The 114,483-nt window shown below is 42.6% G+C and overlaps 2 protein-coding genes and 1 long non-coding RNA gene across 5 annotated transcripts; 2 read left to right on the forward strand and 1 right to left on the reverse strand.

Annotated features, from left to right (window-relative positions):
* The first annotated feature begins 777 nt into the window (after positions 1-777).
* Positions 778-65,770, forward strand: LOC124290730. The gene is given in 28 exon segments (XM_046727533.1): positions 778-948; positions 2,812-2,902; positions 19,287-19,385; positions 27,503-27,580; positions 29,460-29,537; positions 31,531-31,692; positions 32,935-33,032; positions 36,419-36,527; positions 36,972-37,034; positions 37,694-37,732; positions 39,019-39,096; positions 40,457-40,540; positions 41,163-41,197; positions 41,689-41,864; positions 41,932-42,068; positions 43,895-44,083; positions 46,299-46,377; positions 46,600-46,752; positions 47,160-47,566; positions 47,825-47,985; positions 48,208-48,253; positions 49,350-49,401; positions 50,032-50,266; positions 55,929-56,007; positions 56,009-56,124; positions 57,815-57,866; positions 62,345-62,431; positions 64,189-65,770. Coding segments are annotated over 28 exon segments (3,120 nt in total). The 5' UTR covers positions 778-904; the 3' UTR covers positions 64,282-65,770.
* A 2,396-nt stretch (positions 65,771-68,166) lies between these two features.
* Positions 68,167-98,554, reverse strand: LOC124290742 (transmembrane channel-like protein 7). 3 transcript variants are annotated; one of them, XM_046727547.1, is made up of 21 exons: positions 98,429-98,554; positions 93,108-93,310; positions 91,411-91,599; positions 90,918-91,119; positions 90,500-90,572; positions 89,805-90,110; positions 86,549-86,697; positions 86,229-86,379; positions 83,957-84,112; positions 82,834-82,976; positions 81,460-81,532; positions 81,092-81,189; positions 80,759-80,854; positions 80,329-80,404; positions 79,897-80,027; positions 78,929-79,093; positions 75,579-75,657; positions 74,940-75,078; positions 71,784-71,802; positions 68,454-69,241; positions 68,167-68,362 (listed from the first exon to the last, which is right to left on the reverse strand). In XM_046727547.1, exons 2-20 carry the CDS (start codon positions 93,217-93,219, stop codon positions 69,148-69,150), a joined length of 2,451 nt encoding a protein of 816 aa, XP_046583503.1. In that variant the 5' UTR covers positions 93,220-93,310; positions 98,429-98,554; the 3' UTR covers positions 68,167-68,362; positions 68,454-69,147. The 3 variants fall into 3 exon arrangements, with proteins under 3 accessions (XP_046583503.1, XP_046583504.1, XP_046583505.1); XM_046727548.1 differs by lacking the exon at positions 71,784-71,802 and adding an exon at positions 74,206-74,333; XM_046727549.1 differs by lacking the exon at positions 71,784-71,802.
* A 6,055-nt stretch (positions 98,555-104,609) lies between these two features.
* Positions 104,610-112,384, forward strand: LOC124290741. Its single transcript, XR_006902021.1, has 2 exons — positions 104,610-104,731; positions 112,109-112,384. It is a non-coding gene; the product is annotated as an uncharacterized LOC124290741 (long non-coding RNA).
* Positions 112,385-114,483: the final 2,099 nt, after the last annotated feature.

Consider the following 114,483-nt stretch of genomic DNA (forward strand, 5'->3'; position numbering starts at 1 on the left):
CAGTACCTTGTTAATCCCTTGTTATAACAACATCAAAGACAAACTGGAGGTCACCTTCCTGCGAATGGGAAATTTTGGAGGGTCGACTTCCATTCTGCCCATAAATCCTCGAAATGCAAAACATGAAATAGGTGCTGTAAACATAAAACACAGATGGTGTACGGCATTCTGATACTCTGCATCTGGATATACATACGTGGATGAACATTGGATGGAAGAGCAAGAGAAAATGTGCACATTGTCCTCTTTCTAAGTCAATTAGTAATTGGTTTCTAGACGCTATGTATTTTGGTACGCTATGTAATGCAATGTTTTCGTTTCTTCTACACTGTCGCAGCAATTCTGTCTGCATATATTACTGTCTCATGAAACAGCTGACAGTTCCATGTTTTCGAATACTACTGTACGTAGTTGCTGTTGTGGGACTTTCATTCCGTGCATCTTTTACGTACGTTTGCTTGACACGAGGAGTGATCATAATACTCCGAGTTACTCCCCTTAAGCCACTTTTCACACCGGAAACCCATAACGTACATTGAGCATTCGTCTTAGAAACCACCTGCTTTGACAACAACTATGTATTCATTCGCGGATAGTATCGTACAGATAAAGATATTCTTTAAAATAGTTTTTCACGAATTTCAGTATAATAGACATGTAATGTAAACTGTTTACCTTGAATACATTCTTCGTACTACAATAAAAAACTCAGTCTAGGTTAGGAACTATATTTTAGGAATCCGACAACCGCGGAGGTAGTTGTTGTATGCAGCTTCGTGAGGAGGCTCTGAACGACGAGGTGTGTGTAATGAGCTGCAAGTGTTGAAACTTGTGTTCGGGCGGAATATAGCGCTTGTTTTAACAATATTTGTGTCGGGACATGTGGTGATATAACAACACAACTATGACGTCCAACGAACAAGTCATAAAAACAGTCGCCAAGAAGCTGTAAGTATTGACATCGAAGTAAAAGGTAGCCACGGATAAGACTGATGTTGACGATGAGCCATAGAAAATATGCGGACATAACTAAGGAACTTTCAAAACACTATTTGCATGTCGTTCGAGAGAGATTACATGTTGCTATTGTTACACAATGTTGCCAGTGAAGCAACAGTTAATGGTTGATAAGACCTGTTATCAGATAGTTGAGAGCTATAAATTATATCATATTACTTCATAAATATTGTAAAGGATACTGTTGAGCACATTGTGTCAGTGTTATGGATAATAAGAAGTTCATCAGCTCCATGTGGTCTATAGGAGTGTACCACCCCGAGTAAACTTTACACCACACAGTTACAGGTTATGTGACTTGGAGGATGAGATTTCTTTCACACATTGTTTTCTTGTATTTTTATGTGAATGATGTGATAGGGAACATTTGGCCCATTAGACCTGCATAACTAATAAAATGAATAAAACATAAAAGTAAATCTTTATTAAGTTTGCCAGCTGTCAATGCATACACCTGAAAAAAAAAAATCCAAATGACTGAAAAAATGTTGTAGTTTTGTAACATGCAACTGCAAACCAAGTGTCACTTACCTTATTAGGAAAGTGTGTTCTAATCATGAAGCCTGGGTATAGGGTATTCTGTATGACAATGACAAGCTGTAAGACTGATTCTGTCAAAATAATAGTCTATTATTCCCATCAGTATGGCATTAACATTTGAAATGATCGCAACTTTCTGTGAAAAGAAATGCCATGCAAATTTGGCCATCATTCAGATATTCTGAGATTTTCAATTGTTCTGTTTGCGGATTTTGAATCAAGGACTGTGTCAAAGTATTTCAACTTTTGTAATACCACCATGTCACCTGTGACTTGTAGGAAATTGCTGGGCCCAGTGCCTGAACGTATGTATATAGTTGGCAATCAGCATATTGTTGTGTTGAGTCGTTAGATTGAATCTTTTAAATTTCATTTTCACCAGTCAGTGTTCATTATTTGTTGATTTCAATGCATGAATTGATAAACTCAGGGAATGAAGAAAGTGTACCTCCAAGCATTGAGAACAATATTGTACAGAGGTTTGTCGGGCAAGGTCTTCATGGTGAAATAAATATTTCACAAACATAAACATCACCTGCGTAACATGTTAGGGAGAGAGATAAGTAAATATTCCCAAAATGTGTGATGTGATATCATGTACATAACATTTTGAAACATGAAAATGATATGTTGCAGAGCTACAGATAACTTTTTGGGTCAATGAGTTATGTACTCGCTTGTGTTCATCTCAATAGGGTATCCTAAATAAATATATTTCACTCACTTGACTCAAACTCACTTGGGTATTTTGCCATTGTCCATTAATTTTAAAAATATAATAAAGTTTAAATGTTAGTGTTTGTTATTTATCTTTGATCTGTAATATGAGAAACGATAAGAAAGATTACAAGTTGTCAAGTTCATGTCCTGAATTAGAACCTCTCAAAATCCTTCAGTTATTTTATCTATCCACCGGTATGCAAGCTAAGATTTGACATTTTGTGTGTACGCATGTAAGATCACATTTATTGAGTATTTAATCAAAAATTCAAGCGTACTTGTACGCAATAGACTTAATAGGAATTGAGCTTTCTCATAAATATTTGCGTAATTTACGCAGATACGCAGCTTATCTGTACCTCTGCTGTTGTTCCTGTCTTCCCTGTGTTACTACTGTAGCCGTATGTACAGATAATGATGGCAGTGGTTTAACAGGAATTTCCTTGATTTGTACAATTTCGGCCCAGACTAGGCAGTTGTCAGGTTTCTACAGAAATCTGTACTTTATTTAAATATAACAATACTATTTTTCAGAAAATACTATTTTGATGTTAAGCGACTGGAAGATGGCTTTGACCTCTCGGGCTCCCAGAACCCAGTGTTGGACCATCCGCCGATGAAAGCTGTAAGTAGTTTCACCATCAGGAGATAGTTAATGGATATCAACTACTTTATTAGGAGGAACACAACATTTCTGAGGATTTACTAATCCTTCATCAGTATATATACTTCCTCCGGCACTGGTATATGTTCTCATTCCTACATCGGTATATATACATACTCCTTCATCAGTATATTTACTCCATTATCATTCTACACACTCCTTTATCATTTCCCCCCACACACACACACCATAGGAGATATGTACTCCTTCATTACACTCACACACACACACCTCTACCTACCTTTATCATTATATATATGTATTCCTTCATTACACACACACACACACACACACACACACACACACACACACCTCTACCTACCTTTATCATTATATATATGTATTCCTTCCTTTAGTAAATTACTCGTGAACATCCGGGTTAGAATTGATCTTCAGTAACTCCTGCATGTCGTAGGAGGCAAACTGACAGGATCGGGTGTTCAGACTCGCTGACTGGGTTGACACATGTCATCGTATCCCAATTGCTTAGATCGATGTTCATGTCATTGATCCCTGGATTGTCTGATCCAGATCCGATTATTTACAGGACATATAGATGTAATATTGCTGAGTGCGGTGTGAAACTGAACTCACTCACTCACTCATTCGTCAATATTTATACATGATCCTTCATCATTTTATATATAGTATGACCAGAAATTATTGAGAATTTTAGGAATATGTTTATTTGGATTTATAGTATAAACAACCTTGACCAGCTATCAAGTACTTGGTTTCATTCAAGAGAGACAACTCCGTTAATCCTTTTTCATTAGTTTGTGAAGAGTTATCCCCCTTTGTTTACTTGCTAGCAGACGACATTTTCAGTGATCCTCAGTATGGATGATTTAGAGAAGAGGAAGTGATTTTAGAGTATTATGACAAGGACATCAGATCAGCTAAAGTGATTTCAAGTAGAACAGGCATCCCTTTGTCCACAGTATATCGTGTTTTGAAAAATATTGCAAATGGATATGGCACTGAGCACCAGGGAGGCGCAGGTAGGCCCAGAAAATTGACTGTCCGTGACAGGAGGCGGCTTGGTATTCTTGTTTCTAAAAACAAACGAGGGAGTTTAGAAAAACTTAAGGCTGGATATGATTGATAGAGGAACTGTGGCTGTCTGTAAGGAGACAATTAGAACTGAGCTGCATGCAATGGGTTGGCAGATAAGTCGAGGAATTCCATCACCCGGATCATGAAACCTGAACAAAAGGAGCGAAGGTTGAACTGGTGATACAGCATAGAAATTTTAACTGGGACAATGTGATTTTCTCAGATGAAAGTTCTGTGTGGCTGTTTCCTAATACACTGAAATTCTGGACCAAACAAACTGAAAAACCTTTGTATCAGCGCCCAAAGTACAGTCCAAAATTTAACATGTGGGGTGGCATATCTGTGTTAGGGGCAACGCCCCTCTGTGTATTTGAAGGGAATATGAACAGTGAGCGGTACACAGATATTCTCGAGGGACATTTACTTCCATCTGTTCACGTGTTCTATGGAAATTTTTGGATTTTCAAGCAAGGCAACGACCCAAAACATCGTTAAAAGCATTCACAGGTCTGGTTTCGGACCCAAAATATGACATTATTAGATTGGCCAAGCTATAGCCCTGATCTAAATCCAATAGAAAATGTTTGGGGACTTATGAAGGAAAGTGTCAATAAGAAAAATCTGACAAATATTGCTGAAATGACAGAAGAGGTGGTCCGATATTGGGACAGCATGGACCACGACTTTCTAACTTCTTTGATCAGTAGTATGCCCCACTGCATTGAAGCCTGCATTGCTGCCCATGGTGACTTGACAAAATACTAACTGTTCACCTGTCTTTGAATCTGGAGTTATGTTCTGCTAATTTTCACATTTAATACGTGAGTAATGAGTGAAAAAAATATAAAATGTACAATCTTTAAATTCTCGATAATTTCTGGCTGTACTGTATATACTCCTTCATCGTTCTCTATACTTTCTCCATCATTGATATGTACATTTTTTGTATACTTGCTACTTCATATATATATACATATATATGTACTCCATCAGCATATATGCTTGCTTTCATCGATATATATATACATGAGTATATATATTTATTCCTTCATCGCTATTTATACTTACTCCTTAATCATGTGGTGAATGAATACTCATGAAGAATTAAGCAATAATGACAAACATCTGACATCCATAAACACTCCCACTGAATGTGTATCACAATGTGTCATTTACGAGCTTTGTTTTCCTGTATTTCAACTCTCCTCGTGAACATTCTTCATCAGATTGTAATGTAATGTTTGAAGGCTGGAAAGTCTTTTTGTCTTCCCATGATTATGTTACAGCACATTAATACATGTTTTCAAGAAATTCGCCAGAAACTACCTTTTGTATTCTGGTAAAATGAATAAAACCTTTTTGCATTCTGGTAAAATGATTAATAACACAAGGTGAATTCATGCCAATGTACCTGTCATTGTACATCTGCCATTCAGGTTTCAATACATGGTCAATATTCAGCCATAAGTGATTGCATATTTGCCTTCAGTCTTGGGCTCTGAATGGTTACTAATCATCCAGTGACTGATCAATCCTCCAGCCACCTTCATTTCTCAGCTGGACAACCCTGTTCCATGTTCCATAGTGACATGCACTTGAGCGCCGCACACCTTGGGTGACCTTTATCAATGGGCCTAATTGTAAGAAATAGCAGGTTTTGTATTGTTTCTTTGTGTTGATACCTACATCATTAAAAAATTTTAAAGCCATTATAAAATAAGAACTCTGGTGCAAGAAAGGACAGTTCTTGAAGTACCTTTCTTCAGTTAATATGTTGATATTGAAACAGTCAGTGACTGAGACAACAACATGTCTTTATATGATGTCAGAGCTTTTATAAGTGTACTTCAGTGATCAAGAAGGAATCAGTTATACACAGCAGTGAAGAATGTTCAGTTTCATGTTGGTGTATATATATTATGATATGTATATAATTTCTCATATACTTTCTCATATACTTTCTCATATACATTCGTCAAGTTAACATACCCTTGATATTAATTTTTTGTAAATGGAACATCTCTCAGATCCATTTGAAGATACTGCATTCATTCTGGCTTTCAAATTCTTTTTACACAATTATGAATGCAATGAAATTGATTATTCAATAGCACATTTGTCCCCAGTTAAAGATAAAGTCAATTCCATCATCATCAGCCCTGAATACTGACTACTGCTATATGCATGCAAGTACTGCATCTCTTCAAATTTGGGGTCTGATTATCCTATTAAAAGTGGGGTATTATTCACAAGCTGTCGTTATGATCAGTAATCGCTTTGTTACTGACTCTGTCACAGACTCCATAAAGAGTGATCTCTCCTCTGATGGTCTAGACTCCCCACCGACTTGATCACTCACACTTCATGTTGGGTTAAAAGCATTCACAGGTCTGGTTTCGGACCCAAAATATGACATTATTAGATTGGCCAAGCTATAGCCCTGATCTAAATCCAATAGAAAATGTTTGGGGACTTATGAAGGAAAGTGTCAATAAGAAAAATCTGACAAATATTGCTGAAATGACAGAAGAGGTGGTCCGATATTGGGACAGCATGGACCACGACTTTCTAACTTCTTTGATCAGTAGTATGCCCCACTGCATTGAAGTCTGCATTGCTGCCCATGGTGACTTGACAAAATACTAACTGTTCACCTGTCTTTGAATCTGGAGTTATGTTCTGCTAATTTTCACATTTAATACGTGAGTAATGAGTGAAAAAAATATAAAATGTACAATCTTTAAATTCTCAATAATTTCTGGCTGTACTGTATATACTCCTTCATCGTTCTCTATACTTTCTCCATCATTGATATGTACATTTTTTGTATACTTGCTACTTCATATATATACATATATATGTACTCCATCAACATATATGCTTGCGCCTTCATCGATATATATATACATGAGTATATATATTTATTCCTTCGTCGCTATTTATACTTACTCCTTAATCATGTGGTGAATGAATACTCATGAAGAATTAAACAATAATGACGGACGTCTGACATCCATAAACACTCCCACTGAATGTGTATCACAATGTGTCATTTACGAGCTTTGTTTTCCTGTATTTCAACTCTCCTCGTGAACATTCTTCATCAGATTGTAATGTGATGTTTGAAGGCTGGAAAGTCTTTTTCTTCCCCATGATTATGTTACAGCACATTAATACATGTTTTTCAAGAAATTCGCCAGAAACTACCTTTTTGTATTCTGGTAAAATGAATAAAACCTTTTTGCATTCTGGTAAAATGATTAATAACACAAGGTGAATTCATGCCAATGTACCTGTCATTGTACATCTGCCATTCAGGTTTCAATACATGGTCAATATTCAGCCATAAGTGATTGCATATTTGCCTTCAGTCTTGGGCTCTGAATGGTTACTAATCATCCAGTGACTGATCAATCCTCCAGCCACCTTCATTTCTCAGCTGGACAACCCTGTTCCATGTTCCATAGTGACATGCACTTGGAGCGTCGCACACCTTGGGTGACCTTTATCAATGGGCCTAATTGTAAGAAATAGCAGGTTTTGTATTGTTTCTTTGTGTTGATACCTACATCATTAAAAATTTTAAAGCCATTATAAAATAAGAACTCTGGTGCAAGAAAGGACAGTTCTTGAAGTACCTTTCTTCAGTTAATATGTTGATATTGAAACAGTCAGTGACTAAGACAACAACATGTCTTTATATGATGTCAGAGCTTTTATAAGTGTACTTCAGTGATCAAGAAGGAATCAGTTATACACAGCAGTGAAGAATGTTCAGTTTCATGTTGGTGTATATATATTATGATATGTATATAATTTCTCATATACTTTCTCATATACTTTCTCATATACTTTCTCATATACATTCGTCAAGTTAACATACCCTTGATATTAATTTTTTGTAAATGGAACATCTCTCAGATCCATTTGAAGATACTGCATTCATTCTGGCTTTCAAATTCTTTTTACACAATTATGAATGCAATGAAATTGATTATTCAATAGCACATTTGTCCCCAGTTAAAGATAAAATCAATTCCCGCATCATCAGCACTGAATACTGACTACTGCTATATGCATGCAAGTACTGCATCTCTTCAAATTTGGGGTCTGATTATCCTATTAAAAGCCGTATTATTCACAAGCTGTCGTTATGATCAGTAATCACTTTGTTACTGACTCTGTCACAGACTCCATAAAGAGTTGATCTCTCCTCTGATGGTCTAGACTCCCCACCGACTTGATCACTCACACTTCATGTTGCGGTCTGTGCCCCCCAGTTAAATTGATATCAAATGTCAGGCAAATGTCCATGGAACTTTAGGGCTAGTCAGAGAATATCTATAACCACATAGTGGCTGTGATACACAGGGCTAGTCAGAGAATATCTATAACCACATAGTGGCTGTGATACACAGGGCTAGTCAGAGAATATCTATAACCACATAGTGGCTGTGATACACAGGGCTAGTCAGAGAATATCTATAACCACATAGTGGCTGCTAGTCAGAGAATATCACATAGTGGCTGTGGGCTAGTCAGAGAATATCTATAACCACATAGTGGCTGTGATACACAGGCTAGTCAGAGAATATCTATAACCACATAGTGGCTGTGATACACAGGGCTAGTCAGAGAATATCTATAACCACATAGTGGCTGTGATACACAGGGCTAGTCAGAGAATATCTATAACCACATAGTGGCTGTGATACACAGGGCTAGTCAGAGAATATCTATAACCACATAGTGGCTGTGATACACAGGGCTAGTCAGAGAATATCTATAACCACATAGTGGCTGTGATACACAGGGCTAGTCAGAGAATATCTATAACCACATAGTGGCTGTGATACACAGGGCTAGTCAGAGAATATCTATAACCACATAGTGGCTGTGATACACAGGGCTAGTCAGAGAATATCTATAACCACATAGTGGCTGTGATACACAGGGCTAGTCAGAGAATATCTATAACCACACACATAGTGGCTAGTACACAGGGCTAGTCAGAGAATATCTATAACCACTGCTGATACACAGGGCTAGTCAGAGAATATCTATAACCACATAGTGGCTGTGATACACAGGGCTAGTCAGAGAATATCTATAACCACATAGTGGCTGTGATACACAGGGCTAGTCAGAGAATATCTATAACCACAGTGGCTGTGATACACAGGGCTAGTCAGAGAATATCTATAACCACATAGTGGCTGTGATACACAGGGCTAGTCAGAGAATATCTATAACCACATAGTGGCTGTGATACACAGGGCTAGTCAGAGAATATCTATAACCACATAGTGGCTAGTGATACACAGGGCTAGTCAGAGAATATCTATAACCACATAGTGGCTGTGATACACAGGGCTAGTCAGAGAATATCTATAACCACATATACACAGGGCCAGAGAATATAGTGTCTGTGATACACAGGCTAGTCAGAGAATATCTATAACCACATAGTGGCTGTGATACACAGGGCTAGTCAGAGAATATCTATAACCACATAGTGGCTGTGATACACAGGCTGGCTGTGATACACAGGCTAGTCAGAGAGAATATCTATAACCACATAGTGGCTGTGATACACAGGCTAGTCAGAGAATATCTATAACCACATAGTGTCTGTGATACACAGGGCTAGTCAGAGAATATCTATAACCACATAGTGTCTGTGATACACAGGCTAGTCAGAGAATATATATAACCACATAGTGGCTGTGATACACAGGCTAGTCAGAGAATATCTATAACCACATAGTGGCTGTGATACACAGGGCTAGTCAGAGAATATCTATAACCACATAGTGGCTGTGATACACAGGGCTAGTCAGAGAATATCTATAACCACATAGTGGCTGTGATACACAGGGCTAGTCAGAGAATATCTATAACCACTTTAAAGTGTCTGTGATACACAGGGCTAGTCAGAGAATATCTATAACCACATAGTGGCTGTCTGATTTGAATCAGTGAAATCAGTTGTGAAGTACTGGCTATCAATCAAGATGGCTGTCCCGTGGAGAACAATCAGTGGACCCAGGAGAGCCTGCCAGTAATATTTGGGGCAAACTGTCACAATGTAGGGCATTGATTTCTACCTAAGAAGACCATTAATATTTTATTTGGGGATTACGAGACAAAGAAACGGTGGTCGTTAGTGGTTGGTTACATGACATAGTTATCCTGATTTGATATCTCAACTTAACCAATCTGAATATTCTGCCAGACTGCAGGATTTGTTTTATTGGATCAGATGTAGGAAGCACTTATGTACTATAAACTTGCGTCTGTGTATTGTGGTGTTTTATTCAATGTCACATTTAGGACAGAGAGGCTGCTGGACAGGATATCCTCACCGGCACATGCTGGACATGTTTGGGACGTCACCTCACTGGCTCCAACTGTCCCCTATACTTGGGAGCACCTACAGTTTCACATGTGTTGTAGATCTGTGTAGAAGGGGATTCTGGGGAACCTACAGTTTCACATGTGTTGTAGATCTGTGTAGAAGGGGATTCTGGGGAACCTACAGTTTCACATGTGTTGTAGATCTGTGTAGAAGGGGATTCTGGGGAACCTACAGTTTCACATGTGTTGTAGATCTGTGTAGAAGGGGATTCTGGGGAACCTACAGTTTCACATGTGTTGTAGATCTGTGTAGAAGGGGATTCTGGGGAACCTACAGTTTCACATGTGTTGTAGATCTGTGTAGAAGGGGATTCTGGGGAACCTACAGTTTCATGTGTGTTGTATGATCTGTGTAGAAGGGGATTCTGGGGAACCTACAGTTTCATGTGTGTTGTACAATCTGTGTAGAAGGGGATTCTGGGGAACCTACAGTTTTATGTGTGTCGTGTGATTTGTGTAAAAGGGGATTCTGGGGAACCTACAGTTTCATGTGTGTTGTACAATCTGTGTAGAAGGGGATTCTGGGGAACCTACAGTTTCATGTGTGTTGTATGATCTGTGTAGAAGGGGATTCTGGGGAACCTACAGTTTTATGTGTGTCGTGTGATCTGTGTAGAAGGGGATTCTGGGGAACCTACAGTTTCATGTGTGTTGTATGATCTGTGTAGAAGGGGATTCTGGGGAACCTACAGTTTCATGTGTGTTGTATGATCTGTGTAGAAGGGGATTCTGGGGAACCTACAGTTTTATGTGTGTCGTGTGATCTGTGTAGGAGGGGATTCTGGGGAACCTACAGTTTTATGTGTGTTGTATGATCTGTGTAGAAGGGGATTCTGGGGAACCTACAGTTTTATGTGTGTTGTATGATCTGTGTAGAAGGGGATTCTGGGGAACCTACAGTTTTATGTGTGTTGTATGATCTGTGTAGAAGGGGATTCTGGGGAACCTACAGTTTTATGTGTGTTGTATGATCTGTCTGGAAGGGGATCCTGGGAACATAGAGCTCCGTCTGTGTTATAAGAGCTGTCTCGTCAGCATTGAACATCCGTCCTGTTATATCACAGTCTTTCCATACTCTACCATCACCTTGTAGTCAAGATGTTTGTATCTGTTTACTGAGGTGCCATTATGACCTGTTTGTGTCCTCAACAACACACCTTTGTCTGACAAATACAAACTGATAATCGATACATTAATTAGGCTTCCTGCAAGCTTCACAAGGGTTCCGTGTGTACCTGAAATTCTGTAACAATCAATAAATAAATCATCAGGAACTGTCTTTCCTTTCGGGAGTGTTTTTGTGATTATCTGTGAAATGTTTTACACAGATGTAAGAACTGGACAAGATTTGGTTTCACAAGTGAGGAAAGGTTCTGTACATACTTATCATTGATTGGTGTATCATGAACAAGGCGACAGTGTTAATTATATACCTAGTGTCTAGGTGATATCAGCTATAAAGACTTGTCTGTCGGTGAGCACCACATGGGCTGTTTATATTCTTAGTGTCCAGGTGATATCAGCTATAAAGACTCGTCTGTCAGTCAGCACCACATGGACTGTTTATATACCTAGTTTCCAGGTGATATCAGCTATAAAGACTTGTCTGTCAGTCAGCACCACATGGACTGTTTATATACCTAGTGTCCAGGTGATATCAGCTATAAAGACTTGTCTGTCGGTCAGCACCACATGGACTGTTTATATACCTAGTGTCCAGGTGATATCAGCTATAAAGACTTGTCTGTCGGTCAGCACCACATGGACTGTTTATATACCTAGTTTCCAGGTGATATCAGCTATAAAGACTCGTCTGTCAGTCAGCACCACATGGACTGTTTATATACCTAGTGTCCAGGTGATATCAGCTATAAAGACTTGTCTGACGGTCAGCACCACATGGACTGTTTATATACCTAGTGTCCAGGTGATATCAGCTATAAAGACTTGTCTGTCGGTCAGCACCACATGGACTGTTTATATACCTAGTGTGAAATCGGCTATAAAGACTTGTCTGTCAGTCAGCACCACATGGACTGTTTATATACCTAGTTTCCAGGTGATATCAGCTATAAAGACTTGTCTGACGGTCAGCACCACATGGACTGTTTATATACCTAGTGTCCAGGTGATATCAGCTATAAAGACTTGTCTGTCAGTCAGCACCACATGGACTGTTTATATACCTAGTGTCCAGGTGATATCAGCTATAAAGACTTGTCTGTCGGTCAGCACCACATGGACTGTTTATATACCTAGTGTCCAGGTGATATCAGCTATAAAGACTTGTCTGTCGGTCAGCACCACATGGACTGTTTATATACCTAGTGTCCAGGTGATATCGACTATAAAGACTTGTCTGTCAGTCAGCACCACATGGACTGTTTATATACCTAGTTTCCAGGTGATATCAGCTATAAAGACTTGTCTGTCAGTCAGCACCACATGGACTGTTTATATACCTAGTGTCCAGGTGATATCGGCTATAAAGACTTGTCTGTCAGTCAGCACCACATGGACTGTTTATATACCTAGTGTCCAAGTGATATCGGCTATAAAGACTTGTCTGTCAGTCAGCACCACATGGACTGTTTATATACCTAGTGTCCAGGTGATATCAGCTATAAAGACTCGTCTGTCGGTCAACACCACAGCTGTACATGGCCCACTAGTTGCAAACAACTCACAATCACCCTCCTAATGCTTTCACGGCTTGCTGATTTCATTGTGTGATAGGTTTTATTGTCAGGTGTAATTTGTGTCCATTAATTATTGACCATGGTTGTTGTCGTTACACGTGAACATGTTTTGATGTCTCTAGAACACACCCTGAATAACTCTGTAATTGTGAAGACTGGGTGTTGGTTGTAGACTGGAGGCAGTCAGTGTGATTAGGTCTCAGTGCCGACACTGAGTTTGGCAAAGTGATTAACACAAGTCGACAACGTGAGGATAATGGAACATGCCGTACACACCGGGGTGGTAAGTTAGCGGAACCTGTTTCACGAGTTTACAGAGAAGCGTTTATATCATATTTCATCATAATAAGGCTTTATGTCTTTAAATTTGGGATCTTTCTGCCGCTAAGTAATAGGATTGGGACAAGGAGATGGGCTCATTATGACTGAAAGTCATGCCATGTTTTGGACATACAAAGATAAGTTTAGACGGAGTCTAAATTATTACGTGGGCTCTTTATGAATGAAAGTGATGCCATATTTTGGACATACAAGGATAAGTTTAGAAGGGGTCTTATTGGGAATTTGTGATACATACATAAGTACTCCTTCCTGCCCCTTCTAAAGCTGAATGAATGGGAGAACATTATGTCATATGTATATCGTGCAAATGAAGCCAGTTATATTTAGGTACTTGATACTTACAGCCTAAATGAAGCTTGTTGTGATAAGATCAAGGTTGGTGTACAACTAACAGTAGATGGCCATGGCGGTTGTTCAAGGGTACAGGGTATTGCTATAAACAAGATATCATGATTGTGTTTATACAATAGAAAAACACCTTATACAAGTGAGTTATGAAATGACAAAAAGTTTCAGATGGCAAACAGTGGATGTCCTGGTTCATCATGTGAGTGATCCAAACAACTAGTGCTTGTAAAGTTTGTGATAAACCTTTCATTTCCTCATTGTGGAACCTGAGCCGGACGCTGTTACTGTGCCATGTGTATATGGTGTGTAGCAGTGTTATTGAGTAGCATGTAATATTGGGGTCCCTCATGCCACCAGCGTTGTACACAGCAGTGACCCATGTCATTGTATGTAGCACGCCGCCACATTGTGACAGCTCAGGCAGCCATGGACCCGGGCTTGTTGTTGTGTGCGTGTCCTTATCCTGTAATGTGGAACATGCCTGGGTGTTGTTGCCTCTACAAAGAAACTTTCACCTTTGTTATACAGTAACATTAAAATATAACATGAAATGCACGTTTGGTGTTTGTTTAGTGTGAGGAATGTTGACGGTTTTCAAACAAAAGTAGTTCTGCTGTTTGTCTGTGTCACATGCATCTGGGTACACGTACTGGGCAGGCCAATGTGTCCAGCAGATGTTGTCAGCAAAGTCTGATATTTCACTTCTGTGACAGTTTGTACCTTAGTCACCATGGCAACCAAATATTACTCCATAATTATCAGCATTATGTGTCATTGTAACTCAATCTGTAGGTTGTTGACGCAGTTACCATGGTTACTATTCAGCAAGTTTTCAATATGAATGGTACATGATTTGTTAATTTCAAATAGGACTACCTGTCCATAGGAATTTGACATACACAATATGATTACCATCTAATTCATGATGAATTTTAAATAAATTTATGACAAGAAGAACCTTTCACTGACATGGCTGCCTTGTGGTTTGGGTTTCTGATTGATTCAGATTAATCCAGCCAGTGTAAGTCCAGAACAGACAAGGGTAGGACAAAAGCCCTACCAGACAAGATCCCATAGGACAAAATGTCTGCACACTGCGGACAAAATCCCAACAGTGTGAAATATGACATACACTTTATTTTGAAATAGATATAGAGAATCTCACCCAAGTGTCTTTTGATATCAAATATATCGCCATGAGTTGATAAAGATACAAATGTCCGAGGCTTGCCAAGGATAATTTTACTTTATCAATGAGTGTTGATAATATTATTTGATATCAGAAGACACGAAGGTGAGATTCTATTGATCATCAAAAATCACTCTTCATTAGTTTTCAATGAAAAATGAACATATCTGAACACGGAACTGCCATTAGACTTGCAGTGCAGCGAAATCATAGCATTGTGACGTCATCACACACAAGCAATATCTCCTGTGGAACACAGTTTTGGATGATAAATTATTTTGCCTCATAAATAAGCATTATTGACCATAAGCACATAAGCACTAACATGATTCAACTCGTAATAACTCTCATGTAACTCATTCTTGTTATTGTTTACCATATGCTACAACTCATTCAACTCTCATAATATAATCAACACACTCTCATCTTCCCTCATTAATAAGCATTATTGACCATAAGCACATAAGCACTAACAGGATTCAGCCTGTAATTACATTCATTTAACTCATTCATGAAAACATGAATGGTGAGAATCTGGTGAGAATTCATGGTGTGCGGACAAAACCACCTGTGGACAAAAGCCCCCTAATTAAACTTTTAATACTCTTGAAGTCAGCTTCATCCTTAATAATGTTTACAAAGAAATGCTAAGTTAATCAATGAAGCCTGTTAACCCCTATCCCTGATAATCTCTATCACTGATAATCTCTATTACTGATAATCTCTATCACTGATAATCTCTATCCCTGATAATCTCTATTACTGATTCAATCAAAACATGTCACTTAAGTCAATCACTCAGCAGTTCAAACATATTTGGGGGTTTTGTCCAGAGGTCTTCATTTGGGTTTTGTCCAAAGGGGTTTTTGTCCTAGGGGGCCTTTGTCCACAGGTTTTTTTGTCCTACAATCAAATTCATCAACTGACAGGTTGTGTTGAGCATTACATTGTCTGGTGAGAATTCACCAGCTAACAGGTTGTCTTGAGCATTACATTGTCTGGTGAGAATTGAATCACCAGCTAACAGGTTGTGTTAAACATTCCAGTATCCATTCATTTTAAGCATATATATGTAAAAAGAGAAAACATTTAAGTTTCCAACTCATGCACATAACCAAACCCCTACTTGTGTCAGTCTGAAAGGTCTGATTTAGTGGCCTGTCAGCTATTCCAGTGATATGAAAAGGTGCCATTGATAAGAAAGCCACCTATTTATATGTATGTCAACATGATCATGTCACTGGCATGGTGACAACAGATAGAAAACTCTATTCAATAGCAGTCACTGTACAGCTTTCTGTTCACTGTACAGCATATCTATCTGGTGGTTACACTGACTGGATTAGCCAGGGTTGAATACACTCTACAGCAGGTGTGTGGTATCATCATATCTATCACTGATTAGCCAGGGTGTGTCCTACAACAGGTGTGGGCAATGCACACTGCAATACACTGACTGGATTAGCCAGGGTGTAGAATACACTCTACAACAGGTGTGTGGTATAACATGCATGGGCAATACTGACTGGATGCAGGTGTGTGGATATCGTGGGCAATACACTGACTGGATTAGCCAGGGTGTAGAATACACTCTACAACAGGTGTGTGGTATAACATGCAGATACATGGGCAATACACTGACTGGATTAGCCAGGGTGAAGAATACACTCTACAACAGGTGTGTGGTATAACATGCAGATACGTGGGCAATACACTGACTGGATTAGCCAGGGTGAAGAATACACTCTACAACAGGTGTGTGGTATAACATGCATCGTGGGCAATACACTGACTGGATTAGCCAGGGTGAAGAATGGGCAGGTGTGTGGTATAACATGCAGATACATGGGCAATACACTGACTGGATTAGCCAGGGTGTAGAATAACTCTACAGCAGGTGTGTGGTATAACATGCAGAACGGGCAATACGCACTGACTGGATTAGCCAGGGTGTAGAATACATGGGCTCTACAGCAGGTGTGTGAATATAACATGCAGATACATGGGCAATACACTGACTGGATTAGCCAGGGTGTAGAATAACTCTACAGCAGGTGTGTGGTATAACATGGTGTGTGGCAATAACTGACTGGATTAGCCAGGGTGTAGACTCTACAACAGGTGGGCAGATACGTGGGCAATACTGACTGGATTAGCCAGGGTGTAGAATACACTCTACAACAGGTGTGTGGTATAACATGCAGATGTGTGCAATACACTGACTGGATTAGCCAGGGTGAAGAATACACACTCTACAACAGGTGTGTGGTATAGCCACATCTACAACAGGTGTGTGGTATAACATGCAGACATGGGCAATACACTGACTGGATTAGCCAGGGTGTAGAATACACTCTACAACAGGTGTGTGGTATAACATGCAGATACGTGGGCAATACACTGACTGGATTAGCCAGGGTGTAGAATACACTCTACAACAGGTGTGTGGTATAACATGCAGATACGTGGGCAATACACTGACTGGATTAGCCAGGGTGTAGAATACACACAGGTGTATGGTGACATGCAGATTGGGCAATACACTGACTGGATTAGCCAGTAGAATACACTCTACAGCAGGTGTGTGGTGGTATAACAATGCTGACTGGATTAGCCAGGGTGAAGAATGGGCAATACAGGTGTGACTGGATTAGCAATACACTGACTGGGGTGTAGAATACACTCTACAACAGGTGTGTGTATAACATGTATCGTGGGCAATACACTGACTGGATTAGCAGATACACTCTACAACAGGTGTGGGCAATACGTGGGCAATACACTGACTGGATTAGCAGGGGGTGAAGAATACGGCTCTACAACAGGGTGGTATAACAGAATACACTACACTGACAAGCCAGGTGTGTGGTATAACATGCAGCAATACGACTGGATTAGCCAGGGTGTAGCAATACACTGACTGGATTAGCCAGGGTGTAGAATACACTCTACAGCAGGTGTGTGGTATAACATGCAGATACGTGGGCAATACACTGACTGGATTAGCCAGGGTGTAGAATACACTCTACAACAGGTGTGTGGTATAACATGCAGATACGTGGGCAATACACTGACTGGATTAGCCAGGGTGTAGAATACACTCTACAACAGGTGTGTGGTATAACATGCAGATACGTGGGCAATACACTGACTGGATTAGCCAGGGTGTAGAATACACTCTACCAGGGTGTGGTAGAATAGATCGTGGGCAATACACTGACTGGATTAGCCAGGGTGTAGAATACACTCTACAACAGGTGTGTGGTATAACATGCAGATACGTGGGCAATAATGACTGGAGCCAGGGTGGAATACACTCTACAACAGGGGTATAGCATGCAGATACGTGGGCAATACACTGACTGGATTAGCCACAGTGTAGAATACACTCTTCAACAGGTGTGTGGTATAACATGCAGATATATGGGCAATACACTGACTGGATCAGCCGGGGTGTAGAATACACTCTACAACAGGTGTGTGGTATAACATGCAGATACATGGGCAATACACTAACTGGATTAGCCAGGGTGTACGCTCTACAACAGGTGTGTGGTATAACATGCAGATACATGGGCAATACACTGACTGGATTAGCCGGGGTGTAGAATACACTCTACAACAGGTGTGTGGTATAACATGCAGATACGTGGGGATATCTCCAAGGTCACTTCAGTTTCTGTTTTTAAACATCATTAGCATCAATGCCACAGCATGTACTGATGTACAGTGGAGCCCTGGTAATCCGGACCCTAGATTTCGGGAAACCTTGCCTTTTGGACAGAATTTACCTGAAATGTATTATGTTCTACATGAAATGCTTGCATTTGCTGGAAGCCTGGCTTCAGGATCTGGACTTTTAAGTCTCAGTTACCAAAAGTGGAAAATACTAAGTATTGTCCCCCACTAACAAGACAACAACCACATGTTTGGCTTGAATACATCGCCCTGCAAGCAACCACAGGAACTTGTAACGCAGCACAAAACTGGCGTCAAGGTACATTTGTCCCAGCACCATATAAGGGAAATGCCTTGCTTATTCTAGGACAGTAATTCTGTAAAACTGGACATCAAACATGGTAGCTTCTGGTACAAGAAATATTCCAAAAATTTGCACTAAGTTCTGCTGTATACATCCAAATTCACTCACTCACTCACTCACTCACTCACTCACTCACTCATAACTCTTCAATTAACTCATTATGGTGTTCTCTCATCTAATTGCATGCCACCACTTTGACTGTGTGTCTCTTTGTGTTTGCTTGTTTTGTTATTTTCACCTTGTTGTTTTCAGCGTTCCATACTCCAACAATATGGTGGCTCGCACGACCGCCCACTCAAGCACTATTTTAGTTCCAATGATGTTCGTGTTAATCTCACTCAGATGAGAAGAGTAAGTAGCACCACGGCAACCTGTCAAAATCTCACATGTCACTTAATGGAAGAAACATGGATATTGGAGGATAAAAGTCAGTTTAAGGGAAAACGTATCCAATGAAGGCACCTGTTGTTTTTTGTCACAAAATGTACGAAAAGACATGTGGAATTTTGAGAATCTTGTTGCCAATATCTGCACCCTGATTTCTCACACTCTGTGGGTAACATTTTGTAGACTTTCATGCACTTGAGATGTAGTGGGTCTTTCTCCCGATGCCAGGTGTAACACTGTCTGATCTCACCTCCTGCTGCCAGGTGTAACACTGTCTGATCTCACCTCCTGCTGCCAGGTGTAACACTGTCTCATCTCACCTCCTGCTGCCAGGTGTAACACTGTCTCATCTCACCTCCTGCTGCCAGGTGTAACACTGTCTGATCTCACCTCCTGCTGCCAGGTGTAACACTGTCTCATCTCACCTCCTGCTGCCAGGTGTAACACTGTCTGATCATACCTCCTGCTGCCAGGTGTAACACTGTCTCATCTCACCTCCTGCTGCCAGGTGTAACACTGTCTCATCTCAACTCCTGCTGCCAGGTGTAACACTGTCTCATCTCACCTCCTGCTGCCAGGTGTAACACTGTCTCATCTCACCTCCTGCTGCCAGGTGTAACACTGTCTCATCTCACCTCCTGCTGCCAGGTGTAACACTGTCTCATCTCACCTCCTGCTGCCAGGTGTAACACTGTCTCATCTCACCTCCTGCTGCCAGGTGTAACACTGTCTCATCTCACCTCCTGCTGCCAGGTGTAACACTGTCTCATCTCACCTCCTGCTGCCAGGTGTAACACTGTCTCATCTCACCTCCTGCTGCCAGGTGTAACACTGTCTCATCTCACCTCCTGCTGTCAGGTGTAACACTGTCTCATCTCAACTCCTGCTGCCAGGTGTAACACTGTCTCATCTCACCTCCTGCTGCCAGGTGTAACACTGTCTGATCATACCACCTGCTGTCAGGTGTAACACTGTCTCATCTCAACTCCTGCTGCCAGGTGTAACACTGTCTCATCTCACCTCCTGCTACCAGGTGTAACACTGTCTGATCTTACCTCCTGCTGCCAGGTGTAACACTGTCTGATTATACCTCCTACTGCCAGGTGTTACACTGTCTCATCTTACCTCCTGCTGCCAGGTGTAACACTGTCTGATCTCACCTCCTGCTGCCAGGTGTAACACTGTCTCATCTCACATCCTGCTGCCAGGTGTAACATTGTCTCATCTCACATCCTGCTGCCAGGTGTAACACTGTCTGATCATACCTCCTGCTGCCAGGTGTAACACTGTCTCATCTCACCTCCTGCTGCCAGGTGTAACACTGTCTCATCTCACTGCTGCCAGGTGTAACACTGTCTCATCTCACATCCTGCTGCCAGGTGTAACATTGTCTGTCTAACATCTCATCTCACATCCTGCTGCCAGGTGTAACACTGTCTCATCTCAACTCCTGCTGCCAGGTGTAACATTGTCTGATTATACCTCCTGCTGCCAGGTGTAACACTGTCTGATCATACCTCCTACTGCCAGGTGTAACACTGTCTGATCTCACCTCCTGCTGCCAGGTGTAACACTGCCTGATCATACCACCTGCCAGGTGTAACACAGTCTCATCTCACCTCCTGCTACCAGGTGTAACACTGTCTGATCTCAACTCCTGCTGCCAGGTGTAACATTGTCTGATTATACCTCCTGCTGCCAGGTGTAACACTGTCTCATCTCACCTCCTACTGCCAGGTGTAACACTGTCTGATCTCACCTCCTGCTGCCAGGTGTAACACTGCCTGATCATACCACCTGCCAGGTGTAACACAGTCTCATCTCACCTCCTGCTACCAGGTGTAACACTGTCTGATCTCAACTCCTGCTGCCAGGTGTAACATTGTCTGATTATACCTCCTGCTGCCAGGTGTAACAGTGTCATCATCTCACATCCTGCTGCCAGGTGTAACACTGCCTGATCATACCACCTGCCAGGTGTAACACAGTCTCATCTCACCTCCTGCTACCAGGTGTAACACTGTCTGATCTCAACTCCTGCTGCCAGGTGTAACATTGTCTGATTATACCTCCTGCTGCCAGGTGTAACACTGTCTGATCATACCTCCTGCTGCCAGGTGTAACACTGTCTGATCATACCTCCTACTGCCAGGTGTAACACTGTCTCATCTCACCTCCTGCTACCAGGTGTAACACTGTCTGATCTTACCTCCTGCTGCCAGGTGTAACACTGTCTGATCATACCTCCTACTGCCAGGTGTAACACAGTCTCATCTTACCTCCTGCTACCAGGTGTAACACTGTCTGATCTCAACTCCTGCTGCCAGGTGTAACATTGTCTGATTATACCTCCTGCTGCCAGGTGTAACACTGTCTGATCATACCTCCTGCTGCCAGGTGTAACACTGTCTGATCATACCTCCTACTGCCAGGTGTAACACTGTCTCATCTCACCTCCTGCTACCAGGTGTAACACTGTCTGATCTTACCTCCTGCTGCCAGGTGTAACACTGTCTGATCTCACCTCCTGCTGCCAGGTGTAACACTGTCTCATCTCACCTCCTGCTGCCAGGTGTAACACTGTCTGATCTTACCTCCTGCTGCCAGGTGTAACACTGTCTGATCTTACCTCCTGCTGCCAGGTGTAACACTGTCTCATCTCACCTCCTGCTGCCAGGTGTAACACTGTCTGATCTCACCTCCTGCTGCCAGGTGTAACACTGTCTGATCTCACCTCCTGCTGCCAGGTGTAACACTGTCTCATCTCACCTCCTGCTGCCAGGTGTAACATTGTCTGATTATACCTCCTGCTGCCAGGTGTAACACTGTCTGATCATACCTCCTACTGCCAGGTGTAACACTGTCTGATCTCACCTCCTGCTGCCAGGTGTAACACTGTCTGATCATACCTCCTACTGCCAGGTGTAACACTGTCTCATCTCACCTCCTGCTACCAGGTGTAACACTGTCTGATCTTACCTCCTGCTGCCAGGTGTAACACTGTCTGATCTCACCTCCTGCTGCCAGGTGTAACACTGTCTCATCTCACCTCCTGCTGCCAGGTGTAACACTGTCTGATCTTACCTCCTGCTGCCAGGTGTAACACTGTCTGATCTTACCTCCTGCTGCCAGGTGTAACACTGTCTCATCTCACCTCCTGCTGCCAGGTGTAACACTGTCTGATCTCACCTCCTGCTGCCAGGTGTAACACTGTCTCATCTCACCTCCTGCTGCCAGGTGTAACACTGTCTCATCTCCTGCTGCCAGGTGTAACACTGTCTCATCTCACCTCCTGCTGCCAGGTGTAACACTGTCTGATCTCACCTCCTGCTGCCAGGTGTAACACTGTCTGATCTCACCTCCTGCTGCCAGGTGTAACACTGTCTGATCTCACCTCCTGCTGCCAGGTGTAACACTGTCTGATCTCACCTCCTGCTGCCAGGTGTAACACTGTCTCATCTCACCTCCTGCTGCCAGGTGTAACACTGTCTCATCTCACCTCCTGCTGCCAGGTGTAACACTGTCTGATCTCACCTCCTGCTGCCAGGTGTAACACTGTCTGATCTCACCTCCTGCTGCCAGGTGTAACACTGTCTGATCTCACCTCCTGCTGCCAGGTGTAACACTGTCTCATCTCACCTCCTGCTGCCAGGTGTAACACTGTCTCATCTCACCTTCTGCTGCCAGGTGTAACACTGTCTCATCTCACCTCCTGCTGCCAGGTGTAACACTGTCTGATCTCACCTCCTGCTGCCAGGTGTAACACTGTCTCATCTCACCTCCTGCTGCCAGGTGTAACACTGTCTCATCTCACCTCCTGCTGCCAGGTGTAACACTGTCTCATCTCACCTCCTGCTGCCAGGTGTAAATCTCACCTCCTGCTGCCAGGTGTAACACTGTCTCATCTCACCTCCTGCTGCCAGGTGTAACACTGTCTCATCTCACCTCCTGCTGCCAGGTGTAACACTGTCTCATCTCACCTCCTGCTGCCAGGTGTAACATTGTCTGATCATACCTCCTGCTGTCAGGTGTAACACTGTCTCATCTCACCTCCTGCTGCCAGGTGTAACACTGTCTGATCTCACCTCCTGCTGCCAGGTGTAACACTGTCTCATCTCACCTCCTGCTGCCAGGTGTAACACTGTCTCATCTCACCTCCTGCTGCCAGGTGTAACACTGTCTCATCTCACCTCCTGCTGCCAGGTGTAACACTGTCTGATCTCACCTCCTGCTGCCAGGTGTAACACTGTCTCATCTCACCTCCTGCTGCCAGGTGTAACACTGTCTGATCTCACCTCCTGCTGCCAGGTGTAACACTGTCTCATCTCACCTCCTGCTGCCAGGTGTAACATTGTCTGATCATACCTCCTGCTGCCAGATGTAACACTGTCTGATCATACCTCCTGCTGCCAGGTGTAACACTGTCTCATCTCACCTCCTGCTGCCAGGTGTAACACTGTCTGATCATACCACCTGCTGCCAGGTGTAACACTGTCTCATCTCACCTCTTGCTGCCAGGTGTAACACTGTCTCATCTCACCTCCTGCTGCCAGGTGTAACACTGTCTCATCTCACCTCCTGCTGCCAGGTGTAACACTGTCTGATCTCACCTCCTGCTGCCAGGTGTAACACTGTCTGATCTTACCTCCAACTACGTGCTGCTGTCTGTACTCTGGAAACCACTCACTTATACACTGGCTACTAACTCTGGTAATGTAGTTCTTAATATGCCTAATGTTAGAATAGATCCACCCCCAAAATGTGTACATGTGACATCAAAATTATTTGATAAAAGTTTACTATTGTATCATTGTTAGGGAGCGGCATTGATATAAGCATGTTTTATGCTTGTTTGCCAATCCTGTCATGATCACATGGATAAGCATGTTTAAACCATAAAAGTTTCAAGCGATCGACCGCCTATTAGTGTTATTAGATTGTGATGGTACAGGATGCTGTGTCATGGGTCTTGTCCAGCATCATGTGTACTCACCCAGTGTCTGGTTAATGGTGAGCCAGACAGACAGTGTACTGGAGAGGGTCAAGTCAGGACAAACTGGGGTCAGTGGGGTCCCCTCGGTCCAGTCCTGGTCGTTGTTCCTGTAATGTTGTTGTCTCCTGACGGAGTGGAGATTAACTGTAGATGTTCTGTGTGAAGGTGTGACTTGGTTGCATGCACAAGGGACATGCCAGACACCTGTCAGCTGCTTGTGGCGGCGGAAGTCGTCTCCTGCAGATCATTGCCTCCTCCCGCGGTTGCTGATATCAGCAGCTGAAACAAACTACCATCAGTCGTAACCACACAGCTAGGTGATGTCAACTCAGATAGATGATATCCAGGGATTAGGGGAAAAAATAATCTCCCCTTGATTGGGATATTTGATAGAGTTATTGGTGCCCTGGGGATTCATCCATCATAGTTATAGCCGTGGAAGGTTTATTCCCTTGTCTAACACCTGAGGAACAATCAAAATATTTTTCCATGGATACCATTTCTTAAAAGAAGATAAAGTAATTTATTTCGGTTAACCATATCGAACGCTTTCTTGAAATCCACAAAAGCACAGTGGAATCTGCCTTTTCTTCAAGTTATATGCTTTTGAACAATAGATTGAAGAATAACTTACACAAAGTGTTCAATAACGATATGCCCCAATAGTTACTAGGTTCATTATTACTTTCATTTTTATATATAGATATTATAAAAACAGTGGTCCATGCAGCTGGGAAATGACCTTTACACAATATTTGTGAAAACAATAAAGCAAGGTAGGGTGCAATCATATCCTTAATCTTCTTTAAAACTTCTTTGGAATACCATCGTCTCCTGGTGACTCATTCAGTTTATTGCAGATATAACATCTGCTGTTGTTATATCATAAGACAGTTCATCATTAACACAATCAGTATAATGTTCAAAAGTATGTTCAGGAATATAGTTTCCAGTATAAGCCTCCCACTCCTGGTCACAGTCATCACGTGATACAGAATTTAATAAATCTTTAAAATATGTATGCCATGTTTCTGGTAAAATATTATTCTTATCAGATCGCCTAGATGAATATTTTTTTACAACCTTTACATATTATCCATTAAATAAATATTGACGAAATAAGGGATCACTTGCTAGATTTGTCAAAACTCGTTACGTGGGTGATACCATTTTTCTTAATCAAGGGTACAGCCTACTAATCACGGATGCATCCAACCATGACAAGTGTTGTTTTAACAGGTCTGCGGTTTGGGAGGTCTGTGTTTACCCTGTGGAAGTGTTGCTGATATATGTTCAGCATTTTTAGTCAGAATGATTGTGTCTCGGATCCCTTCTGCGTAACTGTTTCTGTTTCACAGTTTGGCAATATTCAGAGGCGAACAAATTAATATGATTGCCCAAATAAATCAAGCATTGTGTTGATATATCCCTGTACAATCACTTGCCAGAATGTAGTATGTTACACAATAACATGATGTATTGTAACTTTATACATTAATTAAGTACTCTTGAGCCCGAAGGTGGGAACATGTGTATGGTCTGAGCTGCAACCTTTGTAGCCTTGTAGTGTATGAAAGAGCCCGAGACCCCAGAATGTGATGAACCTACCACCCGAGGGAGAGTTTACTGGAAACTGTGCGGATGCCCCACTGTTGTGTACTATAACAGAAAGGCCGAGCCTGGCTTCTTTGGTATATACCTCTGGCTTCTATGGTATATACCTCGAGTCTGGCTTCTATGGTATATACCTCGACAGAGGTGAGATTACTGGTGCCCACCTTGACCTCCCTAACCCAGGGGCACCTGTACCATCAAATTGGCTGACCTCTAAGTCTATGTTAGAGGTAGCTAATGTTCAGCTGTATAACATTCTAAATACTAACTATTTCTATATTCTTGGTTTACTCACTGCTATAGCCTAGATCTTGGTGTGGTGAAGGAAGGAGAAACAATGTACAAATATAGAATAGGTGTTCACAGTCTCACAGAATATGTTTGTTTATGCCTAACCAATTCAGTGTTTTTACTCATGATTTTGTTGGTCCAGTTATGTGCTGGACACACTTATAGAAGTAGAACATAGTTCAATGAAAAGTTGCTAACATCAAATGGACATGACCAGCTTTGTATGGAACACGCAAGTTTATTCAAACCATTAAACTCGAAAAAGACAAATTGGAAAAATGGATATGGTACCCATGAAGATGTGGGTTACAATTCGTCTTAGCAATCTATGGTGATTTAAGAGGCGATGTATGTGGCCATGTGGCCCGGTCCACTGACTGGGTTGATGCATGTCATCATATCCCATGGAAGTAGATAATGAATCAGGATGTCACTGGACTGATGTCTGGTCCACACTGTATTAACAGATTCACATATATCTGGAATATACAGGGCTCCATTTAAGAGATTTTACCAAACTTGCACCAGGTGCAACCTAAGAAAAAAAACTAGTTGCACCAACCAAATTCCAGTTGCAATGTAGTGTGTTAAAACGTCAGAGGTTTCAGTGCACATAAACATATTTCCGTGATGTTGTACTAATGAAACAATAGCAACGCAGAGACACAGCTGGTTCCTGTTTACTGGAGCTGTCATAGCCAAGAGGCGTCTATAAATAGCAACGTTTTGGTGCTATAGCTAATCAAAGTTTAGAAGAAATATTTAACTGACATATTTATGCTTATAATGTTAGAATTATTGTTGATAAATTTCTAGAAACTTGACTTGCACCTGATGCAAGTTAGGCTAATAACTAAGTTGCACTTTGTAATATTGGGTTGCACCAGTGCAAGTAACAAAGCACTAAATCGAGCCCTGATATATCCAAGTGTGGTGTTAAACAACGTACAAACAACAACATGATATGGTGATACACTTCGTATTTTTAAAGAAACCTGTTAAATATGTAGGTGTTTTAGAGAAGAGGTAGGAAATACTGATAGTAAACTAAGAGACTACAAGTTCATGTCTTTTGATCTCTCCAAACACAACACACATTAGTAGGTGACATGCACAATAACGTGTGAATTATTACTACAAGTGTGTGTTATATAATTTGATGTGTGAGCATGGTGTGTTGCAGAGGCCGTCCTCGTCGGGCCCCCATGAGAGACACGTGAAGCATCGCCTGAAGAAATACATGTCTAACTACAGCTACCAGGTGAGTGTCCCCCGCCACCGCCACACTGGTGTTCCCTTACACAGTCAGAGAATACAAATGTTACAAGCTATGGCTCATCGTGTCAAGGATGAACTGTTCCCCCAACACCGCTACACTGGTGTTCCCTTACACAGTCAGAGAATACAAATGTTACAAGCTATGGCTCATCGTGTCAAGGATGAACTGTTCCCCCAACACCGCTACACTGGTGTTCCCTTACACAGTCAGAGGACCCATGAAGATCCAGGGTAGAATAGGTCTTCAGCAACCAATGCTTGCCACAAAAGGCGACTATGCTTGTCGAGGCGACTAACGGGATCTGGTAGTCAGGCTCGCTGACTTGGTTGACACATGTCATCGGTTCCCAATTGCGCAGATCGATGCTCATGCTGTTGATCACTGTATTGTTTGGTCCAGACACGATTATTTACAGACCGCCGCCATATAGCTGGAATATTGCTGAGTGCGGCATAAAACTAAACTCACTCACTCACTCACAGTCAGAGAATACAAATGTTACAATCTATGGCTCATCGTATCAAGGATGAACTTTCCCCCCACCACCGCTACACTGGTGTACCCTTGCACAGTCAGAGAATACGTATATTACAATCTATGGCTCATCGTGTCAAGGATGAACTGTTCTAATCATCTCCGTGAGTTCTGACATCTTTTTCCTAAGTTAATTAACCCTATGGGATTCATTGAAGTGTGAACTCAAGTCACTCAAGCAGGGATGAAACCTTGAAAAAATCCCACGAGTTTGAGACATGGTTCCATTGATGGTAGACGTCACTGCGGTGACAGTGTTTACGTTTAGCTGTACATGTTTGGTGACATCAGGCAGCTGTATCCATTAGATACATCAACAAACAGCGGTGCAGGTATTGATTCAGGACATTGAATGTGGGGACATTCAACACTGACATGCATCAGACACATTGTGCAGACTGTAGCATGTACAGGCAACTGTGTAGCTTTAACACTTGAAAGGACTGAGAGAATTGGATTGAAATGAAATGTGATTCAAACTTAAAAGAGTTTTACAATCTCATGAGGTTTTTTAACCCCTAATTGTAAAACAGATTTCTTACATATTTGTTTCATAAAAAAATATTTTTTATCTTTTTGGTCAGGCTGGTCAACTAACTGAAACAAAACATGATGCCTTACAAATCACATGTATCATTGTAAATCATTATTTTATCATTAGTGTATATCCTGCTGCAAAATGTGGCTTACACAAGCAATTACAAATATAATGAAACAATCAGTATGAAGTAGACATGTACATCAAACTATGTTGCTAATGTAAATACTCTCGACCTCAGGCATGAAACAGTACATGCTGGAATTCTTACATATGCTGACATACACATTGTTAAGAACATATGTTCCATATTCCACCTGTACAAGGGGTGAGTTATCCTAAATTGATGAGAGAATGCTTACACTTGTTGAAAGGAAGCTTGCAGCATGTGGTGAAGATGTTCTGTTCTGGGTCAAATGATCTCACTGGAAGTTGCGTAGGCACGCGGTCAATGGGACTGTGACAGATAATTAATTTTTTTTATTATGTATGCATTCTGGTCTCAAGATTTATGTCAGTAGATTGAAGGAGGTGGGGAAGGTTTTTTCAGCTAAATATTCAAAAGGTTTTCATTATAGTTTTTTGAATAATTTACATGTATAGTGAACTTAATGATTTTTTAAATCCTTTGACTTATTGGTTAACTTATTAACTTATTGCTTATTAACTTATTCAAAAGTTATTTTAGTACCAGTTTTATGCACTTTAATTTTTTTGAGTTGTTGAATTGTATGGTAGTTTTGTACTGTAGCCTGATATCCTGTAACCTGTTGCCTGTGTTTGTGGCAGCTGTCAGGCCCCGATTTGCCCCCAGTCGTGGAGAAACAGAGGAGAGCTAAGTCGTCGAGAAAGTTTAAGAAATCTCAGGTAGTTGGTGGTGTAGGTGTTGTCGTGTAGTTTGATGTCACTAACACTGCAGCCTTCCTCTGGCCTCCTCCTACAAGCAGACAGCACGTAGTCAGTACATAGTCCCTCGCAGTCAGCTGGACATGTCCTTCCTTCTCTCTTTATTGTCTTATCATGTTCTTGAATAAATAGTGTTTGTTTTCAGATCAGCTCATCCTCATCAATCTGGTGTATTTCTCTCCTTCCATCTTGATATACATACCAAATACCCTTGCAACCAAAGTAAAACCACCAAGTCCATCTTACATCAGGATGTAAACAGCTTGGGGTGGTGGGGTAGCCTAATGGTCAAAGCGTTGGCTCGTCACGCCGAAGACCCGGGTTCAAATCCCCACATGGGCACAATGTGTGAAGCCCATTTCTGGTGTCCCCGCCGTGATGTTGCTGGAATATTGCTAAAAGCGGCGTAAAACCAAACTCAGTCAGTCAGTGTAAACAGCTATTAGCTGTTGACATGGAGGGGATGTTGCAGATAAACAGGCAATCTATGACGGTCCTCAATGAGACTTAGGAATAAGTCTACATTCAAAACACTGGCCTTGTTTTACATAAAGTCTGTTCCCAGCTGTCCTGCATATAGTACATAATAACACAGTCCTTATTATTCTGTAAGGTAATTGTGATGTCCTTATGGTGGTGTGGATGTCCGAGGTAGTTATCCTCATGGAAAGGAGATATCATATACTGGATAGGATCAGCTGGAACAGCTTTCATAAGCATATTTTGTCTGTTTGTATTCTCTGCTTTTCAGTTTACTTGTATAAACTGTAGAGAATTAAACTACACTGAATCAGCAGATGAAAGTTACAAAGTCTTCCATGTGTTGCTAGCTAGTTGTGCCCAAAGTGAAGCATAACCTTACCACACAAAGTCATAGCACCATCTGTAAATACTCCACTTTTTCTTTGTCCAATCGGTAGACATGTGGATGTGATCTTTATTTCTAGTGCTTTCCTCAGCAGGACTATCAATAACAAGAAAATCACTGAACAAGTTGACTTTGACGTCTTAAGATTACTTTACTTACCGCACATTACCGTAGATAAGCGGAAGTTTGAGGACCAGAAGAAGCAGTCTGTAGAAGGGGTCGGCTTATATATGGGTTACACTTTTCATTACCTTGTGTATTTGTCTCGTATATAGAGCCAGAAATAGCAATCAGCTGTGCACACATGTCTCGGTGATCTACCGGTCGCCGGTGATTTAGTCAAAGCATACACAATAATATAACGGGATGAATTTGGTTCCAAATACCCCGACCTAGCCTATGAAATTCCTCCTGACCAAATTTTTAACTATTAACATTTTCTTAATCACCAGTTTCCATCTTGGAATGAAACTTGTGTAACTGTACTTATATGCTGTGCCAGGGAACTTTACAGTAGCTCTCTGCAGTGCTGTATGAACTTGGTTTTGCTGAATAATTTTGTGGAGTGCATCAATTTTGTGAACCTATGGCAAGTGTACACCAAGTCCCTTTAGTGTATATCATGGAGTTATACTTATCTCAGTCTTCACTGGTTGTAGTGATGATGACTACCTGTAATAAGGACTTGGGATGCAATTCTGATGGAGGCATCCTGTCCACACTGGTGACCGTCAAAATTAGATTAAGATACTTTTTCCTTGAACATAAAATCAATAAGGGAAAAGCTAAAAACCTTCCGTGTCACTGTCGAACACTTTAGCTCCCATTATATCAGTACAATACAACTACAGATATCTGTATCATGCAGTGTTTTGCAATGCAGTTTCACAGCCCTATAGTATATATTCACATTTCAGTAACATGGATAGTTGTTCTTGTAAAGGATAGCTAGTATTTCTTCTGTCCAGTTAGTCTCCGTTCTTTCATTAGTTTCCAGGTCGACCTGGATGACTGTAGTCCAGAACCTTTTCACATCAGTTATTGAATTGACTAGCACATGAAACTCATTTCAAGATTTGCGAGTAGCAGGTAGAGCTTTTATCAGTTTGCTTTTTGTCATGTTTTACTGTTTTTCACTTTTTGAGTTCCTCTAGCATTAACTTTGTACAGTTTGGTTTTATTCAGTGCCTACCTTTTGCGGTTGTTAGAACACATGGACCTGTTCCACTAAGTGATCATGGCATTAAGGTGATCATAACATCATACTTGACCATTAGGTGATCATAACAGCATACTTGACCATTAGGTGATCATAACATCATACTTGACCATTAGGTGATCATAACAGCATACTTGACCATTAGGTGATCATAACAGCATACTTGACCATTAGGTGATCATAACAGCATACTTGACCATTAGGTGATCATAACATTATACTTGACCATTAGGTGATCATAACATCATACTTGACCATTAGGTGATCATAACATCATACTTGACCATTAGGTGATCATAACAGCATACTTGACCATTAGGTGATCATAACAGCATACTTGACCATTAGGTGATCATAACAGCATACTTGACCATTAGGTGATCATAACATCATACTTGACCATTAGGTGATCATAACATCATACTTGACCATTAGGTGATCATAACATCATACTTGACCATTCGTTTACGACATTTGTAGTGTTAGGGTCATTTTGTGGACTGGGGCCATGATCACAGGACAGTGTGGGCTGAAGAGGCACACCATGTTACTGGGTTCTTTGGTAGAAGTTGATCTGTTACAGCTGGACTAACCTGCTGTTTGTGACTGGTTTATTGTGTTTGCTATCAACTGCATGACAATGTATGTTAGTCATGGTAATGCTATATAAATGTGTTTCTGTTTAATCTAGGATTATCTGCTTAGTGTTACTTGTTGAAGGCTGTGTCAGTGTTTTTCTAATGCTTCATTAATTGTTTGCTTTAAAAGACTGTTATCAAGATATTTTTTGTGTGCTTTTAGGTGTAGTGTTTATCCTGATAATTGTGCAACGTGAACAAGTGTGTTTATAGTTTAAGTTCCACATGTACAAATAAGATAGGTATAACTGCATATCATCCTATTACTGTTGAATATTTCAAAGATGGTGGAAATTACAACTACAAAGATGCTGACAAATAACCATTGTTCATTTTATTATCAGCAGACATGTAGGCTACGTAGTGGCACACCTTTCCCTGTGATTCCTGTATCGGGGATGTAGGTATACATGGTGTTTGAACTGTGTACGTGGTTCAGTGATGTGTGGTCACAGAGTAGATGTTGATCGTGGCTGCAGCCAGACTTAGTGGATGGGGTGGAAGAATTAGTACAGCTTCATTAAGGAACACGTCAGACATTGGATCTGCTGGAACTTGTCATTTACTGCTAGAAGTTGCTGCATTGCGATGACTGTTGTTGATATAGCTGTGTTGCTGCGTCTCTCTCTTCAGAACTCCAACCTTCCAGAGTACTACTACATCTACTCGGGCAGCTCCAAGTGCCTGCGACCGGAACCAGCAGGTGTGCCTTTCAAGTCTCCCAAGAAGAAGTGAGTACACCAGCACCTCAGAGATGCTTGAAAGTGTCCCCTAACCACTTGGTGTGTGATGAGGTGTATCCAGTGTATTCAGTGGTTGAATAAGGTGTATCCAATGTAGTCATTGGTTGAATAAGGTGTATCCAATGTATTCAATGGTTCAATGAAGTGTATCCAATGGATTCAATGGTTGAATGAAGTGTATCCAATGGATTCAATTGTTGAATAAAGTGTATCCAATGGATTCAATGGTTGAATGAAATGGATTCAATGGTTGAATGAAGTGTATCCAATGGATTCAGTGGTTGAATGAAGTGTATCCAGTGTAATGATTGGTTGAATGAAGTGTATCCAATGTATTCAATGGTTAAATGAAGTGTATCCAGTGGTTAAATGAAGTGTATCCAATGTAGTCATTGGTTGAATGAAGTGTATCCAATGTATTCAATGGTTAAATGAGGTGTATCCAATGTATTCAATGGTTAAATGAAGTGTATCCAGTGTACTGAGTGGTTAAATGAAGTGTATCCAATGTATTCATTGGTTGAATGAAGTGTATCCAATGTATTCAATGGTTGAATGAAGTGTATCCAATGTATTCAATGGTTGAATGAAGTGTATCCAATGTATTCAATGGTTGAATGAAGTGTATCCAATGTATTCAATGGTTGAATGAAGTGTATCCAATGTATTCAATGGAATGAAGTGTATCAATGGATTCAATGGTTGAATGAAGTGTATCCAATGTATTCAATGGTTGAATGAAGTGTATCCAATGGATTCAATGGTGAATGAATGTATCCAATGTATTCAATGGTTGAATGAAGTTCAATGGATTCAATGGTTGAATGAAGTGTATCCAATGGATTCAATGGTTGAATGAAGTGTATCCAATGTATTCAGTGGTTGAATGAAGTGTATCCAATGTATTCAATGGTTGAATGAAGTGTATCCAATGTATTCAATGGTTAAATGAAGTGTATCCAATGTATTCAATGGTTGAATGAAGTGTATCCAATGTATTCAATGGTTAAATGAAGTGTATCCAGTGTATTGAATGGTTAAATGAATGAAGTGTATCCAATGGTTAAATAGTGTATTCAGTGGTTGAATGTTGAAAGTGTATCCAATGTATTCAATGGTTGAATGAAGTGTATCCAATGTATTCAATGGTTGAAATGAAGTGTATCCAATGTATTCAATGGTTAAATGAAGTGTATCCAGTGTATTCAGTGGTTAAATGAAGTGTATCCAATGTATTCAATGGTTGAATGAAGTGTATCCAATGTATTCAATGGTTGAATGAAGTGTATCCAATGTATTCAATGGTTGAAAATGAAGTGTGGTTGAATGAAGTGTATCCAATGTATTCAATGGTTGAATGAAGTGTATCCAATGTATTCAATGGTTGAAATGAAGTGTATCCAATGTATTCAATGGTTGAATGAAGTGTATCCAATGTATTCAATGGTTGAATGAAGTGTATCCAATGTATTCAATTGGTTGAATGAAGTGTATCCAATGTATTCAATGGTTAAATGAAGTGTATCCAATGTATTCCAGTGGTTAAATGAAGTGTATCCAGTGTATTGATTGGTTGAATGAAGTGTATCCAATGTATTCAATGGTTGGTTGAAATGAAGTGTATCCAATGTCAATGGTTAAATGAAGTGTATCCAATGTATTCAATGGTGAAGTGTATCAATGTATTCAATGGTTGAATGAAGTGTATCCAATGTATTCAATGGTTAAATGAAGTGTATCCAGTGTATTGAGTGGTTGAATGAAGTGTATCCAATGTATTCAATGGTTGAATGAAGTGTATCCAATGTATTCAATGGTTGAATGAAGTGTATCCAATGTATTCAATGGTTGAATGAAGTGTATCCAATGTATTCAATGGTTGAATGAAGTGTATCCAGTGTATTCAGTGGTTGAATGAAGTGTATCCAATGTATTCAATGGTTGAATGAAGTGTATCCAATGTATTCAATGGTTGAATGAAGTGTATCCAATGTATTCAATGGATGAATGAAGTGTATCCAATGTATTCAATGGTTGAATGAAGTGTATCCAATGTAGTCATTGGTTAAATGAAGTGTATCCAGTGTATTGAGTGGTTGAATGAAGTGTATCCAATGTATTCAATGGTTGAATGAAGTGTATCCAATGTATTCAATGGTTAAATGAAGTGTATCCAGTGTATTGAGTGGTTAAATGAAGTGTATCCAATGTATTCAATGGTTGAATGAAGTGTATCCAATGTATTCAATGGTTGAATGAAGTGTATCCAATGTATTCAATGGATGAATGAAGTGTATCCAATGTATTCAATGGTTGAATGAAGTGTATCCAATGTAGTCATTGGTTAAATGAAGTGTATCCAGTGTATTGAGTGGTTGAATGAAGTGTATCCAATGTATTCAATGGTTGAATGAAGTGTATCCAATGTATTCAATGGTTAATGAAGTGTATCCAGTGTATTGAGTGGTTAAATGAAGTGTATCCAATGTATTCAATGGTTGAATGAAGTGTATCCAATGTATTCAATGGTTAAATGAAGTGTATCCAGTGTATTGAGTGGTTGAATGAAGTGTATCCAATGTATTCAATGGTTAAATGAAGTGTATCCAGTGTATTGAGTGGTTAAATGAAGTGTATCCAATGTATTCAATGGTTGAATGAAGTGTATCCAATGTATTCAATGGTTGAAATGAATGATTGGTTGAAATGAAGTGTATCCAGTGCATTCAATTATTGAATGAAGTGTAATCCAGTGTATTGAGTGTATCCAGTGTATTCAGTGGTTGAATGAAGTGTATTAAATGAAGTGTATTCAATGGTTAAAATGAAGTGTATCAATGTATTCAATGGTTGAATGAAGTGTATCCAATGTATTCAATGGTTAAAATGGAATGAAGTGTATCCAATGAAGTGTAAATGTGAAGTGAAGTGTATCCAGTGTATTGAGTGGTTAAATGAAGTGTATCCAATGTATTCAATGGTTGAATGAAGTGTATCCAGAGTATTGAGTGGTTAAATGAAGTGTATCCAATGTAGTCATTGGTTGAATGAAGTGTATCCAATGTATTCAATGGTTGAATGAAGTGTATCCAGTGTATTCAATGGTTGAATGAAGTGTATCCAGTGTATTGAGTGGTTAAATGAAGTGTATCCAGTGTAGTCATTGGTTGAATGGAGTGTATCCAGTGTATTCAATGGTTGAATGAAGTGTATCCAATGTAGTCATTGGTTAAATGAAGTGTATCCAGTGTAGTCATTGGTTGAATGAGTGTATCCAGTGTATTCCATGGTTGAATGAAGTGTATCAATGGTTGGTTAAATGAAGTGTATCCAGTGTAGTCATTGGTTAAATGAGGTGTATCCATCTGTTGCAGGCCTTTAAAGGGAGGCATGCCCGCCCTTCGTACCGTGCCTTCCAATACTGTGTCTCGTGGTGAGGCAGAGAGGCTTGTCAATGCAGCTACAAAGCTATTAGTAGCCACAGTAAGTACACCATTCCTGGTTTAGTAGCTACAGTAAGTACACACATGGGTTTTGTTTCCTGGTTTAGTAGCCACAGTAAGTACACACATGGGTTTTGTTTCCTGGTTTAGTAGCTACAATAAGTACACACATGGGTTTTGTTTCAATTTGGGAAGCTATGGCAAAATATGGAGAATCATCTCAAACTGATGAAACAGTGACGAGATGGGTGCATATTATAAATGCCACAACCAAGTAATGCATTGCCCCATGTAATGATGCTCTGATTGCTCCCAGCAATCCATAGTTTGATTCCTCCCCAAGGTCCATTGCTGGAAGTACAATGACCTCTGACCCCATCCTAGTGAGTAATCGAGTTGTCTGATGGCAGGACCTTCCCAGTGTGAACATGCCCCTGTGAGATGATGTGTATAGCATGTGTTGACATTGTCGGGATGTTTACAGGAGAGTGTGGAACAGAGCAACGTACCCAAGAACAGCAGACAGACAGCGCCACGCCCTTTTGAGGTGAGTTCTGTACACAACATGAGTGTACACAGCACTAACACACTAAATATATCTACATGTGTGTACATGCCATATGTATAGCTTGTAATCACACCATATATACACAAGATGTTTGTGAATGTTGAATATTCCATATATGTGTGTAATATACAGATATATGATCCATAGAGTTGACACCTTATCAAACAATTACCAGAATCTACCCTTGCTGGAAACATGCTTTCGTTTACTGAAAATATCTGTAATACCATACAACTAAGAATAGACAGATGGGCTAGACTGGAACCATTTTTGGGGCTTACCCATTGTTTACCTGCATGTACCTGTGTTTACCTGAGTTTACCTGTAATTACCTGTGTTTTAGTACATTCTTCGTTTTAGTAGCCATAGTATTCATCAAGATGATCATCATCTGGCTGTTTTGTTTAACCCCTTGTGGTCTTCCTTGTGATCCCAGTTCAAGACAATCTACTGTAATCACACAATGAAGCCTCTTGTATTGAAGTTTGTTATTTAGCCTAGTGGTTACACTGAAGTTTCCATGAAGTTGCTGCTTGGATATTGCTGAAAGCTGCTTGAGAATCCAACTCTCCCCCTCGCCCTCATTCATTTCAATCGGACATAATTTTTTGTCTAAACTGTATTTCCCAAACACACAGGGCTCCCTGCTGGAGTACTATCTGAGCACACAGCCACAGGTAGAGGAGCTGCAGGAACAGCATGGAGACAAATGTTGACACCAGCACCGGTCTTAACTGATAATACCCTGTATAGCTACAGCAACATACAACAGTCGCTTGGCTTCATGTTATAATCAGCCCCAATAATACAGCATTGCATTTTGTGATCATAGTGGTTTTATCTGAAAGTATGAAATTGATATCTCACTTATTAAGTCTTAAATTCATAACCAGTTTCATTCTGGTTTACACTGAAGATCATTAAGAAAATAGACAAAACAGAACTTGTTTCTTTTCTGGCCAGATAACCAGTTATCTCATCTTGCCACCAGGTAAAGCAGTCTGCACTACTCAAGATAATGTCAGCTGTGTCAAGCCACTCACTGATTAAAATGTGTTATTTGACAAGGAAGCATGAATATTCACGTGTATTATATCATCATTCTCCATCCTCCTTTAGGCCTCCAGAATGTCTGATGCCCCAGACAACTTCAATTCTAAGTTGAAGACCTCGGGTTATCTATGACATCAGTGTATTTACAGTAATATAAGGAACACATGTTCTATGGTGCTCATCATGAGGCTGTCACAGCAGCTGGGAGAATGGTGATACGTTACACTGGATGAGTTGCACCTTGATGCATAATGTCAACATTTGTCTGCATGTGTTTGTTGCCATCTTATTATCAACATCATATTACATAGTACATATATAGGAAAGCCAAATATTCAACATGCATTTAATGGTACTGGCTTTCTTTATTTCTTGTTTTCCAAGACTTCTGGTTAGGTACATGCTTATCATTTGCTAATGTTACCATGGTTACAAAACTCCAGATTGTTTTGTCAAACCTGCTGTTTTTGCTGTGATGAATTGTCACATAATCTCTGCCACTGCATGATTCAATGCATATATATAGTTAACTGCTTTTGGTAAAATGAAATAGCTTATGGCTTCTCACAACAAATGCCTAGCTGGCAATGCTCGTTATATTATTGGCATTTACGCTTATAATAATATTGGCTGATTTTTGTGTAATTGAACACATTTAGAATAATTTTTTTCTGGTAAGCGATATTATAGTTATAACCCTTCTATTTTCAAGACATTAATTGTTCTTTATTTTAAGGAAAAACTGAAACATTTTCTACATTATGATGATAATTGTTTTTCTTGTCACAAAAAAACATTGATTTTCTTGATACAAACATACATGATTGTTATACCTGCTGATATATACCTGCGTTATTATAATCGGCTGTGCTCGACCTAGTGTTGTAGAGTAGTCTGAATTATGTTCTAGACCTCGTATGCGGGGTTCCCGGGTGTGCCCACTATAGACGAGGAGGAGGCACGACTGTTGCTCCATTCCCGCCGACAGGTATTCATGTGGCTCCGTGGCTTATACACGTGTGTCAGCTTCTGTGTAACCAACGGCAATGTGTGTGGCGTAGGTTCAGGGAGATCTAATAGCTGTTGTGGAGATGGGTCTTGTGTGATTTCTACGGATGTTTCCAGTCTGTCATCATCTTACAGTTGTTCAGGCTCAGATTTGGCTCACACACTCACCCAGCATCGAGTAAGGTCTTATACCAGGGGATATCCTTCATATGACGTTATAATATTCTAGAATTGATGTCAATATTTTTTTCTCAGTTTGTAAGAATGCAGTCAGTTGTTGTGACAACTAGTCACCAACAACAACAGATTGCGTAATAAATCACAAACCATATGAAATTCATGACGTCATTCAAAGCAATAATGCAGCTGTAACCTTTCTATCAGCCAACCAGGAAACTATTGTTTGCTAGTGGGCATTCCCTAATTTTGGAGGGTTATTGGAACAAATACATATATGTAAATCAATTTTCTTTGTTAGCCAATCAAGTGCCATTGAATCATGATGCAACAATGTATCCCTGTATCGATAGAGTAAAAGAATGTGTTGCTCATGGTCACTTGGTTTTGTATCAACTCAGTGTGTGTTCTATGTCGTCCTCTGGTGTGTGTGATCCAAATCCTGGCATTCTGTGAGTCAACACACTTGTATGTAACAGTATTATATTACTACGTTTACAGCCATACACTCACACTTTCATCATGCTGCTTGTGGATAGGGCAGTTTATGTGTCTTTTGGAGAGTCCTGTTAAAGCCAGAATTTACTATGCAGAGTTGTCTCCCTTGAACTTACCTAAACCTGGGTCTGATCATGGGTTCAAATCCCAGTTTGCCCCAGTTATGTTTCTAGGTTTGTCAGAACCCCAGCAGTGCTCACTGGTTTCTCCACTGTTGTAAATGTCAGAACCTGACACGGTGTGGCGTTACACCCAGCTCATTAACTCAGTTGCTGATATTTCCTGTCTCACTGTGAAAACCTGGCATTATACTTGTGAAACAGGCTATTGTCATCGCTTGTGCCCATCAAACGTCACTAATTACATGTAGTCAGTGCTTCACACTAACGCTTCTCTGTTAGGGATAGAGCTGTCTCCACAGTGAACTAACCATTTGTCTTACAGCTTGCTTGTATTATGTAGCTTGCTCCCATCTGTGGATGTTTATTGCTGTCATATGCTGAGACATGTTGTCATCTCCTTGCCTCCATTTGTCTGCCTGTGCCAGATACATTATATATCTGCAGTTGGTCATGCTCCAGCAATGTATGTGAGACTGCAGTGACCTGTGTATCAGACCTGTGTGTTGTGTCAGCTCAGTGGGTCCATGATGTGTCATGTTTCAGCCCTCCAAGACCGGTAAACGGCCAGCCACAGCTAAATATACCTGGGACATCCATGGCCGCAGAGTTGCACAGGAGGAACCAAAGGTCAGTCACATGGTCAGTCACATGGTCAATCACATGATCTTGGTCTGTGTGCTGAAAATGATTGTGTAATTCATAATAAGTTTGATTTTGACACTGGTTGTATCTTGTTTTGATTACTATTAAAGCAACCCTTTGTAAAGGGCACAGTGCATTTGCAGTGTAGGGAATAATTGAAGAGGGGTAACACATTCATAAGAGGGAGTCATTAGCAAATAGACAGTGGATGCAGTTACTCTGCAGTTACTATGAGACTTTATTTTTCATTTTTCATCATTTCACTGTCCTCATTTCATTAGAAATGATCATGGCATTAAGAAACAGATTTGTTGACATTTCGAATTAATTTTATCATTAAATTGAACATTAATTGCTTGGAACAGATAAAAAGTATTTCTGAGGTACAAAGCAGCCACCCAGTCAGAACTGTACTCCCGAAAATTAAGTACAGGTCATAGTTCATACACATAAGACAGTCTTATCTGCTGTGCCTTTAACCAGAGACCTTATTGGTATATGGTCTCGACTTTAAGTATAGACTTATGGCAATCACATAGGATGTTAATGTATTCTCTTATTCCATCATTATATCAGTTTTCATTCTGTGTCTATTGGCTTTTCACAGGCCTATGATGACAGTTTCCTAGGAAAAGGTTTGAGGTGAGTGGTGACTCCTATATTGTCACAGAGCTGTGTGCAAGTGTGTCTAGTGTATCTCCACATCTTATCTATATGGGGTATGTAATATGATCCTTTCTGGGCCAAGAACTGATATCAAGCCTCAGAACAAACAACTGTTAAGGTGAGAAGTTTAATATGAAGATATGTCCTTTCCTTGGTTTGTTGTGCATTACGACTGGAGGGGGAACACCATGATCTGGTGTTTTCCCGAACCATTGTTCCACACACTACAGCTTGTTCTCAAACTTGATTTCCCAATCTTGACATTGATCAGTTCCACAGAAAGCTTTCTTTACCCTGGTGTGTTTGTTACTTAATTTCTAAAGTAGGTTCTGTAAAAAAAGGTTATTCATGAAGCATATTTTTTCACAAAAGATCGTTCTACGTGTTTAGCTGATTTGATTATTAGATAGTCTTGATAGCATTCAATGTATTGCATGTACAGTTAGTGTTGATGTCCCCTCTTTCAGACCCCACTCCAGCCACCCATCCAGCCGCCCCACCAGTAAACGTGTGTACCGCCACCTCCGCTCTCCCACACCTTCCGACACTGTCTCCAGTCGATCCTCCGTCACACACACGACCTCCACCTCTGACATTGACAGACTACCGCCAGCATCTCGACAAAGAAGGAAGAAGTCCTCCAGTCAGCAGTCTCTGTCCTCCCGTACGAGCGACCAGGACCGGGACCGGCCAGTGTCAAGCAAATATAGGACACGCCACAATCATCAACGTCCCAGAGGTGAAGTTGAGTGAGGGAGTCAGTGTACAGGACACAACGCAGACAGCGGGAACACAGGATGAGATTGGAATTCAAACAGAGAACAGACTCATCAAGGATTATGATCAGGTAACTCAGGTTTCCATGCAGAGTTGCATCCCTTGAGCACACCAGAATCTTATGATCCTGGGCTCGAATCCCTGTCTGCCCTAATGGTGTTTGTAGGTTTATCAGCACCATATCAGTGGTAAACATCTGAAAGCTCCCTCACTCTAGGCTTGTCTTCCACCTCAAGCTGGCATGACATGACGCTCTCTCAGTACTGTACGGTAGAGGAGTGATCTGTTTGTCTTCCACCTCAAGCTGGTGTGACATGACACTCTCTCAGTACTGTAGGGTAGTGGGGGGATATGCTTGTCTTTCACCTCAAGCTGGCGTGACATGACACTCTCTCAGTACTGTAGGTTCGAGCGGGGATCTGCTTGTCTTCCACCTCAAGCTGGCGTGACATGACACTCTCTCAGTACTGTAGGGTAGTGGGGGGATCTGCTTGTCTTCCACTTCAAGCTGGCGTGACATGACACTCTCTCAGTACTGTAGGGTAGTGGGGGGATCTGCTTGTCTTCCACCTCAAGCTGGCGTGACATGACACTCTCTCAGTACTGTAGGGTAGTGGGGGGATCTGCTTGTCTTCCAGCTCAAGCTGGCGTGACATGACACTCTCTCAGTACATGACACTCTGTAGGGTAGTGGGGGATCTGCTTGTCTTCCACGCTCAAGCTGGCGTGACATGACACTCTCTCAGTACTGTAGGGTAGTGGGGGATCTGCTTGTCTTCCACGTCAAGCTGGCGTGACATGACACTCTCTCTCAGTACTGTAGGGTAGTAGGGGGATCTGCTTGTCTTCCACTTCAAGCTGGCGTGACATGCTGGCGTGGGGGGACATGACTTCCACCTCTCTCTCAGTGGGGGATCTGCTTGTCTTCCACCTCAAGCTGCGTGACTGTAGGGTAGTAGGGGGGGATCTGCTTGTCTTCCACCTCAAGCTGGCGTGACATGACACTCTCTCCAGTACTGTAGGGTAGTGGGGATCTGCTTGTCTTCCACCTCAAGCTGGCGGACATGACACTCTCTCAGTACTGTAGGGTAGTGGGGGATCTGCTTGTCTTCCACTTCAAGCTGGCGTGACATGACACTCTCTCAGCACTGTAGGGTAGTGGGGGATCTGCTTGTCTTCCACTTCAAGCTGGCGTGACATGACACTCTCTCAGTACTGTAGGGTAGTGGGGGGATCTGCTTGTCTTCCACCTCAAGCTGGCGTGACATGACACTCTCTCGGTACTGTAGGGTAGTAGTGGGGGGATCTGCTTGTCTTCCACTTCAAGCTGGCGTGACATGACACTCTCTCAGTACTGTAGGGTAGTGGGGGGATCTGCTTGTCTTCCACCTCAAGCTGGCGTGACATGACACTTTCTCAGTACTGTACGGTAGTAGGGAGATCTGCTTGTCTTCCACCTCAAGCTGGCGTGACATGACACTTTCTCAGTACTGTAGGGTAGTGGGGGGGATCTGCTTGTCTTCCACCTCAAGCTGGCGTGACATGACACTCTCTCAGTACTGTAGGGTAGATGTGTGATCTGCAGGCTAGGTTCTAGGTTCAGCCACATGTGGTCTCCCTGAAATAAGACGTAAAGCTGTGTAAGACACAAATAGCTCACTCATGACCTTTGTTATGGTGAATATGTTGACTGCTGTTTAAAATGTCCCGATTGTATCCAGAGAAATCTTAAAAAATGAAGAGTGATCTTTCACGCACAACAATCTGATATAATTCTAGTCTGAATGTCTGGTTTTGTCCTTTTTTCCTTTTAAATTTCTGTGCTGAGTTTTGTGATAAAAGCATTGACAGTCAGACGTGTTCATACTCCCAAGTAATCTGTCGGCCATCTTCTAGCAGGAGGACGAGGTGAAGCAGGGTCCGTGGGGTGAGTACCAGATCTATGTGCGGACTGGGAACACCATCGGTGCCAGCACCAAGGCAGACATCAAACTGACGCTGTATGGGCAACAGGGGCGCACCAAGGAGATGTTGCTTGGCATGGGAGACTCCAAGAACCACAAGGTGGCCTTCCAGAAGAACAAGGTATGAGTCTTGTCAGCATGTATCCTTTGGGCAGTAGTACATCATTCTGATTGTGAAAGGGGATCAAAACGAAAAGATATCTGACCTACAAATTATTGGTGTGTGACATTAATGAGAGATGATGACTCTCCTGCTAGATCTGGTTTATTGAACATTGTTTAGTGGTGACTAGACTGTTGTCCATTGTAGGGTATTCCTCACTAATTACCAGTGTCAGTACTGTTGCTAGATCTGGTTTACTGAACATTGTTTAGTGGTGACTAGACTGTTGTCCATTGTAGGGTATTCCTCACTAATTACCAGTGTCAGTACTGTTGCTAGATCTGGTTTACTGAACATTGTTTAGTGGTGACTAGACTGTTGTCCATTGTAGGGCATTCCTCACTAATTACCAGTGTTGCTAGATCTGGTGAACATTGTTTGTGGTGACTAGACTGTTGTCCATTGTAGGGTATTCCTCACTAATTACCAGTGTCAGTACTGAGATCTGGTTTACTGAACACTGTTTAGTGGTGACTAGACTGTTGTCCATTGTAGGGTATTCCTCACTAATTACCAGTGTCAATTACTGTTGCTAGATCTGGTTTACTGAACATTGTTTAGTGGTGACTAGACTGTTGTCCATTGTAGGGTATTCCTCACTAATTACCAGTGTCAGTACTGTTGCTAGATCTGGTTTACTGAACATTGTTTAGTGGTGACTAGACTGTTGTCCATTGTAGGGTATTCCTCACTAATTACCAGTGTCAGTACTGTTGCTAGATCTGGTTTACTGAACATTGTTTAGTGGTGACTAGACTGTTGTCCATTGTAGGGCATTCCTCACTAATTACCAGTGTCAGTACTGTTGCTAGATCTGGTTTACTGAACATTGTTTAGTGGTGACTAGACTGTTGTCCATTGTAGGGTATTCCTCACTAATTACCAGTGTCAGTACTGTTGCTAGATCTGGTTTACTGAACATTGTTTAGTGGTGACTAGACTGTTGTCCATTGTAGGGTATTCCTCACTAATTACTAGAGTGTCAGTACTGTTTGCTAGATCTGGTTTACTGTTGCTAGACATTGTTTAGTGGTGACTAGACTGTTGTCCATTGTAGGGTATTCCTCACTAATTACCAGTGTCAGTACTGTTGCTAGATCTGGTTTACTGAACATTGTTTAGTGGTGACTAGACTGTTGTCCATTGTAGGGTATTCCTCACTAATTACCAGTGTCAGTACTGTTGCTAGATCTGGTTTACTGAACATTGTTTAGTGGTGACTAGACTGTTGTCCATTGTAGGGTATTCCTCACTAATTACCAGTGTCAGTACTGTTGCTAGATCTGGTTTACTGAACATTGTTTAGTGGTGACTAGACTGTTGTCCATTGTAGGGCATTCCTCACTAATTACCAGTGTCAGTACTGTTGCTAGATCTGGTTTACTGAACATAGACTGTTTAGTGGTGACTAGACTGTTGTCCATTGTAGGGTATTCCTCACTAATTACCAGTGTCAGTACTGTTGCTAGATCTGGTTTACTGAACATTGTTTAGTGGTGACTAGACTGTTGTCCATTGTAGGGCATTCCTCACTAATTACCAGTGTCAGTACTGTTGCTAGATCTGGTTTACTGAACATTGTTTAGTGGTGACTAGACTGTTGTCCATTGTAGGGTATTCCTCACTAATTACCAGTGTCAGTACTGTTGCTAGATCTGGTTTACTGAACATTGTTTAGTGGTGACTAGACTGTTGTCCATTGTAGGGTATTCCTCACTAATTACCAGTGTCAGTACTGTTGCTAGATCTGGTTTATTGAACATTGTTTAGTGGTGACTAGGCTGTTGTCCATTGTAGGGCATTCCTCACTAATTACCAGTGTCAGTACTGTTGCTAGATCTGGTAGGTTAACGAAGAGTCCTTCCACATTTCAATCCTTCTACGACACCTGCAGTATGTGGTGTTCCACTTTGTTTAGTGCTGATGTTGCTTCTGAACACCAGGTAGATGACAGTCATGTAACAGCTTGTCATTTGCCTTTTTGTCTATTTTCTATGATGTTAAATGTGAGATAAGATCCATTTTCATTTGAATTTGTTACAGAATATATGTCAGATTGTTTCACTTAATATTCCTACTTACTTTCATTGATTGGGTAACACAGTCATTACGTGCCTATATTACAGCCTTGTCATGGTGTTTGTAACACTGTCATATGTGTCTGGGTTTCCAGGAGGACCTGTTTATACTGGCAGCTCACCATGTTGGCAGACTCAGAAAGATCAAGATTGGACATGACAGAGTGGAACTGAGTAAGTTCAAGGGAGTTGACGATATCATTCTACTGCACACTGATCCATTGACTGTGGTATTATGGCACTCTAGGATGTTGATTTAGCACACTGTATAAAACACACAGCAAATTTGTTGTCATTATAGCATGATGATGGTCGGAACTGTTCAGTATTGATGTATGTGACGTCTTGATTAAAGGTGTGCCACACTATGTTTGACAAGCTGCTGTATGTTTTCAGGCAATGCCTGGTTCCTGGACAGTGTCAGTGTGTATGACATGCATGATAAGCGGATCTATGAGTTCCCGTGCAACCAGTGGCTGTCCGAGCATGATGGGGACCGCCACACGTACAGAGTCCTGCCCATGGACAGGGACCGAGCTTTCATTGATGGTGAGTACAAGCTGTGAATGATGGGTAATATAAAATTTTAATCATTCTTGAAAGATAGCTCCAGTCAAACATTGTGCAGGCCAGCAGGTTAAGCTGGAATACTGTGAGTTCTAATAATTACTCATAGTCTTACCACACTGTTTAGCTGCTAGTGGTATTCAATTTGTTAATCAGAAAATTTGTGTGTGTCTCTTTTCATGGTGTGTAACAAAATATGGCCACCGCCACTGGTAGGCTACTGCTTTCTGATTGGCTCATTGTAGGTTGGTGCAGTATTGTGCTGAATGATGCCACTGATTGTCAGCAGGTTTTGTGTTAACGATTCAAGTCAGTGAAGGTCTTGTTGATATATATTTATAAGAATTTGAATGGTATGTTTGTATGTTAACTATGCCTTATGTGTCCAGCCCTAGAATCCCCAGGCGCCTCAAACAATAAATCCCGAAACCATCCAGAGACGTCGGAGGATGAGTCAGATCAGATTGTGGTCAAACATGGCAGAGAGAGTGTCAAGGCTCACAACAGCAAGGCCGGGGATAAGTCTGACCGGTCCTACACTGGATCGGAGGATTCCAGTTCCGAGTTCGAGTCAGAATCTGATGCAGATGAAACTGCTGTAGTTTCACCGAAGGACCAAAAAGACAAGAGATCCAGACCTAAGACGTATAAGGAAGAGGACAGATCCAAGTCTGGCCCGACCTTCACCTTTCGCACAAAGAAGTCAAAGACCCCTGCAACGAGACGTCAGACAGAGGAAAAGAGTGTGGATGAGGACACAAATACTACAAAGGAGGAGTTTCTGGCAGGATACAAGGTGACCAAGAAGTTTTGGCTTTACTTCAGTGTAAACTTAGACATGTGTTACCTGTCCACTCTGACAAGATTTTGTCAAGTTGATCTGATACTGTATAAGTTTATTACCATTCTGTTGTCATGAATAAAAAATAACAATAAGAACGATGCATGTATCAGAGTGGGAGGGATCCTTTGATGGCTGCAAAACCCATTAAACTTCAGTCACATGTCCGACTCCTACTGATAGATTGTTCACTGGCCAGGATGTGTGTTCCAGGCTGGCATCAGTGCAGCATCAGCAGAGAGTCAGAAGCAGGCAGAGGAGGAGCGGGCGCAGGAGTTGGAGCTGATGCAAGGGGAGACAGTGCATGACGCTGCACGCAGAGGGCACCTGGACCGACTCAAAGAGCTGCTTCATCACTTCCCTGACTTGAAGGAGTGAGTTGTGCTTGTGTACATGAAAGTCACATGACTTATAACAATTTAGGGCTAATTTCAAATGTCGTGTTGAGAGGCTTATTCATCATGCATTCTGAAAGTTTTAAGTATATATCAAAAAGCCTTCTAATTGTCTACTGGTTTGAAAAATTCTTGTGATGGTGATGTGGAAAAGTCAGTTGTGTCTGTAACTTTAAGAATGTCTGCTGTTTCCTGTTTCAGTGCAAAAGATGAGACAGGATGGACACCTTTACTTATCCTGACTCATGTATTATTGCTTGTCTCCTTCCTTTCCCGAACGTTAGTGGAACACTTGTATCTCCTTTTTGAAGCTCCCTTCAAAAAGCAGACGTAAAATCACTACTCACCACGAGTTGTCTCCCTCTCCGTTTTGGCGGGAAAACGGCGCCACCCGTCTTCCCACCTCTTCCCACTCTTCACTCTCTCCTTCTTCGCCCTAGTGGACGGTTGGGAGAGCACCTGTGTCTCCAACACGGCACTATATCCTTTGCTAACTTAGTTATTACCCTATAAGTTACCTTTATAAGGTTTCAGGGAGTATCCTTCTACAATATGGTTTGAAATTTATTAGCAAATTTGACTGTTTATTCACGGTTTCACGTGATTGTTCAGTTTGTTTACATTTCATGAAAACCTGTTTTCGTTGTAGGTTTAGGTTCTCTGCTGCAGACCCGCATTATTGTGCCCTAGTTGCACAACAATATGTACTTCCAGCTCTCGCTGTAAATTATGTCAGCAACTAACAAAATTGAATTTAATAATTATTATTTCTCTGTACTTAGAAACGTGCTAAGGATAAATCCAGGCGGCTGTTACAAGTCATGGCTAAACCGGCTGAGTCCCTTAAGAGCTGTCTGTCGTTGTCAGACGACATACTTCCATCCAGTGACCTGCCGGAGGCGTCTTCAGAAGATGGGCGTGGGATGAAGTCCGCCATTACGTCGAAGAAAAGATCTTCTACGTCGGACAACTCCTCAACCCATATGAAGAAGAAGAGGCCATCTTCGTCGCAGAAGAAGCCTTACACCCCTAAGGCTTCAACGAGATCTACTGGGAGCTCTTCACAGACTACAAGGACCTTCTCTGCCGAGATCGTCCCGATGGAAGAAATAGGCTTGTACGAAGAACCGCCTATCCTCATCCCAGAGATACTGCATAAGAAGAAGACGCAGGCCTCAGCAACGGTAACGTCAGCACAGTCTGAGTTACCTTCTACACTGGCAGCAGGGACCCATGAGGTACAGCGATCCCTGGACCATATCGCTACCCTCTCAGATGCGTCATCTCTACAGTCATCGCAGACATTCAACCCCGGGACCTTCATGCAGCAATTCTCCCAACAGATGATGGACCTGATGGAGAAGCGCTGCGCGCAGGAAAGGACCTTGCATGATGGTCAGGCAGCCGCCTCTCATGCTCAAGTCAGGACCAGTGCTGCACGAAGGACCCCGCACCGGTGGTGCATCTGAGATATCTACAAGAGGTTCTAGCTCTAGGACTAAGAGCAGACCTACCCTGCACGACGTCAACGAACCTGCGCGAAGGAAGGGACATTCATCCGACCAAAATAGATCGTCATCTGATGATGAAGCTAATGAAGAGCCTTCGCGCAGGCTACCTACATCACAGAGAGGCTTACACCTCCAAGAAGATACAGAGAGACGTCTCAGGACTCAGACCCTCAACAAAATCTCTCACCTGCGCGAAGGTCGTCAGATAGATCATCAAGAATGTCACCATCACCATGCAGGTCGTCACGGGATTCACCACATAGGAATATATTGCCTTCGCGAAGGCAACCCCGGACACGTAGACGCTCACCTCCACGCAGGTCGCCATACAGATCTCCTCTTAGAACTACACATAGTTCTACGTACGCATCTCCACACAGATTGCCACGCAGATCTCCATGCAGGGAGGATACTCAACGATCATATCCAACTGGACATGATACAGAGGACGATGGCGGAATCATATTTTCGGACTCAGAAATAAAATATTGGATGGCTAATGGACTGGACCTAGCGTCACCCGCTAAAGAAAAGAATGAAGCATTCACGTACCTAATGAAGGACGATGATGTAGACACAATCACCCTACCTCCAATTGACCCGGTCTCGGACGTACCTGAGGACCTTGACGCAGCCTTCAGGAAGGCAACAAAGTTCCAGTCTCCAAATATCCCACAGTTCAACGCAAAAAGCCGCAACACTCTCAGATGCGTCACTACATCTGCAGTCGTCGCAGACCTTCAACACGGGTATTTTTATGCAGCAAATGATGGACCTAATGGACGGTTCGCGCAAGCCTAAAGGACGAAGCTGCGGGAGGTAATCGGCATGAAGAAATGTGTGAAGGATCACGCACTTGACAGTCATGCTCTGCAGTTTCGACGATTAATATAGACGTCATTGGACCATCCCACTTCACCCTCAGACCTTGATCTTCGTTGTGAGCCTATACGAAGGAACTCTTCAGCATGGAGGAAGAGATCTTCGCCTGCGCAAAGACAGAGGGACACGTGTTGAAGTTCAAGAGGGGTACTCTTGTCCGAATTCATCACCTGCGCAGATCTTCAGACTGAATCCAGGACGGGATTCACATCGTTGAGAAATTTTAGATAGATATATCTACATCAGAAGATAATAACGGGACTCATGTCCATATAGAGATCTTCACTTGCGTACAGATCTTCAGGTATTCACATTGGCGTGGTTCAGCACAGCCTTGCTAAGGCTATGAAGTTACAAAGTCAACATATTCCCAACGTCCAAGCTTGGGAATTCCCGCTACTTTACATGGGACCCTGCATAAAGGCTCCAGAGATTGATGTAAACTACAAAATCATCAACGACTCCCTTTGTAGAACTTACAACAAAGTTGAGCATCAACTCTACAAGAACCTGTGTGTTTCAACACAAAGAGGGTATTTTACGACGCTTCATTGAGATCGATGAATGCAGTCTACAAGTGGCAGCGCTGAGGAGGTGTAGAATTCAGCTGATCATCTGTATAAAAGGACGACTGCCTTATCTTCAGGTCTGAAGTAACAGTCACAGCAGCCAGGAAAACAGCCTACCTACATCGGTATTACGCGGCGAAATCTTTCGCGCGTTTACCATTCAACCCTCTATACACGTGGTCACTCGTGTAACTCCGGAAGGCTACGGACAAGACCGAGTGTTGATAAGATATCAACGACTGCACAAGATTCTACAAGGACCTTTTTTCTGCTACACCGGTGACGTCACATCGCGGGAAGCTAAAGGAATCAAAATGCTTCATTTTGATTGGTCCATGAGAGACAACGCCCTGCGCAGAAGTCGGACGTAGTTCACATGTCAGGGAATTGTTTACAAGTGACAACAACCTTTCAACGTGGGAGGAAGGCCTCAATTACAGTCCAGTTAGACGGGAACTACGTGATTCGGCTGTCTTCACAGGGTTAGAGACCTTCCCTGTCAGCATTGAAGACGGTTCATCAGGCGAATTGCAGCAACATACGTTTGACAGACTTTTGGTTACGGGCAGCCAGTCTACTTTATATAGACTTCACAACGATGGCAGTCACAGAGTCGGACATTGCTTCGTTTCCCTTACGGACATGGCAAGGGTTTCACGATCGTTGGATCTAGATACAAGCCATTGTATCTCAAGCACTACTCTCTCCGTTATTACTACGAAGTTGGCAGAGCCTACTCAGTCCTCAAGTCGGAACTAGAGCCTACACAGGACCTGCAGTTCCTAGCAATTCGGCTCATCACAACAGAAAACCGCATAACAGTACCAGAGGACCGTTGGCTAAAGATACAACAGATGGTATCGCAAGCTCTACTCTCTCCGTGGCCACTTCGACAGTGGCAGTGTCTGTTGGGTCTCCTCACGTCAGCACAAGATATGACGCGCAGAGGGAGATTACAACTACGCCCACTACAGGTCTTCGTAATTGCACATCTGGACGATCCGGACCCCTTCGGACTCCCGGACAGACTAAAACCATATCTACTATGGTGGACTCAGAGATCGAATGTTTGCGGAGGCACCTACTTAGCAGAGCCGGAGTGCAAAACGCATCTCTATGTGGACGCATCTCTCCAAGGATGGGGAGCACACCTCGACAACGAAGTGTCAGCTGGGAAATGGACGTTACAAGAGAAAGATCTGCATATCAACATGCTAGAAATGAAAGCAGTGATAAACGCCATACTTCACTGGACCAGCATTCTAAAAAATGCTCATCTAACGGTACACACGGACAACTCCACAGTGGCGTTCTACATAAACAAACAAGGATCAACAAGGTCGGCGAACCTTCTGAACCTTTGCTTTCATCTGTTCAGCATAACAGACAATCTGAACATCCACATAAAAGCATGTCACATTCCAGGAGCCAAGAATGTGATAGCAGACGCACTATCTCGTCCAACTCAGCCATCCCCAACAGAATGGATGCTACATCCAGAAATCTTCAAATGGACCATACAAGAGATAGGAGCGCCACTAATAGACTTGTTTGCCACAAGATTCAACAATCAACTGGTAACATTCGTCTCTCCAATACCAGATCCACGAGCATGGGCAACAGATGCTCTAAGCATCTCTTGGGAAGGACTAAACGCTTACGCGTTCCCGCCACCAGCTCTAATACCGAAAGTGTTGCAGAAAATCATGCAGACGAGGAACCTGCAACTGATTTTGATCGGGCCTTTACTGGCCAGCGAGAATATGGTTCCCCATTCTCATACAAGAACTAGGACCGCCTCAACTGCAACTACCAGAGTGGACGAACTTGCTAGTACATCCACACACAAAGCAAGCACACGGCAACCCCAAAGTGTTCCGCCTACACGCATGGACCGTATCAAGGCGTGCTTGAATAAGAGAGGATATTCCGCCAGGGCAGCTAAAGCGGTCACGCTAGCTTTACGCAAATCAACACGCAACTTGTACGACAACAAGTGGCGAAGCTTTGAGACCTACGCTTTGAAAACAGGCTTCACAGCCATGAAAGCGACACACCCTCAAGTGGCGGACTATCTTTGTCACCTAAGACAAACGAAGCGGTTAAAAGGGTCAACACTCTCAACATTCCTAGTGGCACTGAGCTCAGTTATCACTATGAGGACGAGTGTAAAACTGAGTTAGGTACCAGAGTTACTGGCCTTACTACGCTCTTTTAAATTGGAGGACCAACAACAGAGATTTAAAGCTCCGGCTTGGGACCTCAACATAGTTCTACGGCATCTCACCAGTGACGCTTATGAACCATTAGATAGGACATCTTTTGAGTTCTTGACACAGAAAACTCTATTCCTGATTGCCTTAGCAACAGCAGCAAGGATGTCGGAAATACATGCTCTAGACTTTGAAAGGACACGATTTGATGAAAATCGAAACATCGTACATATGGGACTGAGATGGGACTTTATAGCAAAGAATCAACTGCCAGGTCAACCGGACAGACAATTCCACATCCCAGCATTATCATCAGTCCTTGGGCCACAGGATACACAGGACCTATCCTTGTGCCCAGTAAGAGCATTAAAAGTCTACCTACAAAGGTCTAGGACCAGGAGACGAAAATTCAAGCGTCTTTTCATCCCTATATCGGCAGAGACACAGACAGAGATCTCTCGCACTACGATATCAATATGGATGAGAACTGTCATGCTACGGGCCTACAAAGCAGCAGGACTTGATTCTCCACGAGCCTCCAATCCACATGAAATTAGAGCTCTGGCGTCAACACTCGCTCTACATGGGAATTGCTCTATCACAACGATAATGGAGGGCTGCTTCTGGAAATCGGACATGGTGTTTGCCAACCACTACCTGAGAGACATCGCCACTGAAGACGTCTCTGGCATTCACCATTTCGGCCCCCTTGTTGTAGCACAACAACTGACAGTTCCACAGAGGCGCTGAGACAGAGTCTCGCCCTTTTATCACATGACTTGCAAAAGCCAACACTCAGGAGAGTTACAGCTTTGGAGTCTATATGCACGTCTAAGACAGACTAGCATGAGTGATAAGACCCAGTACTTGTAAGGACGTACTCGTACATAAGAAGGGTCGCTTCTCCACTTGATGCATGCATCAAGAGATGGAGTTGTTAAAATCCACATATAATGTTAACAGAAGCAAGGACCAAAAGTTAACAATTGTGGTCCCCCCATCAGAGAAAGCTGGAAGTAAGGGTTACAGCAGCAGCAGAGCCTAGCAGTAAATTGAAGTGCTACCAGGAAGTTCCCATAGGGGGGTATGCAAGACGTAAATCACCAAATTGGAATCCAGAAGTGGCTTGACCCACCACCAAATCCGTAGGATTCTACAAGCAATAATACATGAGTCAGGATAAGGAAAAATATGTAATTTTCTGAGTAAAATTGATATTTTATACTTATCCTGACTCATGAGGTAAGCCCTCCCAACCTCCCCGCTAGGCACTTTGGATTTCCCAGCAAATCTAAGTGTCGGGCTTGCAATTCGGAGAGAGTGAAGAGTGGGAAGACGGGTGGTGCCGTTTTTCCGCCAAAACGGAGAGGGAGACAACTCGTGGTGAGTAGTGATTTTACGTCTGCTTTTTTGAAGGAGCTTCAAAAAGGAGATACAAGTGTTCCACTAACGTTCAGGAAAGGAAGGAGACAAGCAATAATACATGAGTCAGGATAAGTATAAAATATCAATTGTTGTGGCCTCCTTGTGGCTATGATGACCTTGATGGTCTAAGGTATGACTGTTGTGGCCTCCTTGTGGCTATAATGACCTTGATGGTCTAAGGTATGACTGTTGTGGCCTCCTTGTGGCTATAATGACCTTGATGGTCTAAGGTATGACTGTATTGGCCTCCTTGTGGCTATGATGACCTTGATGGTCTAAGGTATGACTGTATTGGCCTCCTTGTGGCTATAATGACCTTGATGGTCTAAGGTATGACTGTATTGGCCTCCTGATGACCTTGATGGTCTAAGGTATGACTGTTGTGGCCTCCTTGTGGCTATAATGACCTTGATGGTCTAAGGTATGACTGTTGTGGCCTCCTTGTGGCTATAATGACCTTGATGGTCTAAGGTATGACTGTTGTGGCCTCCTTGTGGCTATGATGACCTTGATGGTCTAAGGTATGACTGTTGTGGCCTCCTTGTGGCTATGATGACCTTGATGGTCTAAGGTATGACTGTTGTGGCCTCCTTGTGGCTATAATGACCTTGATGGTCTAAGGTATGACTGTTGTGGCCTCCTTGTGGCTATGATGACCTTGATGGTCTAAGGTATGACTGTTGTGGCCTCCCTCCTGTGGCTATGATGACCTTGATGGTCTAAGGTATGACTGTTGTGGCCTCCTTGTGGCTATGATGACCTTGATGGTCTAAGGTATGACTGTATTGGCCTCCTTGTGGCTATGATGACCTTGATGGTCTAAGGTATGACTGTATTGGCCTCCTTGTGGCTATGATGACCTTGATGGTCTAAGGTATGACTGTTGTGGCCTCCTTGTGGCTATAATGACCTTGATGGTCTAAGGTATGACTGTTGTGGCCTCCTTGTGGCTATAATGACCTTGATGGTCTAAGGTATGACTGTTGTGGCCTCCTTGTGGCTATGATGACCTTGATGGTCTAAGGATGGTCTGACTGACTGTGTGGCCTCCTTGTGGCTATAATGACCTTGATGGTCTAAGGTATGACTGTTGTGGCCTCCTTGTGGCTATAATGACCTTGATGGTCTAAGGTATGACTGTTGTGGCCTCCTTGTGGCTATAATGACCTTGATGGTCTAAGGTATGACTGTATTGGCCTCCTTGTGGCTATAATGACCTTGATGGTCTAAGGTATGACTGTTGTGGCCTCCTTGTGGCTATGATGACCTTGATGGTCTAAGGTATGACTGTTGTGGCTATAATGGTGCTGTTTTCTCCACAGTGGATATCTGGAATGTGTCAAGTGGCTTGTGGCTAATCGCGCACGTATTGATGCAGAAGACAGCTTCAAGAGGACAGCCATTGACCATGGCAAATGACAGAGGGAAAACAGAGGTGGCTGAGTTCCTGAGTGCATGTCTGAGAGAGCTAAAAAACCCTCACAGCAGCTTTGCCCAGATGCATGCTGCCAACCAGGGGTAGGTCTGCATTTCACTACACACACCTCCACCCACGGGTAGGTCTTCCTTCTACCACAAACACCTCCACCCAAGGGTAGGTCTGCCTTCCACCACAAACACCTCCACCCAAGGGTAGCTCTGCCTTCCGCCCCGAACACCTCCACCCATGGGTAGATTTTCCTTCCACTGCAAACACCTCCACACACGGGTAGATCTTCCTTCCACTACACACACCTCCACCCAGGTCTTCCTTCCAAACAGCTCCACCCGGGTCTTCCTTAGTCCATCAAGGGTAAGTTCCTTCCACCACAAACACCTCCACGGGTAGGTCTTCCTTCCACCACAAACACCTCCACCCATCTTCCTTCCACTACAAACACCTCCAACCAAGGGTAGGTCTTCTTTCCACCACAAACACCTCCTCTGCCTTCCACCACAAACACCTCCACCCACGGTAGGTCTTCCTTCCACCACAAGCCTCCAGCCACACTTCCACCACAAACACCTCCACCCATGGGTAGATCTTCCTTCCACTACAAACACCTCCACCCAAGGGTAGATCTTCCTTCCACCACAAACACCTTCACCCATGGGTAGATCTGCCTTCCACTACAAACACCTCCACCCAAGGGAGGTCTGCCTTCCACCACAAACACCTTCACCCATGGGTAGGTCTTCCTTCCACCGCAAGCACCTCCACCCACGGGTAGATCTTCCTTCAACTACAAACACCTCCACCCAAGGGAGGTCTGCCTTCACACCTTCACCCAGGGTAGATCTTCCTTCCTTCCACCCACGGTAGATCTTCCTTCAACTACAAACACCTCCACCCAAGGGAGGTCTGCCTTCCACCACACACACCTTCACCCATGGGTAGATCTTCCTTCCACCGCAAACACCTCCACCCAAGGGTAGGTCTGCCTTCTACCACAAACACCTCCACCAAGGGTAGATTTTCCTTCCACCACAAACACCTCCACCCAAGGGTAGGTCTTCCTTCCACCACAAACACCTCCACCCAAGGGTAGGTCTGCCTTCTACCACAAACACCTCCACCAAGGGTAGATCTTCCTTCCACCACAAACACCTCCACCCAAGGGAAGATCTTCCTTCCACCACAAACACCTCCACCCAAGGGTAGATCTTCCTTCCACCACAAACACCTCCACCCAAGGGTAGGTCTGCCTTCTACCACAAACACCTCCACCAAGGGTAGATTTTCCTTCCACCACAAACACCTCCACCCAAGGGTAGGTCTTCCTTCCACCACAAACACCTCCACCCAAGGGTAGGTCTGCCTTCTACCACAAACACCTTCACCCAAGGGTAGATCTTCCTTCCACCACAAACACCTCCACCCAAGGGTAGGTCTTCCTTCCACTACACAGGCATCCAACCAGGGTAAATGCACAAAGTGTATTTACATATATTTTTATGTTTATGATGCATAAATACTGTTTAGTATTGAAGTCAATGCTTGTAATTCACATGACCAACTACTTATTCAATCATTTACACACAAATGTAATTCAAATACAAAATGAAAAAGTGATACAAGCGATGCTGCTCAAGAAGCAGTAATCTGTTAGTTGGTCTGGACCATACTTTTACATTCATGGCAAAAGTGCTTGGTCACTATGTAAATGTGAAGGAATCATTTCAATTTAAATCTTTTTCAGTAAATGACTTGATTGTTATACACTTTCAGATCTGGTGAGAGGTCGGACCGAGATATTGACAGCAGCTGGAGAGATGACAAGGTTAGTCATGGACCACATACTGGCTCCTGCCATGTGCAGGGACAGAACTCACACAGATAATGTCAATTCTCAAAAATGTGTCTTCTCATAGGAATGAATGACAAGTCGTTATTGTACAATAGCGACGTTTCGGTTTAGATGTGGAATGAACGTCCAGCTGAACTGAAAAGTGCAAAATCAAGGGATTCATTCAAAACATAAATAAATTAAGACACACCTATTCAGACAATATTTCAGCTTTGAACCCTCGACACCCCAATATTCAGTATCTTAGCTTTTACTGTCTTTTTAAGCATCAGTTTTTATCATTGTGTAATTTTTCTGTAAAGCACCACTGAGCAGCAAATAACCTGGATATTAGGCGCTATACAAATAAATTGTCATTCATTCATTCATTCATTCTCATACCGTTTTCAAGCATGAGGGTATAAGTATTTATACCAAAACATCGCTATTGTACAATAAAGAAGTTGATCATCCACAAAAACTTGTGGTTGTCCTGTAGACGGTGTGGTTGTCCTGTAGACAGTGGGGTTGTCCTGTAGTCAGTGGGGTTGTCCTGTAGACTGTGTGGTTGTCCTGTAGACAGTGTGGTTGTCCTGTAGACTGTTTGGTTGTCCTGTAGTGAGTGGGGTTGTCCTGTAGACTGTGTGGTAGACTGTGTGGTTGTCCTGTAGACTGTGTGGTTGTCCTGTAGTGAGTGGGGTTGTCCTGTAGACTGTGTGGTTGTCCTGTAGACAGTGTGGTTGTCCTGTAGACAGTGTGGTTGTCCTATAGACAGTGGGGTTGTACTGTAGACAGTGTGGTTGTCCTGTAGACGGTGTGGTTGTCCTGTAGACAGGGGGGTTGTCCTGTAGTCAGTGGAGTTGTCCTATACTCAGTGGGGTTGTCCTGTAGTTGGTAGGGTTGTCCTGTAGACAGTGGGGTTGTCCTGTAGACTGTGTGGTTGTCCTGTAGACAGTGGGGTTGTCCTGTAGTTAGTGCGGTTGTCCTGTAGACAGTGTGGTTGTCCTGTAGACTGTCTGGTTGTCCTGCAGACTGTGTGGTTGTCCTGTAGACGGTGTGGTTGTCCTGTAGACGGTGTGGTTGTCCTATAGACAGTGGGGTTGTACTGTAGACGGTGTGGTTGTCCTTTTGACGGTGTGGTTGTCCTGCAGACAGTGTGGTTGTCCTGTAGTAAGTGCGGTTGTCCTGTAGTCAGTGGGGTTGTCCTGCAGACAGTGTGGTTGTCCTGCAGACAGTGTGGTTGTCCTGCAGACAGTATGGTTGTCCTGTAGTAAGTGTGGTTATCCTGCAGACAGTGCGGTTGTCCTGCAGACAGTGTGGTTGTCCTGCAGAGAGTGGGGTTGTACTGCAGACAGTGGGGTTGTCCTGCAGACAGTGGGGTTGTCCGGTAGACAGTGGGGTTGTCCTGCAGACAGTGTGGGTGTCCTGTAGTCAGTGGGGTTGTCCTGTAGACAGCGAGGTTGTCCTGTAGTCAGTCTGTTTGTCCTGTAGTAAGTGCTGTTGTCCTGTTGTCAGTGGGGTTGTCATGTAGTCAGTGTCGTTGTCCTGCAGACAGTGTGGTTGTCCTGCAGACAGTGGGGTTGTCCTGCAGACAGTGGGGTTGTCCTGCAGACGGTGTGATTGTCCTGTAGTCAGTGTCGTTATCCTGCAGTCAGTGGGGTTGTCCTGCAGACAGTGGGGTTGTCCTGCAGACGGTGTGGTTGTCCTGTAGACAGTGGGGTTGTCCTGGAGAGAGTTCGGTTGTCCTGTAGTCAGTGTGGTTGTCCTGCAGTCAGTGTGGTTGTCCTGCAGTCAGCGAGGTTGTCCTGTAGTCAGTCTGTTTGTCCTGTAGTAAGTGCGGTTGTCCTGTAGTCAGTGGGGTTGTCCTGCAGACAGTGGGGTTGTCCTACAGACAGTGTGGTTGTCCTGTAGACAGTGTGGTTGTCCTGCAGACAGTGTGGTTGTCCTGTAGACAGCGAGGTTGTCCTGTAGTCAGTCTGTTTGTCCTGTAGTCAGTGTGGTTGTCCTGCAGTCAGTGTGGTTGTCCTGTAGACAGTGTGATTGTCCTGTAGACAGTGGGGTTGTCCTGTAGACAATGGGGTTGTCATGTAGACAGTGTGGTTGTCCTGTAGACAGTGGGGTTGTCCTGTAGTTGGTAGGGTTGTCCTGCAGACAGAGTGGTTGTCCTCTAGACAGTGTGGTTGTCCTGTAGACAGTGTGGTTGTCCTGCAGACAGTGGGGTTGTCCTGCAGACGGTGTGGTTGTCCTGTAGTCAGTGTCGTTGTCCTGCAGTCAGTGGGGTTGTCCTGTAGACAGTGTGGTTGTCCTGTAGACAGTGTGGTTGTCCTGTAGACAGTGTGGTTGTCCTGTAGACAGTGGAGTTGTCCTGTAGTTGGTAGGGTTGTCCTGCAGACAGTGTGGTTGTCCTGTAGACAGTGTGGTTGTCCTGTAGACAGTGGGGTTGTCCTGTAGACAGTGTGGTTGTCCTGTAGACAGTGTGGTTGTCCTGTAGACAGTGGGGTTGCCCTGTAGTTGGTAGGGTTGTCCTGCAGACAGTGTGGTTGTCCTGCAGACAGTGTGGTTGTCCTGCAGTCAGTGTGGTTGTCCTGTAGACAGGTGGGTTGTCCTGTAGACAGTGTGGGTGTCCTGTAGACAGTGGGGTTGTCCTGCAGACGGTTTGGTTGTCCTGTAGACAGTGTGGTTGTCCTGCAGACAGTGTGGTTGTCCTGTAGACAGTGTGGTTGTCCTGTAGACAGAGGGGTTGTCTTGCAGACAGTGGGGTTGTCCTGCAGACAGTGTGGTTGTCCTGTAGACAGTTGGGTTGTCCTGCAGAGAGTGTGGTTGTCCTTTAGTCAGTGTGGTTGTGCTGTAGTCAGTGTTGTTGTCCTGTAGACAGTGTGGTTGTCCTGCAAACAGTGTAGATGTCCTGCAGACAGTCTGTTTGTCCTGTAGTAAGTGCTGTTGTCCTGTAGTCAGTGGGGTTGTCCTGTAGTCAGTGTTGTTGTCCTGCAGACAGTGTGGTTGTCCTGTAGACAGTGGGGTTGTCCTGTAGACAGTGTGGTTGTCCTGTAGACAGTGGGGTTGTCCTGCAGAGAGTGTGGTTGTCCTGTAGTCAGTGTGGTTGTCCTGCAGTCAGTGTGGTTGTCCTGAAGTCAGTTGGGTTGTCCTGTAGACAGTGTGGTTGTCCTGTAGACAGTGGGGTTGTCCTGTAGACTGTGTGGTTGTCCTGTAGACAGTGGGGTTGTCCTGTAGTAAGTGGGGTTGTCCTGCAGACAGTGGGGTTGTCCTGCAGTCAGTGGGGTTGTCCTGTAGACAGTGGGTTGTCCTGTAGACAGTGTGGTTGTCCTGTAGACAGGTTGTCCTGTAGATAGCGAGGTTGTCCTGAAGTCAGTTGGGTTGTCCTGTAGACAGTGTGGTTGTCCTGTAGACATTGGGGTTGTCCTGTAGACTGTGTGGTTGTCCTGTAGTTGGTAGGGTTGTCCTGTAGACAGTGTGGTTGTCCTGTAGACTGTGTGGTTGTCCTGTAGACAGGGGGGTTGTCCTGTAGTTAGTGCGGTTGTCCTGTAGACCGTGGGGTTGTCCTGTAGTAAGTTGGGTTGTCCTGCAGACGGTGTGGTTGTCCTGTAGACAGTGTGGTTGTCCTGTAGACAGTGTGGTTGTCCTGCAGACAGTGTGGTTGTCCTGCAGACAGTGTGGTTGTTCTGCAGACAGTGGGGTTGTCCTGCAGACAGTGGGAATGTCCTGTAGACAGTGGGGTTGTCCTGTAGACAGTAGTGTGGTTGTCCTGTAGACAGTGTGGTTGTCCTGTAGACAGTGGGGTTGTCCTGTAGACTGTGTGGTTGTCCTGTAGACAGTGGGGTTGTCCTGCAGACAATGTGGTTGTCCTGTAGACAGTGGGGTTGTCCTGCAGACAGTGTGGTTATCCTGTAGACAGTTGGGTTGTCCTGCAGACAGTGTAGATGTCCTGCAGACAGTCTGTTTGTCCTGTAGTAAGTGCTGTTGTCCTGCAGTCAGTGGGGTTGTCCTGTAGACAGTGCCGTTGTCCTGCAGACAGTGGGGTTGTCCTGCAGACAGTGGGGTTGTCCTGTAGACAGTGGGGTTGTCCTGTAGACAGTGGGGTTGTCCTGCAGAGAGTGTGGTTGTCCTGTAGTCAGTGTGGTTGTCCTGCAGTCAGTAGGGTTGTCCTGTAGACAGTGGGGTTGTCCTGTAGACAGTGGGGTTGTCCTGTAAACAGTAGGGTTCTCCTGCAGAGAGTGGGGTTGTCCTGTAGACAGTGGGGTTGTCCTGCAGACAGTGGGGTTGTCCTGCAGTCAGTGGGGTTGTCCTGTAGACAGTGGGGTTGTCCTGTAGACAGTGTTGTTGTCCTGCAGACAGTGTGGTTGTCCTGTAGTCAGTGTGGTTGTCCTGAAGTCAGTTGGGTTGTCCTGTAGACAGTGTGGTTGTCCTGTAGTAAGTTGGGTTGTCCTGTAGACCATGTTCTTGTCTTTCAACAGGGCAGCAGTGTGTCCCAGGATGCAGCAGCAGGGAGTGATGATGAGTCCAGCATCGCTGTCAAGAGAGTAAGCTCCCCAGAACTTAAGGTAACACAAACTTACTACTCAAAATTGATAGAGATGATAGACATAGACAGTACTGCTCAATATTGATAGGGGTGAGATGTACTGCTCAATATTGATAGGGGTGATAGACATAGATGTACTGCTCAATATTGATAGGGATGATAGACATAGATGTACTGCTCAATATTGATGGGGGTGAGATGTACTACTCAATATTGATAGGGATGATAGACATAGATGTACTGCTCAATATTGATAGGGATGATAGACATAGATGTACTGCTCAATATTGATAGGGATGAGATGTACTGCTCAATATTGATAGGGATGATAGACATAGATGTACTGCTCAATATTGATGGGGGTGAGATGTACTGCTCAAAACTGATAAGGATGATAGACATAGATGTACTGCTCAATATTGATAGGGATGATAGACATAGATGTACTGCTCAATATTGATAGGGGTGAGATGTACTACTCAATATTGATAGGGATGATAGACATAGATGTACTGCTCAATATTGATGGGGGTGAGATGTACTACTCAATATTGATAAGGATGATAGACATAGATGTACTGCTCAATATTGATGGGGGTGAGATGTACTACTCAATATTGATAGGTGTGAGATGTACTACTCAATATTGATAGGGGTGAGATGTACTACTCAATATTAAATAGGGGGGAGATGTACTACTCAATATTGATAAGGGTGAGATGTACTACTCAATATTGATAGGGGTGAGATGTACTTCTCAATATTGATAAGGGTGAGATGTACTACTCAATATTGATAGGGGTGAGATGTACTGCTCAATATTGATAGGGGTGAGATGTACTACTCAATATTGATAGGGGTGAGATGTACTGCTCAGTTGATAAGGGTGAGATGTACTGCTCAATATTGATAGGAGTGAGATGTACTGCTCAATATTGATAGGGGTGAGATGTACTGTTCAATATTGATAGGGGTGAGATGTACTACTCAATATTGATAGGTGTTAGATGTACTACTCAATATTGATAGGGGTGAGATGTACTACTCAATATTAAATAGGGGGAGATGTACTACTCAATATTGATAAGGGTTAGATGTACTACTCAATATTGATAAGGGTTAGATGTACTACTCAATATTGATAGGGGTGAGATGTACTGCTCAATATTGATAGGGGTGAGATGTACTGCTCAATATTGATAGGGGTGAGATGTACTGCTCAATATTGATAGGGATGAGATGTACTGCTCAATATTGATAGGGGTGAGATGTACTACTCAATATTGATAAGGATGATAGACATAGATGTACCGCTCAATGTTGATAGGGGTGAGATGTACTGCTCAATATTGATAGGGGTGAGATGTACTGCTCAATATTGATAAGGATGATAGACATAGATGTACTGCTCAAAACTGATAAGGGTGAGATGTACTACTTAATATTGATAAGGGTGAGATGTACTGCTCAATATTGATAAGGGTGAGATGTACTGCTCAATATTGATAGGGGTGAGATGTACTACTTAATATTGATAAGGGTGAGATGTACTGCTCAATATTGATAAGGGTGAGATGTACTACTCAATATTGATAGGGGTGAGATGTACTGCTCAATATTGATAGGGGTGAGATGTACTACTCAATATTGATAGGGGGAGATGTACTGCTCAATATTGATAAGGATGATAGACATAGACGTACTGCTCTAAATTGCTATTGTGACACATTTCTCATCTTTATGTAAATGCTACATGGCTCCATCCCATATTTTCAGGAGAAGAAGCGGCTGTACAATGAACAGCATCACAAAATGGAGGAGCGAGGCCTGTCCTTCCTTGACAGTATCCGACAGGACCTGGACTCCTAGGTCCTGCAGCCCACAGTCCGCTGCAGGCCATTTATTTTTGTATCAAGGTCAAGGACATAAACTGATATTTTCTAACTTGTGAATGTTCCTGATGAAGACAAAATTGTGCCCTATAGGGTATATTTGATATAACAGTAGTAATGAAGTGTAATAATATGGAATTACTTTAGCATCAATGGAAGGGGAATTAATTATCATTGAAAAAGTCTGAAATTATTGAAACTTGTCTTCCTATTCAATGTGACATGAAAATTTATCTTGATCTGTGCTTTTGAAGGAGATCTCATGGGAAATGCAGGCATTGGTTTCATAGAAAATATTGTTATATAAACGAGAGCATTGAGTAAACATGAAAGTGTCTATTCCTGTAAAGCAGTTTTTGCTATGTTGTGTTTATATAAGGAGTATTTATTTATCAGTTTCATGTACATGTCAATATCCAAGTATGCCTTCATTTCAGATGTCTCATACATATTGTTCATTGACTGTTGATGTCCATTTCATCTATTTCATAAGATATCTTACATATTTCAAGTTCTTGTTTCCTAACGTTGATGTTTTAACGCTGGTAGCGTCGATGTTGTGATGATGGTGACCTTCATTCATGTGCCTACAGATGTAACCAAAGCCTTCAAGTACAAGCTCATTGTTACCTCGTATAGCTATCCACAGTTTACTTTGATTCATGTAATTCCTAGCAGTATTCTTCACCTGAAATGTCAGAGATGTTGTGTGGCCATTACGTTACAACATACAGTGAAGCCTTGTTGTCTGGAAGTCCATCATACTGTTCCATGTATGGAATCAGTGGATAGTGGAGTGGTGGCAATAGGGTTGCTTAATTACTTCCTCTTGTTCCATCAAATGATCATGTGACAATTTTAAGTACACACTAAAATGCAAAATATCTGTCAAGTGTCCCTGTTCAGTGTTGTGACAGAAGTAGACAGGTGTAAAGCTTTACTGGATGGTTGCTGCCAGAGAATGTTCAGCACAGCTGAGTGCAGATGTCTCATGATCAGTAGCATTTAGAGAGGGATGGAGAGGTCTCACGGAATATGGAGTATTATGGAGGTTCAGACCACATGGTTTCCCTGTAACACTTTCATGGCCTCATGGAGAAATTGTGACCAAGGACTGACATATTAGAACATGGAAACAATTTCTGGTATTTTATATTTTTAAGTACCTAATTTTTATTGTCAGCTTTGTCGCTTTCATCATTTCATTAGCTATACAAGAACTGAAAGATATTGGAGGGGGGATATTGTTAGTAGAATTTTTGTTAATATACAAAGTATCTGTGATAAGTTTGAACGAACACCCTGTGTGGCTGAAAGATGTATTAATCTCTTGCTTACTTCGACATAGTCATGCTGCCATTTGTGTTTTGTTAGTTCAGCCATTCAGGGATGCGGAACGAAGAATCAAAGCAGTTTGCTCTGTCTTCAGTTTCCATTTTTTTCTGTCATTAAATATCTATTATATCCATGGTGTTTGCATGACTTATAACTACTTAACATTGTGAGCCCCATATGAACACACTGGCACACACACTGTGTGAGCTGGTTGTAACACCACTTGCAACAATCGCGGTTATCTATCTAAGTCTAACAGCTTGGCATGAATGGAAAGACTCTATGAAGCCGGTACCAGTTTAGTGAAACCCACAGGCTTGGTTGCTGTATACACAGCAAGAAACAAAATACATGTATGTGAAAATATGCAGTTCATGTCAACAATCACAGGCTGACAGATTGTTGGGACACCTTGAGGACAAGACCGCCTCCGTGGTGTAGTGGTTAGAGTGTCTGCCCGGAGAGCGGAAGGTTGCGGGTTCGATCCCCGACCGCATCATACCAAAAGACGTTAAAATATGGTACCTGTTGGTCCCTGCCTGGCGCTCGGCATTAATGGGCACAACAAAGACTGGTCAGCTCGGAGTCAGCATAAAGTGTCTGAGTGTGGTATTCATGCTTCACTGCGGCATGGTATCTCAGTGGGCTAGCACTATAAAACCGGCTTCAGTCTGGGATAGCAAGCAAGCACGCACGCACACACACACACACACACACACACACACATACGTGTGTCATAAGAGCCGAAATATTCTCAGCCCAGCCATGGAGACGTTAAACCCAATTTCACCTCACCTCATTTTGAGGACAACTAGCCGAGCAATGGAGAACACAGATTATTGGGATAGTTAGGGACACAACAGGTTTATTTTATGCTTAATGGCTAAGCAAAGGGCAACTCTGACATATAACAACAAAACAGAATGCAGACATTATTAAAAATATTTTTTAATGTTCCTTATCAAAGGATAAATATCTGAATAAAATATTGTAGACAAAGTCATAAAAAAGTAACTGATGAACACAAAAGCATGATGCAACAATTGTATAGTTCCAGTAGTAGTCTGTCTGTTGCAGCAACCCAGCTGGTTTCTCTTCTGTAGGCCAGCCTTGTCATTGGAGCGTGTGCTCAGTCACTGTCAGCAGTCATATTAACTCTTGTCACAGCAAAGGTGTGAACCTCCATTCTACTATACCCAGACAAAACATACCTACAATGAGAGTCACCCTGCTTCCGTAACTGGCCAGGATTAACTGTCAATACAAGTGAACTCAAGGCAACATTTGTCAACACTTGCAACAAAATAGGCAACACCACTGTATGTCCCACAGATGGCCAATCGTATTATGCCAAGAAGCAGGGGAGGTTACTGACAGGCCAGTCAGATTGCTTGTCATTGAACATATATAAAATGAGTCACTGGATGATTGATTTGGGTTTTAATGTGAAGATGTCACTTTGCAAAACAAAAGAGATGTATTTCAGAAGCAAGGTAGAAGTGTTTGCAGGCAACAAAACAGAAGCAGACCTGTGTCCCCCTTTTCTTCAAAGTACCCACACCCGTGAAGGTCCGGGTTAGAATGAGCCTTCAGTAACCCATGCTTGTCGAAAGAGGCAACTAATGGGATTGGGTGATCAGGCTCGCTGGCTTGGTTGACACATGTCATCAGTTTCAAATTGTGCAGCTCATGCTGTTGATCACTGGATTGTCTGGTCCAGACTCGATTATTTACAGACCGCCACCATATAACTGGAATATTGCTGAGTGCGGCGTAAAACTAGACTCACTCACTCAAAGTATCCAACTCCACTGTTTCCTTCAAGCCCAATACCTGACTTCCAGACCATGATCTTATATAAACCAACAACTTAACACCCTACATTGACCAAGTCACATGATTGCAGAGTAAAAGTGCACCAGTTTCTGGCAATGACTGATACAACCACTGTCACATCAACCTCCAAGATGACCTTCACCTTTGACAAGAATGACACCAACATTTTATGTTCTACGGATCGTAAGGATACATGGCCCAATATACTTTCTTGCCTCAGAAACTGACAATGCCACAACCATGTTGAACAGAAAGGCTTACCGTGACCTCTAACTAATCTTAACAAAACCCTTTTTACAGAAACGGCCCATTCTTAGGAAGGCACACCAAATCTAATCATAACTGCATTAATAGCTTTTGTGAAGGATAGACGGCAATGAATTTTCATCTTGTGACCTTGATCACTGAGCATTTAATGACATCTGTCAAAAGAAGTCCCCATGGCTATGTTGAAAAAGTCCATTGCAAGATACCCTCCCGTGTGAATACCCTTGTTGAACAAGTCCATTGCAAGATACCCTCCCGTGTGAATACTCTTGTTAAGCAGATATTACAACAATGACTGGTGGCAGCAATGGTAGAATTCCAATGAAACCTTAAAGCAGTCTCATCTGGCTAGATAATACAGGACGTGACTTTAAAAGATTCAAACTAATGATACTAATAATAATAGTTTGTGGTGCTTGATTATTTTCGAGGTTCATGCATTTGAATTTAAGACTGTCATGGTCAACACTTCCGTGACGAGAGTGAGTGAGTAAGTTTAATTTTACGTCGCTTTTAGCAATATTTGATGAGATAGAGATGTATCTTGGATAAGAGAACAGTTACATTTTCATTACATATGACTCTTGATTTAAATAGGCATAAGTACATCTGCATCTGTGCTTCTAATCATAACTGCATTAATAGCTTTTGTGAAGGATAGACGGCAATGAATTTTCATCTTGTGACCTTGATCACTGAGCATTTAATGACATTCTGCTTGAATGTTAGGGTACAATCTCTTTTGTAGGACATCCTATTATGCCCCTAATTTATGCATCTTGCCACAAACCCCCTAACACATATCTGCGTAGACTGGCTTAAAAACACAGATATGTGTCATTAGGTGTCACAGAAAAAACGGGAATAAATACATGTTACTACAGTTGCATCAACATAGCATCATCATGCATTGTGTCAGTCAGTGCAGTCAATGAAGGTCAGTTCCATTCACAACAAATATTGCCAGTGAAAATGCATAATGGGCAAATTTATCGAGTAAAAATTATTCTATGGGAATATTTCCTTCAAGAATTGTAGTATAAAAGAACAATTTCATGACAGGAACATATACATTAGATTGTGACAACTTTATCTGGTTTCTATGGTGAAGATAATGCATAGCGATCAATCCCTGTCTCATGTAGCATTGGTCTAAATGAAGTTCACTCAATGAAACAGTGATCTCTGACTTGTGAGGAAACATCTGTAAAATTAATACCCATGTAGATTATTGCAAAACAAATGAAGATTGATTGTAGACCTGATACAAACAAATCTGCCTCTAATACCCATGTTGCATCCTTGTCTCAGCAGCACACATGTAGGTAATACTTCATCACAGTGCTGGTTACCATGACAACACAACATCTTCAGAAATAGAAGGAACAATGATGCCCATGTCACGTCACCACCGAGTCTCATCCATGGGCTGGACATTGGGGCTGAACCTCACATTCGAGCCGAAGTCTCCACCAGCTGGCGAGCGAAAGCCCTTCCTCCTGGAAACAGAAAAGGATTTGATTCTGTTAATCCTTTAATCCATCATTTAATCCAACAAGCAGACAATACAGACATGACTCCAGGCTGAGAATACTGTTCTTGCTATTGATACAAGTAACCAGATACGTACAAGAGGATGTGAATATACTTGTCAGGGTAATACACTGCCATGATGAAGTTCTATTACACTGTGTTACATGAGTATCATAAAATAGGTGGGAGGGGGTGTCGAATCCCCTGAACCACACCTTGGCTCCGCCATTGCAAAACATTAACTTTAATGTGGTCTTTAGTCATTTTCAAGGGGGGACCCCTTAACCCCCCATCTGGATCCGCCACTGATTGGCACAAGGCATTGACATGAAAAACATGCTGTATCAATGTCACACGTACTTACAACAGCTGTATCAATGTCACACATACTTACAACAGCTGCATCAATGTCACACTGACCTACAACAGCTGTAGCAATGTCACACTGACCTACAACAGCTGCAGCAATATCACACTGACCTATGCCAGTTGTAGCAATGTCACACTGACCTATGCTAGTTGTAGCAATGTCACACTGACCGATGCTAGTTGTAGCAATATCACACTCACACGCACTGACCTACAATAGGCACATATATATAACTATCAGTATCTTCTTTGTTTACAGGTCCTGGAGAAGTATGTAACACTAAGTCATAAATAAATGCCAGGAAATATAGGAACAAAAATGACATGCAGTTAGTTAGATATAAATAGATTCTCTCTCCAGAAGAAACTGTTAATGCCTCTATGAAACACTAACAGTTCATGTTTCTGAAACACACATGCCTGGAATAATTGAGGTTAGTATGACCAAATACTATTTGAATGTTAGTCATAAGCTATGTCTTGCAGCAAGTCTCACCTCCTAGCTACAAATAAAATGGAAAGCTTGACCCATGTAGTGAGTGATGACCTTTGCACTATTACCAGTTATTGTATGACAGATAAATGTACTTTTCCAGTGAAGATCTAGGTCACCTTTTGATATAACTAGACTCTAGTGCATTTTGAACTGATTATGCAGTGTGAGGTTTCAAACAAAAAAATTTGATCACTCATTGTGATGCAGCCAATTTGTGATAAGTACAGTGTTTTTGTGGCCCTTTTCATCCTGTCTCCTGCCACAAATGTATGATAACACATACATTGAAAACTGTAGTATTTCGAACTCTGAACTTTGTAATCTGTAATTGTATGCGTAAACATTTAGAAAAGTCTTCAGAAAATAAATACATGACCAGGGCTCCAGATAATTTTTCAACATCAGAAGTAAGTACTCCTTATTTTTTCAATACAGGAGTACTGGAAAACCTTGTGAGTACATTTAGAGTACTGAATGGAATATAATGGTGTATCAGTTATCTTGTGTTTCGTTTCATATATGCACCACAACATTGCTACACTTGTGTAAACAGGTAGAAAAACAATAAAACAATAATTTTTCAGATAAATACATCTGTAAATGATTCTAAGGCCGTACACGATTGCTGTGGTGCGTCTCTCCTAAGTTTTTAAAATTATTTCCTACCGTATCGTGCATATTTTTTTATCCGTACATACGCCGATACGGCCCTTATCTGGATGACTATAAGGGTGATGAGGTCATTGTACTGGCTATATCACTCACTGTGATTGGACACCTCTGACTGACCAATCAGAAGTCAGTATGTCCCCACTTCCTGGTTGAATGATGACTACACTGTAGTTAGTAACACCTCACATATTACAACAGTCTGAAGTACGAGTGATACAGACTCAAGACTCAAACATACAATCTCAAACTTAGAAACAAGATGGCTGTCCATACATATTTTTCCTACGTGTAAATTACTGGAAACTGCCACATGTGTTATATTCCTTCATCACAGGAAAGCATGACACATAGCTGACACATGCAAGTAGAAAATACAAAACCGTACATCACTGTACATCACTGTACATCACTGTATACACCAAACTACCATGTAACAAATCCAATACACAAGAAAGCAAAACTTTGTAACCAAACTGTGAAGCAATCAAAACGACATGTGGGTCTATAATATATTTACCATCACTCACATAACAACATGTCAGTAATGATGTATCAAAGTTATACCACAGTCATTTAGTATGTAACCCAAACTGCCAAAAATACAATGTGGCAATACACACGAGGGTGTGCTGCCGTAAATCACCCAGTTCTTGAGAATGTACTTATTCAACAATCAGCATTCACCAAACTGAAATAAAAAGGTTAAGTTTCAAAATGTCCTGATCAGTTTACTCTGCTACAGAGATCAACTCAGTCCTGCGTAGAATGGTTGCAACTCACACGTACTTGCTAAGTCTACTAAGCATTTACCAGAAGCAGGTATGAAATCAACCTTTACTAGGATCAGCATACAATATATATATATCTGTTCAGCAAATGTTATCAGCCTATCAGCTGTTATTTGTCTATGTAAGTGCTAAAGAACTAGTCTGATAGAGCTCAAAGCTAAACTATCAAAAGATGGGTCATACCCTTTGTTAACTCGGGCACCTAGAAATATAATATGAAATTATCTATTATTGGGCATATATTTTCTTGCAAAGTAAAAACAGTATTACAAATGTATACATATATATACTAGAAGTTGCACTTTTATGTTCAAATCTTGTGTCACAAACCACCATGAGTGCACTCCTTTGGGGCACGATGCCACACACCTGGTCACAGACCACAACAACCATGAGTGCACTCCATTGGGGCACGATGAAACACACCTGGTCACAGGCCACAACCACCATGAGTGCACTCCATTGGGGCACGATGCCACACACCTGGTCACAGGCCACAACCACCATGAGTGCACTCCATTGGGGCACGATGAAACACACCTGGTCACAGGCCACAACCACCATGAGTGCACTCCATTGGGGCACGATGCCACACACCTGGTCACAGGCCACAACCACCATGAGTGCACTCCATTGGGGCACGATGAAACACACCTGGTCACAGGCCACAACCACCATGAGTGCACTCCATTGGGGCACGATGAAACACACCTGGTCACAGACCAAAACCACCATGAGTGCACTCCATTGGGGCACAATGCCACACAGCTGGTCACAGACCACAACCACCATGAGTGCACTCCATTGGGGCACGATGCCACACACCTGGTCACAGACCACAACAACCATGAGTGCACTCCATTGGGGCATGATGAAACACACCTGGTCACAGGCCACAACCACCATGAGTGCACTCCATTGGGGCACGATGCCACACACCTGGTCACAGGCCACAACCACCATGAGTGCACTCCATTGGGGCACGATGAAACACACCTGGTCACAGGCCGCAACCACCATGAGTGCACTCCATTGGGGCACGATGAAACACACCTGGTCACAGACCAAAACCACCATGAGTGCACTCCATTGGGGCACAATGCCACACAGCTGGTCACAGACCACAACCACCATGAGTGCACTCCATTGGGGCACGATGCCACACACCTGGTCACAGACCACAACCACCATGAGTGCACTCCATTGGGGCACGATGCCACACACCTGGTCACAGACCACAACCACCATGAGTGCACTCCATTGGGGCACGATGCCACACAGCTGGTCACAGACCACAACCACCATGAGTGCACTCCATTGGGGCACGATGCCACACAGCTGGTCACAGACCACAACCACCATGAGTGCACTCCATTGGGGCACGATGCCACACAGCTGGTCACAGGCCACAACCACCATGAGTGCACTCCATTGGGGCACGATGCCACACACCTGGTCACAGACCACAACCACCATGAGTGCACTCCATTGGGGCACGATGCCACACACCTGGTCACAAAGCCCTGGTTGCTGGGAAGCTGCCCTGAAGGGTAACACAAGAGTCTCCCCTGGAACAGCCAGCCTGTAGGAGTGTGTGGTGTTCAGGAATTGTGAGTATAGGTGTGCATTTGCTGTGGTATGTCTCGGGTGATTACCAGCTGCTAACCACACACAAACCATCAACATTGATGAGGATCTTGGTGCTTAGAAAACTGCACAAAATTAACTGATTTACTGAAACCTTCTGTCCTAGATATTAACACTGAACCATAATAAGTTCATCTTTTCAAAGTGTGTCCTGTAAAAAAAATAATCTAACCGTTGTGATATATTTTCTTGACAGCAACAGTAAAAGGGAAAAATGATGTAACGTTTCATGATGATAGCCTACATGTAAATTACCAACTGCCTATGATAAATAATGCTTTTTATTGAGAGTCACACATATTATGAAGAGATAATCTCTCAATATTGCTTCACGAATATTTGAAAGCAGGAACGGAAGGGGTAGAAGGTTTTATCCTGCTGCAAGAGAAGATATTCATGACTGGTTTCAAGTAATCAAAAATTGAAATACGTGACAAGTCTAGAGAAAACTGGTAGAAGTGACTTCTTCATGTAGAAACAGGAAAATAGTATAAAACACTAAGAGAACAAAAATTATTCATGTTTGTTGAAATGATTCTCCTTATATATTAGCGAGACAGATGTATAACTAAATACTATGTCCATCCTACCCACCAAATATTCCAATGCTCATATCCATGAAACATGGATGCATTATAAGACATGTTGCTGTATATCAAGTGATGTGCACGAGAACATTTTACTTCAAGTATTGCGTACAAAAAAAAATTGAATCAATTGAAGTGTTTGGCAAGTCTAGGCAAAACTGCTGGTAGTGACATCCTGTCAGTGGACTGAGTGACAGGCATGTGAAGGTGAAGCTGTTGCTGCTGCTGTTGCTGTTTCTGCTGCTGCAGGAGATGGGCCGAGTAGAGATGAAGCTAGGATCTTACAGGGGTCAACATGCCCTGACTGATGGTCAGTTATACACAGACATGCTCAGATGCACAAGAAACATGCGGCAAGAGTTGAATGATACCTAGTTCTAAGCAAGTCATCATGTGGCCTGGCTTGAGGCGCCATTACTATCACGAGTGTCATCATCGTCTTCATCCTGCCCACAGACAGCTGGCTCAGTCTTGGCCTTCACACTGTCTACTGCATCTTCTGTTTCAAGTTTATCACGTGCAATGACATTAGTGGTTGAGGTTGTGAATGGGTCAGTAATACAATACATTTGGATTTCATAAAACAACATACACAATATGACAAAAACATATCTCTGTCTACATGAAATACCTCTGGATGTATTTTAGGGCCCAGTATTTTTGCGTCCATCTCTCATTTACCACCATGTAGTATGCTCATTGGGAACACTGCAGGGAAACCAACTGCAGGTATTCCCCTGTCAGCTTCCATACAAACTCACTGTCATGACTGATGGGACAGGGAAACCAACTGCAGATATTCCCCCGTCTGCTTCCATACAAACTCACTGTCATGACTGATAGGACAGGGAAACCAACTGCAGATATTCCCCCGTCTGCTTCCATACAAACTCACTGTCATGACTGATAGGACAGGGAAACCAACTGCAGATATTCCCCCGTCTGCTTCCATACAAACTCACTGTCATGACTGATGGGACAGGGAAACCAACCGCAGATATTCCCCCGTCTGCTTCCATACAAACTCTCTGTCATGACCGGACTGTACATGACACAGATATCAATACAAAGCTACATAGACTGTACACACTGGTGACAAGCTCACCTGGTGACAAGACGTCGGAGGTGGTTCCCGCATCCTGCTGCCGTCGAGTCCGCTTCTGTATACCTTCTGTATCGTCCTTCTTCCTCTTGCGGCTGACTTCCTGGAGGAGGTTGAGCAGGAAGTTCTTGTCTTTACCCTCCTGATAACAACAAGTTTCTGGTTAGTCCTGAGAAGCAACATACCAGTCAAGGTATACAGTAGTTTAAGTAGTTTCTGTGTTTCACACATTTACAAGTGAAGCCTGGCATGTGAGCATGCAGGGACCTATGAAAGAAAAACGACTAATGTGACTGGCAACTGCTACACAACAAGGACATGCCTGTACTGGAAGGAGACCGCTACCTGATTCAGTGGCTCTACTTGCTACCATGACTACAATATATAATCCTGTCTCCAGGTACTGCGGTCACCTTTACAACCAACAGCAGGCTTCATCTTCCTCATGGCTGACCATTGTGTTATCTACATGCCTGACAAGAAGTACAGACGGAAATCCTCAACAACTGAATGCACGTCACTGTACCCCAACATTCAAACATTGCTCATAATAATAACACTCATCAGGTTTGACTAGGGTATTAATAGGCTGCAATCACATAGCTGAAATATTGTTCAACAGCAAACAACAGACAAACTTACCAGAGCTAGCTGCTGCTGTAGAAGCTTCACCATCTCCTTGTGGCCAATCATTGCAATTCTCATATAGTATGTTCCCATACTGAAACAACAATAGTTAAAGCTTGATTCTGCTGGACAGTAGCTGAATGATCCGTGAACGTAGTCAGAATATCTATCATGTTTGTATCAGCATCTGTTTCTGACCTTTCAATCATGAAAAAACAACAACTTATGACTCTCAGTTACTACAGCAGGCCCATATATCCACCAATGTAAGACTCTCTCACTCACCACAGTAGGACCACAAGTCCACCAATGTAAGACTCTCACTCACCACACCACAGTAGGGTCCACAAGTCACTCACCAATGTAAGACTCTCTCACTCACCACAGTAGGACCACAAGTCCACCAATGTAAGACTCTCTCACTCACCACAGTAGGACCACAAGTCCACCAATGTAAGACTCTCTCACTCACCACAGTAGGACCACAAGTCCACCAATGTAAGACTCTCTCACTCACCACAGTAGGACCACAAGTCCACCAATGTAAGACTCTCTCACTCACCACAGTAGGACCACAAGTCCACCAATGTAAGACTCTCTCACTCACCACAGTAGGACCACAAGTCCACCAATGTAAGACCAATGTCTCTCTCACTCACTCACAGTAGGACCACAGTCCACCAATGTAGGGACCACAAGTCCACCAATAAGACTCTCTCACTCACCACAGTAGGACCACAAGTCCACCAATGTAAGACTCTCTCACTCACCACAGTAGGGACCACAAGTCCACCAATGTAAGACTCTCTCACTCACCACAGTAGGACCACAAGTCCACCAATGTAAGACTCTCAATGTAAGACTTCTCTCACTCACCACAGTAGGACCACAAGTCCACCAATGTAAGACTCTCTCTCTCTCACTCACCACAGTAGGACCACAAGTCCACCAATGTAAGACTCTCTCACTCACCACAGTCACCACAGTAGGACCACAAGTCCACCAATGTAAGACTCACCACAGTCTCCACCACTCACACACAGTGTAAGGACCACAAGTCCACCAATGTAAGACTCTCTCACTCACCACAGTAGGGACCACAAGTCCACCAATGTAAGACTCTCTCACTCACCACAGTAGGGACCACAAGTCCACCAATGTAAGACTCTCTCACTCACCACAGTAGGACCACAAGTCTCACCACCACAGTAGGACCACAACTCCCTCAATGTAAGACTCTCACCACAGTAGGGACCATGTAAGTCCACCAATGACCACAAGACCAATGTAAGACTCTCTCACTCACCACAGTAGGACCACAAGTCCACCAATGTAAGACTCACCACTCTCACTCTCTCACCACAGTAGGACCACAAGTCCACCAATGTAAGACTCTCACTCACCACAGTAGGACCACAAGTCCACCAATGTAAGACTCTCTCACTCACCACAGTAGGACCACAAGTAATGTAAGGACTCACACAGTAGGACCACAAGTCCACCAATGTAAGACTCTCTCACTCACCACAGTAGGACCACAAGTCCACCAATGTAAGACTCTCTCACTCACCACAGTAGGACCACAAGTCCACCAATGTAAGACTCTCTCACTCACCACAGTAGGACCACAAGTCCACCAATGTAAGACTCTCTCACTCAGTCTCACCACAGTAGGACCACAAGTCCACCAATGTAAGACTCTCTCACTCACCACAGTAGGACCACAAGTCCACCAATGTAAGACTCTCTCACTCACCACACCAGTATGTAAGACCACAAGTCCACCAATGTAAGACTAAGACTCTCACTCACCACAGTAGGACCCACACAGTAAGTCCACCAATGTAAGACTCTCTCACTCACCACAAGGACACAAGTCCACCAATGTAAGACTCTCTCACTCACCACAGTAGGACCACAAGTCCACCAATGTAAGACTCTCTCTCACCACAGTCACAAGTCACCACAGTAGGACCACAAGTCCACCAATGTAAGACTCTCTCACTCACCACAAGGAGTCCTCAATGTAAGACTCTCCTCTCACTCACCACAGTAGGACCACAAGTCCACCAATGTAAGACTCTCTCACTCACCACAGTAGGACCACAAGTCCACCAATGTAAGACTCTCTCACTCACACACCACATGTAGGACCACAAGTCCACCAATGTAAGACTCTCTCACTCACCACAGTAGGACCACAAGTCCACCAATGTAAGACTCTCTCACTCACCACAGTAGGACCACAAGTCCACCAATGTAAGACTCTCTCACTCACCACAGTAGGACCACAAGTCCACCAATGTAAGACTCTCTCACTCACCACAGTAGGACCACAAGTCCACCAATGTAAGACTCTCTCACTCACCACAGTAGGACCACAAGTCCACCAATGTAAGACTCTCTCACTCACCACAGTAGGACCACAAGTCCACCAATGTAAGACTCTCTCACCAATGTAAGACCTCTCTCTCACTCACCACAGTAGGGACCACAAGTCCACCAATGTAAGACAATGTAAGACTCTCTCACTCACCACAGTAGGACCACAAGTCCACCAATGTAAGACTCTCTCACTCACCACAGTAGGACCACAAGTCCACCAATGTAAGACTCTCTCACTCACCACAGTAGGACCACAAGTCCACCAATGTAAGACTCTCACTCACTCACCACAGTAGTAGGACCACAAGTCCACCAAGTGTCCACCAATGAGACTCTCTCTCACTCACCACAGTAGGGACCACAAGTCCACCAATGTAAGACTCTCTCACTCACCACAGTAGGACCACAAGTCCACCAATGTAAGACTCTCTCACTCACCACAGTAGGACCACAAGTCCACCAATGTAAGACTCTCTCACTCACCACAGTAGGACCACAAGTCCACCAATGTAAGACTCTCTCACTACCACAGTAGGACCACTCTCTCACAAGTCCACCAATGTAAGACTCTCTCACTCACTCACACAGTAGGACCACAAGTAGGAGACTCTCTCACTCACCACAGTAGGACCACAAGTCCACCAATGTAAGACTCTCTCACTCACCACAGTAGGACCACAAGTCCACCAATGTAAGACTCTCTCACTCACCACAGTAGGACCACAAGTCCACCAATGTAAGACTCTCTCACTCACCACAGTAGGACCACAAGTCCACCAATGTAAGACTCTTTCACTCACCACAGTAGGACCACAAGTCCACCAATGTAAGACTCTCTCACTCACCACAGTAGGACCACAAGTCCACCAATGTAAGACTCTCTCACTCACCACAGTAGGACCACAAGTCCACCAATGTAAGACTCTCTCACTCACCACAGTAGGACCACAAGTCCACCAATGTAAGACTCTCTCACTCACCACAGTAGGACCACAAGTCCAGCAATGAAGCCTGGGGAGGAGATGAAGTGGATGACTTCATGCAGCCAGGCGTGTTCTTCCTTCCATGAGTCGACCAGCTCAATAACAACCTCGTACGTCGTGTTCTTACTCTGGTACGGACCACACGTCTGACTTGGCTTGATACTGATGGACACAAATACATGGTAATCCATTAACTGGGTCCTCATTTCTCATAGAAGGGTAGAAATGTAACCATGTTCTACCACCACATAAAGGGCCCACACAGACCAACGTTTAACTGAAGGATGGGCATGGTCAAAATAACTCATCAAGCTGTCACCGGGACTTGCAGCATAATTTACTGAACAGCCTCAGTCACCTACCACATGATCCCAAAGACTGAACGGGACTTACAATATAATTCCACAGACAAGTACAATTATGATATGCTCTCACAGGCCAACAGGACTTACAATATGATCCCACAGGGCAACAGGACTTACAATATGATCCCACAGGCCAACAGGACTTACAATATGATCTCCCGGGCCAACAGGACTTCCAGTACAATCCCCCAGGCCAACAGGACTTACAATATGATCCCACAGGCCAACAGGACTTACAATAGGATCCCACAGGCCAACAGGACTTACAATAGGATCCCACAGGCCAACAGGACTTACAATAGGATCCCACAGGCCAACAGGACTTACAATAGGATCCCACAGGCCAACAGGACTTACAATATGATCCCACAGGCCAACAGGACTTACAATATGATCCCCAGGCCAACAGGACTTACAATATGTACAATCCCCCAGGCCAACAGGACTTACAAAATGATCCCACATGCCAACAGGACTTACAATATGACCCAACAGGCCAACAGGACTTACAATATGATCCCACAGGCCAACAGGACTTACAATATGATCCCCCAGGCCAACAGGACTTATAGTACAATCCCCCAGGCCAACAGGACTTACAAAATGATCCCACATGCCACTGCTGTGGTGGTGAGGAGGAAGAAGCAGAAGAGGAAGCCGAGGAAGATGGTGTGTGACCGGGCTGCCCGCCAAGGCCGCATTGAAGGCTGACAGTTCTGTAGAACACTAACCTGCAACACACAATGAATACTGACACACAAACTCTACACTGAAAACTCTATTTAAACTCATACATCAATAAAGGCACAAGCTTACAAACTGCTTTATACAAGCCTTGATCCATTGGGTCAGAGAAATGAAGGATGTTATTGTTGGCAAATCTCACCAAACTGCAAAACTACTGATTTAGTGATGAAAAATCAGAGACAAATTCATCATTTCATTTCCTTAGTTTGTCTAAAGTGTATGGAACATATAGGTGAAAGGGTAATATCTAAACAAATCCTGACCCTGGTGTTTTAAGACGCTCACCCTTTTCACATAAAAGATGATCCACAACTTTATGATCACAATGCAAGAGAGCAAAGGACTGTAGAATGTTCCCAGCCTGAAAAATAAATTACGAAATATCAACAAAATTCACCAATAACATTGAATTTGTGTGTTTAATGGGACCTTCATGCTCCACTTCCAAAGATCTTGGTCATGATACACGATGTAGAGATATACAGCGGAGCCAAACAGATATACACACCCATTTAGACATGCACCATATACCTCATACAAAGTGACCAGCTCTTTCAAGAGACCCCTGAACAACTTCTAGAGCACTGTGTTCTCCTTTATAATCAAGACTGTAAACTGAGAGTCAGTTTAACCACCTGTGTGGACCATCTCACCTTATTGCTCATATTTCAGGTGTATGTCTGTGTATATAAAGTCTACACAGTATAATCCTCACCAACATAGCGCCTGGGAGTAGATCAGATCCAGGGTGTTTCGGCCAATACCAAACTCTGCTCTGGAAATACTCTTGAAACAGAACTGGGACATTATCCTGTGAATAACCAAAATAATTTGGGTAAATACTGAACCTGAAAACCAAGTGCAGACCTACGGGAAATACAAGTTATCAAGAAAACGTTACTGAACTCTCTCCAGATACATAATGCAACACCATGTGCCACAACCCAATGTTAGCATAACTTCGAACAGTGTGTTTACATGTTACTTAACACTCTCCAGATACACAATCAACTCTGAGTTTAATAGTAGACTGTTTGTTTCCTCTCACCTTCTGACGAACTCGAAGAAGAAGGTGTACAGGAGGGTGAAGATGAAGTCAACAATGACAAGACGATATATTTCCTGCCCAACAAATGACTCCCAGCACTGAAAAGTAACATGAAATGTCACATCAGCAGGTTATGCTATAAAAATATTTCTTACCATCTCTTGATGTATTTACCAGATATAGAAATAATGTCTACCAACTTCTCATCTTTATACTACGGAGCCTAATACTACCACTTTTACTTTTGCTGAACATAATACGTGTAAGTAACACAGAAAGAAGAACTGTTGCTGTCTCCATTACATCAGAAATATCACCAGGATAATGCAGATGTAGCAGGACACAGCTGAGTACATCAGTAAACTTACATCCTGCTCTTGGGCTGTCTTAAACCAAAAGTATACCAGCACCGCCAAGTTGGTAGCTCGCAGCGTCATCGTCCTGAAGACACAAGAAAGTTCATTTGATAGAGTAATGACTTTATCAGTTGAGGCCGCTAACATACACAGACATCCATATAATATGAAGCTGGCAATTTTATCTAACACAAAAGGAAATCTGACATCGTTCCATATCATTCAAATTTAGCTTCATGCTTGCAGGTTTGCTGTTTAATGCCACACGTACCAATATTTCAGATACATATCGGTGGCTGGGTGTCACTAATTGAGTCTGCATTAGACAAGCCAGTAATTGATATTATGAGCAATTATCCACATTGCCATGGTAAGCTGACAACCAAATCACAAAACCAGACATCCACACTGCCATGGTAAGCTGACAACCACATCACAAAACCGGACATCCACATTGCCATGGTAAGCTGACAACCAAATCACAAAACCAGACATCCACATTGCCATGGTAAGCTGACAACCACATCACAAAACCAGACATCCACATTGCCATGGTAAGCTAACAACTAAATCACAAAACCGGACATCTACCAAATCACAAAACCGGACATCCACATTGCCATGGTAAGCTGACAACCAAATCACAAAACCAGACATCCACATTGCCATGGTAAGCTGACAACCAAATCACAAAACCGGACATCCACATTGCCGTGGTAAGCTGACAACCAAGTCATGAAGCCAGCCCATCCACATTGCCGTGGTAAGCTGACAACTAAATCACAAAACCGGACATCCACCAAATCACAAAACCGGACATCCACATTGCCATGGTAAGCTGACAACCAAATCACAAAACCAGACATCCACATTGCCATGGTAAGCTGACAACCAAATCACAAAACCGGACATCCACATTGCCGTGGTAAGCTGACAACCAAGTCATGAAGCCAGCCCATCCACATTGCCGTGGTAAGCTGACAACCTCAGGGGTGGAAATAACTATAAAATTGCTAGTGTACTATAAGTTTTCCACTATACTTTCCGTGTTATTGTTGATTTTTTAAATAAACAACATTATTAACATTGGAAAGTCAACTGGACATCGGTACAGCGTGATATACAAATTTGCTTGCCCGACGGAAGAAAACACTGGACTCGGACATATTTCCACCCCTGAACCTAGTCATGAAGCCAGCCAATACACAATGCCGTGGTAAGCTGACAACCAAGTCACAAACCCGGCCATCCACATTGCCATGGTTACTGTAAAGCTGACATGCTATCAAACAAGTCAGAAAGTCAGAAAGTTAGTAACTACATACACTGCTGAAGCCATCTCTAATATCTGTTCCAAACCCTTGTTTGTAACAAGCTGCTACCTACCTGAGCATATGGATGTACAGTTCATTCTTTGGCTTCTCATACTTCTCCAGATATCCCAGTAGTGAGAAGAAGGCCGGGGTTACCATGTTCAACGTTGTGATTACCAGGGGTAGCGCCAGCTCACTCAACACTGGGATCTTGTTCTGAAATATACAGCACACATCTTGGGACACAGGTACAAATGGTCCAGTCAGTCATAGAGAGTGCAGTACTTTCATGGTGTGTCAGTCTACTGATAAAAGGAGAAAAGTGATGGCAGACTCTGATATCTCCAACTCTGGTGCTGACAGTGAGAGGATCTTATTGACTGAATCTTGAAAGCCACTTAGATTCATGACCAGCAGATCCTGTAATGACCACAAGGGACACAACTCTCCACAGCCATTCACAGTAACGCGCATTAGTTTCCTTTCCTACAGTCTTCAAGAAGGAGATTTACTCAATCAGTCAGATTCTCAACACATCTTGGCCCAAGCACTATACTCCTTGGGTCAACCTCCAGATCTCCTGGTCTTAATTCAGAGATATTATGGTACAATTAAGGCTACATATGATTATTTCATAAAAGAGCTTTGTTGCCAAATGCCTTCAAAATGTGTTCTGCCTACACATTTTGTGAGAGATACAAAATTGTTAAAAAACTTGTGGTTGGGATATTTTGCAATAGACACTGTAGAGAAGATGAAATAGACCTGGTATCCTGCACGGTGAAAGAACCCAGCTAGACGGACTCAGTGGAGGAGATCCAGTACACCCGCTGCCCCTAAAACCCACCCACCCCACCCACCTCAAGGTAGGGTGTTTGGGGTGAGGGAACCCACCTCGACAGACTGAGTGGAGGAGATCCAGTACACCCGCTGCCCCTAAAACACACACACCCCACCCACCTCAAGGTAGGGTGTTGGGGGTGAGGGAACCCACCTCGACAGACTGAGTGGAGGAGATCCAGTACACCCGCTGCCCCTAAAACACACCCACCCCACCCACCTCAAGGTAGGGTGTGTTGGGGATGAGGGAACCCACCTCAACAGACTGAGTGGAGGAGATCCAGGACACCCACTGCCCCTAAAACACACCCACCCCAACCACCTCAAGGTAGGGTGTTGGGGGCGAGGGAACCCACCTTGACAGACTCAGTGGAGGAGATCCAGTACACCAGGTAGCCTGCCCCACCAAGTAGTCCAATGACAATGAGGTTTGTGGCCACCCGGATCCAGAATATCTGACATTTCTCCCCTGTCGTCTTCACCTGCTCTTTCTTCTTCCCTGACAAATATTCCTGCAGAAGAAAATGGACTTACATAGAATACAGTTAACACGGTGAGTTGAACTCACAAACAGTTCATTGAAAAATTAATACCCTCAGGCTTAAAAGTAACCCATTGAAGATAATTCTCACACTCTAAGACTCACACAGTTCATTGTAGAGACTCTTATCATCTGTACTCACCAGCAATAGTACAGACTCACCTACTCACCAACAACTCATTGTAGACACTCTCCAACTCACCAATAACTCATTGTAGACATTCTCCTACTCACCAACAACTCATTGTAGATGCTCTCCTACTCACCAACAACTCATTGTAGACACTCTCCTACCCACCAACAACTCATTGTAGACGCTCTCCTACCCACCAACAACTCATTGTAGACACTCTCCTACTCACCAACAACTCATTGTAGACTCTCCTACCCACCAACAACTCATTGTAGACACTCTCCTACCCACCAACAACTCATTGTAGACGCTCTCCTACTCACCAACAACTCATTGTAGACTCTCCTACCCACCAACAACTCATTGTAGACGCTCTCCTACCCACCAACAACTCATTGTAGACTCTCCTACCCACCAACAACTCATTGTAGACTCTCCTACCCACCAACAACTCATTGTAGACACTCTCCTACCCACCAACAACTCATTGTAGACGCTCTCCTACCCACCAACAACTCATTGTAGACTCTCCTACCCACCAACAACTCATTGTAGACTCTCCTACCCACCAACAACTCATTGTAGACACTCTCCTACCCACCAACAACTCATTGTAGACACTCTCCTACCCACCAACAACTCATTGTAGACTCTCCTACCCACCAACAACTCATTGTAGACTCTCCTACCCACCAACAACTCATTGTAGACACTCTCCTACCCACCAACAACTCATTGTAGACTCTCCTACTCACCAACAACTCATTGTAGACTCTCCTCTCCTAACTCACCAACAACTCATTGTCATTGTAGACTCTCCTACCCACCAACAACTCATTGTAGACTCTCCTACTCACCAACAACTCATTGTAGACTACTCTCCTACCCACCAACAACTCATTGTAGACACTCTCCTACCCACCAACAACTCATTGTAGACGCTCTCCTACCCACCAACAACTCATTGTAGACTCTCCTACTCACCAACAACTCATTGTAGACGCTCTCCTACCCACCAACAACTCATTGTAGACTCTCCTACACCACCAACAACTCATTGTAGACACTCTCCTACTCACCAACAACTCATTGTAGACACTCTCTCCTACCCACCAACAACTCATTGTAGACGCTCTCCTACTCACCAACAACTCATTGTAGACACTCTCCTACTCACCAACAACTCATTGTAGACTAGACGACTCCTACCCACCAACAACTCATTGTAGACACTCTCCTACTCACCAACAACTCATTGTAGACTTCCTACTCACCAACAACTCTCCTACCACCAACAACTCATTGTAGACACTCTCCTACTCACCAACAACTCATTGTAGACACTCTCCTACCCACCAACAACTCATTGTAGACACTCTCCTACTCACCAACAACTCATTGTAGACACTCTCCTACCCACCAACAACTCATTGTAGACACTCTCCTACTCACCAACAACTCATTGTAGACACTCTCCTACTCACCAACAACTCATTGTAGACGCTCTGTAGACTCACCAACAACTCATTGTAGACGACTCTCCTACTCACCAACAACTCATTGTAGACACTCTCCTACTCACCAACAACTCATTGTAGAACTCAACTCATTGTAGACAGCTCTCTCTCTACTCCTACTCACCAACAACTCATTGTAGACACTCTCCTACTCACCAACAACTCATTGTAGACGCTCTCCTACTCACCAACAACTCATTGTAGACGCTCTCCCACTCACCAACAACTCATTGTAGACGCTCTCCTACTCACCAACAACTCATTGTAGACGCTCTCCTACTCACCAACAACTCATTGTAGACGCTCTCTCCTACTCACCAACAACTCATTGTAGACGCTCTCCCACTCACCAACAACTCATTGTAGACGCTCTCCTACCCACCAACAACCTACCCACCAACAACTCATTGTAGACACTCTCCTACTCTCCTACTTACCAACAACTCATTGTAGATGCTCTTATGCTTGAGTCTTGCAGCTTCCTTGGACGTTACACCATAATCCCATCCACAAAATACTTTACTGACAAAGAAGAAGTTGAACTCGGAGCTGCCCTCGATGTAGTATTTTCTGTACGATTTCAATATGCTGCCACAGAAATACAATAGAAACATGAACTCACGTAACCAAGGTAATATTTGTAAAGGTCATAGTTTATTAGAATTTTAAAGAATTCAAGTTGTGTGGTCAGTGCAACCCGACCATCAAACTGGAAATGACACCATTGAACTAAGAAACAGTCAAAGTGTGTTCTTACCTCTGAGCCAATATAAGCAAACAAAGTATGTAGTATCCACCGCAAGTGAAGACATAGGCGTAGATCATCTTGTACTCCACACCTGAGAACAGCTGTACAGAAAACCCCTTGTAGAAGCCATAATACATCTCAGTGTCGTGAAACCAGCCCTGTCAGAGGAGTCAGAGGAGGAACATTGTAGGTACGTTCTCAATTCTAAGGCATGATTAAATAGTTTCAGGGGTTAGGTCTGCTCAGAGGTCAATATTTGGTCCTATATCAAATGGTCACTTGTAAATCACTGATAATAGGAAGTGGAATAATATTAAAACTGCCATCACTGTTTTTCTTCCTGTCAAGAGCTTCAATCTCTTTCATAAATGATAAAACAACATAAAATATGATCATGTAATTTTTCAAGTAAAATTGATATTTTATACTTATCCTGACTCATGATCTTTTGCTTATCTCCCTTTCCTTTTCGAATGGTAGTGGAACACTTGAATCCCTTGAAGTTCCCGAAGTGGACGTAAAAATACACTCACCCACGAGTTACCTCCCTTTGCCCTTTTCCCACGAACAGTCATGTGACCAGCCTTACTTGTCACTCTGTCCTGATTTTCTGCCCATGCACTTGGATCTGCTGTGAAATCCAAAGTGTCTCCAGCGGGGAGGTTGGGAGGGCTTCTCGTCAGGATAAGTATAAGAATATCAATTTTACTTGAAAAATTACATATTTTTTCTTATCCTGACTCATGATCTTTTGCTTATAGAATCCGACGGATTGGTGGTTGGTCAAGCCACTTCATGGATTCATCAGCTGTCCTTAGATACGTCTCCTGTATCCCCCCCCCCCATGGGAACTGCGAACGGTATTTCCGTGATCCTATTCTTCCAACTTCCGTTATAACTCGGGGGGACCACTTTCTTGTCTTACTTCCATCTCAGACAAGTTGAATCATGTTCATGTGGCTACAGATAAACTAATATCTTCCTATTACTAGATATCTTATAACAACCCATAGATTATGATAAGATCTTTATCATAAATGAGTTGCGACCCCTTCAAGTACAGGTAAGATCTTTACCCGTACAAGATCTTTAATCACTCATGCTAGCCTGTCCTAGACTGTGCGCATGGACTTTCAAACTAATACTTTTCCCTTAGTAAAAGTTATCAACAAGTCAACGTGATAAAGGGTGAGATTTTCCAACTCGGCCCCTTTGAGGAACCGTTAGTTGCTGTGCTACAACCAGAGGCCCAAATTGGTGAATGTCTTCAGTGGCTATATCTCGGAGGTAGTGGTTGGCAAACACTGTGTCCAACTTCCAAAAGCAGCCCTCCATAATTGCTGGTATAGAGCATTTTCCGTGCAGAGCCAGTGTCGACGCCAGTGCTCAGACTTCATGTGGGTTGGAAGCTCTAGGAGGTTCTAGTCCTGCTGCTTTATAGGCTCTCAATATGACGGCTCTCATCCAGAACGATATGGTCGTACTTGAGATTTCTGCTCATGTCTCTGTTGATAATGAGATAAACAAGCGCAATTTTTGTCTCCTTGTCTCAGTCGTTTGAAGATATATCTTCAGGGCTCTGACCGAACACAAGGATAGGTCTTCTATATCCTCTGGGCCGAGGACTGTAGATAGCGCTGGTACATGGAACTGGTACGTCTGGCTGACCAGGTAGTTGGTTCTTGGCAATGAAGTCCCATCTAAGTCCTAGATGAACTGCGGCATGTTGCCCCGTGTAGAATCTGGTTCGACCACTGTCCAGCGCATGTATCTCTGATATTCAAGCTGCCGTGGCTAGCGCAAGCAGTAACAGAGTCTTCTGTGTCAGCAGCTTGAAGGTAGTATGGTCTAGAGGTTCGTAGGCATCACTCGTAAGATGACGTAGAATTACATTCAGATCCCAGGCCGGAGCTCTGAACTTCTTTTGCTGGTGCTCCAGTTTAAAAGATCTCAGCAGAGCAAGTAATTCTGGTACTTTCGTCAACTTGATGCCTGTTTTCATGGTAATCACTGTACTGATGGCGGCGAGGTATGTAGATAATGTCGAACCTATCAGATGTCTGGTCTGTCTAAAATGACACAGATATTCCGCCACTTGAGGATGAGTAGCTATCATCGCTGTGAAGCCTTTCCGCCTTGCATAAGTCTCAAACTTCAGCCATTTGTCGTTGTATAGGTTACGAGTCGATCTGCATAACGCTAGTGTTACTGCTTTGGCTGCCCTGGCGGGGTATCCTCTTTTCTTCAAGCACGTTTTGATACGGTCCACACGTGTAACTGGAACACTGTTGGGTTTCCGTGGACTTGCTTGGTGTACGGATGTATTAGTAGGTTCAGCCAATCTCGTAACTTGATTACTGGGTTTCCGAGATCTTCTATTAGGTCTGGGAACCATGCTCGCTGGCCAGTATGGCGCGACCAAAGTCAGTTGTAGCGCCTGTGTCTGTTTGATCTTCAACAGTACTTCCGGAAGTAATATTGGGGGTGGAAACGCGTAAGCGTTTAGTCCTTCCCAAGATATGCTCAGTGCATCTGTTGCCCAGGCTTGAGGATCTGGAACTGGTGAGACAAACGTCTGTAGTTGTTTGTTGAACCTCGTGGCAAACAGGTCTATGCAAGGGGATCCTATTTCCCTTTTGATGAGCCGGAATGCTTCTGGATGGAGCATCCCATAGGTGACGGGTGCAGTGGTCAGGAGAGAGCGTCTGTAAGTACGTTCTTAGCTCCGGGTATGTGACACGCCTTTATCCAGATGTTTGCTTCCTCTGTGATGAGGAACAACTGGAATGTGAGCTGTAGCAGGCTTGGAGACCTTGTGGATCCTTGCCGATTTATGAAGAATGTCACTGTAGAGTTGTCCGTGTGGACCATCAGCATTCTGTTGTTCAGCGAGCTCGACCATAGTTGTAAGGCGTTGATCACGCTTGGGCGAAAAGAGAGAGAGTGACAAGTAAGGCTGGGAAAACGGCAAAAGGGAGGTAACTTCGTGGGTGAGTGTATTTTTACGTCCGTTTCGGGAACTTCAAGGGATTCGAGTGTTCCACTACCATTCGAAAACGAAAGGGAGATATGCAAAAGATCATGAGTCAGGATAAGAAAAAATAATGAATATTTAAAATAGAAACAATATTTGAGTGCCATATCCCAAACTTCCATGTAAATGACAACACAGGTATCACAGCGCTGGTACATCTAACAGAAACTTATCCTACTGAAGAAAAACAGGTGCCCCTAAAATATATCTAAGATCCAATCGTCATCTTACCGCTCCTGTGAGAAGTTCTTCCCCAGTGAAGGAAGTGCCGTTACGCTCTGGGTACACGTCAGCAAATGGCTTCAGCTTGGGGGTGTCTGTGAGCGGCATGTACCATCGCTGTAGCACAACTGGCAGCACCACGAAACCAAATGTCATGAGAAAGATTGGGATGTTGATGAAGAACAGCCATTTGAGGAAGAGGAAGTAGGATGTAACACCAGTGCCAAAATGTCCTTCGATCTTCTTGAGGTGTGATCGCCAGAGTTCCAGCGAGTACATCACCTCCGCAACCTGGTACTTGAAGTGCTGCCAGCCCTGAAGAAACAAAAGCAGCGTAAAGAAGACTTTTTAGAACTAAGAAATAGGTCATTTGCAATAAATTCAGTATTTATTAGTTTTCCATGTCATCAAAAAATAAACATCACACTGGACTTTTGTATTAAAGGTCTTTCAAAACAAGTTTTATTTTCAAAGTATTCACTCACAATGAACATCTCTGGCAGTCTTAATAGATACACATCATAAGACTGTTCTTCCAGAGCTTTGCCATGATTGTCATGTATGCAACTGTTGACTATAGAGAAGGATGTTATCCAGTGCTTAACACATTATATCCACATATCATGACAAATGTCACACATGTAGCACCATGCTAGAGCGCGTGCAACACCATGCAGCAGAATTAGTATTATCAAGAACCTCACCATTCCAACTGAATATTTCAGCTGAGTACAACGTCCAGGTCGCTTCTTGGCCTTCCTGGAACTAAGGCGCTTCCTGCAAGTACAGACATGTGATACAATAGATGCAAACAATCCCACAGGCAACCTGTTCCCCATGTTGGGCCTATGCCATGGTGCTGACAAGTAGCTGGCGCAGAGAGTAATATGACCTGATTGAAGCAGTCATAAAATATAACTGGACATTTAATACTGGGAAGTGCACCACAGTGCTGCCCTGCTTTATTCCAGCAATACTACCATGATCACAAACCAACAGGAAACAAGAGATTAGGACAGACACATCACACCCACCAGAACCCGGCTCTGCATGAACAGCCAACAAATCAACCACTATCCCACTGACCTACTGTATCTAGTGTGGACAAGGGTGACACACTACCTAATCTCCCTCTTGCTAGCCAAGGTGGTGGTCATTCCTCGAATCACCTCCCCGAACTCCTCTCCAGGTTCAAACTCCTCGCCATCACTCAGGGTTCGACTGATCTGCTCCAGGGCGTTCCCTGCTCCAAGCCTCACTGTGCCGTGGTAAGACTTGTTTCTGCGATGACGTAGTGTGTTCTTGGCATTGGACACTTTGTTCTCTGTTGTTGAATACAAGGAGAATCGCGCATTATTACAAGGTGGTACCTACCAGATGTGAGCAGGATATACAATGCCATATCCTGTCCAATGACTGAAATCAGCTTCTCAAGTTTAAGTATTTCAACACGATGAACCTGTGGCAAACTATTAACGAATGGAATCATATGAAGCTCATCACGCCAACAAATCTATCTCTGTCTCAACTCTCTCCAACATTCACCAGTGATACAATAATGTATGCACTATTACTCTTCTAACATCCTTCCAGGTGAAATAACGTGACCACGTACCTAACTGCCTGCTTGGCAAACACTCTAGAAGGTCTACAGTGTCCTGAATGTCATGGCGTGGTGCAGGCCCCTGGGCTAGGTTGTAGTACCCCTCAGACCGAGGGCGGTGGGGGCGAGGGTCAGCAGGCTGGTTGTCACCAAACTGATTCCATCTGCTGTCTCTGTGCGGCATCTGACCATCGTTGGTATCTGTGCAACAGACAAACACAATGTACACAGGCTTCAGTTGTGTCTAGGTTCTGCTTTCATTATCATATGTACGCTACATTCACATTTCGCTTCGAACAAAACTTACCGTAAACGTCTTTATCTTCCATTGTTTAACTTATTCATAATCACACTGACTATTACTTGGGAAGGGAAGTAACTCTTGTAACACAGGTAATTGACAATAAAAATGATATATTTGCTGACCACAGTTGGATGCACTGGAATGACTGACACTACTGTGCCCTACTGAAGGATGTTTGGTTGAACAGCTGTTGATATGACATGCAGCTGGTTGGTGCAGCCAGTAGTAGCCTGATCATGCAGCACAGCCAGCTTACACATCAGTAAACAGCTTACACATCAGTAAACAGCTTACACATCAGTAAACAGCTTACACATCAGTAAACAGCTTACACATCAGTAAACAGCTTACACATCAGTAAACAGCTTACACATCAATAAACAGCTTACACATCAGTAAACAGTTAAAGATGATCAGCTGATTTAAACAGTTAAAGATGAACTTAGCTGATTTTACACTAACGATACAAAAGAATGATAAATAAAATAAATTCTACACAAATAATTTACAATACATTCAATCATGGATTCGATCAATGGTCACAACTCTATAATCAAAATATGTTATTTTTTCATGTATTTGTCTCTAATGTACTGATTTGTTGATACAGATCAACATGATCAGGAGAACTCCCAGAAACAGGAGATAATCAGCCATCTCATCCCGTGTATTCTGTCAGAACACTATCAGTAATATCCTGGACAGTCATCAGAACAGCTCTACTAGATCCTCAGACTGGATTATTTACAGACCTACAGATGTCAAGGAGGTTCACCATGTGTGGTGTAAAACATCAACATAAAGACAGACTCTTCAGACTGGATTATTTAAATACCAGCCATATGGTTGGAATATCATCAACTACAGAACCGCCTCCTAAAACAAAGGAATCAAGTGATAAAGAACATCCTTCCCCCAGACTGGATTAGGAGGTTCAAGGAATCAGACTGACATAAAGACAGACTTCTAAATACCAGACTAGATTGTTTACAGACCAGACCGCCATATGGTTGGAATATTGCTGTCCACGGTACAAGGAATCAGACGACATAAAGACAGACATCTACTTCCTCAGACTGGATTATTTACAGACCGCCGCCATATGGTTGGAATATTGCTGTGTGCGGTGTAAAACAACAAACCAACAAACTTCCTCAGTAAGAACACAGACGGAATGAAGTCCTTTGGCAAGCCCCCATTTCTCTCACTGAGATACAGTAGCCACTAACGTGTCAGTTTATGACGCTGACAATCACGATATTTCCAGATGTCATCAGTTAGTCCAGGTCTAAGGCAAGGGGTACCGTATACCACTTCCACACTACCACTCACATACAGATAATGATGAGACAATGTCAGACACATGTAACCATGGTAATCTAACATAATAGTTAATGAGCCTTACATGTTTCCATCTGAATGTCGTAAGGGCCAGCAAACCCATTGTGTTCATGTGGTCTCCTCTGGCCACCATGAGGGTCCATGCTCTCAACGTAGTACGCAGGCTCACGATCCATTGTCCAGGGTTCCTGCTTCTTTCTACTTCATGGTATTAAGGGAGGGTCTGATCTGTTTGGGATGTCGGCACTTGCAGCTCAAGCCTTGGACCTGGAAACCAAACATCATGTCTCATCCACAAGCAATACACAGAAACTAAGATGCACTGCGATATGTGGCCTTTCATATGATACAGAATACATACAGGTGTGTAGCACAATACAAAATACATATTAACCCTACCTTGTTAGTTGCTATTACAATAAATCTATTTTCAGCTGAAAACTTAATACTTTGTCATCGAATGGGGGGTTTGAATTTGTAAATTTGAAATAAAATCGAGGAAATCTGCAGATCAGCGGAAAATTGCCATCTCTGAATAATAGACTGAAATGACTTGCATGACAATGACTCCATTATTTCTTTGAAATTAAAATACCATTTTCAATTCATGGTTTCTCTGAGATTTACTTGATCTATGTTTACAGAAAACACCCTCATAACCAACAGTTTCTTCTTGTCCAGGTCATTTGTTATATTTTTATATCCCGTGAAAATCCAGGTCAGTCTTCAGCAACCCCAGGGATTTAAATAACTTTAAAATTGCTAGTGTACTCCGGTACAGTGGCACATGTAAAATCACTTGCCCTGATAATTTTTCCACTATACCGGCCGTTTTCTTGTTGATTTTTTAAATAAACAACATAATTAACATTAGAATATCAACTGGACACCGGTACAGTGTGATATACAAATTTGCTTGCCCGACAGAAAAAAACACTGGACTCGGGCGTCGGGCAACGGATTATTTCCACCACTGAACCCATGCATGTTGTAAAAGGCAACTAATGGGATCAGGTGGTCTTGCTCACCCATTTGGTTGACACTGTTCATCGTATCGAATTGCGTAGAACAATGCTCATGCCATTGATCAATGGTTTGTCTGATCCAGACTCGATTATTTACAGACTGCTGCCATAATCTGCAGTGTGATGCAGGGATTTACGGGATGCGAATTTCTGCGTCCCATACGCATAAAAATTGACAATGGACGCAACTAAATTTATTAGCACATCCACAGGGACACAGAAAAAGTCTAAATACCTTTTGTAAAAATTCCCATCAAGTAACAATGAGCTATCACTGAGTTTGCTACTAGCTGGGTATGGAATCATTTGCAATTTAATTTCTGTAACAATGTAATGATCATGATACACAATGGAATAACAGTATTAATAATAATATTCAAGTGTCTGGGACCCCCATTTTGTTGTCCAGGACCCCTGAAAATTAAGAATATGAGTCCCAAAGACCCTCAAATTCAGGACTCATGGTAAATCCCTGGTGATGTAAACCAACAAACAAACCAATCCAAATTTTTTTTTTCATCTCTTCCCCTGTTTATAAAATCAGAATACTTAAACTTCAACTTGTGTTGAAAATACCTTCATTTCCCTTACGTTATATCAGACATGGTTCCTCCAGCCCACACACAGTAGTCTTGGCAGTGAGTTTGTGTGGTACCCGTGAAGGTCCGGGTTAGAATTGATCTTCAGTAACCCATGCTTGTCGTAAGAGGCGACTAACGGGATCGGGTAGTCAGGCTCGCTGACTGGGTTGACACATGTCATCGTATCCCAATTGCGTATATTGATGTTCATGCTGTTGATCACTGGATTGTCTGCTCCAGACTCGATTATTTACAGACCACCGCCACATAGCTGGAATATTGCTGAGTGCGGCATAAAACTAAACTCACTCACTCACTAGTTTCTGTGGTGTCAATGATGCCAGTATCTAGGGGCTCACACCAACCCTGTAAGCACCACCCAATAACCAGTACATCAGGATGACACAGAATAAGGTCATACTCAACATACAACTTAGGGCTGTCGCGAGTAAATCGGATACCCAGGATGGGTGGGTCATGAGTTGGACCTGGGAACCCATCTCAATACCCGGATCTGTTATGATCACGTGACTAATGGATTAAACAATGGAATATGAATGTGAGTGAGTGAGTGAGTGAGTTGAGTTTTACGCCGCACTCAGCAATATTCCAGCTATATGGCGGCGGTCTGTAAATAATCGAGTCTGGACCAGACAATCCAGTGATCAACAGCATGAGCATCGATCTGCACAATTGGGAACCGATGACATGTGTCAACCAAGTCAGCGAAACTGACCACCCGATCCCGTTAGTCGCCTCTTACGACAAGATAGTCGCCTTTTTATGGCAAGCACATGGGTTGCTGAAGACCTATTCTACCCCGGATCTTCACGGGTCGGAATATGAATGTATATGTGAAGCACAATAGTGCAGTGGTAAGGAACTGCCTGTCACGCTGAAGACCCGGGTTCGATCCCCGGTGGAGGGACTAGGTTTGGGTCCCGAGGTGGGCACATTTGCGTAGTATCCTTGGACAAGATATTTAGATGCACATTGTGTCAGTTCACCCAGCTGTAACATGGGTACCCATGAGGATGTGCTGTCAATGTGAGTGTTTAGTTCATTGTGCCTAACTGGCAGCATGGCTGTATGATCCCCAGGGAGTTGAAAAGTTATCGGAAAGTACGATAGTGTCCTATGACTGGGGATAGTAATGTACGCAGCGCCGTGAGCAGGCAATGTGCCTGGATATGAGCGTCATATTAGCGGACTATTACTATTACTATTAATATGTTATTCTTTCATTGTTAAAAGGTTGTATTGTCTTTAAAGATTTAGACATAATTTACAGCCAATTCTTTTGAATATAATACATGGTTAAGATATTGAAAACGCGACCTTTTAGACTCTGTGCTGAAGAATACATTGTTATTTCTTGCAAATTTGATGTCAGGAATTAACATAACAGGTATCTGGGTAGGGTAGGGCAGGGTAATCAGGGAGGGGTACCCGTTTAGAAAAATTGGACCCATCCCAACCCTAGTACAAGTTAAGGATAATAGGCTCTGTTGTTTCAGAAAAGGAAAACAATATTGCAAAACTACTCCATGAATACTACCTGGGCCCTGTTCCACACACTGATCATAATATTAAAGGTCACACGCAACCAAAAAATCAAACATAATTAAAACACAATTATCACTTATTCATGACATATAATATACATTGCTGGTTATGAAAAAACATATAAACAAAATTATAAGCAACAATCGAAAATCAAAAGTGCAATATTTTGTACTTTGGTTTACTTCCCAAGAAACGAAGCAGCTGGGATACCAAACCCAGTCAGAGCGGGTGGGTGTGCACTCAAGTGTAACGGCTGGTTCATTTGCAGATCCCCTCACGGCTCATTGTGTGTGTATATATATATAGAGAGAGATGTTGGGATTTGTAAATACATGCTCATTTTTTGTGTATAACATTTTGCAATCAACAGACATCATAACATGTCATGTGTACAAGTATCACACCTGCCTGTCTGTGTAATTACATAATGTGACAGAGACCGAACTCGGGCCATAAATCAATGCGTTTTGTTTATGGTGTATAGCCTGATAGGTGTTAAGTTCAAATTGCATGTGGTCAGTGATCGAAGTTGTGTATTGAATATTGTCATTAGCAGACGGGCAGGCAGATACATAGGTGTCAATAAAACAGACATTGAGTTGTCTGTGACAACGACATATCGATATTACAGTTAGAAATTCTGTCAACGCTAAATAATGACATTGCTTTTAAGTATCGAACTGAAAAAGTGACTGGGTAAGAAGAACGTGTGGTGAAATAGACAAATGAAATTATATAAACAGTTAAATCGGTAATCTACTGTAATTACATATAAAAAGCTCGCGCCTGTGAAATATCAACAAAACATTTAGAAAAATAGCTCACACCAAAGCCTTCACCGAGTATTCACCGGACAACCCGCTTCCATGCTGCGCGAACCTATTTCACTGCGCATGTGCTATGAGCGCAGCCCAGCTGTTGAAACCACTTCAATTCCCCCAAGCGCTGTGGGAAAATTAGTGAATCGTTTGAACTACGATTTTGCTCGTTTTTTTTCATCATGTTATTTTTCAACTTTATAAGTTGAATTTGCATTTTTGATGATTTGTTTCGGTAAGTCCATACCGAAAAGGTAACAGAATCTGCAAAGTTGTGTTTTACGTTGCATGTGACCTTTAAAGAAAAGTGATCATACTTGTAGAGATACTTAAATCGAACGGTTAATAGCCAATACATATACAGTTTCTGACCTTTGACATCAAAATCAAGTCCATTTGGTGAGTTCAACTGTGATTATCACAAAAAGTTGGTTATTTTTCAAAACTATATCTTTGAAGTAGAAACAGATTGGACGTGAACATCTATCCGAAATAGTGGTATTATTTAAGTAACAATTTAAGTCCCTTAAAAAGGTTAAAAACATATCTTTTAAGCCTTCAAGAGTTAAGTACAGAGAATATTGGTTGATCATGTTCATCTATCACTGTGAAATGCCTTGCATCCTATACCGTGTCAGGAACAGTGTGTTTTCATATCGATCAAAAACAATTCTGGAAAACACTAGAGGTTAGAACCCGAAAAAACCAAATGGTAATGAATGGAACGTACTACCAGGCAAATGGCTGTGAACTAATTATACAAAGTTATATTGTTCTAAGAAGTTAAGCATTGTATAATGACTTAATAATATGACACTAAGTAATATATTTTTATGTGACGTCACAATGAACAATGACGTCACCAACGCATACCAGTAGGTGTACGGCTAGACCATCACTAACGCTAATGGAACTTTGAACAAAGTTACAAGTGGCAACGGTGAACATGTTAACTAGCGTATTGGTAATGTAACGAACATAAATATTGTCAGAATCTAAATGTTTCCTTAGAGATTGGTCAATGCGACCTTAAATACCATTGAAATCAGAAATCGTGACACATGAACAGGTGAAGGGAAATGGTCGCGTCTCTCTAATCTCGGTCCGTTTACCGTTCCAATAAAGAATTAAACTGTTCATAAATATTTACCAGACATACCAGAATTTCAAAATGTTGAAAAGGTTTGTAAAAGTTATTAGAAAAAGTTGTCGTGAGCAGACACAAAGTTGTAGCGGTATGTGTGGCGACCGGCTACAGTCGATGAGATCGATGACAGTGTTGACAGGTCGTGCTGAAAGTTTCAAGGGAAGCTCTCGACCCGAGGCAACTTCCGTGTTGTTGATCAAGTCCGTATTGTACTTTGATGTCTTCTGACATTCATACGTAATACTTACCTTAATTACAGCCAGCAGACGTGTCTTAGTTAAACACCTGTAATGGTTAATATGTGTAGATATCTCCACGAGTAAAGCCGAGATCCAGTAAGTGTCTGGGATGTTTTGGTATTAAGGGCGAGCTGATTGGCTGATAAACACATCCGGGTCAGGTCACGACACGAGCAAATAGAACCGGTTTGCGATCTCATATCACATAATGTTTACATGTTTTCCATAAGCGTGTTGGGTCTGGATTTCTTGGTGTGTGTAAATTTTAAAACACTCGCAAAATTCAGTTGCCTCCCATAAACCTGGATTGAAATCCACTTTCCAGTGAAATTGCAGTGAAAATAATAGTGCGTTTTCAAGTAACAATTTATAAATGGACTTATAGTCACTAAATGCCCGGCTATGTGTGGCCAGTGGCCGTGGAGATTTAAAAGAGTGAAAAATACGGGTTTTGGTAGTGTAATATGTAACGTCCATCCATGGTGTTCCATTTCGTTATGGTTAAAGCAGTTAAACAAAACTGTACTAACCCTGCCCCGACCCTGATATTGCTGGAATATTGCTAAAAACGGCGTAAAACTATACTCACTCATACTCGTTGTTGTACATTGTACTTGTCGAGTCAGTGAGTCTCAGTGGTGTATATTGCCTTCACTGATTTTATTGCTCTTGTATTATACTGCCTCTGAATTTCTACTGCCTCTCTGTTTTGTACTGTCATAATGATATTTTTGTCCTTAATTTGCATTGATTTGCAAAAATAATTCAATTTTAGAATACAATAAAATCACATTTCTTTGCTGTATGTTTGTTTCACACTAAGTTCTTTCGCGAACCGATTCGCAGTTAACTGTTAGTTTCAACTTGGGATCAGCACATTGCAATAGGTCTTACGACAAATCGTTGTAAACATATTCCTATGTTTACAAAGTTCCCTGGATCGATCTGTTTTATGTCTCACGAACAGTCTAAGATGTGTTGAAGGTTCACGTTTGGCAGTTCTTCAACATCCACAAGTTGACATGTATCACCTGATGAATTGACTGACTGATTATTAAAAGATTAATAGGCGTTCGGGCAACTAGGCTTGATGAAGGAGTGAGAATAAACTCCGAAACGCTGTTCTCCTTATATTGAAGAAGTTGACATCCATAAGGTCTCACCTGTTATGTGTATAGCTTGTAAAGGCCGTTAAAACATCCACATTGTTAGTTCCATGGTCCCACATTCGTGTGGATGTCCACAGAGTGAGGTCAGAAGCGCAGTGTGATTCTTTCTCACGACATAAATTCAAACTCAATCGGAAGTAAAGAAAACCAATTTTACTTGCCAAAACATGAGGTCTTCATACTATCCGTTCGATTTATAACTTAGCTTTTCACTTTAAGAATAGTGTCATAAACCTTTAACCTCCACCTTGCTGTTACTGCCTCTCTATCTATCTATCTATCTATCTATCTATCTCTCTGTCTGTCTGTCTGTCTGTCTGTCTGTCTATCTATCTATCTATCTATCTATCTACCTCTGCTTGAAAGATGATATGGACCGATTTATAATACCAAGATCCTGATTTCCCCACACTTCACCGACTCCACACTCAAACAATAATGTTTTAACCTTTAATGCCCAACAACTCAAATCCTTATTTGCTAGAGACAAGTGGTAAGAATAAATTTTCTTGTTGTGTTCCTCATAATAAATAAGTTGACATCCATAAAAATTCTCTTCCTGATATGAAGGTACATGAAAATCGGTCGAGAGTGCTGTTGAGAGCTCGAACACGCAATAAACTTCCTGGTTGTGAAATGACAATGGTCTGTCTTTATCAGTGTACAGGTGTGTGTTCGGGTACAGCTGATCTCACCGTCACGATCCCCACCCTGGGTACAGTTGATCTCACCGTCACGATCCCCACCCTGGGTACAGCTGATCTCACCGTCACGATACCCACCCTGGGTACAGCTGATCTCACCGTCACGATCCCGACCCTGAACGGGAACCGCCCAAATACACGTGTCCTATAATGTATTCGTCACTGATCTTCGTCTGGCTAAACGAAATGCGATCTCATTGTCGGTTACGGGCCGGGTACTGACGGATGGCGAGGTGTGTCAGTTACGGTAATGTCCTCAATAAACGTCCTCACTGATCTACATCGCAAGGCATGGCCACGTCGATGTAACATGTCTCCCCTATTATATCCATTATGACGCTAATCAGATATTACCATCGGTACTATTTAACCGCTCCGTTGATTTAACGTGTAGATGACGGTGGGAGCATTATCACAGTCAGTCCGAACTTCTGATTAAAATTCTATCACACGTCCCTTGCTTCCCAATGTTTTGTCCTTACCAGTGTTCGTAGGTCACAATCACGGCGGCAACATTGATTGATATTTTCGAATGACTTTCATGAAGTTACAGGAAGATAAAGTTTTGATTATAATAATAAAACTGTTTTCCTGATTAGTGAATTTTAATATGTCCATAGCAGTTTCACCATATTAATCAGAACACTGAGGCGGCTGGGATATACCCGACAACACATCATTGAATCACAACCCGAGAGGCTGGGATATACCCGACAACACATCATTGAACCAGAACTCGGAGTGGCTGGGATATACCCGACAACACATCATTGAACACACTCGGGTGGCTGAACACATCATTGAACTCGGAGTGGCTTGATATACCCGACAACACATCATTGAACCACATCGCGGAGGCTGGATATACCCGACAACACATCATTGAATCACAACTCGGAGTGGCTGGGATATACCCGACAACACATCATTGAACCACAACTCGGAGTGGCTGGGATATACCCGACAACACATCATTAAACCACATCATTCAGAACTCGGAGTGGCTGGGATATACCCGACAACACATCATTGAACCACAACTCGGAGTGGCTGGGATATACCCGACAACACATCATTGAACCAGAACTCGGAGTGGCTGGGATATACCCGACAACACATCATTGAACCACAACTCGGAGTGGCTGGGATATATACCCGACAACACATCATTGAACCACAGCTCGGAGTGGCTGGATATTCCTGACAACACATCATTAAACCACAGCTCGGAGTGGCTGGGATATACCCGACAACACATCATTGAATCACAACTCGGAGTGGCTGGGATATACCCGACAACACATCATTGAACCAGAACTCGGAGTGGCTGGGATATACCCGACAACACATCATTGAACCAGAAATCGGAGCGGCTGGGATATACCCGACAACACATCATTGAACCAGAACTTAAACCACAGCTGAGTGGCTGGGATATACCCGACAACACATCATTGAACCACAACTCGGAGTGGCTGGGATATACCCGACAACACATCATTGAACCACAATCGAGGTGGCTGGGATATACCCGACAACACATCAGCTCGAGTGGCTGGGATATACCCGACAACACATCATTAAACCACAGAACTCTCGGAGTGGCTGGGATATACCCGACAACACATCATTAAACCACAATCAGAGTGGCTGGGATATACCCGACAACACATCATTAAACCACAGCTCGGAGTGGCTGGGATATACCCGACAACACATCATTAAACCACAGCTCGGAGTGGCTGGGATATACCCGACAACACATCATTAAACCACAGCTCGGAGTGGCTGGGATATACCCGACAACACATCATTAAACCACAGCTCGGAGTGGCTGGGATATACCCGACAACCACAACCTCGGAGTGGCTGGGATATACCCGACAACACATCATTAAACCACAGCTCGGAGTGGCTGGGATATACCCGACAACACATCATTAAACCACAGCTCGGAGTGGCTGGGATATACCCGACAACACATCATTAAACCACAGCTCGGAGTGGCTGGGATATACCCGACAACACATCATTAAACCACAATCGGAGTGGCTGGGATATACCCGACAACACATCATTAAACCACAGCTCGAGTGGCTGGGATATACCCGACAACACATCATTAAACCACAGCTCGGTGGCTGGGATACCCCGAACACATCATTAAACCACAGCTCGGGTGGCTGGGATATACCCGACAACACATCATTAAACCACAGCTCGGAGTGGCTGGGATATACCCGACAACACATCATTAAACCACAGCTCGGAGTGGCTGGGATATACCCGACAACACATCATTAAACCACAGCTCGAGTGGCTGGGATATACCCGACAACACATCATTAAACCACAGCTGGCTGGGAAACCACAGCTCGGAGTGGCTGGGATATACCCGACAACACATCATTAAACCACAGCTCGGAGTGGCTGGGATATACCCGACAACACATCATTAAACCACAGCTCGAGTGGCTGGGATATACCCGACAACACAACATTAAACCACAGCTCGGAGTGGCTGGGATATACCCGACAACACATCATTAACCCACAGCTCGGAGTGGCTGGGATATACCCGACAACACATCATTAAACCACAGCTCGGAGTGGCTGGGATATACCCGACAACACATCATTAAACCACAGCTCGGAGTGGCTGGGATATACCCGACAACACATCACAAAATCAGAACCCTAGTCAAGTTTCAGTTTCCCTATTCAGCCCCGAGCCATACGTCAGAGGGAGGCGAGTTGTAGTTGCATTGTTGATGTTTAATGACTGTCGAGGCTACACAATTCAATAGATACGGCGTCGTTCAGAACATCCAGTGTAACAGGTGGTAACGTCATAAACACTAGTTAACTATTATGCAAAATATCCATTGGACGTCCATATGCATTATTTACACTTAATTGTCAATCTTCCTCTGTGTCTGTCTCTAATGATTGCGAGCGTTGACATTTGTTATTGTAAATATTCTTGGAAGGGGGTTTATATTCTTGGAGAGGGGTTTTATATTCATGGAGACGGGGTTTATATTCTTGGAGGGTTTATATTCTTGGTGGGGGTGTATATTCTTGGTGAGGGGTGTATATTCTTGGAGAGGGTTATATATTCTGGAGAGGGTTTATATTCTTGGAGAGGGTTTATATTCTTGGAGAGGGGGTTTTATATTCTTGGAGAGGGGTTTATATTCTTGGAGAGGGTTTATATTCTTGGAGAGGGGGGGGTTTATATTCTTGGAGAGGGTTTATATTCTTGGAGGGGTTTATATTCTTGAGAGGGGGTTTATATTCTTGGAGAGGGATTTATATTCTTGGAGAGGGTTTATATTCTTGGAGAGGGGGTTTATATTCTTGGAGAGGGTTTATATTCTTGGAGAGGGGTTTATATTCTTGGAGAGGGGATGGCTATATTCTTGGAGGGTTTATATTCTTGGAGAGGAGGGGTTTTATATTCTTGGAGAGGGGGTTTATATTCTTGAGAGGGGTTTATATTCTTGAGAGGGGTTTATATTCTTGGAGAGAGGGTTATATTCTTGGAGAGGGGTTTATATTCTTGGAGAGGGTTTATATTCTTGGAGAGGGGGTTTATATTCTTGGAGAGGGGGTTTATATTCTTGGAGAGGGGTTTAACACAGTCTTAACACTAGGAATAGCGTTCTGACATCATTATGTGTCACATAATGTCACAACATTAAACTGAACTGTATATTAGCTCAAAATTGAGTAAGGATCGATATTGGCGAAACTTCGATCCTTACCTCATAGGTTAAAAGTGCAAAAGCAACGTTTTGTCAGTTTATCCAACCTGTACTAATGTCTGTGATAACTGGGATTTATCAGACTTAGATTGGAAGGCGAATGACATGTTGCTCTACATTTCTCAAATTACATGAACGGTGGGGAGTCGTTTTGATCAGTTTACATCTACACATAATTTGTCCCCCTAATATCACATACAGTATTACTCACGTTAAGCAGGCACATTCTGTATTATTATTATTATATTAGGATTTTTATATAGCGCACATATCCACGCAGTAGTGCATGCTCAAGGCGCTGGTATTTTTTCCCTCGATCATTGGATGTCAATATCAACTGCACACCGTATTAGCAATCTCAACTCCCTGGGGAGTATACAACTCTTGCTGCCACTAGGCCCCGAGTTATTGTGGCTTTCTCATCCTAAATACACAGATGTATATATAGATATACAATTTGCACTTTGTTTTATGCGTATTTGTGTTACATGAAAAGGAAGGGGAAATGTATTGTTGTATCCTGTTGTATGATCTTCTGTTTACAAGTAATGTCTCTGTAATGTTCTATAGTGCGAAATGGGCATCATATATTGTACCTATGGGGGAATCGAATCCAGACGTTCGGCGCAACGATCCAGCACTTTGACTACTCAACCCACCGACAGGATGATGGTAAGCATGCCGACAAAGAATTAACAGTCGGTACCGACACAATATGTATAAGTAATAAACTGAATAGCTCTCGTCATATGGCAGGCCGGGATGGGTTCTTCACTTATATGTAAGCTAAGGCACAACATGTAAAGATCTACATGGGTACAGAAGTCTCCCCTGTCGATGTCCCCGCCACGACGTAGATACCACTTACAGAGACCACCACTCGCACCTGGCCAAGTCTTCAACTCTGTCGAAGGGAGTACTAGCAAGTCTAGACCGTTAAGATCACAGGCAGTACTTTCATTTGCAAAACCACCTTGTGAAAATATTGACAGGTTTGTCTAAAGTACAATCCCCACACATCCTACTTCGTTCATTGACGTCGCAAACATGGCCGCCAGTAATGCCGCAGTTGACCTGTTGACAATGGACTTGTGACGACATCTGTTTGGGAAAGTCTTTGTGTGTTCGTACTTCAACGGGTTTGAGTAGTAAATTACTCTGAAGGTTTCAAGGCTCGAATTTTAAACTCAAACTTGTTCAGGAATTGGAATACGGCCTTTTTTCATTGTCGGTGGTAATATTTGATCTAAAGGGTTGGGTTGTTTGCTGCGTTGTTGAACCGGTAATGCATTTAAACTTTGCAAAAGTTACTGCTGTTGAAATAGCTCCAAGACTTTGATGGAGAGCAGGTAAAATGTCCACGTGTGAAGAGATTGCACGCCAACCATTAGCCACACAGAGTCGCTGTACACCGGAATATCATCGATATGTCTTGTGCAAGTAGAATATTTTACCAGCATAATTCAAGATTTAAAAAAACAATCTTCCCTAATGTTTTGTGAACAATGCTCTTGAAGTCCTGGAGTGAGTGTTTTTTGTCCAGTCACGTTGTAAAAAATATTTCATTGCTCCTTATTCTGAATGTCAACAAAGAAATCTTTGAAATGACATGAACCCGTTACAATTTCCAGCTGAGCTTTATCACACCTTGCCGATGTAGCAACTGAACAAAATGATGCCGTTTATATATATCCTTTGGTCTAACGGTTCTTTAAGTTCAAAACATAGTAGCGGTCTAGACAGAAAGATGGGGACCATGAGCTGTCTTAACACATTATATATACTCAGAGTCATATGTGGAATTAGTTCAGATGAAGACATATATATTGTTTACTCGAGCAATGAAACGCATACTTGTACATAATCCAATAAAAGTTTTTTAGAGAAATGATTATATTCATGGCAACATTGGGACAACCAGTTAAAAGCTCTTTTGGAAGCTTTTCGAAGCCCAGTCGGCATTAGTGATATTTGCCAAGGAAGAACCTGCAAGCTCTGTTTTGAATTGCATATACAGTGTACTACTCTTTGTTCATACAAAACCTGTTTACCGGCCCCTCATAACAATATCGATTGAACAAGCGAATCGCATATGGTTGTATACATAACCTATATTGGGGGCACTTAGTCGACTGACAGAGTGCATGCACACGTTGACCTATTGCTGTTAGTACTTTAGTTCCTCATTGGGTCAAGGAAGCAATCTCGATGGCGCCGACTTTATTTGCAATCTACATTGATGATCTGGCTCTGGATGTACAGACTTGAAACTGTGGTATATGTATTGGTGACCATCTTGCTGCATGTATACCTAACCCTGTACAGCAGAGTATGTACCAGATGCTGCATGTGTACTTAACCCTGTACAGCAGAGTATGTACCAGATGCTGCATGTGTACCTAACCCTGTACAGCAGAGTATGTACCAGATGCTGCATGTGTACCTAACCCTGTACAGCAGAGTATGTACCAGATGCTGCACGTGTACCTAACCCTGTACAGCAGAGTATGTACCAGATGCTGCATGTATACCTAACCCTGTACAGCAGAGTATGTACCAGATGCTGCATGTATACCTAACCCTGTACAGCAGAGTATGTACCAGATGCTGCATGTATACCTAACCCTGTACAGCAGAGTATGTACCAGATGCTGCATGTATACCTAACCCTGTACAGCAGAGTATGTACCAGATGCTGCATGTATACCTAACCCTGTACAGCAGAGTATGTACCAGATGCTGCATGTATACCTAACCCTGTACAGCAGAGTATGTACCAGATGCTGCATGTGTACCTAACCCTGTACAGCAGAGTATGTACCAGATGCTGCATGTGTACCTAACCCTGTACAGCAGAGTATGTACCAGATGCTGCATGTGTACTTAACCCTGTACAGCAGAGTAGCAGAGAGCATGTACCACCAGATGCTGCATGTATACCTAACCCTGTACAGCAGAGTATGTACCAGATGCTGCATGTATACCTAACCCTGTACAGCAGAGTATGTACCAGATGCTGCATGTATACCTAACCCTGTACAGCAGAGTATGTACCAGATGCTGCATGTGTACCTAACCCTGTACAGCAGAGTATGTACCAGATGCTGCATGTGTACCTAACCCTGTACAGCAGAGTATGTACCAGATGCTGCATGTATACCTAACCCTGTACAGCAGAGTATGTACCAGATGCTGCATGTATACCTAACCCTGTACAGCAGAGTATGTACCAGATGCTGCATGTATACCCCTTAACCCTGTACAGCAGAGTATGTACCAGATGCTGCATGTATACCTAACCCTGTACAGCAGAGTATGTACCAGATGCTGCATGTATACCTAACCCTGTACAGCAGAGTATGTACCAGATGCTGCATGTATAACCTAACCCTGTACAGCAGAGTATGTACCAGATGCTGCATGTACCTAACCCTGTACAGCAGAGTATGTACCAGATGCTGCATGTGTACCTAACCCTGTACAGCAGAGTATGTACCAGATGCTGCATGTATACCTAACCCTGTACAGCAGAGTATGTACCAGATGCTGCATGTATACCTAACCCTGTACAGCAGAGTATGTACCAGATGCTGCATGTATACCTAACCCTGTACAGCAGAGTATGTACCAGATGCTGCATGTATACCTAACCCTGTACAGCAGAGTATGTACCAGATGCTGCATGTATACCTAACCCTGTACAGCAGAGTATGTACCAGATGCTGCATGTATACCTAACCCTGTACAGCAGAGTATGTACCAGATGCTGCATGTATACCTAACCCTGTACAGCAGAGTATGTACCAGATGCTGCATGTATACCTAACCCTGTACAGCAGAGTATGTACCAGATGCTGCATGTATACCTAACCCTGTACAGCAGAGTATGTACCAGATGCTGCACGTATACCTAACCCTGTACAGCAGAGTATGTACCAGATGCTGCATGTATACCTAACCCTGTACAGCAGAGTATGTACCAGATGCTGCATGTATACCTAACCCTGTACAGCAGAGTATGTACCAGATGCTGCATGTATACCTAACCCTGTACAGCAGAGTATGTACCAGATGCTGCATGTATACCTAACCCTGTACAGCAGAGTATGTACCAGATGCTGCATGTATACCTAACCCTGTACAGCAGAGTATGTACCAGATGCTGCATGTGTACCTAACCCTGTACAGCAGAGTATGTACCAGATGCTGCATGTATACCTAACCCTGTACAGCAGAGTATGTACCAGATGCTGCACGTATACCTAACCCTGTACAGCAGAGTATGTATACCTAACCCTGTACAGCAGAGTATGTACCAGATGCTGCATGTATACCTAACCCTGTACAGCAGAGTATGTACCATGTACCTAACCCTGTACAGCAGAGTATGCATGTACCTAACCCTGTACAGCAGAGTATGTACCAGATGCTGCATGTATACCTAACCCTGTACAGCAGAGTATGTACCAGATGCTGCACGTATACCTAACCCTGTACAGCAGAGTATGTACCAGATGCTGCATGTATACCTAACCCTGTACAGCAGAGTATGTACCAGATGCTGCATGTATACCTAACCCTGTACAGCAGAGTATGTACCAGATGCTGCATGTGTACCTAACCCTGTACAGCAGAGTATGTACCAGATGCTGCATGTGTACCTAACCCTGTACAGCAGAGTATGTACCAGATGCTGTGTACCTAACCCTGTACAGCAGAGTATGTACCAGATGCTGCATGTGTACCTAACCCTGTACAGCAGAGTATGTACCAGATGCTGCATGTGTACCTAACCCTATACAGCAGAGTATGTACCAGATGCTGCACGACATGCACGACATAAACTCTCGTGGTCTGACAAGCCCGGGGAGATAAAACATGTGGGACGTTAATCATATAAGAATCGTTCACATGTCAGAGCTTGCCACAAAGGTTTGCTGATGTGATAGTAGTGATCCCATGCAGTGCGCAGCAATCGCTGGGTAAACACTTGGCTTAGATGCGGCGTTACGTAATCCAAGGGTTGGGACGCCCCCCGAGGAATGATAAAACATTCCCCGACTGTAGTGAAATGTAAAACCGTGAACCTATAAAGATCCGTCCAAAAGGCGAGTTATATTGTTCTGAAATTTACTGAACCGAGTGTTAATTTACGCCGCGGATGGTTCACCGTCTTCTGCTACTTGCAAATAACAGAGGCTGGCCCCGACAAACTAGAACAGAAGCGGAACCCATCTAGAGGACATGAGTCCTAAAGGTTTCTTGTACAGGGTATTCAACTTTCAATAGCAAACGAAGAGCATACTTTGATGCACAAAAAGAGAAACTTATTGCAGCAAGAGACAACCCAAAGAAATTTTGGAAAACATTAAGGCAATCCGGTTCAACCTCAAAATGTGACACCACGAATGATATAAGCAGTGAAGACTGGTTCAGTCACTTCTCAGGGCTTCAAACTGAGAATTCTGATAATGTGTTTGACTTTGATATCAATTTGGAAATTATCAAGGATGAAGAGCTAAACACATTAAATTGTGACATTACTGAAAACGAAGTCTTACTTCACATTGATAAACTGGCAAAATATAAGTCTCCTGGACCAGATGGTATTGCAATTGACTTTATTAAAACTTCTAAGACTCTTATCAGCAATTATTTAACAATGTTGTTTAACAGTAGGTTAAAGGTTTGGTGTGAGGAGGAGAATATTATTCATGAAGCTCAGGCAGGATTCAGGAATAATTATTCTACTACTGGTCATATTTTCTCACTTCAAACTATGGTACAGAAATATTCATGTAAGAAGAAAGGAAGGTTTCATTGTGTATTTATATATTTTTCAAATGCCTTTGATATAGTTAATCACAAAATTCTTCTGTCAAGTCTGAAAAAAGTTGGTGTGGTAAATTCTATAACATTCTTGTATCAATGTGTGTCAGAACATCTCATGGTCTTTCAAGTTATTTTGATTGTAGTATAGGTACTAGACAGGGTTGCATCCTCAGCCTTCAATTGTTTATTATCTTTATTAATCAGCTTATGGAAAGTATGGAGCAATTTGGTGGCCGTGGTATATTTATTACACCTGATGTTAATAATCTATATCTCTAATGTTTGCGGATGATGTTTCCTCAGTCTCGGATACTTTGCTTTCCAGCTTCAGAAGAAGGTTCATGGTCTTGAGAATATTTGTTAACTTACTGGTCAATATTGATAAGACTGAAGTTATTGTTTTCAGGAATAGTTGGCCCCTTAGACAGTATGAATAGTGGTTTCTTTATGGACAAAGGCTGGAAGTTGTTCCATACTATAGGTATTTGGGTATTGTATTCACTCCAAGGCTAGTATGGACTAACGCTCAGTCTATACTCTTGCTTCTTAAGCCAATAAAGCCCTTATGGCTATCTATAGATGCCCAAAAGAGTAGGTTATTTGTCATGTACGGATCTTTTCAAAATATTTGATGGTATGGTTAAACCTATTCTTTGTTATGGCTCAGAAATTTGGGGTGTCAAGCATTGTAAAATCATTGAATAAATGCAGATAAAAGCATGTAAATATTTCTAAAAAGCTGGCAAAAATACTTGTAACAATATGGTTCTTGGTGAATGTGGCAGATTCCCTCTTCAACTTACTTATATGTTAAGGGCAGTTAAATATTGGTGTAGAGTTTTAACTCTTCCAAGTTGTAGATTACCTCATCAGTTTTATGTAATGTTAAAGTCTTTGGATGAATCTAGACGCATGACATGGGCATCTCATATCAAGAATATTATATTTAGATTTGGGTTTGGCTTTGTTTGGATTTTCCAGGATATTGGAGATATTGATGGTTTCATTTCTGTTTTTAAGCAGAGATTGTCTGATAGTCTTTCACAAGACTGGTACTCATCCCTACATAATACATCCAAGTGTTCTAATTATATACTTTTCAAGTCCCTCTTAAATATTGAAACTTATCTCAGTTTAGATATTGCCCATATTTAAGAAATTGTTTGACCAACTTTAGATGTGGTAACTTTAAACTTTGTTCTGAGACCGGTAGATATGGGAATGTCCCTTATGATTTTGTCCTTTTCGCAAAAAAATATAATCTTAATTAATTGAAGATGAAATACATGTTTTACTTTATTGTAAAGCCTACCTAGATATAAGGAATAAACTTCTGGATAAATATTTGAAACATCCTCTATCACAACACAGTTTTGTCAACATAATGTCTTCAACAAACATAAATGTTATAAATAATTTATGCATATTTTTATATATGTAACTCATGCAAAATATATAACTATGAATATATTTTGGGCCAGTGGTCTAATACTAAGTAGACGCTTGCTTCTGTTTGCTTCTCATTCATACCAAGACACATTGATCTCGAATCTCATTTGAAAACTCAAGAATATGCTTCCAGTAAACAAGTATAATTTTCCCTTGTTCATTTCAGTGATTATGTCTAATTACTGAAAATTTCAGAAATTAGATATAACCACTGAGTGAAACAGGCATTAGACTTAATCACTAAAACTTTCAGTGATTATACATAATCACTGATTATACTTGCTTCCTGTAACATATATAACATAGAATGGGGACAGTGGAGTGCTATGTTTAGACGTGTACTATATCTACACAGGGTTCTGGAAGCGATACTATTGCATCTATATAGGCATTTCCAATATATTCTGATCCAGAGAGTTGGAAAATCTTCTGGAGTCTTTTTCTAAACTGTTGCCTCGCGTCTCACAATACATGTTAAGTTACAGGACGACCAGCAATCGCGTGGAGATCACCCTTAACCTGGATTCTCAGGACCATTTGCAGTTTAATTTGTCAGTGTGGTAAATATTACCATCTCTGTCCTTATTGCTATAATCACTGCTCTTGTCTTAGGCTACTTTTGACTTTGTACTGCTATTCTATTGTGTGCTGCCATTGGAATACATCTGTAGTGATTTGTATCAATTTGTAAACTTACTTACAACCCATCGCTTTGTTGTTTGTTGGTTTCACGTTATATTACAGGCTGCCTTTCCCGTTAACTATTAGTTTCAGCTTGAGAATCCACACATAACACTTTCAACGCCACAAGCTGGTCCTACTTTGTCAGTCCATCCACTAACATGGGAAGAAGGCGTGGCACCATGCATGGTCGTCAAGGTTACAACACAAAAAAATGTAAGAAGTGAACTCGGGACGACGAGCGAGTTGGCAATGTAAAAATAGTTAATGAAATAAAAAACTAAAGATAACCTGTAAAGCCTTGAAAAATACCTCCGTATAAAATGTATTTGGATATCGAATAATACTGATTTCTTGCCTGAAGTGATTTTTCTTTTGTAAATCATGTCCTTTTGTATTTGATAATATTGTTTGTGCGATTTCAAAATAATTCGAGGATGGCACCCTCAGTTGCAATCAAACTGCTCTCTAGCACACACCGAGTTCCTGTGTGGTACAGAAGCATTTACCTACCAGTGCTAATGCTTCCCTCCCACTGAAGACCAACACACGAATATCTACCCTCAGGCCTGATTCTCACCATCTCCTCTGGGTATCACAAGTAAACACTGCCAGGTTTGTCCATCACTCCTGCTGCTGCAGCTGAGTGGAGCAGTCTCCCACTTCAACATTTCTCTCCAACTTTCCGGATCTTTAAGAGCCAACTAAAGAGTCACTTTTCCAGACTGGCCTTCATTGACTGAGCAGAAACCGTTCTTGTGCACTTCGAGCATACATTAAGTGAGGAGTTAAGCTCTTTATAAAAGCACAATTATTATAACAAATATGATTAAGCTGCATGCACCCTTGACTAGGAATATTTCATTCAGAGATATGCAGACATGAGGCGGTATAACACCATGTATTTATTGATTTACTGTCAACAGTTTTAATGTATGTTTAATTCTTGCTATGTTTCCGGGTAGTTCGTATATGCTTTTGCAATGTCAGTGTTAAATATTACACAACTGTGCATTCTTGGTGTCGAGCGTTTTTTGGCGGCTCCTATTTTGAATACATGACATAAAAAGTCTTTTTCGGTAGATTACATTCATTACAACGAGGGACGTGTGGAGAGACTCACGTCCCCTATATATCATCAGGAAAGTTCTTGTTCAGCTGTAGAGGACCACCTTTATATGCGATCCCCTTGCAGCGTTATACCGAAATACGTCAATAGATGTGACTTGTTGTTTCTCTGGCTGCCGTCAAGGTGATAAAACAAGGACCGTTCGGCTCAGAGGACATGGGGTGAGTTGAACATCCATAGTAAACTGCAGAATGGTACCTCAGAGGCTAGATATAAATTAATACGTGCCTACATCCGGGCTTCATTCAGCGACACTCACGTTCCGCGATTACACGACGACATTAACGTCAGGCATCGGTTCCTATATTCTACGTTCATGTTGGGGCAGAGATGGAGAGGTGAACTTCGGCATCTCAACTCAACATGAGATAATGATCTCAAAAAAGGATATTAGTTTTAAAGTTGATAGAAATCTGTTTTACACCAAAAGCGTTGGACCCAGATCAAGTTTCGCCTGCATTGTTCAGTAAATGTACCTTTAAGATTGTAAGAGTGACTTGCTGGTACACAGGTTCTAGTGGACTTTAAGACTTGCTAATGAGCCTACGACAACCTGTCCACATCAACACAAACAACCTGACCTACATCTTTTAGCAAAAGCTCAATGCAGTAATCGACACCGAGACGCAGCAGAGGTCCGACTGACTGTCAGTTACACACATCCTTGTTGTGCAGGTAACATTCAGCTCATGGAGATAAAAAATATTTTTTTACGTGCATAATCTTCGACAATGGCAGTATTCAGAGACTACCTGACAAGAAACAAATATTGTTTTTTTGACGTGACAGGATCACCTTATCTTCACGGTTGCCATGATACCAGATAAATATTGTCACCGACATTGTGTGTGACCCCCACCCATCACCCCCTCCCCTACCTCGCCATGTTCAGGCCTTTCACACCAGCAACTAGACCACAACACGGTGTAGGTTTCGGGTATACACATTAGAAGCAAACCTCCACGAAAGGATCAAGCTACACAGACAAAGACTAGCCTGATCTGGCCATTAAAACAAGCAACTCCTACACAGTGGCAACGGTCCATTATGGCTATAACACGAAGACCGCCTCACTATATCACAGAAGTGAATATCGCCCAAGCCGTGCCAGTTTTATACAACATTATGCCGGGTATCTGATACGTATACGATTATTTGTCCAGTTAGGCGAATATTACAGAGTTCAGACAGATTAGATTCATCACCGACACCACTAAGGAAGAGATTAGGACAAAAAGGGTTGTCAGGTGTGATAATTAGCTGCTCTCATGCCATCGATATCCTAACTGCGTGAGTCAATGATCATGATGTTAGTCACATGATAGTCTGGTCC

The sequence above is a fragment of the Haliotis rubra genome, unplaced genomic scaffold (genome assembly GCF_003918875.1).
Source record: "Haliotis rubra isolate DU_JTF1 unplaced genomic scaffold, ASM391887v1 Scf472, whole genome shotgun sequence".
Lineage (NCBI taxonomy): Eukaryota > Metazoa > Mollusca > Gastropoda > Lepetellida > Haliotidae > Haliotis > Haliotis rubra.

Bases quoted from the DNA above. Each gene is read 5' to 3' on its own strand.
- LOC124290742 (XM_046727547.1), bottom strand. From the start codon at position 93,219: ATGGATCGTGAGCCTGCGTACTACGTTGAGAGCATGGACCCTCATGGT. The intron at 80,405-80,758 runs GTGAGGATTATA...TTTATTTTTCAG, and splicing joins TACTCCCAGGCGCTATGTTG to GCTGGGAACATTCTACAGTC. The intron at 75,658-78,928 runs GTGAGTGAGAGA...TTGTTGTTTCAG, and splicing joins GGACTTGTGGTCCTACTGTG to TATGGGAACATACTATATGA.